The 144,179-nt window shown below is 40.0% G+C and overlaps 4 protein-coding genes across 5 annotated transcripts; 1 reads left to right on the top strand and 3 right to left on the bottom strand.

Moving 5' to 3' along the window:
- Positions 1-47,173: 47,173 nt before the first annotated feature.
- On the bottom strand, positions 47,174-62,063 carry C1D (C1D nuclear receptor corepressor). Of its 2 annotated transcripts, none has more exons than XM_074150764.1 (5): positions 62,007-62,063; positions 53,582-53,728; positions 52,177-52,243; positions 51,652-51,707; positions 47,174-48,801 (listed from the first exon to the last, which is right to left on the bottom strand). In XM_074150764.1, the coding sequence occupies exons 2-5, from the start codon at positions 53,726-53,728 to the stop codon at positions 48,625-48,627; spliced, it is 447 nt and encodes a 148-aa protein (XP_074006865.1). In that variant the 5' UTR covers positions 62,007-62,063; the 3' UTR covers positions 47,174-48,624. The 2 variants fall into 2 exon arrangements, with proteins under 2 accessions (XP_074006865.1, XP_074006866.1); XM_074150765.1 differs by lacking the exon at positions 62,007-62,063 and adding an exon at positions 55,689-55,737.
- Positions 62,064-73,221: 11,158 nt separating this feature from the next.
- On the bottom strand, positions 73,222-80,250 carry DNAAF10 (dynein axonemal assembly factor 10). Its single transcript, XM_074150271.1, has 8 exons — positions 80,048-80,250; positions 79,523-79,623; positions 78,514-78,644; positions 77,916-78,017; positions 76,908-77,023; positions 76,405-76,539; positions 74,860-74,957; positions 73,222-74,118 (listed from the first exon to the last, which is right to left on the bottom strand). Exons 1-8 carry the CDS (start codon positions 80,231-80,233, stop codon positions 73,911-73,913), a joined length of 1,077 nt encoding a protein of 358 aa, XP_074006372.1. The 5' UTR covers positions 80,234-80,250; the 3' UTR covers positions 73,222-73,910.
- A 64-nt stretch (positions 80,251-80,314) lies between these two features.
- Positions 80,315-85,562, top strand: PNO1 (partner of NOB1 homolog). Its single transcript, XM_074150272.1, has 7 exons — positions 80,315-80,523; positions 80,635-80,784; positions 82,510-82,593; positions 83,262-83,322; positions 84,076-84,193; positions 84,740-84,810; positions 85,293-85,562. The coding sequence occupies exons 1-7, from the start codon at positions 80,347-80,349 to the stop codon at positions 85,358-85,360; spliced, it is 729 nt and encodes a 242-aa protein (XP_074006373.1). The 5' UTR covers positions 80,315-80,346; the 3' UTR covers positions 85,361-85,562.
- A 1,938-nt stretch (positions 85,563-87,500) lies between these two features.
- PPP3R1 (protein phosphatase 3 regulatory subunit B, alpha) lies at positions 87,501-128,051 on the bottom strand. The gene is made up of 6 exons (XM_074150275.1): positions 127,783-128,051; positions 104,437-104,476; positions 94,998-95,174; positions 92,683-92,742; positions 91,577-91,761; positions 87,501-89,303 (listed from the first exon to the last, which is right to left on the bottom strand). Exons 1-6 carry the CDS (start codon positions 127,783-127,785, stop codon positions 89,256-89,258), a joined length of 513 nt encoding a protein of 170 aa, XP_074006376.1. The 5' UTR covers positions 127,786-128,051; the 3' UTR covers positions 87,501-89,255.
- Positions 128,052-144,179: the final 16,128 nt, after the last annotated feature.

Raw genomic sequence — 144,179 nt, 5'->3', positions numbered from 1 at the left:
TATCTTGATGTTTCACTCTAAAGCGAATACATCATCAGGATTAAACACATCTGACTACCTGTGCATGAATGACAATCCATGAAAAGGCTTCACTGGGAACGGAAATGAAAAATAACTGCGCCACTGGAGACAGCCAAGGGAATATGGGACTGGTTGAGCTGCATTTGCCAGAACTAGAATTAGGTCCAGACACCAGAGGTGTTACCTGCTACTGTTAAAAGTGGACCTGTAAGAACCACCACGGACCAAAAATTTGATCAAAGACATAAATTCACAGTTGCCCCAGGAAAAAATTAAGCCATTCCATACTCTGGAATGCTGCAGTCAGCTAGATATTCCCCAGAAGTCCAAAACAAGCTAAATATCAACAGTCACACTAAGTCTATGACTCTTAGATTCAGATCCTGTATGTTTTTTCTAGATTCTGGAAATAGACTGCTGATATCTGTACTCAAGCCAAGGACTAATCCTGACAGGTATTTGACATTAACATGTGTTGTCAGAAAAAGACATTTAGGAAAATTACATTATGAAAATTACATTTCCTACTTTGGTGACTCCTCTCAAAGGCTTGAAAACACCCACTGCTAGTGCAGGCTCTTTACAAAGCCTCCCACCTGCAGCAGGGAGGATGTGGCTTCCCTTTGACTTTCCGAAGATTTTAGTCCCAGATTCACCCATTCCAGCACGGATCCTTCAGCCTTGCTAAAGCAAAATCCTCGCACTGTCAAGAAAACTTGCCCCTGCCTTGCCCACAGTGTGAAGAGAACACCTGCAACAAGTTCCTGAAATCTAATATACATAACTTTGAATTCCAGCATTTCAGTGCTTACCAAAAGCAAAAGGTACACCTTCAATACCTCTGTAACAGAAATCAGTGACCATATCTAGACTAGCTACAGATACAGCATGCTCTGCTTGCCACCCGTCACTGTCTGTCTGTTGGTGCATACGTTGGAGGCAGGCTCTGAACTGACTTGTCAGGTGTACCCAGCACGGTACGGGGAGATTTGAGGCAGCTGCCTGCTTCCTGCAAGAAGGAAACTTTTCTGTGTGTACCAAAGGGAGAGCCTGCATGCATACACGTTATTTGGTTTTCTCACCTTTGAAAGGAATATGGTTGCCCCAGTTTGTCACCTTCACATGGACTCAACTCTAACGGTGGACAAGCTTAAGGGGTTAAGGAAAATAAATTCAGCGACAGGACAGACTGCAATGAAGGTTGTAACTTGAAAGAAGGCTGCAAAAAAAATGTAATCCCAAATTACTCTTTTCTGTAGGTCATCTTAGTAGCTCTAGTATCCACTAGGCAGAATCCTTAAGACACGCCTTAACCTTTACAGACATGATCCAGACCTTGGAGTCATATCCTATGAGGCAGAGATTGACTGGAAATGAAACCAACATACATCATGTCTGCATGACAGACTGAAATGCACACCCACCACAAGAAGAATAAAACCCTCTCTTGAATGTGTCTGCATTGTAAAAGAGAGAGGGGGAAGACTGATTTATTTAAACAGTACTTAACTAACAATAAACACTATCAAACCAAAGCAAACTAATGCTCAGCCATTAAAGCATCCATTCAATGGCCCATCTGTCATATTGTTAAGACCTTTAGAAGTTGTTTAACAAAATGTTAAATAAGATGACATTCAGCAGCACAAAATGCTTGACTGGTTAATGTAACAAAAAGGGGTTGGCCTGCTGGTATTTGATATACTGCTCTGTGCTACAGGCTGAAAGCTCTGGAGCACACGAGGGGGCTCCCAGGCTGTCGCTTTTTATCTCAGTGAGCCATGCCAGAAAAGCCCAGAATCACCACAGGCCAGTGTCAGCAGCATCATGCAGCAGAGAGGAAGAAAATCGCAATGGAGACAGGGAAAGATGTACTTTACAAGGAGAGAAAAAGGAAGCAGAAGAAACAAATTGGCCTATGAAAGGGAAAAGAAAGCAAGCCCCAAGTTATCATATTCTGGTGACCCATGCCTGTTCCAAATCCAGGTTAGCTTATTTCTTACCCACCTCCTGTCTTTTATTCTACATTTGACAGTAAAGTTTGATGGATGTGCAATGAAAATACTTCAGATTGACCCTGACAGACTATTTAGTAAATATCTAACAACTTCAAAGGTGGATGCAGTCAATTCAGCAAAGATGCATGTAAGTTTTGTTTGTTCGCTATCTTACATGAGAGAAGACTGTTCTCATATCATTTTTAGAATAGCAACCCTCATACAACATGACTTTCTAGGAACTGACTGCATTGATGCCAGGGCTTGTACAGCTTCAAATCTATCATCAGACTTAAGGCAGTACAACTATGCAAGGTAGGCAATTAGTAGACTTCCTGTAGTAGCTGAATACATTGACCTCAAAAAGCCCATTTCCTAAGGAAAAAATAGTATCTTTCTTTCAGATCTGCAGAAGGAAGAAAAGGAAAAAAGTTTAGACTTTTTTTGTAAGAGTTTTCACAAGACTCTACTGGACAGCTCTGTTGTCATAGAAGACGCTCCCCGGCCCCAAATGCCACTAACAAAAATAAAAACCTATGAAAAGCAAATAGCACCATGCAAATGACTGCTAAAGATAGGAGTGCAATTTTCTTTTATAATTTAAATCCTTCCCCTGGCATTACAAGACCTCTTTTAAGACTCATGACTTCACAGTACTATGAAAGGTAACCCTTTGTTTAACAGTATCCTTCAGCATACGAGGGTTTTGTTTCCCATATTTCCTGCCAGCACGTTTCCCTTACCAGCGCTGAGAAGAGAGAACCCAGGAAGCCCAGCTGGCACGTTCAGCACTGACAGTAAGTACAGAGGTCCTTGGAAAATCTGGCCTCAAGTGCCACAGACAGAGGTACCAGGTACCACAAATGGCTGGGTTTTGTTTCAGCATGGTGACAGCTAATAAGAGTGTAGTATTAGCAGGCAGTACGGAGATTATGTGCTAGGGCTAAACTAGTGTCGACGATGACATCCCTGCTAGTCATGATAGTAGAGCAGCACTGTGATAACCTCTAGGGTAGAAGGTTATAAACTAGAGAGCCTCCTGATGCTTTCACTGTCTTTCAGTAGTAGCCAAATACATATAAGGATGAACTACAATTAAAACTAACCAACGTTTACAGGTAACATTGATTGAGAAAGTATTCCCTGTGAAAACACTCTTTTTAATCAAGTGTTACTTAATACATCAAAACTGAGGCACAGTAAAATCCTAGTAAACAGGAATTCAACACGTTAGCAAGTCTAGATAAGCACAAACTGACAAATGCAGAAATTTACCTTGGCTGCTAACAGATATTAAAACTGCAAGCCGTGTTCACGCTGTGATTGATAAACGGATTTCTTATCCACTATGAATACACAACTGAAAATAAAAAACAAAACAAAACACTGTTCTTCCAGACCAAAGTACATTTTTAGAAAGAAAAGAATTTTAAAAAGGCACTTTGCAACGCTGGCTCTAGAACCCAAATAGTCTGCCATAAAGGTGCTGCTCTCACACGATGATAGTGGCATGTTAAGTACGAACCAGATGCGGACACAGCTTCAGCTTAATAGCAAGACTGATGGGGAAACCACACAACCCCTTCTCCTCTCAAACATCCTCCCACAGCCTGCGTCTGCCTCAGCAAGATCTATTCCAGATGAATAAGGCACCTGGGAAAAGCAAGCAAGATCACAACAGTGTTCTGTTGATGACGTGAGTAAATAACTATATATATATTCACTCCTTTCTCACTGAAATTATCTTGGCTGTCAGTACAGAATACTTACAGGAACATCCCAGAATGGTCATTTTCCAAACTAAAAGCTCTAAAGGTCAGTCTCCAGTTATACCAAATTCAACACTACCGTGACTGTGTCACCTCTTGGGAAAGGGGGAGGGATTCTTCAGCAAAACATATGGCAACAGCAGTTTATTTTATCACACTGCTGTATTGTTTTGAAGTGAAAGAAGGCTTGTAGGGAGAGACAGTATCTTTTATTAGACCATCTATTATTGTTTCTTCCCCGCCCTTTTAAAAGTAGTTTATTTTATGGGTTACGGGTGACTAGAGCAGAGAAAAGAGCTCTGCTGTAGTACTTACAGACAAGAGAATAGAAATAAAGATAAAAAGGAAAAATAAAGAAGAAATAAAGTAAGGCAGGCTGATCTATTCAAAAGTTGGCACATGAGGGTTTTATTAGAGACATATACTGCCAGAGTGAGAGGAAAGGAAACACAGCAGAAAAAAAGAGACTCATCCTATACAATGAGCATCTGACTACACACTGATTCAAAGAGCCAACCAAAAACTCCAACCAGGTCAGCAGAAAGAGCCTCACAGATGCCAGTTCAGCCTCTCTTGGAGGCAGTTTTCAGTTACATAAACATTGCTGTGAATATTCACGTAAAAAAAAGGAGGGTATGCCCAATTTTGGAGCCTATAAGCCTCCGAGTGCAAATTATGTAGAGGAATACCAGCTAGCTGCCTTCTGCATGGCAAATATGCCAGCTTTTGACACAAAGGAGAAGAGCATTGCATGGCCTCTTTGTTTTTTTTTCCCATTTTGGGAAATGTCTTTGCACTGGCCTGTCCCCCAAGATATGAATGGTACTGAGAGCTCTCTACCTCCAAGCTCACCTGAATAACAGCACACAGCATAACAGGAGAGCGCAGGCATGTGGAAGCTGCATTGCTACAGCACCAGGGAGATCCTGGCTCCCACTGCAGATTCTCTGCTTGCATGATCATTAGTTAACTTCAAAGAAGCGGCTGACAACCTTCCACGGCGCATGAAGAAAGCTGGAAAGATCAATTACAAAAATGATTAGTATGCAAACTATACCCGGGTTCTGCAGGCAGCTATCCCTCAGTAAGTGTATCAGAGACCAAACAAAAGGATAAATAAATCATCCTAGACTCTGTTTACAGCAGAAACAGCAGCCAAAAAGAAACCTTTGAGGATCTTAATTCTATTGGAAACACTTTCCTCTTTTTCTATCAAATATATTGTGCTGAAACTTAAATGAAGCTTTTAAAACTCAAAACTAAGAAAACTCATTACCCCATAAAAGAACCCATTTGCTTCCTTGGTGAATTAGTCATCCAGCCAATCTACCTAATTTGTCCTCTTTGAAGCAATCTTGTTCTCATCAAAAGTTGTCATTAACTGTACCTGTGTTTTTTGTTCCAGGGACAAGGTTAACACATTGTTGCAATATGTCTGCTTGCATAGCAGGAATATGACGTGACGGGTTTGCAGTTGAGGAACTAGGTATTTACCCAGCACCTTCACATATACTGTAAATACTGTTTTCAGGGACCTACAAAGTGGATGTTAAAAACCAAAAACCAACCAAACAAAAAAAACCCAACACCACACCAACTTCTCTGTAATGGTTGGTTTCCTGAGCCTCCCTCAACCTGCTCAGCGGTTTATTGATAGGATTTGCCCTTTATAGAAATAGGTAGATTTTTCACCTTTAGAGAGAGAATAAGAGTTTCTCAGGCTTAACTCTTCTCTAAACACATCAAGAAATCTGGTTTGTAAATGCATTCGGCAACTCTATTCCTTACTAATATGAACTAGCACAGCTGCACTGACATCCATAGAGCTGCACCTATTAATAACACCTAAGGATCCAGCCCTATAATACGATCCTATAAAGGCCAGCAGGTCTCATTAGTCCTCCCCTAAGGGAGAGAAAAAAAAAAACCAAAAAACAAACACAAACCAAGAGATAGATATCAAAATATAAAAGCTGAAAACCAGCTACTGTGACTATATCATCAGGTTCATCTTTCAGGCAAGTTAGTGTGATTGTTTAACCTGCAGTGGCCTTGGATTAGCACAAGAGACTTATGAAACCTGCAAACCACATAACGGGTCATTCATCCATGAGTCTATTTGATTCACACCGTTTCAGAATTAGCAGAACACATGCTGACTTGGTACACTGCCTCACCATAAAGACATTAAACCAGATGTGCAGCAACTGACCAAGAACGCCTTTTCCCAAGCATGTTCTCTCTTCCTGCTGAACTATTTGTTATACAGACACGTCCGCTGAAAGGTTACTGAACCACAGAGCAAACAAAAACGCATAGACAGATATAGGAGCTGCATCTTCGACTGCAGCAGAATTCCTTGGATCCATGTTGAGCCACAGAGAAGCTGTGCTGCTGTTAAACGGCTGATTAGTTTATTCTGCCAAACATCTGAGAGCATCATTAGTTACACAAATGGCTTGAATTATGATCAAATGAGCTGAGTAACCTGCTGCCATGAAACTCCATGTGAGTCCTGTTTTATCAGATCTCAACATGTGTTACTCAGCACGAAGCCGTATCTCCTGGCTCTGTCTGAAGCTCATCCAGGCCAGGGCGCAAGAGTCCCCTTCTCATCCTAAGGACCACCTTCCCTACTGAATTTTTTTACCCGAAGATTGCCTCAGTATGTATTTCCACCAGACAAGAAGGATTAACACAACATTTTCAGACATCTTTTACCACTGCACTTTCACGTGCTCTTTTTGATAGTAGGTATATGGATGTATTGCTCTCTACTTTTAGAAAAAAAAAAAAAAAAACTCACATTTCCCTGTTGTTTGAAAGCTCAGTGGTGATGGAAAGGAATTAATGAGATCAGTTTGTCATTTTGCTAAGATAGGACCAGGCTATCTTAGCTATCTCTCTTACGCCACAGAAAGAGTACTCTGCACAGTACCAGACATAAGATTTACCTCCCTACTTTACTTTTTGCTGCCACTTCTGCAACCCAACCATGTATAGCAAAGGGGCTCTGCCATAGATCGAGGTACATCAGCTCTACTTAATTCCAACAGAAAAAAATTAAATGCCAGTATTTCAAAGCATCAGTCCTCCAGTCTACTCCCACTTTTGAAGGCTGACACCTGCTGTGCTAAATCCCAAGGGTCAGTATTCCCACGAATGAGAGATTCTTGTATAAGCAAAACCATCAGTTCCAAATTATATTTCCTCTACTGGGTCTCTAAAGTCTTTGCTCAGAAAGTATCCAGCTATTATCACTCACAAACGTGGGAATTTTCCATGTATTTACTTCTATCCTGGGAGATACTTCACTTAACAGGAGACAGCCTGTACAGAATCAACATGGCTGAAAAAAAAACTCTGCTGTTCTCAATCCAGAGACACTGAAACATTTTATCCTGCAATGCAGAAGAGTGCTTCTGTGCAAAACTTACCCTGAAATTATTGCATGGAAAGGTTATCAAGAAATACATAGAGGTACTGATGAAAGATTTGTAAGGGTAGTGATACATGAGTGTGTTCTTTCTTAGTTTTACAAGAATTCTCAAAATTAAGAGTTTCATTCTCACCTCTGGGAATAAACGGTTTCTAAAATCTGAACGGGAGAAGCAAATTGCACAAAATCCACTGCTGCCACCAAGAACCGTTACACTCATTCAGCCATGACTGATCAACCAAGAAGCTCCACAGCCTTTGCTGTGCCAGCACTCTCAGACAAGAACTAAGTAGGCAGGTTCATTGCTGAGATCAGCAGAGAGATACCCAGGCTTCACACAGGCGTGAAACCCTGTCCAAAGAGGAGCTGTTGCAGGAGGTACAGCACAAACCAGGTTGATCTCCTGGGACACACGCACTAAGTGCATTGCTTTGTGACTGAGCTGCAACATGCCCATTTCCAGCATGCACACTGTGTATAGGGTGGCTTGGTTTGGATGACAACAGAAAGGATTTGGAAAGATGTGTTTGTTTTGCTAACGCAGAGCCATGCTCCAGCTGCACTGGACAGAATTAGTGACCTGCCTCATACTTCTTTTTTTTCTTCCCATTTTCAAGCACTTCCTGCAGAGAGCACCTGAACTACAGTTCAGCTGAGCTAGAACTACAGCAAGCACCTGGTGAAATGCTATATACGTTATTCTGGATCATCAGGTAAAATAAAATCACGGCAAACACTATTAGCTTTAATGAGTCCAAGATTTAATCATTTCTCACTTATGTGGCTGGGGATTTTCTAACAAGAGCTTCAAGTGAAACAAGTAGTTTCTGTAAAAATAAACTTTTCATTCAAGAAATTCCCATTTATTTCTTTTAGGATAATCAGAACAAACCTATCCAGTTTCAAGGCAGATATACTTATTTGAGTTCACCTGACCTACTGCAGTGCTTCATGACATGTCAGTTTTCAACTACGACTGACAGACCACACATACAATAGTAACATATATTAGTCTGGAAAATATATTAATTAGAATGCTACAAATAATCAACATGATACAAAAATACCACTTGTCTTCTGCCAGGAATACTTTTGTTCAAAAATATGCTCACAGATCATGTTTAATTGCAACAGCCTTACATAACATACAGGGGGAAAAAGTATACCACAAATAAATAGCGTATTTTTAAACTCCAACAATTCTTATTGTATGAAGACAAGACAGAGAACCTCAGTGGGATTTTCAAGCCTAACACCTGTAGGCTCCCAGCCTGTAGCAGCAAACTTGAACCAGCCACTAAAATCAGTTGACTAATTTTCCGCATAATACCTTTTTCTATTGTCGACAAGGAGACACTCCACAAAAATAAAAACCACAGATCTTCAAATTCCAACTCACCATAAGGTCAAAAATGTTTTTCCCCATGAGAGCCAGAACTAAGAGGCAGAGTTAGTCAATAGCTCTCATTTGCACAAACTTACCCTCTCAGATTTGTAAGAACGCTTTCATTACCCAGCTCATACAATGCACTGCAATTGAGATACAATTCTTTTCATTAATTAGAAAAGATTACCAATGCTAAAGTCCTAATCTCCTCTCCTGACACAAGAAAAAGCCTGATCGATAGAAATATGCTCATGTAAAGGCGGAGTAAAAGAGTGACCACACCTTGCAAATTTGCTGTTAATACATTTTCTGCTGTTGCTACGCGTTACTGTATTTATGGATTTACTATGGCTTCTAAGGCAATAGCTGCAACTTTTTCTTTTTTTTTTCCTTTTTTTTTTTTTTATAAAAGGACATCTGGATGAGGCACATATCCAGAATTAGTATTCTTCTTGCAGCAGAACTCCAGCATCTGTTCCATATGCTATTGTATCTTGTATACTGACTAATTTCCAATAGCACTGGATTTTGCAGGGTTTACTACAGTGCTATTAGAGGCCTCATCAATATGTTCCTCCACTTAGAATTCAAAAACCTACTCAGCATTATGAAATACAAGCTTACAGCTTTTTTCTCCCAAGAAGCTCTCACTACCTCAGTTCTGTGTACTGTCATTCCTGTCTGCCTTTGTATCCCTGTAGTTAGAGAGGGAGCAGAGATCAGTTCTTCTTCTGCAATGGTCTTAAAGAAGTCTTTGTTCCAAAGCTTCTTAATGGAGCCCTAAGATATGGAGGCATTTTACCATCAATAATCTGCTACCGCTTAAGGGCGTATTTTTCCTGCATAGCATTCTTCAGTGTTTTCTTTTTCATGCCTCTGAATGACCTGGAGTAGAAGAGCAGTTCCAAGTAGCCTCTGATAAATTATCAGTTTCTAGATAGAGAATACAATGCTGGGGAGAGGTTTGCCAACAGAACCTCAAAGAACAGAATTTTTATTAATTTCCTTTAAATTTTTTTCTGACCTTATAGGAAAGCCTCATTAGATTTCCCAAACTTCAGATGTTCTTTTCCAAGTATCTCCTTTTAATTTGGCAAACGACCAGAGTATTGCTAGCTTTTTATCTTCCACTTTCTTCAGCCTTTCTGGTTTGTCAGCATAATTTCTTTCACACAAGAAGTTTCTAGAAGTACACTTGGAAGTTTTATATCAAGACCACTTTTCAAGATGCAGTAGTCCTACAATGTAAGCTGATCTGCAGACAGGTAAATGTACTCATCTTTTCCTTCAGATATTCCCTGCCCAGTAAAGCTACTCCTCAGATTGTTTTCTGCCTTCCGTGTAAAAAGAACTGATTTAGGCTTTTTGGAACGTCAGGATGTTATCATCCTCTAAGACTTCATGTTATTTTCCACACAACATTCATTATTCCATCACTTACCTACACTCATCTGACACCCATCAGTCTGTCCTACATGTGACCTGAAACACTTTGCTCTATGAAGTGTTCGTCAACTAAACTTCTTGTCTTGATCTCACACTCTGTTGCACAAAAATTACAAGTACTCGTGGGCGTATTGAGGAATTCAAACTGATCACTATCGCACCTACATCTTGTCTCTCCTGCCTGAAGACAAATGTTTCATTTACCCTCCTTTTTCTTTTTTTTTTTTTCCCCCTAGAGAGGCATGATACTGAAGGCATTTTTCAAAGGTATCTTCATTTCCACCAGGGATTTTGCTGAGCAGTGAATCATAAGTGACATTTACCTTCTCACCCACATAGTGCAACCAACGTGTAGTCTGTCATTTCGGTCACCGGTTTCAAACTGCTGCCAAAAAATTTCCGAACAAGCTTGCCCGCTGCTTCACCACTGTCAACCTGAGCTCTCCCCCCCAGCCCCTCCAAGCATGCCATGTTGTTATCATACACAAGGAGAACACTGTACTCCATTTGGGTTTTCAATCAGTTTCTCCCACATGCCACTTTTATGAATTTTTCTTCTTACCAGATCTTAGCCAAATTTATTTCCATTTGCCTCCTCCAACCGCTTTACGCAGCCTGCCTACTGGATGCTTTATGACTTCCTCCCCTTTTCACTGCAGACTTCTTTGCCCTCTCGACAGACAGTGTGTGTGAGCGGAGCTTGTATCAAAACACGACCCCTGGTTTTCTGCTAGTTTCTTCTGCCCTCGGTAAAATACAAACACTATACATCCCATACATTGATTCCTTTCACATCAAAATCTCCTAGTAAATGTGGGAATATCATTACAATTCCACCTTGGGTTCTACAGATAGAGAGCCTATCCACAGCCAAAATAAAAATGTGTTGAAAATGTGCAATGCATATAAACACACACTATCTTAACATCTGCAGAGACCAGTCAAAATTGTCAAACTAGCAATTAATTTCAGATGCCTCTAGTAAACCTGCCAACATGTTGTCCTTCAGGAGCTGAAGGAAGGATGTCACCCATCCTCAAGCCTTCACAGCCACCTCACCTCACCCAGTAAAGGGCAAAGGTATGTGAAAGGGATTCCTGCCACCAGTGGCCACCTGTGTTTCACTCTCACCGTTGCCAGGGGAAGCTGAGGGTGCCTGATGTGTCTCCACAGCTTGGAGAATCACACTCAATCAAGTTTTGCCCCCTGGTTTCGCTAAAGTTTGTGGCTGCATTTTCTTTAATGTCTTTTTCCAATACCTGGATCTTTGACTTGCTATTCCATTTTTGGGTTATTATGGTTATGACTACTACAGGAAGAGTAACCTGGTTCATTGAAGCCTAAAGGTCCTTCAGTTGCCCACTTCATTGCCCTCCAAAGCACATTCAAAAAGCTGATGTTTAAATTTTGCTTGTCAAGGCATGGGATGGTTTGGTGGAGTTCACCCAGAATTTTTTTAATTATTATTATTGGTTTGTTGCTGCACCTGCTGAGGAAAAAAGACCAGCAATGGAAGGGTTTTCACCTCTACGGGGTGGGTGGAAGGATTATGTAAACAACTTGTCTGTCTGGAAAAAGGGGCCTTGACAGGTCCCGTGTTGTCAAATGACAATTGTGGCTTCTTGCATTTCAAAAGTCACGCTCAGATGGTTTCATCTGAAACCCTCTGGGTAATAGTAGCCTTTTGAGGTTATGATATCTCTGGATGGAATTCAATAAAAGAAATTCGCTTTCAATTGAAGCACTGGAACACCGCCAGACAGGCCCAACAATGCGATACGTCTCCAAAGAAAATTGGACTGGTACCCCCCTCCTTTTTTCTCCTCCCCTTTCTATTTCTCTCTCCGTCTTTGTGCTTTTAACCTCGTTTGTGGGTTGCTTTTTTGATATATTTCCTCTCCCAATAAGCTTGGGATGCTGAAGCTTTAAAAAAAAAAAAAAAAAAGAAAAAAAAAAGAAAAAAACCCACTTGGGACTGAAACAGTAGTAGCTAGTAATGGAGAGACACAGACGCTCACAGCAGCAACGACAACTCGCTCTCAATAGATGACCTTTGCCATATACGTGAAAGGAAATAGAATAGAACCTCTGCTCTAGGTGAAGGGGGGATATTATTACAACCACCAGCTTCCTAGTCCTCGTTAATAAGGCTGGTTGATGTATTTATTTATTTATTTAGTTTAAGGCCAAGGGAAGAGAAAAAGCTCACAAAACCTGCCTGACTGCCAGAGGCAAAAGTGTTGGCTTTTTGCTTGGGTTGTCATTCACTCTGCCTTGGGATTTATTTTTGCCTTCCACATCCCCACACCCCCCACTTTCTTTTCCCTGGGTTTGGCAAGAGCTGTAATTGTCTTTCTTCTCTTGTTTTTGATCCTCTAAGCAGATTAACATCTGTGCATAGTTAGGAAGCAGAAGATGGAGAAGATGCCTCAATCTAGTGAAAGCATTCATTTTCTCCATTATTTTCTTAGTCAACGATCAACCTCTTATGTTGTTACTACTACATGTGATTTTCTTTTTATTTCCCATCAGGTCAAATGGGCATAGGAAATGCATAATAAAAAAATACCCCCCCTCCCCACCTTGGACACAGACTGTAGATCTGTTTGGCAGACTTTGCACTAAAGTACCTTGTGGTCTGCATTTGATGCACCTTGGGTTGTAAATCCCTTCTGTAGACCGGTCTCGGTTCTACAATGATTTACTCTCCTGCCGTTAGGTTAAGATTTCAAAACTAGTAAAGTAACAGCAGTGTTAGAGTTAAAAAAAAAAAAAAAAAAAACCTAAATCTGACCTGGTTCATCTCCCTACAGCATTATTTGTCCTTTTATCCCTCCAAACCTCACAAGCTACATAGGTTCAAGTCTGATCAAGTGTCAGCTGAGAAAACAGGCACAGAGAAAACAAAAAAAGGGGTGTGTGTATCATTTGTTCTGTACATGGTCCTCACTTCTGATCAGCCACATCAAAAGAATGGTAAGGGATGCACAGCCACCGTCTTTGACAAGAGATGTCAAGCCAAACTACTGCCTCATAGGGATCCCTGGAATCCACTTGCACTTTCAAGACAGTTGCCTGATTGCTGGTATCAAAGCCAAATCTAGAACACAAGCTTCTGAGCTACAAGTTTAAATCCCACTCTCATTTAAGGTTACTATATTTTTAACCATTTTCCCTAAATGGTCTGTGCAAACTATTAAATAGCCATGATAGAACTCACTTATTTCATAAGAGCGGTTGCAGCTACATTTCCTTGCAGGGACTTTGCTTACAAAAATTCAGAGTGTCAGCAATAGCATTAAATATATCTGATCCCAGTTACCTGGAGAAAACTATTTAGGTACTGCAGAAGCAAGCAGATGGCAGCTCTGGATAAATTTGCATGCACAAACATTAAAGAGGGATTACAGGTCTCTAACACACAAGATTTTCCCCTAAAATTCTCAGAAGTACAAGGAAATTAAACTACTGCTCCAAGCTCACCAAACAGCTCAGTGACAAAGTAAGGAACAAAAAGCAGGTCTCACTTCCCTTCTCACACCCAGTCCTGAAAATACATCACCCCTTAGAGTGCAGGCTTGGTGTAACAGACCTTCCCAGGGGCTAAAGTATTAGCAAGGTACTCATGATGTTGGATTAAAAAAAAATATAAAATCCTTCTAGCTAGCAGTCTTTATGGTCTCATTGTCTCAAGATAATATGTAAATAAAATATGTGCATGTGCGTCTGAGTGCAATGAAAGTTCATGGAAGTGTATTCTGCTCCTCATACATTCTCCTGAGTGCTAGGCTCGGATATATATAGTCTGTTTGGACTGGCTTTTCTTATTGTCATTATATTTAAGTTAAAAGAAGAACTTCAATTCTCTCCTCAAAAGATTTACAAAAAACACTCATTCGTTTGTCCTTTATGGACAAACTGTCACTCTCCAGAACATTTTTCCCTTCTTTCTGCTTTGCAGGAAATACCATTTACTCACACATAAAAACATATTCTAACTACCTGTATAATGCATGGGGGTGTTCAAAGAGCAAAATTAGAAAATGGCAAAGAAAAAGAAAAAAAAGCACATTTAAATTGCTGTAGAGCTACTTTCCTAGCCTTTTTAGTACTTGAAAGATTTTAACTTTGTTACAGAGTAGTAAGTCAAAGTTCTCCAGGCAGAGTAGTTCATGAATATCTCATCACCATTCTCCTTGTTATTTACACCCCTGCATTTGAAATTTACAAAAAAAAAAAAAAAAAAACAAAACCAAAACCAACCACCAAAACACCAAACAGTCGTAACAGCCTTAAACATATAAGGCAAGAGATTTGTGCTTTTGAAGCAACTCAGGCATCTGCAGTCTAACAATCTATGTTTTCCTGTAGCAATAATGGAAAAATAAGTACAACGTAAGGTCTAATCTGCAAAAAATGACAGACATTCTTCACTTTATTCTTGCAAAAGAACTTCTGTCTACAGAAATAAGAATTTTCCATTGCTTCCTGCAGTGCCAAGCACAAGTACTCATCAAGGTAGTAGATGGTCTTACTGACTTTAACAGGATTACCCATGTTCATGCACTTAGTGGCCACGACCAGGTTTGTGCTGGCACAGATGTAGCTGATCATCACACCTGTGACTGTGTCGTGGCCACCCTGAAGATTGGCATCAAGCAATAAAGAGGTGCAGTCCTACTTACCAAGATGAGTGTATTATCTTCTCTTGCCAACATGGATTTTACTTGATTAGTTAATTATAGTATGCTAGTAAGAGCTCTACCATGGATATTGCTATGTGAGGATCAAGGTACATTAGTCCAGTACAACTTACTTTTAATCCTAGCTGAGATTATTTCAGTTGTCAACCTAGAGTGCGCTATAAATGAAAATAAACACACTTATTTATATGAAATAGCATGTGCATTGTTAACAATTAAAATCACAACACCCTCTGAAGTTATAAACAAAGGCCTTGAAGTCCAGACCGAGAATCTCATTTTTATCTTCTTCTTCCTTCCATACTTCAGGCTGTTAACAAACAAGTTATTGTCATAGCTGGGAAGAATATAAAGCCTTGCTTAGAAAGTATAACTTACTTAGACAAAGACAAATTCCTTAGGAAAACATAGCTGTGAGTTCTAAGTTGTTCAGCAGCAGAGTGGTCCAGGAGATAAACATTTTCCTCTGGCAAAGAGAGTCCAAACTGGCCCAGAATCCTGTAGAGCAGTAGAGTTTACTTATAGTATATAATACTAGTCCTAAAATTTAAGCATCTGGGAATTCTGCAGTGAATACAACTTCATGGAATATTATGCAGGGGTGTTTTGGCTGTGGCCATAAGTCATTTAATGAGAAGAATTCTGATCCATCCTCCAAATTTCGTGACTTTCTTTTAGGCTATTCTGCTCTAACAGACTAGATTATCACTTTGTGATCCATTAAGTTTTCTCATTCTTTTAAGACAGTCACTGCAGCACAGCACTAAGAAAGTAATTTATTATTTTAAGCTATTGCAGAGAGTGCCCCAGGTGACCAATGCTGGTATCTGAGTAACAGGACTGACTCCCATCAGCCTGAGGCACAGGAGTTTCTGTGACCACATCCAACCCAGACCTCCTCCTCACAGTGTGAGCCTTCGGGCTGACGCTGTTCCAGAGTCTAACCTGCAAAGGAGTTTTTAAAAGCCTGTAATTATGCTTGTTCAGCCTTGCAAAGTCATTGCGAAAATTAACCAGGATAGGCAAAAAGTCTAGTCATACTGCATTCATGATAAAAAACAGTGATTATAAAGGGCTGCAGAAGGAAAGGAAGATATCTACCCCTCAAAAAAAAACCCCAACCAATCAAACAAAACCCCAAAAAAAAACCAAACCCCAAAACCCCAAACAAAACTGCTCATGTACCATAAGCATGTAAGACTACTGTGAGACTGTTCATTTTTCCCCTCAGATTTTGACGAGTATGTTGTCTTTCATTTTTACATCTTGAGCCATGTTAAAGTCAGCCTACCTTTCTGCACATGAAAACACTGCTGCCCCAGTGATACTAAACTCAGCTTAAACAGTAGGGTGCATTTGAGTTGTCATTCCCACACTACAAAGCTTACCATCTACTGGGAAGATATTGCAAGTCAGCAGATTCCTGCCAAGAAAACCTCCAAGCAGCAAAAGAGAATGGTCAAAAAAAATTCATATTTTCCAGAAAAAGAATACCCAAAAAACAGAGGAAATTTTTGTTTTGTTCTTAAAAGACAATCTTAAAAAATTACTGCAAAAAAAAAAAAATCTATCCTACTTCTTCTATTAATATTACTCTGAAGGGTGTTCCTTCCTGGTACTGGTGGTTTTCCCATTCCCTTTTAAACTAATAGGTCCTTCCCTCTCATTACATATCAGGTCTCCAGTACTGTAGGGCAGAAGAGAATACAGCTACACTTGCCAGCATTGCCCTGTTGTGCTCTGCAGCCATAGACAAACATCTGTTTCTTATCCAGCTGTGCCAAGGAAGGAGTCTATGTCTCCACACCCTCATTTTCCCCCCTGTGCTTCCACTACCATGCCCTGCTCAGTACGCAGAAGGACTGGTCACCAAACAGCAATACTGTGAGGGCACATTATCATGTCCAAGGCAAAAGCTACCCAGGTAACAGCTCGTATCAATCACTCAAAGACTGGTGAAAGCGCTCATCTCTTCTACCAGCATCTTCTGCTTCTGGAAAAAGATCTCTCCACAGCCTGAAGTCCTCTGGGGCCAGAAGAGTAAAATTACAAGTTCAAAATTCTTATAATAAGAAAGAAGTACAGCAACTTTCATTGGAAATCATGCTCCAAAAATCCCTTGGTGCTTTTTAATCTCTCTCCCATACAATGATTCATCTCACCACCTATACAAAACCCCATCTTAATTTTAAAATTTATTAATCAATCCTCCCACTAAAAGCTAGAAAAAAGTTTTCCATAAAAAAGTCTTCTTTTGTAATAATATTCTCCATACAAAAGAGTTCTCACTTATGTTGAAAAAGGCAAGGATGCAGGCAAAAGCAAACAAGCACAACTCACCAGGCTGATATCCCAGTGAATCAGAAAACAAAAAACAACTTGCCAACAGCAACGTTGGCTTTACATACTGTAGCCACTCCACTACTGACCTCCCAGTGCTGACCCTTTAGGATCCTCAGTCTACAAATGACATTCAAAGTATCAGTCTGAAAACTAAAACTTTCCAACACAGTGGTTGCTAAAAACTTAGAAGCTGTTCTTAACGTCTCTAAATTTTCCACTATGCCTCATACGGCCAACCCATTTCTCCTACTTTGCACCTCAGTCACTACATCAACCATCTTTCTCTCATTCACTCACTGATTAAAAAAGGCAAACAGAAATTCACTCTGAACTATACACACACTTACAAGGACTAGTTACTAATATTGTTTTTGGGATGGTCACCTACTCTGCTTCTCAGCATCTATCCACTAGATAAACTAAAGGAGGCCAGAGTTGTTGCTACTTCCACCGACAAGCATTTACCTGAAGCAGCAGCTCTTCATGCTCTCAGCCCCAGGTGTCTCTGGCTTAAATACTTCTGTCAGAAATAGGTCTGCTGGTCACCTTGCTAATAGTGCAACTTCCACAGTATCTCCTCCATGCACCAGGGCAACTAGCTAAATAAGTCAAGCTGAATTAATTTCTGTCTCCAAGTCACTTTTATTTCACTATTTGCATTCACCACTTAGCATCGAGCTCCCGACATACCTTGTACACAAAGAACAGTCTTCCCTTGCTTTGTTTATTGAGGGCATGTTAGGCAATTGCAAAAGGACTAAGTGGGAAAACTGCTTTCCAACACTGCTTATTTTTGTTTTGTTTTCCCTCGCCTCCCTCCCACCCCAAAGTCTAAACCACAGGCATACTGCATCTGGAAGGGCAACTGCAGTCTGCAGTTCATATGGATGACTTCAAACCAGGCCTCACAAGGGTGTATAAGGGGGTAGGAGGAGGGAAATTAGAGGGGAAAAAAATAAAAATCACATGGACTAGAAATGTAAGCTGCAGATGAAAGTTTATCCTTCCCTATTTGTTATCGTGTTCCTTCAAGGGACCCTGGCCTTCAACTCCAGCTTTTGGCTGGAAAACTCCACAAGCTTATTTTTAGTGAACTCATAAAACAGGGCCCTAGGGATGATACAATACTCTGTGGAACCTCTAAACGGCATGAATGACTAACACAAAATGACAAATTAAAGGAAATTCCACCTAAACTGTCTACTTGTGACCAAATATTCAAGCTTGGAGGTTAAGTAATAACCCAAGTGGACCTGAGCTTTGGGCAAATGACAAAGACATCCTTTTCTTTGTGATTTTACTTCACTTGTTTTTAATCAGAATCCTTTATAACAGAAGTTGGGTCAAGCAAGGGATCTGTATTTAATTTCACTGAGGTAGCTCATTGGTTGCAATTCAGATACAAAGTGAAAAGTATCACTTGGATTCAAACTCATTTATTGTTTGCTTTACAATCAACCCAGTTTGAAAGAGAGTCCTAAAATTCGCCAAGATACTCTCATAATAAGTCTGCTTTAAAAAAAAAAAAAAAGTCCCCAAAATAACCTTTAAAGGCATAGCTCTTTTTACAAGCCAACTCAGCCATAAATATTGTACTTGAACCAAGAACCAAAAGCAGAGATCTCTTGAACTGCTGCCATGAATCATTACAGAGCAGAACGCAGGCACAGTCTGCCACACATCCCTAGAATATGCTGGGGCAGCTGTGAGAGGAGTGAGGTTCAGAGGGTCCTAGGATTAGTGCTCTGATTTTTCCGGTCAAAACACAAGAAGCCAGCAAAAGCTGGCATTCCTATCCTCTCCCCCATACTACATTAAAACAGATTTCGCCCACAGAAAATTACTCTTGCCCACAAACTTGAGATTGCCTGCACCTTGTCTGGTTTCCCCCCCCATCTGCAACAGACCAATGGAAAAGAAAAAAAAATTTGAAGTGGCAGACAACATAGCTGAGGGCTCATCAAGAGTTACATGATGCTGGGGGTGGACAGCTACAGTTCTCCTTAATGCTGGGACAAGGAATGGCAAGGAAGGCTGTCTGTAGTTCTGGCAACAAACATCAAAATCACACAAAGCCACACGTAGTGGGCCCATATTGCTGCAGTGATAGCAACATTGCCCAAGGGATCTGGGCAGCCCAGAATGCATTTACTTTTCGCACATGCACATAGGTCCCTACAACACAAACTGGCCAGTGGGACAGATGCAAACATTTATCAATATATGTCCACCCAACAGCCACTGAGCTGCACATAACTTACTTCTATGGATCTGGGACTCAACTACTTCAACATCTTTAACAGCCTCAAACCATTTAAGCTTTGTTCAGCTGAAACCATCTCCTGCAAATCTGTATTTCTTTGTATTTCTTATGCACAAACAGGTCAAAAGCATAATACTGCTGTAAAATAAACTTTATCGAGTCTTACTGACATTTCACCAGAAACTTTTTGAGTGATGTTTGTAAACAGAGTTTTAAAAGTATTTCTCTCTGTAAATATACACACATACATATAAAGTGTATAAATATTTAAGTGGAATATGACCAGACCTATCTATTGCTTTAGCTACTAGAGCAATATCTGACTGAGGTCAGCTGAACAGTGATCTGGTCTGGCAAGGATTTTATTGGCTGAAGAACCTCAAATATATAAGCTTCTATGTGGAAAGTTACCTATAAACATTCCAGGCCTACAGAGACAATGAAGAAGAGAAAGTTGTTATACAAATGGCAACAGTGCTACTGCAAGTGCACCATTACAGTAGGAAGTGGGGGGGGTTGTCTGTGTTGTCAAGGAATCACATGCTTCTGGGAACCCTCTCTCTGATGCACTGTATGGGGCGTGAAAAAGCAACCATTCAGGCTGAAGTATTGGTGCTCTCCACATGTCTTCTCACTGTGTGGTGCTATTCCAGAAGGGCAGGATTATCACACTCCAGTCTGTAAATTAATAAGGGTGAAGATTCAAAGGAACAAAAACCTCACCTCCTCTGGGAATATAAAACAAGTCTAAATGCACTGTCACTCCCCATGACAGAGGAACATTCACTGGGGCTTCCCTATACTCTGGGAAAAGCCAAACAGAAGCAGCAGCTGTGCCCTGCATGGATTTGCTAAATCCACTGGCACATGATACTCCGTGGAAAGTCACAGGCCCTGTTCCCCCACTTCCAGACCCACAGGGAATGCAGGTGTACTGGGACTCTCCATCCAAGGGCCTGCAGCACATGCTGCAGAGTTTACTGCTTTTCATTCTGGGTGTTTCCAGGATGACAGCCAGCACAGAGACCCTCTGTGCTACAGCATCATGCTGTGCCTCTTGTGTTAGATATTACTACGGTGATTCTTGGAAAGCTGAAGCAGCGGGAGTCACTTTGCAATTGTTGCAAACCATTGGGAAGGATTTTATCTTTTTTACCCGCCACCGGTACAGAGCAGGTGTAGGGACCTAGCTATACCTTCAATGGGAAAGGAAGGAGGGCATTATTTTCTAGAGGATGTCTCCTGTGTAGTTACCTAGGCAAAAGAACAAAACCTCCACAACTTTCAGCATCCAACTATTCTAGCTGATAATGGCTTTTAGAGCACGGAAGTCCTCGGCCTTTGTCTGCTTGAAAAATACTGCTGCAAATGACACACAGCAAACGTGCAGAAACAACAATTCCACGGGAACTGCTGCCTACTGAACACTGCTGAAAATCCAGCTACCTGTGTCCAGTACGTACCTGCCAGCTCCTTTTTCAGTCCTGACCAAATAGTCCTCATTTAGCCAGAGAATGTGAAAGGTGTGAAGGATGCCCTTCTTTCCAGGCCCTTCCTTATATGCTTGGCCAAACGGTAAGCAGACTTATTTAAAAAGAGCTAATGGAAGCTATGCATCAACCACAGCTCACACAGGCTAACAGCCAAATGACTCTGTTTACTGTAACCTCTATGCCCAGAGAAGTTTCTTTTGTTCTTAAAATAACATCAGTCGCTGCAGGGTGGAGACACAAGGAAACTGAAGACTATATATATACATACATACTGTCACAGATCCTGGGGCTGGTACATAATATTCATTTTAATTATAGTTTTAATTGATTTGCATGTTACAGTACTGCAGCTTCTGTAGATCAATGAAAATATCAATATTAGGTGTTAAATAAGAATATTAAAAGGCTCCTCTAATGCATAATTTACTTCATGGCAAACAATTTCTTCCTCTCAGATCATTACTATTGCAAATTTGGAACCTTATCTGAAAGGGTTTCCCTAATGCATTTCCTAGAAATTAAATTATTCATACAAATATGATTTACATTATGATTTTTTAATTTGAGTTGAGTAGCACTGTGGGAATGTGCTATTTTCTTAACTGAATGAGAATGAAAACTTGAGGAGAACATAGCGAGCTCTGAGTTAGAACATATTTATTTTGTTATTTGTATCCCAGTAACCACATCGAAGTCCCAGCCCAGGTCAAGATCTCATGGGCCAGGAACTCTGCAAAGATAGCAATCGTAAGGAAAAGGTCCCTGGCATAAAACAGCTTGCAAAATAAACATGACAGAAAAAGAGGAGGCAACACTCTGAGTATCATTACCCCCACCTTGAAAAGTAGGGATGGAGATGCAGACTGCTGTCACAATGAGTTAAGCCAAGGGGTCTGGACTATGGCAAGAAAATGGAACCAGACTCTATTAAACATATCCTAAGATATCATCATTGCTTACAGAGGGAATATTTCTGGTACTAAAGGTCTCATTAATCTCCTGGAAAAGGCGTGACAAGATCTAATGGCCAGCAGCCAAAGTCAGGCAAATTCAGAGACATGAAGGGTGACCACTTCTAAAAAGGGAAAGTAGGCCATTAGAGTTGCGACACTGGTACGTAGGGACACAGTGACTTCTCCAACTCCGGGAGGCACTGAAATAGAGCTGAATGTCTGCCTAAAAAGGCAGAGATGCTGTATCCCAGAAGTTGCAGGCCTCATGCAAGAATCACTACTCATATTGCACAGTCTGTGGTCATACTCAATGTTAAATTCTTCTGGCTTTAAATGAAGAGCAAGCTCTCAAATTCCAACCTTTTAGCTCAACTACTTCCTCTCAGAGATGATGTAAGCACTGAAAACACACCAGAAGCTAGGCAAGAGAAAGGTGCTATCAACAGCTGCTGGTATGAAACCATACAGTGGAAGAGGAAGAAGGGAGTGGCAAAGAATGCAGGGGGTCTATCTGTCAAAAATATCATGCCAACAGAACTTGACATTTCTGGTATTGAGAGCAGATGACAAAAGAAAACATATGTAGCCCACATTTCCTTCCTATCAGCTGGAGAGGGAAGAATTTGCTACGTCATACATTTTACACTGTGAAGAAGAGGGTCAACAATACCATCGCCTTTGAGAAGCAGCACAGTGCGGGTCTTGGGAATTCATCCCTGAGGTACAAACCAGGAATTCACAGATGCAATCCATACATGTGGAGAATGATTTATGCCTGCCTTACACAGGGAATGGGAAAGTGCTCAGCAGGTCCCCCGAACAAAGCTGTCTTGCTCAGAGAGCTTAATAAGCAAAGCAATCTCTAAGTCTAGAGGAAAAACCCTGTCTTCAAGAAATTCAACAGGGGAGCTGCCACAGCAGCACATTTTCCCCTCCAGATTCTACTCCCAGCTGAACCGCTAACCTGCTGTATGACCTTGAACAGCCCTTCACTTCCCCCAGACACTGTGAGCCTTTGCATGCCTTGGAGAGCATCGTGTGACTCTTGCTCTACATACATGCAGTGCCTAGCATAGCAGGGCAAGAGGTCCTTGGCATTTCCACAGGACAAATGCTAGTACTAATACCATTCACAGACCAATCCTACTCCAGCAATCACCATATGCCTGGCTGTCACCTCACTGGGCTACACGGGTCCTGCTTTTGGGAACAAAAGTCACAGCCCTGCTGTACCAGGAAGGATTGCTCACATGCTGGTGACAGGTGTTGATCTCTTCTTTGTACCAAACATGGAACAACATCACACCCCATACACTGTTCCTTAACACCACTGAAATCACAGGCACCGCATTCACAGAATTTGGCCTCAAAACTGACCAGTTTCTTGCCCTATACATGGCCCTTTTTTAAAGTAAGTGTATGGACACTAAGGGGAAGAAGGGAAAAAGACATTATCGTAATAAGCAAGAAAACAATGCTGGAGATCGATTTGAGATCCAGATGCACATTTTATTACGGGACAAGACATAGTTCAGTACTTCCATTGCAATAATCCGACCATCTCAAAGAAAGTTAAAAGGACAACTTTGGGGTTTTGGTGGGGTTTTGGTTTTTTGTTAGTTTGTCGGGGGTTTTTTTGTTTGGTTGGTTTTATAGATGTCTGTCTTATAACTGACCTTATGGGCAGAGATAAATTACCTGCAAATGGCTTCATGCAGCCTGCAAGAGAGGAAAAAAAAAAAAGAAAAAAAAAAAAGAGTATGTGGTTGCTTTCAATACAAGGTTTTGGACAGAGCTGGTCTTAAAATATTGAGAGCTAACTTTCCACTCCAATGCCTTGCAGCTCAGTTCTAAATAATGGCTACCAAACAGGAACAGGCAGAGAAGAAACAAGTTTTAATTAGCTGTACAGTAAGGGTCTTTGTCCCACAGATAGATTTGATTATAACGCTGATAACCTTCACAGGCCTTGTTATTTCATTACACTACACTATTCTTCTGAGCTGAAAAAATTTTCCACCCACCCCAAATAGACTTAACAGCAGTGAAAGAATAATGTCAAAGTCCCTTCCAGATATTTTGGTGGGATTCTTCTGTTTGACTGAGTTCACTCAACTGGGATGAAGCCAGGAGAGCTCATCGGTGGAGCTGCAGAGTGGTGAGCGATATCAACACAGACCCCTGCCAACTCCTTGTTTACAAGGGCTTGTTTGTTTGTAAACCTCTTCACATGCCCTGTAAAAACCCGGTAAAGTGCCTTACGTTAGCTCCTGAAAATAGGATCTGGTAGCTACAGACCAACATACTCTGCATAAACTCAGACAAGAAGTACCAGCACTATTACCTGACATACTGTGTCCCTCAGGCTTCACCCACTATGATTATACACCCCATGCTTTCACAGAATTGGGAAAGTCATGGAAAAAAATGCCTTAAAAATAGAGTAAGCTGTTTTCTCCATGACTTCAGCTTCTTCCACTGCATTGTTGTGCACTTGTGAGAAGTATACCTAGCATTGTGCTTCACTCCCTCTTGCTAGTGGCCTGTATATGGCACCAGGCAAGGAGAAAATCAGAATCCCTATTCTACAGCAATATTGGGAAAAGAAAGGTTTCAGATCCAGCAGTAGGCTTTTTGTATGAGGGTAAGTGATCCCACAAATATTATCATTCATTTCCAGTTACTGCACCAGCCAAGAATGAAGCCTTCCTGCTGTACTTGGATAAGTAGCTCTGATTTAGTAGGGCTCAGACAGCAGTCATTAACAGCAGGATTCCTTCTCCCCTTCCAAAGCAGGGAAACCAGAAACCCCTTCACAAACTGTCTCCCTGTAGGATACAGGAGATCTGATTCCTCATAGCCCATGCGCAGCTTATACTGCAGGTGTAACTTCACTAAGGGATTAGCTCTAGCTCACAGCAGGACAGTTGAGAGACGGACCAAGCATTGTCATCTCTTCCTTTCACTTCTACTGCTGTAGATGGAGCCCTCAATGTACCTGCAAGGAGGCTGGCTCCAGCCATGTCCAGTTATATCTTATCTGCTACAAAACTGATAGACAGCAGACTGCAAAATTTGGTAGCTTTGATGATGAGCAGAGAACGAGTTCATACGTAATAATAAATTAGCAATAATGTAAACACGTCCTGAAGCAGATCTAAGAGTCACATTTTATTTATATCTGTGGCTTCATCACTCCACTGGCCTTGTGACATGCCCGGGGGAGGAAAAAACCAACAGCCAGTAACACCCCCAGACAAAGTACAAGTTGCCTGCACTGATAGGTTCATATTCCTGAGGGGGGCTCAAAGGAAAAGGTTTTCTGTTCTGTACTCTGTATGTCCAGATATGGACATACAAAGCAAAGAAGAAAAAAAATTACACCTTTGAGTTTTTACTTCAGAGTCTGTCATGAGTTCTGGCTGCTGATTACCTTCATGGCAATAGATCTCCATTATCATTCCTCTTTCTCAAACACCCTTCAGAAGGCTGTATTATTGCTGATTCATATATCTTGACAGGAAGGCTGGGCAGGAATTTCCTCTCCTTGTCTTACCTGCTGGCTGGGCCCACCCATGTCTGCAGGTTTCCCACCTGAGACTCTCCAAATGCCTTTTTGGTGGAATTCAATGGGGTACAAGTTCTCCAAAGGGAGGACCCCAGGCTGCTCAACCAGTGGGGGTAGCCCATGCCCCTCCTCTTGTAAGAGGTAGCCATGACAGTTCTCCTAAGGACAAGGACAACATCATGTTCCTCTTGGCCAGACTCGCCCTTTCTCAGAGAATGCAACACCATAGCATCTCTAATGGCTGCCTGCTAGGCACACGCATGCTCCTGACCAGACCTGGATACTGAAGATAGTACAAGGTTGTCTAACCTCAACAGCTGTAGGGAATGGATTTAGGTTTATAGTTCCCCCTCTCACCTTCCTCACCATGGGTTACATCCTGCCTCTCCCTCCCCAGCAGTCGCCAGCCCTCTCTCTCCCCCATCACAGCAGTGACTGCCAAGCACAGCTTCGAGACCATCCACGCAACACCAGGAACAACACGGACTGAGACCAGATGGAGCCCGCGATGCTCGGTAAAAACCCCTGGACATTTGTCCCTCAGTAGCAACTGATTCTCCATCTCCCCCAAAATACACACACCTCGTCAACAGCAGCAGAGTTTTGGCTTTGTGTTGGAGGACAAGCTCAGCTCCTGGAGGGTGCAGTCATAGCTCAAAACAGCTGTTCCCCATCTCCTCCAGGGAAGAAGCCAGTGGGCCGGATGGATGAGTGCAGAAGCCTGAAGCTGGCCTGCAGGCCGCCAGTCGGACCACACGTAACACTTCCAGCAATGGCAGCAGGCTGCTGGCGTCTCCAATGGCTCAAGGGCAATGTAGCCCTACCCCTTCGACCAGGGGGCTTGTAATGATGTACTCACATCTGTAACACACATATGACAGCTAGTCATCCTTCATAAATTAAGCTTTTATTATGAAGTCCTGTTTACGAAGCTATTCTGAAGCATGATCCTTTTCTCTAGAAAGAGGTTTCAAAGTCTTGCCTTTCCACACAGTGAAAAAGAAATTATTTACCCTCTTTCCCTTCTTCCTGCCACTGCCTTTCCATTAACTTTTCTGCACAGCTCTCTCTGTTTGCATTAATTATTCCCTCAATCTCTCTCTCTTCCTGAAGAATTAAAAACTTGTTTTGGAGAAAACCATGGATTTGAGCACAAGTCAACAGAAAAGCACTAGTCTGGGATCACTGAGCTCCTTAAGCATCAGTCTGAAGTTGTTTGCCTAATGCTTATTTTAACTCCTTAGAGCAGACCTACTGATGGCAAGCCCAAACATTCATTTTCACCCCAGTGCTGTGCATATCTATTAATTTAATTTTTTTACTAGAAATTACTGTGATGAAAAAGCAAAGCATACAGCTAAGATCACAATTACAGCAAATAATTAACCACTCAGGATTTAATATACCTCTCTGCAAATGTTTCTCTCATATTAAGGCCTTTGGTAAATTGGGAAGTATGGTAAATTACATAGCAAAATGAGCTTGGTCATTGCAAGGTGGGAGAAAGAATTCCGTTGAGATGTAAATTCCAATTTCAAACACTTTCTCTCAGCCTGGTAGCATTGCATAGAACTTCTTTAATCAACTGAAAACCCCTAAGAGACAATTTTGCAACATCATCTTTTGAGTGGATCTTCAGGTACTAACAAAAACATCATGAAGTCTGACTTTGCCAGTTAAAGTCACTGCATGCTTTAGTCATTTTCACATACAGGATTCATTCAAATCCTGAAAAAGCTTTTTGCTCTAATACCAGAGTTATTACTATTACAAGAACTGTCTTGCTGAAAAAATAGGCAGAACCACGAACTGCTATATTACGCTTCAGCTCAAGGTGTGAGCCCTCAGTTATGGGAAAAGTTACCGGGAATTTTCAGACTTTTAGCAAGGTGATACGCTGAAACTCTTTCCAGCTTTAACCCACTTCCATTCCTGTAGAAGAGTTAATCATCTGATATATTTTTAGTTAAAGAGAGAACATTTTAAAACTACTTCTTAACTATATAAAGTTTTCAAGATCTTTTCCTCTTCTTTTTGCCCCAGTCCCAGTGGTTTTGCCATTCCTTGCATTGAGCTTTCTAAGCAGCCCTTTGACCACACATTTGGCTCTTCACCTTCTCACTTGATCTCTTCCACAACAGAAGATACTGCTTTGGCCTTCAAAAGCAGTTTGCTAGAAACTAAAACAACTTTAAAATATAAATGGCTGTAAAGCATTAGATTAAAACTGGAGTACAGGAAATCAGAATGTTGTATTCTAATTAGCTGGCAGGTGGTTCATGATCATGACAGATTTCATACTCCAGTTGACACATTTTCAAATGTTAATGTCCTCTAGAGGAATAAACTGTGTTGTAATGACTGGAATAATGGCTTCTGAGGTGAGCATTCAGCTTATTACGGTTTCAGTCCCTGGCACTCAATGTACATAGGTGTTAGGCTACACACTCTACAAAAAGGGAATAATTATAATCATATAATAAAAAAAGAAGAGGTTTATAGAAAAGGGGTTGTGAAGAGGATCTGAATGATGGAGAGAACAACCTCCTTCATCAGTGTGAAACAATAGTTAATCAAGTACTGTACATAACACAGCAGACAAGCACTCACAGGCATCCCAAGAGCCACAATGTTCTGGATAATTGCAGAAAGTTTCTTGGTGGTTGTATGGTTTCAGCAGAAGTAAAACTCTAGTATCCTGCTTCCTTCTCTCCCACCCTTTTACCCACACACACACTCACCGAGAGCTGGTTTCCTCAGGGGAAGGAACTGAGGTAGATTGCACAAAAGAAACAACAAGGAAGAGGAAAGTTGTGCTCTAAGTTCAGTCCCATGGCAGCCTGTAACCAATGCAAGAAAGACATCTGTTGATAAACAACAAGGACAGTTTTAAGGATTGCCATTTTTGAACTGTCACAAAGGATCTGGATCTTCTGTCTTGTGAACTATTTGCTCCTTATAAGTACTGTAACTCCACGCTTTCCTTCTCCCTTAATACTCCCACATTTTCCACCCACAAACATGCACAAACACAAATACTAAAGCCAGTCTAAATATTTACACGTGAACAACACCACAGCTCACCAGCATCATTCCCTAGACTTCTTTTCTTTGGGTATACAGTTCCTCTCAAAGCACTTTCTCAACATCCAAAAGTTCCCATGCACAATCATGCAGCAGCATTTTCCTCTAACAAGTGGAATTAACCCAGTTTGCATCCGCTGATTATCCCATGGTCGTGGATATACCCCACTGTCCTCTTAACAATGACTTGTGTTTCAATGTCAAGGACACCATAATGATTTATGCCTTCCCAAGACAAGTAGAATCATCTGTTGAGCAGGAGTCACAGTCTTATTTGCTGAAGTATTGCATAATCCTACCTTTGCCCCCATAACGTTGCTTCAAAAGCGTCCTCTGTCAAGAGCCACTCTGCAATCAACATTGCTCACCATGTGTTATTAATTAAGTAATTTTACAAAATTAGAAATACAAATCACATTGTTTTCAACCAAAATAACGATCTACCAATTATTCTGCCAACAGAAATGACTTGTAGCTTTTGGCAGGTCTTTTCCCTTTGGCCATTGTTTTCTTAGTTATTAACAAGGTTACAGTTGGTCCTTTTGATTAAAAAGCTTTTTGGCCAGAATCACTGCTATGGGAAAACAAAACCTGAAATTCAATATCCTTCTAGAATTCTTTTGAAATTTGATCTCAGCACCAATGAGGGAGGAAGGTGAAGGGCCACAGGCGATATATTTTGTAACTTATTTTCTTTCCAGCCTAAGATTCTTAAAGATGAGGCAAACAGGACTGGAAACCAAAAAAGACTATTTTTGTTCACTTGTCTACCTGTAAAGTACACACTAGTTGAGAGCTGACTGTAACATTAAACTTTTTTTAAAAAAAAAAATAATAGTTAGGCTCATGGAGTGTACAAACTAGAACATGGCTATAGCAAGGTGTATCTCCATGACTCTTTGAAAGCACGGCATCCATGTAGACCTAGAAGATCCTTTCAGCCCCTCTAAAGCAAAATAAAATTCAGAACAACAGAATCCATGGCCTTCTTGAACTAGAAAATAATCTTTAAAAAGTGTATTTAGTAGTGAACATTTACAAAGAAATATCACCAAAAAAAATTCTTGATTTTAATGTGACCAAAACAACAACATAAGTGATTGTAAGAACTAGATTTCAATACAAGACCTGACCCTGCTAAACATACCTCCAAAATCAATCCTTGTCCTTCAGCAGTTAGCACCAAGGGTGCTATGGAAGTAGTTTCATCTTAGAAAAAGTATTTAGAAGGTAAAGTGGTGCACCAGGGCACTGCTGTACTCCCACCGGGGGAAAGCTTAGCACTTAGACCTTCAGCAAAATTAAACTTCCATGCATTTGCAGTTGTATGAGAGCCTACAAATGCATGGACTGGTTTCAGCCCCTGTGTAATACTGCAATAAATAATACAGAAAAATAAAAAGGGGGGGGGACAAGGGAAGACCTGTACGTAGCTTGTTCCTTCAATAAAGGTTATTAAAGCAGGATGGTGAACCATTCCTGTCATATTTGTGAGAGTCAGCATTGTACAGAGGGACATAAATGTGCAGTAGCAAAAACAAGCAAAAGAATAAGGAGCATTTCCAGATTTCTCTATGAACTGGCTTGTGCCAGGTACTTCAGACTGGATGTTCAAACAAGCATGTTAAACACGTCAAGCTTGGAAGATTTTAAGGCTTTGGTATAATTGACTAAACAATTCAGAAAACAGCACACAGGGGTGTCAACCCTGCGTATCAGCAACAGCAAAGAATCAAGCCTACCCTTCTCCATTGTTTTGCTTTCTTGCTCCATCAGAGAGACCAAGTACAGACAACAAATCCAAACAGTAACCACATGAAAAAACCATTTTCAAGAAATAACAGACTAGATCTTTCACAAGACGGACAAACTGAAGGGGGCTCGATATTTTTTTCCCCTTTTGGATCTCTCTGATATTTATGGTCAGTGATTTGTATCAACTAAATATCTGCCCCCGAAAAGGAACATAGCACTATTTGTTGTAATTAGAGCTCTGGCAAACAGCACATTGTATGAAAGTTACTTCAGCAGCTTTCATATGTTAACCTTTGCAGTATTCCAGCAAAAGTCCTGGTACAGCTAATGTCTGGCATCCGGAAATTTTTCACTTCCCTAGTCATGCATCTAGAATAAATGCAACCTCTTCTGCTCTGACAGTGCTTTGTCAAGGAGCAAAAAAAAAAAAAAAAAAAAAAAAGTCTCTCTCCATTCTTGGAGAGGGGAGGGAATCTCAAGAAAACGAAAGAAGCAGCAAAAAAACCCCAAACCAAGCCCTTGCAAATTAACCCCTCAAAAGAGTACACTGGAAAACAAATGCTGAACATACTATTTATGTTACCATTTTGACTGCAGAGATAGCATGTCTAAAATTAAGTTCTGGAGTAGTCTTGCTTGACCTTAGAAGAAAAAGATCACGCATTTCAAGACTCTTCGCTATTAGTAAGATTTATGCAATGCTGCACCAGTGACACTCACAGAATGTGCATTACGCTTGGCAACAGGCCTGCAATCCAGCCACTTACTTCCATCATGTATTATAATGTAGGAACAGTCACACCTGCAAAGCCTATGACAAATGACATTTCATTAACTTTGAAGACTGCTGGATCATTTTCCCAGGTTACATGTGAACCGGGCCATAATAGTCCTTTCAACAGCCCATCATGAAAAGAAAGTCACTATAATGTCCCAAATATTTCAGGGAGTAAATACTTCTAAATTTGTTAATGATAAAGTTCTATGTCAATTAGATGTAATGGGATAAAAGCCTATCATTAGAGATCCTAGCCCACACAAATTTAGAATGGTATTTCCCATTGCTCGTTATGTCACTTCCCCACCACCCCTTCTCTCTCTTTTAGTTATTTGATTTTTTACTGTTTCAAGTGACTAGCAGAATGGTCCAGTGGTATATTTCACACAATCTGCTTTCATGTCAAACAATCTTTCCAAGTATTTATTTCATTCCCTTGATGATTTCATGGGATCAACAAATCAAACTGTGAGGTTTTACAAACATGAAAATGTCAACAGAAGAACACAGGATATAACACCTCAGCTGCTTTCTTTCCAAATAGAAGGATTCTTTTCTCCACAACCTGCCTTAGCTTAGTTACAACAACCAAATCCTGTTTAAATCATACATATTACAGATGTATTAGGACACTAGTCTGTGCTGCTGATAGAGAAGGGCTCACAAAAGAGCTCTTTGTACATGTCAAGTGTTTTGCTCACTGTGACTTCTGTTGCCCTGAGTAATAGCACTTCTCTCTGCTCTCATGAAAGGGGAGGTGGAGATTACTCACACGTATAAAGCTAAGCACATTTTTAACAGCTTTGCTACACCAGGGCTCAAGACTTTGAGCAACAAGGCTTCCATGTGAAACCTAATACAGCTTAGACTGAGGCCTGCAATTGGATCCCACAAGTGTGCAAGGTTCTGTAGTCAACAGACCCATGGCATAATTCAGCTCCTGAGGGCATTAACTGCACCCCAGTGGCCTCACAAAAATCGAGGGAGCAAGAGAGCATTCACCCCAGCTCTACAGTTACCTCTCCAGGCTGTTTCCAAGGACCTGAGGATCACAGGGTGAAAGTCCTATGGCATTCCTGGTGTGGGGAGAAAAACACTTGTAATAAACAGGCAGGTCCCCCTTTCACCTGGCCAGAGGCAGAGGCTGCCTAGAGCAAAAGCCAAGAGTCTGGCTCTTAACATGTACACGCTAGTCCATCAATCTCCAGCTTATTCTGAAGAAGTCATCAGGAATATCATGATCCTTCACAGTTAAAACTGTCCTCTCCAAACAATGCTGGGGTACACATCACATCACAGCTTATACTGTCAGAAAACTCCTGCAGATCCTCCCTCAGACCAAGGGCTGGCCCTCTATGGCATCTCATTACTTATTTAGATGTCAGAGCCTTCGTCTTGCTCTGAGCCTTGCTCCGCCACGGAGGAATTCAATCAGGATTAAGCAGCATGAACTGCAAAGTCCTAGAGCTGCCAGATCTCTGTCGGTGTTTGTTGGCTTCTCAAGGAATCATGCTGGCAACACTTATAAGTGTACTGAAAAACTATCTGCAACTTGAAAGCAAAAAGAACACAAACATAAATCTATTAAACAGGTATTATTAATCTTCCTACTGCCTCCATTCTTTTTTCCTTAACTACAACCTCTGGAGCAAACTGGGGACGTATCTCTCTTAGGAAATGCAAATGAACTTGACAAAATGTAAAGCACCCATGAAGAAAAATGAAGAAATTCAGGTGATAATGTGGCAATACCACGTTAGTATTCCCTAAGGAAAGTAAACCCCACGGGTAAAAGCATAGCTTTGCTATTATAAACATGTCTACACCCATGGCTCACGCTGCCTACACTGCTCTGTGAACTGGAAGTTACATCTCACAGCATTCAGTACAGGAAAAAGTATCTGAAAGAAGCCTGTCATGTACAGATGGCCCATAATAATTAGCCCCATCTATTGTGTTGATCTACTTAAAACAGACTATACCACTTTGGATCGACTCAGAAGGTTCTGAATCAAACACCTCCCCAGTGATCTAAACTAGGTATCTGAATGATTTATGTCAACGTTCTTTTATCTTAAAACATACTATGGCAGGCTTCATGCATTAATTTTTCCTGTTTAGGAGTTTGTGTGTGTCTGTATTACTATTGTATTTCAACTACATACCCTATAGTAAATAATCTTAATGATCAAATGACAGGCTTCATAGCTCTCTGAGCAGAGTTCATCTGATTTATTAAAGTGACACCAGACATTTACTCAAGGAGTAAACAGAGCTGACATTATAGCATGATCTCTGAGGGGAACACTCCAGGGTAAATACTGAGGAAAAGGAGTGGTTATGCATTCCATTCCTTTGTATTTCTTGCCTAATTCTTCACTTTCTTCTTTTTAATGTTTTTATTAATATTACAACATCTTTTGTGATCTTTAGGCAATAATCTCTGAAAAAGAACCCTTGTAATATGGTCAGTCTCTACAGAGAAAGAGCAATTGGTTGAATCTGGAGAAGCATCCGGAGAAGCTCAGTGAATCTTTGCCTGAAATACATTCTCAGTGAAACAGTGACTGCTTGCTCTGCAGTGGGGTCCCACCTTAACAAGGAGTCATTGAGGGGCTCTGGATAAACCTCTTCACCTCATCTCTAGTGACTACTTAAGAATCAAACTGTTGTCCTTCATCCCCATCCCCAGAAAACACCAACCCGGTTTACCTTTTCTTGTTAGGACCATGGGTTTCTGTTTGTTGATAAGAACAGAGGGAAACAAAAGGAAAAAGAGGAACAATATAGATTAAAAAAGATAAATCTTCCAGTCTAATGACAAGTGCAGTGTTCCCTCTTATGACATATAGACAAAATGACATATGGATTGGAACAATTTGACCCAGCAATCCTATCCCTTCTGTGAATGACAGTAAGAAGCTGCGTGGCTCACTTTTGGTAGCCAATTAAATTAAAATTTAAGATAGCTATTCTGTTATTTGCATAGAAAATAAGCACTACCCTCCTTCTAATCTAGGGCAACACAATAGCCCATTTCAAGACAGTGCTCTGGTGACCATCTATCTCCACCCGCATCAGGCCGAAAGCAAACCTCCTCAAAGTAAAAGAAGGAGGAGATATTCCGATGATCAGTTATTCGTAAGTAGGGTACAAGGTTTCACACTCAAAAATGCATGGAAAAAAACTTCAAGAGCCTTAAAATGACATTCATGGAATAAAAACATTTTCCATGCTCATCCTTACACCAAGCAAAGCAAACAGAAAAGGAAATGGATTACTGTCATTTTTTAAACCACAACCAAGAGCCCAGCACAGTAAGATGTACCCGAAGAGTGGAAACAAAATGTGGCCAGAAGGGCTTCAAAGGACTTCTTTACAGCTTTCAGTTTTACATAGTAGTAGTCTGATGGTCTGGTGACTGCTGGTGAGAGGATATACCCTCAGACAATGAAACAATATCCACAGGCAGTACAAGAGGCCAGGCTGGGCATGCAGCACAGCACAAGGAGAAGCAATAGCACCTAGAAGGCAACTCTAGGGTGGTCTAGCAGCATGTAAGCATTTACTTTCTCTCACCTTTTTCTGACAGATGTTTTGACAGTCCTTGAACAAAGCTGAAGCAAGGCCAAACAGCTCTCATTCCCTCAAACAGAAAGTGCTTCAAACCTGTACACAGGGAAGGGGAGAAGCCTGTAACATACACTGACTACACAGACATTAAGAAACACCATGTGAATGAAACATATCACAAGTAAAAGCTTTGCCTTGGCTACACTAACAAGGACAATGCTAAAGGCTGGATCACCTTGCTTGACAATCAAAGTTTAAAAGAGTTCCCCTAAAATCATAGTATCAGTAAGGCTGCCACAGCAAGAAGACCACCTCTGGCATGGACCATCTTTTCCCCTCCCCTCACACAAGGGATCACCTAAACCCATTCTCTCTCGTACTCCCCTCAGACAACTGTGTGGGTCCCATTACATATGTAGGACAGATACGTGTAGGCAGACATCTTGTTTTCTAGGCCAGAAGGTTCAGGCTTCTTAAGGTCCTGTTTTTAAGATTAAAGTGCTTTAGTTTTTCAGCTAAAACTTCACCAAAAAGCTGCTGAAAAACAACTTTCCCATTCAAGATTGTTCCATCTGCAACATTGTCCCACACATGAAAGTCCATCTCTGCAACTAGCATAATTCAATATAATGCTCCTTCAGCTAGCAGTGATATTGAGCAGAACTTTGGGCTTCAAAGTTAAAGGCCTTACCACCATAAACACTGAAGACAGCTGGAAAATTATATTTAGCTACAACCAGCAAGTTAACCTGGTGCTGTCATGAAAAACGTCTGTTTCCTTGACTCATCCATCATCAAGGCATAATAAACTTATAATCAAAATGATATCACTTCAACTATTGCTGCCAATCTTTCTTTAATGGATTTAATTTAATAAAAATTTTTAAAAAAGTTTCCATGTGTGTCAATGGTAGACAACAATAGTGACAACGGCCTCATGGGGACTATGGAAAAAAAACCCAGCCTATGCCACTCCAACAAAGCACTCTGTTACCGGGGCACCACAAGGCTGGAGGGACTTAACCTCACAGGGCAGAACTGAGCTTAACTGCCCTTTCGGGGAAATGGAGTGAAAAAAGTTAATCATTTCTTTTCCCAATTCTATTTTCTCTGCCACTGGCTGGAATCCAAGCCCAGGACGGTTGTTTGCTGTTTCAGGAGGGTTTGAGGGGTTTAGGAGGGTTAGGCCTCTGCACCTGTAGACAACATTGCGAAGTCTTACTGTGTAACATTCACAGGATGGCAAACTGCTGTTCCCCTTCAGCCAATTGCCTCATCCAAAAGTTCTGCTCTTTAATTTCCCCTTTCTTCCAGCCACTCATGATGACGGGCGCAATCCAGTGTTTACCAAAGTTTGGGGCCTTTCTGCTGAGCTTGAGAAGTCCAATGACTTCTTTTACTAGATGAAAACAGCACCCATTACAAAATAGAAAGGTAAATTAAGTTCAAGGCAGAGACTCGCCTCCAGACCCAGGAGATTGAGGGATTTTGAAACTTACAATGGCAAAGCCTAAGCCAAAGTCACTGGGAACTCTGCTTGGGATCAAAGAATGTTACCATGGTATTTTCAGCACCTACAGACCAGTTTCTACCAGTTTTAGTCCTAGTCCCTCCACCACAAAGCAAACCCAAAATTAACAGAGATTGTAATCAATCAAAACCAGAGAAAATTCACTTCAGTTGGAGCAAAAGTGGGGTTTCTATTTAAAGGAAAGCAGTACTTTGACCCACGAACAAATGGCTTTAAAGCTCCTCATGGGCATATCGTGACTTGAAATAAGAAAGATATTATCAAACCAAGAGCTTAAATACAGGAATACAATTCTGGATCAACTTTCTTAGGGCCAACAAACCTAACTAGTGAAGGATGTTGACAGGATTTTTTTTAACATTACTAGGCAACATTGTTGTCTAGCAGAGGACTTGATGTCCCTGTCCTATAAATCATCTTAATTTTCACACTGATGGCCTCCTTGTGTTCCTCAGGAGCGTTACAGGAGGCAGCACAGGTATAGAAATATTGTTTACAAAGAAAAAGGAAGGAGAGAAAAAGTAAAAATCCCTTTTTCTCAATGGATGTGTATAATAATCTGTTTTCCCTCTAAAAAAATAAAATCAAAGAGTTAAAGGCTTTGGCAGCTAGCATTCATTCTCTACTGCGTTTCTTTTGGGAGCTGAGTTTTTTGCATTCACTCTGAGATACAAACAGGGAATTCATCTTGGGACTCAGCCAGTGTAATGTTATACCAATGGGTTGATTCAGGAACAAAATCTTCAAAGAGACTCATACTGCTGAAATTCTGGAGAGAAAAAAGGAATGACCAATATGCAAGCAACTACATGTGTCAATGGGCTGTGACTGAAGCTAAAGGACTTGACTTCGCATTCCTCCTAAATTCAGTGGGGAAACTGGGGCAGGAGGGGTGAATCACCAGAGGTTTTGCTCAAGGAATGTAAAACAGAACACAAGGTCTATTGCCCCCATCAGGATTTCACAGCTACACAATAGTAATGATTTCATTGGAGCCAGCCCTGATTTATTTCAAAGCAGAATCAAACCTCAGGTCTAAGGAAGACCTTAAAATTTTAAGTCTTTACTAATGCCTTATTATTTTAACAGTGTTAATCCCCAGGAATCACTAAGGTTATCTAAGATTTACAGTTGTCTAAGTGAAAGCAAGATTCAAGACTTAACATACAAGCTTCTTGGACTTGCAATGTGCTCATTTGCTAGTTTAAGCACAGGCATGAAAATCATCGGTGACCAGATACTAAGCAGAGAATAAACACTGTGAAAATTAGACCTTGCCTCAGAAACCTTCCCAGATAAAGTTATTTTAAAAGCTATTTGGGGCTACCATCCTGTGCTGGTGAAAAACAGCATCTTGCTATTATTAATAGAAGAACATGCACTTTTGCTGGCCAAGGCTGCAGCCCTTGACCATCTTTTCCCTCCCACTGGGAAGGACACAACTCTAATCTGAACGGGGGCACCGTGCAGATGTGCTCACCTCAAACAACATGCCCAGCATGACACATTATGCCAGCTAGGACTGACAGGCAGTAAGCAGGGAAGACAAGTCAACACCTGCTTAGCCCTTCTGGTAAATCTGCATCGCTTCATTCCCAAAGAAGTGCAAAGCCTTTGGAGTCCATGGAGCATGGCTCGTTGCACCAGCTGAGGTCCTGTACCCCAGTCTGCCGTTTTGAAACGCTGCCCTCTTTCACTCAGTATTTGCAATCTATCAGGATCCTGAGCGGGAGAATAAAGGACCTGATCTGCTTCTTGCTTACACCATTGTAAATTAGAAACAAACCCATCAGCATTAGCAGCCTTCCATGAGCATAAAACAGGTGTGAGAGTAGAAACAGGCCTATAAACTCAGCTGAATTTAGAAATCAATATATTACTTTCCAATCGTGCAGACGTTACATTACATATAAACACACCGTTTTTAAAACCTCTCCAAGAAACCAGACAGAAACTAAGCAGAGCATACTGCAATTTAAATAGTTGCTCATAAAAAGCTGCTAAAATCTGCCAAAGTTAAGAGACACACTACAGTATACTACACAAGCTTGTTAAAAAAGAAATAAGGTAAGAAAAGCAGCATTTTTAACTGTGACTACCCGATGGGTAGAGTAACAGTTTTATTTGTCTTAGAAGTGCAGAGTTTCTATATTTTCAGATTTTTGAAAGCTTGTGTTTTTCTGCTTTTTTCGTTCGGTTTGTTTTGTGGGGTTGCTTTTGGGTTTTGGGGGACTTTTTTTGTCCCTCAATCTCAGGAGACGATTTCTAAGGTTTTGTTTCTTTTTTTTTTTTAAAAAAAAAAAAAAAAAAAAAAAAAAGCACTTCTCACCGTTTCCTCCGGCCTGTTTGATGCTCCTTTGCTGCCACCAAGTGGAAAAGAAACGGCAAAGCTAAAATTTGCCGACACACACCATGTGTCGAAGGCCTCGTCTAAATTTGCTTTCCCGCTTTCCGCTCTCATTTTTTTTCCCCTCAGCCTCGGCCTCCTCCGGGGCTGCCCGCAGGAAGAGGGAGACGGCAGCTGCCGCCATGTTAGCTACGGTGCCGTCCCCAGCAAAGCCACCCCAAGCAGTCCGCCACAGCACTTCCACCCATGCCACGTACTGGGGAAAACCATAAAAATGGATCGGGAAAATAACAAATATGCAGCATCACCACACAGCACCTCCAACTGATGCAATAAGGAAGGGGCTCCACAGATACTACATCCATTTCCTCAGTAACATACCCCCACTTTGCCTCTTTGCAGAGCTACGCCTCCACTAAGTGACACCGGTGTGCTTTAAAGATATAAGAAGCGCAAAGAAGAGGAAATCCTACCTTTTTCCTGTAGAGGAAAGGGCAGATCGAAACATACTAGGAAGACAAACACGGCTCCTTAGCCATGCTCAGGTGAAGTGAAGCCCTCAAGTGGCGCCGCCATTTTAGCCCTGGGGCCGGGCCGTGACTGACCACAAAATGGCGGACTGCAGCTACCTCAGGCAGTGTAGAGGTGTGGCTTTCATTCTGTGGGTGAGTACAGAGAGAGGAAAAAAAACCCCGCACACACAACCTCAAGATATCCTTGTATATCTTTAGAGTGTGAAGAGGCTGTACTGGGAGGAGGAAGGGATAGAGGTTAGGTTGTGGCCTCTGGGTGGGTTTTTGTGAGGTACAGGAAAATAGCCTCCTTTGAACTCCTGAGCCTAGATGTGCAGTGGTAATTGAAGTAAATCACAGCCCCATCAGGGAATTAATTTTGTTACACTCAAAAAACAAAATGGGGAAGCAAATAAGTCTTTTGGTGAACCATTTAACCTGGCTGCTGTGTTTGATTAAACCATACACCTGTATATTTAAATAAGGTAACCCAAAGCAGGTACCATCAGTGATTATATTCCCTGGAAGATAAAATATAGTATTACAACTCTCATGAGTCTACCACTTGCTGAGGTGTATCAAGTGAAAAAAAGAACAAACACCTTTATTGTGTTACGTACGGATGAACCGTTTGGGGGCAGGAGCACTGCCCACTTTAGAGGGGTGCAGAGGACTCTCTGGAGAGCGCGGAGAGTGACGCTTCTCTGCCGATGCTGCAAAGGAACCCAACAGTGCATATTGCTTTCAAGGTATATATATGCTGTTCACCTTCCCTTTTAATTTAAACTAATTTAACCTACTATAAGATGTTCTCCCTGTTTTAATAGATCTTGTTTTTGTAGCAATTACTGTCATTTAGGTAATACCACACAGATGTGCCTAAGGAGCACAAACTTGTGAGAAGCCCTCACGAAATTCTGGCAGTATTTCTTTCTTTCAATCTAATTTCAGAGAAAGAAGGAGGGCCAGTAGAATTATGTTGAAGGCAGACATAGGACCAGCAGATGAAAAACTGAAAAGGAGATGAAATGGCCTTTAAGCACAAAGGTAGTCTTGAGTACTTATACGCTTCGCTGTTGTGGTATAATCAAAGTGAAAAATGCTTGCCTCTCTCAAATTTATACAAGTAATCTAACCTACTAAAATAAGGAAGTATCAGATATACTAAACAGGGAAAAATGGCAAACTTCTAAGCTTATGGTTGTCTGTTTCATTTTCCAGATGCTTTAAAAAACCTAAGTGTTAAGATGTGTTCTTCAGTTATGTCACAAAGAAATATTCAGATATCTTAACAACATGGGAGCCACAGATGTGTTAACACACAGTGCCAGCAAAGTCACTCCAGTTAACACCAGCTGAGAATCAGCTTTGGGGTGGGATTTTTTCCTGCTGCTTGGTAAGACTTTGGTTCAGATGCTTGAATAGAGTAAATGGTTACTAATCTTTGCCAGCTGAGGTAATGGCCACTGAGGTTCCTGAGGCCAGCAGGCTACCCAATACAGGCTTTGTCTTAAATGACATAGAACCTCAAATTCTTTTTGAACGCAGATGAACTTACCACTGTGCATTAACTGAAGGCTTGGCTCAATTATATCTTGGCTTTTTGCTATGGGAATGGAAGGGCCAAGGGGTCAGGAAATGCTCTGCAAGTCAGAAGTCGCTGTAGCTAATGTCAGAATCTGGCCTCTTTGTCTTCTGAAAACCTGCAAGTAAATCCAAGAGCAAAATCTGGCCTTTAATTTTTCTGACAGTACAGCCTCTCCTATGTGGCAGAAGACAAAAGAAAAACATTGTCCAAGCTTATTTTGTTCTTGTTTAATTTTTTCAAGTGGGCCAAGTCTCAGTCTGGGCAGTTTGCCTTGGTTTCCAGAAGGAAAAAAAAAAGGCACTATGAGGCACAGGTACATCTAGAAATATTAACCTATGCCCAGAAATGACTCATTTATCTACCAAAACTCTGTGTAATTCTATATATAAGGGATGAGGTCAAATTCTTAGACTTTAATGATCTGAGTGTCTTCCAGAAAGTAGGATACTTCATTCTATGCATCCCAAGAACACCTATGAAAAAGAATACATTAAATGGACCAGACTTCATTTTACCAGCTCAAATCTGGAGCAGATTCACAGTTTAAAAAATAAACACTACTCCTCCTCCAAAAAAAGCCCCAACCAACCAAAAAAAACCCTGTATAACAACTGTATAACATTTTAATTATGGTTTGAGACAAAAATTTAAGTTTCAGATTTCTAATACATTCAGCATACTTAAGCAGTGAAAAGAGGTATGCTTACACTGGGGTTATTACCTCTGAGGAAGGTGACGCATGTGAATTAATTCCATTTTAGTTAAAGTGGTATGAAGTTGAATTCCAGTGTGATCATAATGTAAATTAATCAGATATATATGAGACCATCTCATCTACGTTAACTTTTTAAAAATCTGAAATCCATATAAAGCTACATTAAAACAATGCTGTTAAAAGTTATAAAGTTGTGCTAGATCCGCAGCTCTGCAAATATAGTATGTTACAGAGCCCTGTCATCATCTGAGATAAATTGGACTTTAATTGCAGAGCCTGTGTTCCTCCCTAAGCTATTTGTGGCTTCAAAACTGTGCTGAGAGCTCAGTAATCCTGATCACCATGCATGGGAAAACTGGAACACAAGCAAATTAAGGGCCAGTATCTACCATGCAGTTCTGTGAGGTTTCTCCAGAGCCCTGATCTGGATAGATTTTTTCACTGGGATGACTTTTCTTTTTAATTTCCAGTGCATTTCAAATTTTTACCTCAGTGAAGGAGAGTTACAACACGGTCAGAAATTTTAGCTAACATTGCCAATGTGGCCTATATTTTACAAACCATGTTCTTGGAAAACTTCAAGAATAACTGCTCAACCTTCCCAGGAAAAAAAAAAAAGTAAGTTTGGTCATGGCAGAGACCAAACATGAAAAAGTCCAATGTAAGTAGTTAAAAGCTGGTAAAATTATAAACATCCGGGAACAGAACATTACCATAATAAGCTGAGGCACTGTGTGGAAGTATCAGTGGTAAGCACTGTATATAATGAAAGGTAAACAAAGCTTAGCAAACACTGTCAAAGCATCAAGGAAGTAGACTTTAACTAACAGACAAGTAAATTTCACTGGAAGTCAGTGACTTAAGAATCAGCTAGATTTTTAGTGCCGTTTTTGTTACATAAAGCCATTACATAAAGCCATTAATACCTAGATAAAGCCAAATTCTCAGTTCTTTTGTGCTGGATTCTTGCTACTGTGGCCCTAACGAAATCAAGAGTTAAACTGACTTAAAGCAATAGAGAATTAAGCTTGTGATGTTGTACACAGTCTCCAACAATAGCATTTCGCTAATATGCACTTTGCATTCTGTTACGCACCGAGAGAAGAATTTAACTGCAATCCAGGGGATATATAACATGCAGGTGGATGTATAATATGTACATACACGGACAGCACCTCGTGAGATTCACTACCTTGAGGAAACGCTCTCTCCGTGGAAGCTTTGCAGGAGCAAACATGTTTTGTCTTGTGTGAGAGTTGGGGAGTAAGTTTGTCTGCCCAGGGCAACAAATTTAAAAGATTGTTTACACTATCCAACCTGACAGCGTTTGTTACTAGGCATTTCTCCTCCTCACCTTTTAATAATGGGGACAATAACTTTGTGGCTTTAAACAATGACTAATTTGTTCCCATGAGGCCAAAAAACACTCAAGTGACAAAGAAAAAATAAACATTCTAGTAAACAAAGGCTACAACATATTCATGGAAATAAACATTCACATGGAATGAGAGAATATCAAAGATTACTGCTTTTTCAGACAACTTCTTCACTTGCATAACTCAGCAGCTGCTCATTTACTTTAACAGACTCTGCTGGTAAACAGCAGCTAAGAATTTGACCCTAGAATTACTACTTTCAAAGAGTTTACTTGTAAGCACAGCTGAGTTTTGTTTCCTTTCTGCCTGTTCTGGATCATTGCTATGCAAGATACATCACCATGAATTTGAGATGATCTTTAGCTTGAAAATTATTTTGTTGTTCGTGTACACTTTGGATATCCCGTCTAGGTACCTTTGATACCAGGATTGTGTTGATGTAAAGCTGCAACAACGTAGTGGTGAATTAAACCCATTTTCTATCACCTAATATAGGATTTAAAATTGTCCACGGAATGTGTCCACACTAGACTGAGAAGAAGCCTCTTGACAATACTGAATTATCATACTGAATTGCTTCCATCCATTCGCTGGGGCTGCCAAATTGAAATGATGCATGTCAAGGCAACCCTACACTGAAAAGTAAAAGATAGCCTCTTAAATGTTCCATTTATAAAGCTTTTTATTCGCAGTCAAATTTAGTATCCCCTCTGAAATATATCACTTTACAAAATTGATACCTTGCCATTACAAGATTTCCACGCCATATTCACTCAGCTTAGTAGTAAAAACAAGCTTTTGCTCTTTTCCCTTTGGTACAGCTGATGAAAACTGAGCAGTTCAAGGTCTGCTTCTTAGATCACCAGCACTAAGTATTCCATAGATCTCTAATCTTCTACAGGGAAGGTTAAAAGACATCAAAAAGGCAAACTGTTCTATCAGTAAAATATTACAAGGGCATCATATTGGAAAGCTGAAATTAAAGAAATAAAAAAACCAAACTAATGCTAAGCATACTACGAGTGATCTGTTAAAAAAAAAAAGCATTCATGTGGACCTTCTGGAACTCTCTGCAAGGAATATCACTCAAAGCAAATTAGCAAAAAGAAAAATTACTGTCACACTGCAGAACATTAATACATTTTTTCCTAATATGTCACATGATTCTAAAATAACAAATTGCATTATTTACTTTCTGTATTATTTCCCCTAAATTGCTGTAGCCTAACACTTTTTTTTAAATCACTGGCAAGTAAACTTCTAAGAAACATATATAGTTTTCTTAACTAATTCCCTGTCTTGGCATCTTTACATCTCAGTTTATGACAAAGGAGTAACTGCCCACATTTGGGATGCAACCAGTTTCAATTATTTTGGCCCTCCAAGTTGGAAAGTTTCTTTGGCTAAAGTTTGTCAGACTTACTCTTCTGGAGAAGCAGAACATCTCCGCAAAGCCTTGTGATCATTTCTCCAATTACATTCTGATTTGCCTGTCACTGTTTAGCTGAAGTTAAATTTTTTTTCAACTTCTGATTTGCATCAAAAATAGGTTGCTGTTGTTTCCTTACACTTCAACTCTCTAAAGCAGCTATACATTACTATCCAGCCATGTCTGATGGAATAAGTTGTTTCATTTTTTTTTATGGATAACTTGGCATGTATCCCAACTTATAGTGACATTAAATAGACAAAAGCTTTTTCTAGGTATTAGGGGGTTTTGCCCGCTTTGCTTTCAGTAGAAGAGAATCTGCATGAATTGAGTTGAAAGTTCAGTGAGCTCATGCCTGTACCACAGAATGCCACTTACACCAATATACCTCCACCTGTGTTTCCAGTTACAGACTGGAGTTTGCTGTTCACGACTCCTGAAAGCCTTCCTGTGGCCAAAAGATGTTAGAAGCCTTAATCCAGGTAATCAAGGTCTCTTCTTCTGGGGCCGCAGGATCAGGTCTTCATCAATCTCTGGGCAAAGTATGTCACTTACTATGGAAACCAGGATCTCCCTTTACATTTCTAATCGTCCCAGCCCCACAGTTAAAAAGTGAATTTCGGTCTACACTCTTAAATCCTAGAAAATTCTTAATTCTGAGAGAACTAAGTTTGTTTAACTTGTATCATTACAGATAGCTACGTTTTGAGGAGATTTCCAATGAAACTGCAACAGTAATACTTTCTTGACAAGGCTGCAAGCTAGTATTGATTTTCAAGGCCAGGAAAAAATAGGATGACTTAATAAAACATGCACACTTGAGGATGCAGCTTTCCAATAATAAAAATACTGAAGGAGCAGAAATGAGCACCAGTGATGTGGGAATTAGAAAAGTGGGAAATTGAGTTTTAGTAAGATTGCTCCTTTGTTTGCAGCCACAGTAAACTCTTGGGGATGCCCCCAAGTGCTGTTTGCTGTTTTAATGTAGCTATTTAACACTTAACACTAGTGAGACTTAAAATCTTGACTTCTGTTTTCATTTCTCTTCTGAAGTGTTTTTTTTTGTAAGCTTGGAAAATTCCCCGTGCAAGCTCATATCAAATTCTAGCCATTGCTGCTAACTTCACATAGTCTTACCAACATCATCACTTTCTTGGTGCAAAGACTAGAAAGCAAGAAAAGCTCCAAGAACAGGTAACACATTAAATGCATATTATCAAAACAGATACTATTTTCACTTTTCACTTAAAAACCTAAACACAAAACGCTCTAATTTTGACATCGATTAGCCTCTAGTCAGTCCAACCACATATATATTTCTATCATAAAGCCTCTAGTCAGTCCAACCACATATATATTTCTATCATAACTTAGAGTTTTACATAATTTTGTAATTGCATTATCTATAAACTTTCTCAGAAACAGCAATTTTTTTCTCTTAGCTGGTATGTCTAACTAATGTTAATTAACCCGTAATGTATTTCTAGCAAAAACAAGACCAAGCAGGGAGGTGTCACACACACCTTAATGTTCTCTTTAAATATCTTAAGTTCATTAATACTTTAATTCACTGGTACTAATAACTTTTGCTATTATAATAGCAACTCTTTGCATTACATTGGCATTAACTAATGCGGAATTGGTAGTTCTTCACCATATTGAGCACATACAGCAACGAAACTAGACATCTCCCAGATGTTTTCTTTCCCTTTCAGACCCTGTAGAACCATTCTACAAACTATGGCTCATACAGATTTATGGACACAGCCACTGCAATAAATGCTCTTGTTGCCAGCCTCCTGTTTTGAGGCAGGAAAGTTATTTTTCATTCCAATATTCATGTAGCTTTTCTAGGGAGGAACTTTCACAAACAATGTTCAGTCAAGTCATTTCATATTTGAGACCTCAGTATAGTCAAACACCTGTCCTGAAGTCTAGATGTTCCAAGAACTCTTCAGTGATATAAAAACATAGAGCATTCATGATCTTGTATTTCAAACCTCTTTCTAATAGAGCTGTTAGTGAAAAACAAGCACATGGTTAACACTTCTTAGTTTGTGGGGCATTTATCTGGGTGGCTTTCTTTGTGTTAGAAAAGTAAAGATACAAATACAGGCTGTAAACGGCCATACTGAATGATATAAGCCTTAAAAAAAAAAAAAAGTTTACAAAGTTGCATTTGTTACATCTATTTAAACTGCCCTATAACAAATGCCAAATACCTGTATATAATTAATTATACCAGATGGATTTCTACCTCACTCTTAGCTATTAGCCTTGCATTATTCTTGTTTAAACATTTACCAGTGAAACCTGTGTACTTTACTAGACAATGAATGTCCTTTTCAGACATTATCCTTTAAAAACAAAAGCTATAATTGAAACTTTAGAGGAAAATCACGTAATGGAAATGTCCTGCAATTCCCTTCTAATTAATGGCACTGTGTGTAAATACAAGCTGAGCTACTAATTTCCTCAAGACAATGCCTCTCAAAGTATAAGACATTATCTCGCAGAAAATCTCTACATTAAAGTGCTTCTGGGTTGTGCCACTTCAGACCACTTCTATCCTACTGTCTTCCCAATTAGTTCATAGGACACCTGGCCTTTTTTTTTTTTTTTTTTTAAATTGATGGTTTTGAGATTAACGTTAACCTCATGCTTTGCACATGCAGAGCTCTACATCCACACAAAGTCCACAAGTCTGTTTATAACAGCTGACAATTACGGTGCAGCATTGGGTTGAAAAGGGTACAACACAGGACGCACAGACTTCTAAATCAACTCTGTCCAGACCTACTGAGCACACCAAGAGAACTCCTTTACAGAAGTATCGCCATCTTTGGTCAAGAACACACATTGGATCTTTTTCCTTTTTAACCTTAATTAGACAAAAAAAGACTCCCGAGTCCAACAGCTGTTTTGTTTGGTATAACCATGACATTAACATGTAATAAAGCATGCTCATTTTAGCTTTCAGCTAGCGAAAGTTTATGGACCTTTGATATGCATACTCACATAAGCAGTCCTGTAGATTTGAGGCAGCAAAGTTAGGTACCTACGTGAACATATATACAAACAAGTTCTCTTGTTAGCTGGTTGAAGGAATCCCCATTTATTCAAAGAGTTTATTCTTAAACAAAAATGTGTAAATTCATACCAGTTGCTGAAAATGTTTCTAGAGTTATGCAACAATTACTTGAGTTTAATAAACTTGTCGATGTATTGAACTTTCACATGCAAATATATATTTTTAGATAGTCAATGACAAGGGACTTTTTTTTTTGTAGCACCTAATTCAATTTAGTCCATATTCTTCATTACATGATGCAGTACAACTCCATAAAGACAGTAACCATCCACTGTACATCATTCAGCTGGCAGTACTATAGGTATACTGCATTCATCTGTTCTTATCATTTAGTCTTTCACACTATTTCCCAAGCAGTTTTGTAGACTGCTACCCAAACTGCATTTTGGTGAACCAAATTGTTTATTTTTCCTTCGTAACTAGTTAGATTATCGATAAACAGCTTTTGGGCTGATAATTGAGTTTTGCTATTCAGTGTATTGAAAAATGAACTAGTGAGGCTCTTCTGAAGAAACCAACCCACCTCCTCTCCTAAGTTTCACATTTTGCAGGAAACAAATAGAATATTTGTAAACAGAGCAGTAGTTTTTATTGCACCATAGAATGCTTTCCTTGATGAAGATTTGAGAAATCGCAACAGATGACCACACTCCTACCACCTCAGAGAAAATTCCTCTCTCACGCAGTGTCAGCAGTGAGGGATGAACACGGCAGCCAGAATTCCAATCAAGTTCCTGCATGCGCTGTTTCCTAATAGCTGTCCCCAGCCTGCTCCTTTTTTGGGGCCCTACAGATTGCCCTTTGGGGATATCTGCTTTTTCCATTGACTAGACACAGTGGCTTAGAGTGGAATCCAGGCTGTTTGCTTGTGGCCCTTGAAGCTCAGTTTTCTCAGAGGCAACAGAAGTAAGGGAATATGGCATACGTTCAAGTTCAGAAGCTGAAAAGGAAACAGTTTAACACAGTAAATAAACGTTACAAAACTCTACAAATACAGCATTTCACAGAATGATGTAATGAGAAAATACACATGGCTCTTGCATAAAGACCACTGACTAGATCGCATTGTTTGAGACTTTTTAATATTCAGAAGATTGAGTACATATAAAAAAGTGTCACCCATTCAGCAGTAAAAAAAAAAAAAAGAAAAAAAAATTCTTAGACATTATGAACAGAACATCACTAGTATCTATTACCAGCAAGCATATGTCAGGTTGTTATTATTTGAATAATGAAATGTTACTTCTCTCGCATCAAGTGGCACTTTAAAATATTAAAATATATGTACAATGTGATTACCTTAATGACAAGTGTTCTGGACAAAATACAATCCTGTAAAATTCTTAAGTATAACTTAATCAAGATGTTGCTATACAGCACCTCTGCAAGATGCATAAAGTACACAAAACAAATTCCTCAGTAAGTTCTAGGTGTCTCTAATTTATATTACGGGAAACAGAGATTTAGTCCATCTTTCTCTTTTTTCCTTTAGCAGGAATTTTGGGGGTATGTTCATTTTCAGCGTTTGGTTCCCAGAGTGCATTTCTTACAAATCTAGAAGCAGCTCCTTTATCGAGTTTGGATGCCTTTTTCTTGTCTGCTATTTCTTTGACCTTATTCATGTATGTTCTTATTCTCTCCTAGGGGGAGAAAAAAAAAAAATTTCACATCATTCTCCCAAAATTACTGCTAAAATAAAACCAGTGAGTAGCTCTTCACACTGTACATTTCTATAACTATAATATCTAGAAAAATAGCATCATTTAAATACATATACCAGGCTCTTTGCAAACCTGAGGCTTCCCCTTTAGTAGATTTTCCATCATAGGTACTTAACCATACTAATATTTGCATGACATTCACTGTCACAGGAACATACAGTCCTACAGAGATGAAGACTGCATCTAATTTACAGTGAGACAAGAATTATTCTTGCAAACAAAGTTAGATAACAAAATACTGAACTCAATTTGGAGTTTGGCCTACGTAAAGATGGCAAAATAGTATTTAGATATTTGACATACTTATAGATGAATTATACTGTCTGACTACTGTCTAAAAAAGAAAAAAACAAAAAAATTCAACACGTCCAAGCAAAGCCAAAAAGCATCTTAAACAAAATCAAAGATTTTACAAGCATTACACATGCAGCTACACAGAACTCTCGTGGTTAAGATCTTGAAATGGTCAAGGGGTCTTATCAGTGAACCTATCTATAGGCACCCTGATGAATTTCCAGCTGTACCAGAAGTTCCTTTTATGACCATCAATAGATAAGCCTGTTTCCGCTGCCATTCCATAAAGCAAGGGGATACTTTCTTGCCATCATAGCCTTCCAGAGTCATTTGGTGACTAGCGCTTTTTTTGAACAAAGCATGGCTTGCATTCAGCCACACCTAAGTATACACTCCCAGTTTAACAATCTCAGTTATGTGCCTACTCATCCTCATCTACTTCTACAATCAATAAAGAAAATTACTTTGAGAGGGTAACTAAACCCCCCACCTAAGATGGAAATAATCCTCTGTCAAGTGCCTGCTTCTCTCCACTGACTAGAGAGGACACTTACGGTAATTCTGTAAAATACATAAAAGTTTGGTTGATAGGTTTCATGTATTTAGCCTAATATGGCCTTCAACTCTAGGGCCTTTAGGTGTTATTGTAATACAAACAACAGTAACATATATATACATATATAGTGCTCTACCTGATCATCCACACTAATCATTTGGGTAACAGAACATTTATGGATACTGCTAACTAAATAAATGTTCATATCATGTAACCCACACATTTCTCCCATAGCCATTGACAGCTTTTTGAATCTGGAACAGAAGTTAGGAGACCTACGCTACTGAACTGATTTTCAGTTCTTCAATGACGATTGTAAGCAACTGATTTGTTACAAATTTGGCCACTCTTTCCAGATCCAAAACATAGCTTTAATGAGGAGAGCTTTACAGGGTCTGAAATCATGATAGACTGTAGTATTTCTTTGGTGACTGAGATGGCTAATGAGAACAGATGGCAAACCTACATGTATCAACATGGGAAAAAGGAGCTGACAAACATCAATGTGACAAAAGAAATTAACTCTGAGAGCTTGAATGTGAGTTTTATTAATACAGTTTGAATCCCTGTGTATCCCCTGTATGTACACAAGGAGAGCAATTCTAAAAACAAAACAATCATGACAGAACAGTCTTTTTTTATTTCCTTTCCAAATGAATAAGAACATCACAATGCTCTTGGAAGGCAGGAAGGAATGTGCTTTCATTCACCTTGATACTTGTAAAACGAAAAGAGAACTGGGTAAGAATCTAACCTATGATAATTCACCCATTCTTCAGGGTTAAAATGACTGGCAATTGTGAAGTAAAATACCAGCATAAAATATCCACAGCAGAAGAGATAAAATTTATTTTTTAGTACCGCTAAATTAACACAATATTCAGACACTATATAATATAGGAAGAACAAGAAACTGACTGAAAGCTCATGAAATATTAACTGATCCAGTTTTTAATATGATACAGTCTAGACTACTGAAAACCTCACAAAATTAAAAATAGAAGTATCTGTGTTATTCAGGCTAGCTCTCCACATTTTTCAGTCCTATCTTCCATTCTGCTGGTTATGTAAGGATTACATTTAAGCTAAGTATTTTACGATTGCCCAGATTTAATATTTTCATTTATACTGGAATTAAAATGAGTAGCTGTAAGTTTTGATTTCTATTTTTTCTTCAGGCTAAATGATTTGATTTTTTAAGTCAGCAGAATTTTCAAGATAGCCAGCCTTCTATACTGTAGTCATGCATCTAAATGGAATATAAAGACAAACCTAAAAGATTTATTATAGGTTGTAAATATGTCACTAATGCAGAATTACTGGACAATACATATACAACTGGTGCCAAAAAAGCTTTTAGCTTTGTTGCTGAACTGGATTCTTTACTGCTGAGAAAATGAATTAATGGAGGACTTGGAAAGGGGAGGGGGGATTCTTTCCCGTCTTCGCTAGTAAATCAACCGCACTTTACTTTTAGAGTCCTACAAAAGTAAGAAAAGGTAGCCTCAGAGATTAACATGATTCCAAGTAGTTATAAGAAAAAAATGCCATACTGGAAGTTATAAATTATTATCAGACATGTAACATTTTTCCATTTAACAGATACAAGTGAAAAGCTGCTCTATTCAGAATCCAACTCTCAAAGGTGGAGAAAAGATGACACCATTCATCTTCTTTTCTAATTTCAACAGGCTCTACAACTTTGTTTTAAACAGTAGTTTGGAACTAAAAATACGTCTTTCTTAATTTAGACAGCCCAGCAGGGCATATGAACAATTATGTAACACCATGTAGCATATGCATGCTATTATGGCAACATAGCAATTTTAAACATAGATATAAACATTTTTTTACTTCTGTGCAAGTTAGCTGTCCTGGACAAGTAAAATACGGCAGTGCATGCAGCATAAGAATCTTACCAGTTCTTGTTTCACTGGATGTTCCTTTGGATTGATTCCCTGAGTAGCCAAGTATACTACAAAAAAAAAACCCATGTTTTTTTTGAAACTGAATACTGTGATGACTGAGGATGCAATCAGTCAGATACAAAAAAATCTAGTTTCCACATAAAATTATTAATAACAATTGAAGTTAACTGTACTGTTAAGTATCTGACAAACTATTATCATCAAATATTGCAGTTAGAAAAAAATCTAACATGGTTAAAATTTCAGTTAAAAGGACAGAAAAGGCTGAACAAAAAAGGACAGAAAAAACAGAAAGAAACACTCACGCATGTACAAAGTCAGCTTTGTAAATATCAATTTTTGCTTTGGAGTTTCAACATCATTTATGTTACAGATGGCAATAATCTGGGTCCTCAGGGTAATTACAAGTTTCTAATTATTTGGCTATGAAATACGATTATTTAATGGTTGCAGCTGTCTACAAGGTGTTCAAATGGCAATCATAAATACTACTTTTTCCTCCTACCAAATACTTACCCCAGAACATTGAATTTAATGTGTACACCGAAACCAAATCCATCTTTGCTTGCTCAAGAGGCTCCAACTAGAATGAAAAAAAACCAACCACATTTGCACAGTTTTAAGCATTTAAGATTTTAGTGATAGGTACATTTTATAATTGTGAATGCATTCGTAAAAAAACTACACACTGAATGAGCACAAGTTCACTGAGACCATGACTATGCCTGTTTCCCTGCTGTCACAGAACCATTCTCTCCTCTGCAAGTATTCATGGCACTTTCCTGGTCTGATGTTAAATGCCAGTCCCATACAGCCAAAAGCACAAAACTCTCTTGACACGAAGCTCTTAGACTACTGTTCGCATAGTCAGAAGGAAATCCCTTTTTTTCCAGAGAAACTTAATTTAAAATAGTTGTTGCTATCAATGTAAGAAAAAAAAAGAAAAAGTCTTAAGATCGTAGAAGCACAAATGTGACTGTAGTGTGCCACAGACAATCAATGAATATTAACACTACACATGGCAGACTGTGTGCACAACGCATGCTGGAATACTTAGGGCTGTAAAGCAAAGGAAGAATAGAGGTAATGAGGGTTTTTTTTTTTCTCGACTGTCAAAGTCAATTTATTATTTTAGTCCTATAGATTTCCAGAAACTCTGATAACATCATTGTACAGCTCACTAGTTCTAACATGGATACTGTCAAAAGATCAGGGTTGTCAAGACTGTTTTCTTCATAATTTATTTGTGTTAGAAATCCTCAGAGGATAAAGAAGTTCCCTCATGTGCTGGCTTTTTCTTGCCCTAAAGAAAGGAAGTACCTGTTAGGCTTTAACTGTTAAAAGATAGAGGCTTGTGTGAAGTCTTCAGGCAGTACCTTGCTCTCTCTTAGTGCCCTGAAAAACCCACATTTTACAGACTTGTGCTTATAACGCAGCTGGAGGAGACAGCTCAGGTTTTCAAGCACCAGGTTCTGCAACTCTAGACTTCTAGAATCAGATCAGTTCTCACTGCTGTCACTTCACCTTTACATCCTTCTGGGTATAGCAAGTTGTGGGTATAGTTTGTTCTGGGTATAGTTCGTTGTGAAAAAGTCTCAGACAAAAATGTGAATGACCTCTCTGTTATGAAAGAGCACTCAGCATGCACTTTAAGGAAGGTCAGGGATAAGCTAGAATGCCCTCTACCTGAATGACTCACTGGTAGAATCATAACTTTTCAGCTTGGAAGAGCATATATTTCGTTGCTTTGTTTGTAAGATCGTCTGGATATCTTAGAAAAATTTCAAATATTGGGTAGAAAGTGTCATATTTGTTAGTTCTCTGTACACTGGCCAGCCTAACAGACCCTTTTATTTCAGTTCAGGTTCCCAGGTATTCTTGCATTAATAGCAAAAAGGTTGTCAAAAGGAAGATTATTTACCTTCTGGAGAAGCTCACTCCTGGAAACTGACATCATTGTCTTCAACATCTCATCTACAGAACCAAGAGATTTTTCAAACGCTGCAAGATAATCATGAATTTCTGTGGGGTATTCTTCTGTATTAATATCATCTTCTGACATTTCCATCTGAAAAGAGGAAACAAAACTAATAATCCTTTTCATTAAGTCCCTACAGAGTCAAAAGACTGTATTTTACAATACAAAGCATTAGCATTCATTCATTCAACATTATAAGAAATGCCTACTTCTGAAGAGATCTAGCAGGTGATGTCAACAGTGACACAGTTAAAGGTCTGATAATTTTAGTTTCAGGGATATCTCCTAACTGCTGTGCAAAATGGCATGAAGGAGCATTACAAATGACATGACTGTAGTACCTATTCTTACAACAGTCCCAATCCAGCATTTAGCTTTTATGGTCTGTGATAGAAAGAAATTATTTGCTTGTTTAAAAGAAGTGCTCTATAAATCACAGCATATAAAGAGCTACACCAAGCAACAGGCAGGACACTGAAAAAAAAGAAAATGGGGATATGGCTTCAGCCTGTCTTAGGAACAGACATTACTTCAGCTTTAAAGCGGTTATGCAGCATCAGTTATGTCAGGGTCAGTTACATCTTCCAATGCTAAATTTAGGAGTAGGTCCAAGAAATTGTTCTTGTGAACCCTGTATCCAGTTTTCTGAATTCTCTACGGGGTATTATAATCTGCAGTATAACTCTACCAGTAACAAAGCCAAGTTGATTTTGGGATTTCAGAATACTCTGGAAATCTTGTAGACATATCTATGCAGAGCAACTGTGAGATAAGCAAGGATGTGAAAAATCCCAGAGCTCTCCCTTTTTTCATCCCAGCATTCATGGTTACACAGCACGGCTACTGCCAAGCCATCTGGCGGCTGGCTTACAATCGGTATCTTTAATTCATCTCAAATCATCAATCACATATTATCTTGGGGAGTTAATGTTACTTAAAGCCAGGTTATTTTCTACAACTTCCGATTGAGCAACAACTTTAGGGACGTTATAAGGATAGAAAAGAAGAAATATATAACTTTTCTGCCCACTGTGTGAGCTGCATAAAGAACAGGGGGAGCACCTGAGACCACTACAGTCTGTCCTACTTAGGATCAGTGTAATAATCCCACTACCCAGCCACTGAGTACAGAGGGTGGAAAAGTAAATTGGAGAAACTGCCCTCTGAAAATTCCATCTACGAACACCAAGCCACAAAGCCAGTGCAAACAGCAAGGAAACAGCAAACAGCTGTCGCATCACTGGAGTTTATTTTAGGTAAAGATTTGATCTTTCCCTTTTCCTGGCAAGAGCATGGTGTGGGTGAGAGAGGTTTCTTTTTATTTATCTTGTCTCCTGGAGGTCAAACAAGAGGAAGATTGGGAAGAAAAACAGTGCGGAGCCATTCAAGTTTGCAACTCCAATTTTTAACCAAAACCAGTGTGATTCCAGAAATACGACCAGCCGGTTAACAAGCCCAGTTTCACTGCTGGTGTTTGCATAGTTTAGAATTATAATCCTACTCAGCTGCATGACTTTTCATCCTGGTCAGAGCCATTTTTCAAATTGAGTACAGAATCACAATGCTAACCATGGTATGTTGATGGTCCCCAACCTACCCCAGCATGTAGCTCACATGGGTAAATATTGTTTTGGTAAGCTGCAGCAGACCTAGGCAAGAAAGCTGTGCTGGACCTACGAGATGCTGCCCACAGAAAGGCAAAATACCACTACAATTATTTCTGCCATTTAGGATAGTTTAACACTGTTTGTGTTTCGTTCCGTCCTGGCCACCTGCACCCTTGTTAGGTTGATTAGAAAAGTCCAGCAACAATGTTTGTTGTTAACTTCTAGTCATATAGTACAGCACAGAAAATACTCAAAACTACAGAAGACACTAGATTTTCCTGGCTGTTAATACAGTTAAGCCTGGTTAGAAGGTGTCTGTCAGTCCACATTTACACATGCAGGGAGAGAGGTGTAATCCAATCCAACAATCATCTACAGAGTTTACCATCACTACGGTACTTAATCTGTTATGGTCCTGATTTGATGGACATGCATGAACATACTGATAAATTCCAACTTTTCTCTCTGTCTTTATCAGGGCATCCAGCAGCAGCAACTGCAGGAAAAAAAAAACAAACCAACAACCACTGACAAACTCCTGTAGCAGCAATGTGTTACCAATCAAAACTACCTCAAGCTATTTTGCAGCAGTTGCAAGGATAAACAGTCACTAGAGCATATATGATACTCTTTCCAATATCTCAGGCTAGACCTAAAGAATGAGAAGAGAAAGAACAGGAAGATGGAAGGAAAGAACACATACAGTCTAAAATGTATTTTTCTATGATTGCTCTCTCATGAACCAGAAAGAATTCAGTTTGCCCTCGTATCACAAGTATTTACTTGGCACTGTCAATTAGCAAGGAAAGGGAAAAAAATGCATCAATCTTCAATGGAACAAGGCTGCCCATTAGCCTGCATACAGTACCCTTCATTGATAAGTCCGTTCCTGCCCAGGGAGGGGGAAGAATTCATTGAACTTGTGTTTTCTGTTCAACAGGAACTAGCAAGATCCTACTCTTGCTGCCTAGGGATCTCTCTCTTTTCATGAAACTGTTGTTTCAGCGTTACTAATCTCCAAGCAGGATCTGTTACAGTGTTGGCACATGCCAACAATAAGGCAGCAGTCAACAGCCTAAAATAGTTTGGATAACATTAAACCAACAAGAACAAACTTACACTACATTAGAAAACGTGTACACCGGAAACTCCACAAAGTTGTTTCTGCCAAAATCAACACACGGACTGCACAGTCCCACCTGCAGAACGACAAAGCCAAGGACGGAAGGAACTAAGACCACATCAGTGACTCTCCAAACATACCTAAAAGCCATACTGCCTTCAGTAGTTGTGTTTCAGTTACTAAACCACAAACAAAATTTTCCTCAAACTTTTACAAGTCTTTGTCTCTATATTTTGAACAAGTAGAAATTTAATTCAGTTTGTGACATTTATGTTTACTATGAGGGTTTTCTCTGTTGGATTTGCTGACTTTCCAGCCAAAATTTATTTGGCACAAAGATTCTGATAAAAAAAAAATTAAGGACAGTAAAAATACTCAGTTAAGAGAAGTTATGAAAATAACTTGCTGGGTAAGCATGTGGATAACGGGGAAGTCTAAAGGAAATAAGGATAAGATAGCATTTTCATTATCAAGTAATAACCCTTATGAACACATAATCTGTGGTTGTGTGCATGATGGTAATACTTTGTAAGATTTCTAATTTTGAGAACGCAAAGGAGAGTTCACAACCCGTAAACATAAAATAAAAGGCCTACTTTGACTAAGGACACTGGCAAACAAATAGTGATGAAAAATGTGGTATGACTTCATAACATCAATCTACCAGAAACAACTTTCCCTTTTAACCCTGAGCTGAAAAACTGCCGTGTAGTCTTTGGGAAAAAAGCATCAAAGAAAAATATCTTTGAGGAAGAAAAGGACTTTAAAACACAAAAGTAAACAATTTTCATCAGAGAACTTAGTCATTGCATTATGAGTTTTCACAGGTGGAAAATTTCTGAATATTCTGAAATTTCTGAAAAAAATCTGAATAAATTATCATTTATTCAGAAACATGACTACATTTATGTAAGCTTCTGCTTAGAAAACAGGGAACACCTTGTTTTCTCTCCAGTCAACATAGTATCAATCAGCAATACATTCAACTGGCAAAAAGGGAGGAGAGGGAAATACTATGAACCACAGAAAAGACACAAATATGGAGAGAAAACAAGAGAAAATACCTCATCTTATGCAGACTGTATAAAAAAAGACTAAACTGGTGACAATCCTAAGCAGTTTGCCGTAGTGCTAATGTGGCTATTGATCTAAGATCCAACCGAGTTAAATTCTGTATTAAGAAAGTTTAAGTAAAACCAAAAAAAAATACACGATTGAGCACAATACAATTAGCAAAATTGTCCATCTTTGCATTTATCTTTCAGGAGAACAAAGAGAAGAACTCGGCAGACACCTTTGAAGAAAAACACACCCCTGCCTGGTATACAAAGGTAAGAAAAGCAAAAAGGGAAACCACAGACAATTTGCAGGTTGCTTTTATGAATAATCTTTGAATATATCTGGTGGTTTAACACAAGGCTTAGAAAGTAATTGCCAGCTGGCTTAAAAAGCAAAACCAAATCTTCTTTCCTGCCCACCCTCGCAACAAAACTCTATCTGTCATACTGAAATACATAAACTCTAATTAGGCCCTGGGTACCTCTATGAATGGTGAAAGCAATGGAAGCTACACGTATGTATCAACGTGGCAATAGGAAACTCCAAAAGAATTTTAAAATGCTCAATATTGAGCATGTGGTATCCTTCATTCTGCTTAATATTGCAACTCACTTCACACTTCATGTTAATTCTTACCTATTTCTTAAGCACTACAAGGCCTTGTCTTCATACTGAGCTCATATCTTTTTTTTTTTTCAGGTTGTTCATCTAACAACAGATTAAACTTTTCTTCTTTTCATAGATATTTACAGGTTATATAGAGAAGACCAAAACAAACCCAAACCCTTTTGGTCAGGGCATATAAAAATGCTCTTAAATTCAAAACAAATGCATTAGTAACATCAATATGACAAACCGTCTCTGTCAGCTCCTAAAACTGAGACTGTCCTCCCTCTCATGAGTTCTGACTCGCAATGTGCAGTCAATGCAGCTGATGTGCAAGCGCAGCAGAGACGTTCCTTCTGCTCTAACCCTGGTTCACTGCTGTGGCTACAGGACAACAGCACAACAAGGAACAAGCGTCTTAAAATTTAAAGCTACCAAAGATCATGACTAAATTCTTTGATCACAAACATATTTTGGGCAGAGAAATCAACTTTATTCCACGTTTGCAAAGCTCTAAGTACAATGGGCTCTAATCTGTGGCAGACACTCCTCAGCATTATTGCATGCATAATTATTAGTTGCCCTCTAGTCATCACTGTGTCCACAGATCTGTTTTGATACTTCTGCCTTTCAAGCCAGCTTGGGGCAGCTGGAGAGCACATCTAGTACAATTACAGTGCTCTTGCAACGCCAACTCACAATCTTGTTTGAAGGAAAGACTTCCATTGCAAAAGTAATTAAGCCCACTGTGAAATACCAAGTATGCACCAACGGGCTTATCTTGATCCCCTGAAAAATATCCCAACTTGAGCCCAATGCACAATTTGCACTATATTACAAAAGGGCAACAGCTGAGCAATCATTTTTAACCCTGCCTTCAAAGCTGGGCTCCAGTCAGCATTTCAACCTACACAGAAGAACCCTACAAAACAGCTCACAGCCACTAGGCTTTTGCTTGATGCCGCTGAGATAAAGTCTCTTCAGCCTCTAGAGGATTTGCAAGGTTTATTCTGAGCTGTCTTAAAAGAAGATTAAAGTTTAAAAAGAGGAAGTAATATTTTTGAGGCTCACTTACCACTTCAGCCCATGGGGGATATCACACTAGAAAACGGGTATCTCATCTTGACTTAAACAACCCATATTCACAGCAGCCCCATCTATATCCACACAAACCAACTCTGGAGTAAACCATCAACTCAATCTGCATGATTCATAAAACATTTTTATTCTCTGCAACCAATTTTACTCTCTGTCCTAGATTCCACATCTTTGATGAGACAGTTGTTTCCTTTTCTGAACAAATCCAATATACTCTTGCTCTCGTTCAGCTCCAACCTGTCAGTAAATCCATCAGAAAGTACAATCAGAAAACCAGCTTTCTCTAGGCATGTCCAGAACACTTCTTAGTGAGAGGTTTTCATAAAAGCTCTCACACTCAGACTGTGCTACCACAGCTCAGTTCAAGACTGGGGCTTTAAAGTGATGTTAAATTTTTACATCTAAACTGGTCTTTAAAACACATACTTTTGGTTGCACTGAACCTAGCAAGAACTTCTTGTACAGCAAAATACTGTCTCCTTGCATGAAACAGTTTACACATCATCAGAGTGGATGAAACTCGGTATCTCCATATTCCAGGGGGTTTTTGCGGCAGCAATCAGTACTGAATACTTCTGTCCTACCAAATTTATGGCGAACAGGAAATAACCTGCTTCCAATCTATAGCTCCTATATGCTCTAAACCCTGGAGATTACTACCTCTTCTAAAATTTGCTGCCAAATTTACTACTTCATGCAGTACCTCCCTCGACTGTTTAGAACAGCGACCCCAATCTATTTTCATTGCTTGACTGTGCTAACAAGACTCTGTTCAACTATTAGAAGCATATTTGACCACGTTTTGGTTGAACACAACGCAGTAACTGTGGGAGGTTGGGTTCTAAGCATTGTGTTCTAAGCATCAGTCTTGCTGATGCAGGAGAAAAACAGGCAAAATCTCTTCTACCTATCCCCTAAACAGAATTTAAGAGCTGATAACCTGACAAAAAGGAGGCCAACTACTACCAGCAAAGAAAGGGGACGTGCAAAATCACAGAAGTGAGAGAGTAAGAGGGAAAACTCATTTGGAGACACGGAGTTTTCACAGGGATTGAAATAGATTAAATAAAACATTGTAGGATGGAGAATGGAGGTGCACTCTGGCACAGGAAGAAAGGGCACAGCAGCGTCCACAGCCTGACACAGAAAGGAGAACAAAGAACCGGGAAAATAGAGGAAACTGGGGAAAAAAGAACCCAAGCAACTTCCCAGGAGAGAAAAATGGAGCAGGACAGAAGAGCAGGCATGGGGAACACTGCCCGCGTGAAGAGATGTGTATCCCGAGGCCCTGCAGAATGCCTCACAGGAAGCCTGCATAAAGGATGGAGAAAGGCAAATAGTTATAGTGAGCCAAGATTGCTCAGACAAAGGTTAAATGAAGTCTGCAACCTCAAAGCTTTCCTAGTCTGTTACCCCAGCCCCTTGGCATCATCTCAACTGTTAACAATATCAAGCTTCACTCTCATTGTTACCCCTCCATCAGGCAGCTTTGTTTCTTCTGTCCATGCTGCCTTTTTTCCAGCTCTGGTTCTGCAACATCTACCTGGAGCTGGGGTGACCAGTACCATTCCAGTGCACTGTTCCTTTATTTCAAGGAATCGATGTTTTTCTCAGTTCACAAAAAAAAAAAACAAAAAAAAAAAGAGGCCTCTTCATGAGCATAACCTAAAGTTTAATTTGCAAATCCAAGTCCCTTACTAAGTTGCTAGCAGCAACTCAGCTTACAGTCAGGATGCTGTGACAAAGCGTAAGGGAGGGGACATCTTCACCTCCGCGACATGAGACAACCGTAACCGTAAGGGAGGGGATATCTTCACCTCCACAACATGAGACAACCATAACCAGATCTACTTTATTACAAAGTACTTGAGCTTAGTAATTCGAAGCATCACCTGCCTTTCTGTTAGGGGGGAAAAAAAAGCCCTGCTGAACTACTTTAACCCTGGCCTGCACATGCAAACTGCATCCTCTCTGTGAAAGCCATGCTCTTCTTCCAACAGTTACCAAGTTCTCAAGGCTCCTTCTGTTGCTACTCTATTTTATGGACTTTTTAAAAGGAACGTGTTTGCTGCCAACGGTACAACCTGCCTCAAGGCATGGTGCCAGTTGAAAGGCCTGTAGCCCATGTTCTCTTTCTCACGGGTAACTACGCAAGCCACGCGTTAAACTGTGTTTATTACTCACTGATAAAATCGGTGCCGCGCACACAAGGTCACCCTCAGTTCTGGGAAGTCACGGAGGGGTGTCCCCGCATTTGGGACAGTGACAAGAGAACAACTGGAACAGTTTAGCGTGGACTTACGGCTCCCCTGGAAGCCTGGTTCCAGCTCTAGGGCCACACGTGGGTCCCTCCATCCCCTGCATGCCAGGTGAAGTAGATGTGTGTGCAAACTCAGGCTTTCCCGACGGTTTTTAACCAAAATCTCCTGTTCTAACACCTCTTTGTGACAGACGGAACACCTCACCCACCCTTTAGGGATGTGGTACAATGGGACTTTAGCATCTGACCTCATTTCCCGAATGGTCACAACTTCCCACCTCCCTCTTTTCAAACGCCTCTGAAAAAAAAAAAAAAAAAACCCAACCAAAAGAAAAACAAAAACCAAACCCAAAACCCCACGGAGCGACCTGACTGCGTGGACAACAACTCCCACCCCAAGGACGGACCGCCATAACCACGGCCGTGTCCCAGGGCCCCCCACCGCCACTCCGCCCTACCGGCCGCGCCAACCCCCAGCCGTACCACCCGGGGGAGGGAGAGGGGAAGCGGTCAGGCCCATCTCGGGTATGGGGCGGGGGGGAGGACGGACGGACGGACACCGCAGCCCCACGCGTGGGGTGAGGACACGGGAGAGGCGGGAGGAGCCGCTCTTACCTCCGGGCGGGCGGGCGGCTGCGGGAAAGCGGCGAGGGGGCGGGGCCTCCTGCGGCGCGCAGCGGTGACGTCAGGACGATTGGGGCGGACGTTGCCACGCGCGTGGGCGCCGTGGGGCGGCTCTGGGTAACGTACCGCTTCTGGGTACCCCTTAGTACCGGTGACGTGCCAGGTACGGCGATGACGGCGGCTTCCGTCCGTAAGAACAAGAAGGGGCCGCTCTTTTAGGGCAGAAAACATGCTTTTCGGCAGCGAGCCCGTTTAGGTGGAGGATGTGAATGTGTTCCCAAAGCGTTCCCGAACACTTTCAGTTGCTTCCCGGGAAAAGGGAGGCATAAACTGGGTTGAGATCCCTTGGCTACACGGCGGCATCCCGGGGGGAGAAAATCCGTTCTGTTACGTCTGACGTTACACATCTTCACCACATCCTCGAACGAGGGTTGGTTTCCAACAGCGTTACTGTTAGTGATTTCCACTGTGTTTCTCCTGAAGATTTTCAGCAAATAAATCTGGGTTCAAAATGCAGTGGATTAATACTTCTCCACAGCATGGGTTTGCTGTCTAGAAGGTTGTACAAACACATCTGTGGCTCCCAAAGACATGATCTGCGTTTTACAGATTTACATTCTGATAAATAGTAAAACAGAAGTCAGTATCTGCATCAAAAGTATTGGCATTACTAGCCAGAGACCTTTTTTGCCTCTTTTCTGTTCACAATCTCATCTGAAGCTTATTGTAACTAAAATCTGCAGCCTATTCCCTCCAAGGCAGATTAAGATAGGATCACTGGAATCCTTCAGTGTGGTTGAAGGGGGCCTGTTCTCAACTATAGGTTACACAGGAGAGTATGTGGCTGATTAAGTCATGGCTGGTTGCCTGTAGGGAATGTGCTGAGCTGGCTTACTCAGCATCAGGGTTTCTAGAGAATGAGAAAAACAGGTCCAGTCTGAAGAAGGTCGATGTCAAGGCCGGGGAAAGTGCAAGAGTATATTCATAAGGGGAACAGGACTAGAAGTCTGGGGTCTTATCTAGCTTCAGTGCACTTCTCTGCGCCTTCAATGCAATTTAAAATATTGCAAAAGTGAGCTTCCTTATAATAAGTTGGTTTACATCTAAGCGCTATACTATGTCTATTTTAATTAAAGCAGTATGAACTGCAAATGAGAGCCTTTCTCCATACTCCCAGTTGGAAGCATATCTGAAGATCTTCAGATGGAGTAGTTACTTGTTTACATTTTGTCATCTCCTTTTCCTCCAGGAGATTTAGAGGTTTAGGTTTTCAGTTTCAACCAAAAATGGCTGCAAAAGCAATACAAATGTTTTTTTTTTATGACAGAGTATTTATGAAAGCAGCAAACGCAGGGTTCTTTAAGAGCCTTCCAGCTGTATGTGGGGCGCATATACATAGTAGAACCACCGGGGTAGGGAATGGTATCCCTACTTTCTGCTAATATTTTAGTGTAATACAATAATGCTCCACAGAATTTTCATAAACATTTCTTATTTTCAGAAAACACAGGCTTAATTATATTATCTTGTTCATTTTTACTAGTACAACTACAGAACTATGCACTGTAGGTAAAAGGAAATTTAGGAGAGGTTGTTTTGGTTTTGGCTTGTTTATTTCAAAAAATTCAGAAATTCAACAGTTTGAAGGGTAGCAGAGAAATAGCAAGGCCTGCACTCCTAAAGAAAATAATACTTTGCATTTCCAGTGTGCCAAGTGTCTACAAGGACCTCAGAACACTTGACATATGTTTAGTTCATTTTTACCTCAGTATTCACATAACACAGGTTGGCAAATACAGAGAAGGAAGCTGATCGATAGACTAATTGATTTACCAAACGTTAGGTAGGAAGTTTCTGCCAGAGTCCTATTTCCTAAACCCAATATTTTGTTTCAATTACAAGATCAAAGGAAAATGCAACACATGCTGATCAATGTTCAGATTCAGCCAACTCTGTTTGTAGAAGATTGTAACCACGTACAACATTAATGCAGTACAGGTTGGACTCGGAGCACTTCCTGATCATGCAGCATGGCTCTCTGTCTCCTTCTTGTGGTTTACATTTGTTATAGATTTGCTACTGGCTCCAAACTACTACAGATGTGTACTTTTGTTCGGTTAACTTGAGGTCCTGTACTGAGTGCCATAGGTCTTGGATTTTCTTGAAGTTTACTAGATATATAAGCATTCATTTTCTGCTTAAAATGGCTGAGTTGCTTGGTTGGTTTTCAAGAGCAGAGAGTGAGGAGTTAAAGATTTGTATTTATCCTAGCCAAAATCTGATTGAGATACAACTCATATAGTTCAACTGGTTTATGTTGGTGCCACTCTGAAAATACTTTATGACTTTATATATGGATATCTGTAAAAAAATCTATGCAAGAAGAGCTATACTGCCATTCAGTACTTAATGGTAGCCATTTCCTTTGAGAGGCTTATGAATGATTATTGATTTTTCTCTATCGTTTCAAAAACAACAGAAAACAATTCTGAATATTTTCTCCAAAATAGTCAGTGACAGGCATCTTTAACATAATTATTCCTTTATTATAATGTATCTCATTCGTTGTACATACTAGATATTGACTCCTGTGGAGGCAATGTTCTTTGCAGAGCAGACATGGAGGCCAAATCCCGTAGCCTTGACCTCACTGGAAACATTCTACTTACAGCCTGGGTCATGCAAAGCGCCACAGCCTGACGTACAGACAAGCTGTGACAACTCCAGTGGCCAGAAACAATGCCACTGAAAAAGCTTTTGGAGATGCTCATATAGAAGACAAGATAAATTAAAAAATAGCCTAGATTCTTCTGTTCTGAATCTGGTGTGAATACAAAGAAGGATGCTAGAAGCTACTTGTAACAAAAGGGTTAGCGAATCATTGGTAGAATAAAAATACAGATGATAAAATCAGGCCAAAAGCAAAAGGTGGTTGTAATAGGCATCTAGAGTCATCCTAAGGGAGAAAATAAAGCAACAGAATTGCTTTGTCTGCAAGTCCAGCTTCTTCTGACACTAATCACTCTTTTTTGCCTTTTAATGTGAGTCTTAATGAGAGCAGCAGAGATACTTCATTAAATAACTCAGGTTTTCCAAGTAGACACTTTTATCAGGTGTCCACCATAAGCCCTTTCTAGAAATTAATGGAAAGCCAGTACATCCAAACATGGAGAACATTCCCTTTTGTTCTGTCAGTCTGTCTTAAACCTCTAGATATTCAGCAACCATGCTGAAAATGCTAAACTGTTGCCGACTTAAATGAGATTAAGTCAGTGAGAGTACAGCTACCCTGTGTTGAAACTAAACTGAGAAATTTTGTGTTACCTCTGGTCAGTCTGTAGCTTGCTTTTAAAATGCGTTTGTCTAAACTTGTGCAACATCACATTTTAAACCATTTCAAGAGCGAGTCAGTCTGCATCTGCATTACCTGAACTGCAGACTATTTCACAACCGTTCCTGACCTAGCATGTTAAAAGTCAAGTTATAGCCCAAGTCTTTAAAAAACAGAGTATGAAACGGTACCTTTTAAAATCCCAGGTCGGAGTGAGCAGGCCAGTTTGAGAGTTGTCAGTATGAATAGGACACTGGTGTCTGAAGGGCCTCAGCCACATTGGGCATTTCTGGGGTAGGCATTTTTGATTGTGAGGCCTGTTTCTTTGCCATGTAATCTAATAAATTTGCATTCTGATGTGTGGGCAGACCAGCAAGTTTCCAGAAGAGGGTGTAGCAGGAGTAAGCTGAAGCATGAATATCATCCATCTGCTCGCCAGTACCTGCCTGCCTGAGTGCACTTGCCACTCAGTGGAAGAGGGGTGAGTACCTGATGTTTCCTCTGGCGTATCAGCACACAAATACCTCCAAAAGGACATTTGCAGGCAGCTGCCTGGCTCAATAGCATGTTTATGTTACTTACGTAACTCTGCCTGTATTCTACAGAGACCAGATATATGCAGGGAGTGGGGAGGTGGGGCAGGAATAGAGAGTTTACAGGGATTTAGTGCAAGGCAGATAGTGAGTCCAAAAAGACAGCCCAAGATATGAGGCTGCCAGGTTTGTGCCCCAGCCACTAGATAGGGTAAGAAGGGGAATAGAATCTTGAGGCTAGCTCACAGGGATGTCTCACATCTTCAGGATCTAAAAAACTCGTAGCAGTAACACTTTGGACAATGGAAAAGAAGTGTAACCTCCAAAATTTTCCACAGTTTGCTGGACTTGGGGACAGCATATGTGGCAACATAAGCCCAGGTGAACTTAGACTCACCTTTCAGTTAAAATGCTCTGGAAATGTCTTTTTTTTTCTGCACTCAAATTAAATTAGAATGGCTTTAAACCTACTAAACACAGACTCTGGTCCCTTTTGAAAACATAACATTTCTAATCAAAATAAAGACGTAAAAGTACATGGAAAGAAGGAAACTGAGCTTGATGTAGCTTTTTTTAGGGAGGAAAAGTAATATAATTCAATAAGACTAGCTTAAACCCTCTGATTAAAGCTTTTTTAGCATAACAGATAGGGAGGATGAGATCTACACTAAGATAAAGATAATTAGTACAAATCAAAAGGGGTTGTGTTCATGCCAACTAGATTAAATGACAGGATGTGGTGAAGTTCTGGGTACCATATCTGGTTACTTTCCATACAAAGCTTTATTTGCTGAATATAGATATATCTATTAGGTTATATACATTTATATATGGAAACTGTAGAAATAAATTGAAAGCAATCTACCATGTGTGGAGTATTTGTTCTGATATTGTTCTAAGATTGCATTTCTTCCCAATTAGTATGTAAAGCTGTAATTTTTTTATAGCTGTCTCTCTCACTAAGACTGTGGAAGTAAATTGTATTAGAAATTGAGGTTTATTTCTAAATGCATTAGCATTCCACCATTCTCACTTGTTAGCTTCCGTGCATAAATTCAATAGAACCATGTTATTTCATACTCCAGCTTCATTTTAGCAGGAAGCTTAGGACAACTTTAGAAGTAAATTAAACTTAGGACCCAAATGGCAGTTGTCATTGTAAAGGTGTTTTTTTATATTTATTTATCTGCACATGGCCCCTGCAGAGGCAAGATACAGGAGTGGAAGGCTCTTTGGTCTAACCCAGTGTGGTTCCTCTTATGTTTCTCATACACCCTGCGACAGCAGGATGTGGGAGGAAAGGAATGTGGATGTCAGGAAGGGAAAACACTACCGGATATGAGATGCCACAGGCCTGTGCCCCTGCACTCTTCTGCAAAGCAGCAGGAAGGGTCTGTCCCCCATATCTGCTGAACAGGCCACAAAGTACTGCCCAGTCAAGCTATGCCAGAAACAAACATGAAGAAGGGATTCTCTCATCTCTGCAGGAAGATTGATGACTCAGAAAATGAAAGATTTAGCATGGGATGCAACTGAACTGATTTCGTTAGCTGCACCTACCTTTTATTGTTATTTTTCATCGTTGTTCATCAGTGCTGCCTAGAAACCTGAGCTTCACGGTGCTCCAAGCTGGAAACACTCATAAGAAGATTGTCTCTGTCTCAGAAATCTTAAAAAATAAGCAAAAGATGAAGACAGCAGAAGGAAAAAGCCTTTAGTACGGAGAAGGCATTGCTAGTGTTGGATTATTTCTGGCAGACAGAGGCAAGACAGGCTGGAGCAACATCCCAGCATAATCAGAGCCAGAAATCCCTTAGCCCCCACAGCAAATCCACAAATAAGAACAACTTGAGGATTTGTGCCACATGTAGTCATTCACATCTGTGCAAAGTGAGGATAAAGTAACATTTCGGTGCTGATGGAAATGTTCACACAAAAAATCAGGTCCTTGGTATTTTCTGAAACACAAATATTGCTGGTGGTGGGTTTTAATGTGAGCAGCCTCTGCCTGTAAGAAAAGAAACTGGAAGCAGCTGGAGACTTAACCAGTAATTCACTTGAAAAAGAGTAGTTTCAACTGCAAGGCTGTCAACAGTCAGTCTAACAGTGGGCAACTGATACAATGCAATCCAGTAAACAGACTGAGCTACTATTTCTGAATCACTGTCACACAAAAAGGTCCTATCAGGTCTTGATTACTGTGCAGTTCTGGGGGCCTTATTGCCATTCCGCAACCCACGCATCCTCTGGCTTCAGAGAATGTCTTAAATGTTTCATAACCTTAAAATGCCAAGCAACCAAGGAGAGCTTGCCTGTGCTTGTTTTATTTATGTTGCTGATGGGCATAGTGATGAAAACCAGCTTCACTGCCAAACTTAAGGAGGACAGGGTGTAATGTTCTGATCAGGAAGTACCCTGAGAGGCTGGCAACCTTGGGTGGCCTCTTGCGCGTTGACAGGAGAGGAAGAAACCATTGGTCTGGGAACGGAACCCCAAACTGTGCATTACACACAGGCTGCTTTTACTGCCAAGCTCAACAGAGGAGGGAATTTACAGGTGCTTCCACATGGTTCTGCAGCTCAGCTCTCTCTGCACATCCCCAGACACGGAGGTGGTGACTAACGATTTACTAACGTTGTGGTGGCAGGGGAATAAAGGCAGGAGGAAAGGGGATCTCTTGGAAGTATAGAAAACTGGAGCAGCCACATCTGTCCCAGAAGCTGTAGCTGTACCATTAAGCTAAACAGCAACAGGCTTAGTCTCTGGCTCAGAGACCGATTGGCACAGCTTGTCACCATACTGTTAAATTGAGCTGGTCTCCAAAGCAAGGCTGTCACACACAGGCTGCCTATTGGGAACAGCCCCTGCTCATGCTACAGCCCTGAATCACTCCAGCAAGTAATGGGGCCAGTTGCTAGTTGGCCCAGATTGACTAGTTATGGGTGTGACACTGAAGAGTATTGTAGGGAAGAGATACTCTGCTGTGATCCCCTTTGCTGCAGGGTCCTGCAAAACTTCTCTGCCTCTTTGCTGGCAATTGCCTTATTGGTGGCTGAGGAGGAAGAAGGCCAGAGCGTGGGGCAGCTGCTCACAGGCAGTCCCATAGCCGTGCCCTGCACACAAATGAATTCGGCTCCCAGCTCCTGCCTGAGTTATCAGCTGCCCTTCCCCAAAGTACTGGGACTTGCATTTGCAGTGTATGCTACTACAAAATATCTTGTGTGCACAAAGGCTTTAAATCAGTCGGCTTAGCCAAACAATCCCTATTTGCTATTGAATATACTTGATGGCAATAATTTAGGGAAGATGAGCTGAATTCTATCGGCAAGCTGTATCTGCTGTGTCTGAAGTTATTACTGGAGGACAGATGTCCTTTTTGAATGCAATTCCCTGTCTTCCTGTCCCGTGATGTCCCTGTCAGCATCACTGGTTGTGAAGAGGCAAGGGCATGTGCACTTCCAAATGTTGGTATATGCTGTGCACCTCACAGGTTTGCCATTTATACCCTGCTGCACCTCTGCCCTGAAGTTCAGGGTTACGGTTGCTATTTTGGATGGCACAAGAGGTAAGTAATTATAAACTAATACAGTTCACACGTGAGCTGTTCTAGCTTCATTGGGTAAATTCTCAAACGCTGGCGTGCTACTTAACTTTTTCCTCAGTTCTGTCTTCTGTCCTGGCTCTTTTGTTACTGCTTCTGGTTTTAAATACCCTCTGTATCACAGCTGAATTTTGGAAAAATCAGAGACAATAGGTGATATTTCACCCACCTCAACAGCACACTGTATTCTGGCTTCCCATACAAAGTTATAACTTGCCTTACTTTGCTTAAAATTCAATCCAAGTCATGGCTAAGCTGTAAATTTATTAGGGTTTTTTTGGTTGGTTTTTTTTTTTTTTTTTTTTTGGCAGAGGGGATGAAAACTACATACTGTAGGCCAAATATAGACTACCTGCACAGAAGCCTTGGAGGGCTATAATCTCCAAGTCCAAGGACCTGTACAAACGGTGAAAGTAGCGATGTGAAAGGAAAAGCCCCAATTTGTAATAGCTGGGGATTTGGGCAACAAAAAAAAAAAAAAAATTTAAAAAAAAAGGCAAAACCAAAACCAAAACTGCGTAACACATACCTATATTCTGGCTGCAGTCATGCCCATAAACAGATTCTTCTCTTCTGTGAGCATATAGGGATGGTTTGCACAGGAAACAAGCGATAGCTGCCAAGCAGATTTGTTAAACGTGGTCACTCATGGTGGAGCCAAACTCAGTAGCACATTCCATTCCCTGGCTCTGGGCGAGGCTGGGGTTTTCCAGAGTGCTCCTTGGTGCTGTGTCAGGGACGATTTGGCCCTGTGCATTTCATCTCTGACGCGTTATGAATTTATTTAGAACACACTTAAGTTCTTCGGCTGCCAGGCTGCAGAGGCAAGGTGCCAGTCTTCAGCAAGAGGAGGAAGGACTATAAATAGAGCAGGCCAGGCTGCCCCAGGCAGCTTTTGGTCTGCTTAAGTTTCTTGTTTAGCCTGGGAGATGCAGAAATGCCAATCTGCTGAGGAGATGCAGCATAGTACAAGCACTTGCAACAGCTCTTCTCTCCAGCTAGTAACTATCTCTTTTCTAGTTACACAGTTACCTTACCTTTCCTGAACAAGGACAGCACTATCATTCATCTGTACTTCCCTCCAGTTCTCTTCACTTTTTGCAAACTTTTGCGATGCAAATCATCATGTATTTTCATGAAAACAGCTACTTAGGAGGGAAACACATTCCTTCATTTTCAAAACAATAAATAAAATTAATCCCCAAATTAAGTACCCAGGGGTAACACACATTTCATCTTTTGGAGGCCCATGGACCTTTAAGAGCGTTGTTTATTAGTTCTTGCTCTAATTTGTGTCACCATTATGTAGGCTCACTAGGAGCTCTCCCTGGAGTTGTTTGTATAAGGAAAGGACATTTTTGCTGTAGGCCAAGTATGTAAAAAAAAATACTGCCAAGAGCACAGTCCTGCACTCGGAGTTCTTTGTTTTCCCTCACAGGTACCTGTACTGAGAGCTTTTTCTTCCCTTACTCTGTGCTTGACTCAGAATTACTATTAAAGAGAGAAACCATATTTCCACAAATTTCTGCTGCCTAGCATGCCTTTTAGTGAGTATATTTTATTTACAGCACAAAGCTAATGGAAGCCATCTCTGAACAGTGCATTTTAGACTCAAAGTTCTTGAATTGATTCTTTGAATTCCACCTCCCCCAGCTTTTCAAAGCAAGCTGCAGCCAAGATTGCAGAGCAGTAGTTCCCCCTATTCCCTCCTGCTAGGATGCACCCTAGGAGGGACAACATTTAAAATAATTTAAAAATATACGCTCAGCATTATGCTATGCACACAAGCAGATGGGATCACTTGTGTCAAAAAAAAAAAAAAAATCCCAAAAAACATATACTAAATATTACACCTGAAAGCAAACCATCAAGTCTTAAGGAAAAAAGCTGGATCTCATAAATCTTTGCCTTCCACCAAATATTTAGCCTATGTCCCTTGAAAGAGCACTTGCGGACCTATGTACATCTAAGATGCTACACACCTTGCCCTTTACTGGCCTACCCGAAGTGAAACCTGCACGTACACCTGCACCAGAGGTTACGACGGCATGTTTTTGACCGACAGACAGACCGACCTCCTTAGCCCTTGCTCAGAGATCTTAACATTCTGGGCTCAGCCTCAGCAGCTTTGGTGCCAGTCCATAGCACTGGGAACCTACCTCACCAGGGCACCCTCATGGTTCTGGCCACGCTGGGGCAACTTCCCAGGGCCAAGCTGCTGAGCAAGATGCCTCTTTAACAAGGGAATGGATTCCCGCTGGTCAAAACTAAGGACTGCTTTTCTGAAAGTAAGCTTTTGTTAGTTTCAGATAGCTCCCAGTTTGTTACTGTTGGTTACTGGGCTTTCATCCCTGCTGGCACTTGCTAAACCTGAGATACAAGAGACTAAATTTGAAGGCAGGCTAGAGCCGAGTATCAGAGACCTACTAAAACCATGGACTTCAACAGACACATTGCTTTATGGTCTACTGCAATTCTCCTGCTGGCCCCCTTCTGCTACACGGGCATTCATGATTTCTCCATTCCACAAGGTTTAAGATCCTGTGAGCCTTTTTCTACCCACAAGTGCCTCCTCTTTTTCCTCAGCTGGTTTAATCAACTAAGATACCCAGGAATTAATATGGACAGTTCCATCTCACCTGTATTTAGCTGGAATCTGGGAGAAAAAAATCTGAAGCCTCTCAGTCCAAAGCTTGTCACCTGTGCTCTCCAAAACAGAGCTGACAATACATGGGCAAATTCGCATCCCATTTCCCATTCAGGTTTGTGATTTAGCTATCCCAGTATCATTTTTCTGACACAAGCTGTTATTTGGAAGGGCAGTATTTCTAGATGTTGTTCCCAGCCTTAGTGTCGCCCTTCTGCTACAGCTCCTCACCTCTCCTTTCAACCCAGTTTCTCCTCCTACTTTCAGTAGTCTTTGGCTTCCACACCACTTCCCCCATTTCCCATTTTCCTTACCTTAACCTTCAGTATCTGGCTGTTTCCTCTTCCTCCTGCATCTTGCTTGGATGCCAGTTGGTGGCAGGACCAGTACAGAGATAAAGCCCTGGCGTCTCTCTCTTTACAGAGCAGCCTCTAGTTTTCAGGAGCAGGTTCAGGTTTGATGCCATGCAGGTGACTCACCTGAATTTGTCAGATACCAATTTCTCATTCCAAAGCCTGAGAAGACAAAGTTTCTTTGCAAATGGCCACACAGGGGCTTTTTTGTAGTTATCCTGGACAAAGCCAACATTTTCCCATCACAGTCTGGTTTCAGAAGTAGTTAAATGCTTTTACCTGAAATTTGCATGTGCACACACAAGTCACCTGAAAGCTAATACCAGACAAAGAAATAACAAATGAAATCATTAGAGCTTACTGAAATTAAGAAAGCCCCCACCATACATCCACAGGTAGAGGATGTGCCTGCTAAAAACTGGCAGCAGCACACACTGGTAAGAATCAGAGAAGAAACTCATTGAAGATAAAGGGGATTACAAAGAGAAGTTCCGGTGAAACTAGAGTAACAAAGCTACTCTCTCATACTGGGTTTTGAAGAAAAACTGAATCTGTTAAAGAAAAAAAAAGTACTTAAGTACTTCAGATACTCTATAGAGTTTTTCATGATGGAGGTAAGTTTTAGTCGCTTTTGCTGCAAAATGAGTTAAGTTTTATCTAAGTACTGCATACTGCTTTTGTAAACCTATACAAATACATTCATTCTCTGAATCTCTGGATGTTTGAATAATACACTTTGTTCGTATTAAAACAACACTCCATGTAATTTTATTTGTAGAATACCAAGTTATAAACAGATAGAAAAACAACAGAACATAAAAACTTGTTATGAAACCAAACTAAAATAATAAAACAGTGCATTTTGTTCAATAGTTTAATTTCAATACACTATTCAATAAAGAGCTTACTCCATTAAACCTGAATATTCCGGCATTCATTATAGTTTCTATAGTGTTCTAAAGAGTCACTTTATCAAACATTCTAATTGATACAGCCAACAACACAAAGAATTTCTGTGAGGGAGTATATAGTAGTTTCCATTGCATGAGTGCATATGGACAATACTATATATAAAAAAGCCACACCATTTGACAAGTGTGAACAGATTTGCACTGCGATTAAACTGAACACAAAGAATGTAAAGTGATTTCTGAAATTACAGGTTAACACAAAGGCACATTTTATTTTAAATGTAAATTCACATTTCTAGAAGGTAAAAGTTTTGTGCCCAGGCAACTTCACCTCATTGTGGCACAGTCAAACAACTCTTAACTGCATGTATCGGAACTTTCAATAGAAAGATCTGGTTTCTATTTCTTTAATCCAGTTTTAATAAGGGAGAAATTAAATTAGAAGCAGGAGGACTCTCCCTTCCATATTTACAGACTGCAAACTATATTGCGTTCTCATCAGAAATTCTAGTTTTCCTGTCAAACTTTGTTAAGCTTGGTAACTATCAGCACCCTCACAGTTTGGTCAAAGGCACCACAAACACACAGTCCTTTTTTGTCAGGGCTCCAGTCCAGACTAGAAATGGGCTGCGTTGACAGAGTCACGTTCTGCAAGAGACTGAGTGAACCTGCAACCCCCATCTCAGCTCCTTCAGAATCCTTCTTCGAGCGCTGAGCTGGGTACTCGCTGGCAAGAAGGAAAACATGCACTTAGAATTTACTGATAAAAACACATTTATCCTTTTTATTTTAAAAAGGACACAGAGGAGGGTTTCCTATGTTCTCAAGATAAGGCAAATAAATGTCTTAAAAATAATGAATATATCCAGTTATATCCACAGTACATACTTAGTAAATATTTAATGAAAGAAAAAATGAGGCAGCAAGTTTAGAATCCTGACACCTCTCTCCTATAGCCCTTCATTTTTTAACTGCTTGGCTTTTGCCTCAGGCAAGAAAATTTCATCTCAGCTATCCCTCTGAAACGTCATACACCCACCTCACTGCATTTCAGATGATTAAATTATTTTGCCACATAATGTAAGAAGACATAAATCTAAGAATCATTAGAAGTCCAGGCTTTCAATATTCTTCTCAGACATAACTGCTACCATATGAGAAATTTAAGAAATCCATTTTCTTCCATTTATCACCTTGTTAACCAAGGATATAATTAGATCTTGATTATGTTAAGAAAAGTGCCAAGGGCAAAATTCAGCTGTGCTGTTGTCACATTCTTTTAGGGATTAATTCAGGATTCCAGATCAAGTACTGATACTCCTACTGCACTTGTAAGCAGTAATTTTAACTAGATATTCTGCAGTTGAAAGCAGAACTCCCCTCATCCTTTCCAGGAAGACTTTTTCTTAAAACAATAAATAGTGGGTTTCTTATTGCCCCTGTTGCAGGCTGGAGAGTGATCACTTACTACTTCCAGAGATGAAGGCTTCCAGCTCCTCCACTTGTCATAAATATATCTCTGTTCTGTGGTAGGTGCCGAACCTGCCATATGGTAGATTTTTGCGCCTAATAATAAAAAATCAGCATCTTAGAGAAGTCAGTTATGGATAAGCTTCACAAGAAAGGATGCAGAATCTTAAAATGGCAATCACTTCTATGAAGAGAACCCGGCCTTCTCGTGGTGGACAGTGGAACGTCTCTTCCGAGGTACCTTCCCTTCCTCTGGCCTTGAGACCTGCTGGTGCAGGACAAGCCAAGCCAGGCCTCAAACGCACCCTGTTCTTCCGCAGAGACAGAGCAGCAGCCCTGCCAAGGCTCACACTCACTTCGGCTTCTTCCAGACTGGCCACGTGAGCAAGGTTAAATAGAGGTAAAGTGGCTGTGTAAGCACGGGTTTTGAAACTGCTCTACAACTACAGGATTCCCAGGCTCTTGGGTGACACAAGGTTAATTTCACTGTCTGACATCTCTTAAAATCATTACTGGAAGGGAATATGCTACAAACACTGTGCAAAGACAACAAAGGATCTACAATTCAAATGTTAATCTCAGCCAGGGCACAGCAAGATCAGAGAGGAACAGAAATCACTTAGGGAAAAACCCCAACAATGTCTGACTTAATGTGTATCTGTCTGCAAATATCCAAAAGGAAAAGCTTAAACGCGGTGAATGAAAGATAAGAAAATCCATTTTCACATTTTGATTATTACAAACAGTAGTTCAGTAAACACTTTTGTATTATTATCTAATCAAAGTACTACTAACATCTTATCTGCTTTGAATGGTGGTAGGGAAAACAGTAATTTAACGGTATTACACTGAAACTCAGTTTTTTCTAATTTAGGCAGTCCTAAAGAACTTCACCACAAAAGTTCCTTTCCTCTAATTACCATCAGATTTTGTTCACTAAATAAAAAAATACAAAAATACTGCTTTATAAAGAACTTAAACTAGTCAACGCAGTGGTCACAGATGGAAGAAAAAAGTTATGAGTTCTCCGTATTTAACAGCCTCCAGGCCACTAAGCCTATCCTATCCATCCTTTCACTCACTCCCAATAACCCAATGCAGAAATACTTGGTTCCGAAGAAAAACAATGATTTCCAGGACTCACATGAGGTCTGGTGACTGCAGAATGAGACGCGTTTGCAGAGGGCTCACTTTGTTTTGGGAGATATTTAAGATTTGAATCTGCACGCTCATCACAATTTAATATGGCCTCCAATGAAGATGACTCCCAGAGAAAGGGGCAGGGCTGAACGCAGAGAGCTGCATCCGCAGCAGGACCCAATGGCCAGAAAAGCCCAAATATCCGGTTGTAAAGGGGATGAAACCTGGGGACCTTTCACTGCTGGCACCTGGGGCTCCACCAGCCATGCTACTGCACAGCTTGTGTCCCAGTAATCTGGGCATCTATTACCTGTCCAAGACAATCATTTCAGACCCGTACTGCTCTGACAGCCTATATTCAAACAGTTTGTTTCTTATTAAGAAACCCTCTGTCTCCCCGTACCTTCTCTGAAACGGAAGCAAAACCTTTGGTTGGATGCTGAGTTCTCATATCAAAAACATGAAATTTTCCCTCAAGTGACGTGGCCACTAGCTTGTTCATATTTACATCCTTTCTGTCAAACTCCACACTGCAAACCTGGAAATATATACAAAAAAATAAATTAAAAAATACATTCAGCCTTGAAATTCAACCACTGCTAAAAAAAAAAAATGAGAGGTTTGTGATTTGTAAATACATATTAATCATTGGTTATTTTTACAACGACAACATCACCAATTTGGAAATAACAAAATCATCTGAAAACATGAATCCTCTGAAGAATATCCCACGCTATCCAGACCAAGAACCCGAGGGGTACAATTAGGTGAACTTTAAGACAACACTTCCTCGGTACAATCTCATCAGAAATGTCCTCTGGGAAGATTTCAGGTAGACAGGAGTCCTTTTAATTTTTTCATTCTGCATTGAAGCTGGAATGAAAAACACTTTTACAGTCTCCTTACCCCATTCTTAATGTTGGTCTCCCATCGTAGTGACATGGTTTTTAAGTCAAATAATTTAATGTCCCCATTGTCGTATCCAGCACATACGACACGTTCCTCTTGATTGTAAGCATTGCCTGGAGAAAGAATCAATCGGAACACAGAAACCTTCCTTAGGCTGTACGTTTCAGACCTCCTAAGCCTGCAATTTCAACTTACATTTATGCCAGAAATATATTAGTATTGAGATATTAAGACTTAATGAACAGTCGGGTTTTCAAACCTGAAAGGTATAGAAAATACCGCTTCAAAACTAGCAGTCTCTTTCTTGTAAAAATGTGAACAAAATTCTTATTCTCCCTGCCAAGCGCAGCCTAAACCGCACAGACTGAGTACTGCCCGCTGTTCTTGTAAACTTATACAAACACATTTCTTCTCTTAAATCTTCATCTGCTATAAATTGTGCTCCCCAGACAGCACCGCGGCAGAAAGCAGTTCCTTAACCAGCCTCTGGAGGCAAAAATGGAGCTAATCCAGAAACACCAGCTCGTGTAGAACACAATCAGCTTGTTCTCTCCAAAGGAAAAATGCAGAGCACGCATCAAGCATCTCTGTATCTTTAATTAGCTCTTAGCTTCAAGGATCTTCTCTTAAATTAACGCCTTAATGCTTGATAGTTGCGACTGGTTCCTTGTGCACCACAATATTTACACTCCCTCAGGACAGCACAGCTGGATATACTGTTCTTACATTCCCAGGCACGGAAATAAAGCTTGCACAGATAAAGCTTATCTGGGAAACGATTGACCAAAGGTGATCGGAGAATGAGTCCAAAACCCAGTCACCACAAAACTGACTTCTTTTGAAAAACACATTAAAAACACATAAATTTGACAACGTTGAAAAGCAAAACTCGGTACTGATTGGTCCACACGGAATAAACTATTCCCTAACATCCCAAAAATACTCTGATAGTCCTCAAAGCACAGTCATATCAGAGGGAGGAATGGTTATAATCTGATAAGTTACCGAATGCTACTGTCCAGCAGTCTCTTTTGCTCTCCCCCTGAACAGGTTCCATATTGGCGACAGGCGTATCCTTCTGTCTCGGGTCCCACACCTTCACGGTTCCTGGCAAAGAAGGACAATGGGGTTTGTCTTATGGATACACTGCCACGTTGCGTTCATCTTCCCAAGGAAGGCCTCTGCTTTTCAGCCTGATCATTCAAAACACGGGAGCACCTCTTTCAATTCCAGAAAGCCAGACTGCCTTCAGCAGATAGAAAAAAAAAACCACCAAACAACCCCAAACAAACAAAACCAGAAAAAAAAAAAAAAAAGCAAAACTATTTGTTAAGGATGTTTTCTCTAGCCGATATTTTGCATTTATTCTGCTTTGTATTCCTTCTGTCCCACGCTCAGTGACAACAGTATCTTTTTGCTTATCTACAGCTTCTAAAAGAATTAAGAGAGAATTTGTCCCGAGCGAGATTCAAAAGACAGCGTGTGAAGAACTAGTTGCAACAGGTTTGTAACTAGTTCAGATGGCAGACGGCGCCCTGCCATCAGAGCTTGCGGGCTACTTTCTCAGCATGACTGAAAAGACTTTCAGAGTTCACTAACTCACCATCTCGACTGCCAGTCACAATTTCTGGTGCACCTTCCCCAATTCCTAAGCCACCTACACCATCTATACTGTTTATGATTTCCTTATGACCTTTCACAGAATACACTGGTATTTCGGGAGCTTCTAAATTCCTAGGCAAGAAAGAAAAGAACAGACAATATGGCATTTTCCTTGACACTCAGGATTCGTGTAACATCAAGAGGAAACTCGAGCACAAATTATAACAGTTCAGATTAACAGCGGGAACAAAATATGGATATCAGCATTAAGAACCCCGAGTCTTTGTTTGATTCCTTCTCTGGCTACTGCTTTACACCGGTCACAAAGTTTTTGCTTGGTTCTGGACTTCCCTGTTTGTCAAGGCAGTTGTGGGATTCACCAGTTTTTATGTTGGGCTCAAAGCGTATCCCGCTACAGATCAAAACGCTTCAATGAGCTTTACTTTCAGTGACTGTATAAAATGACCTTACTCGCTGAGCCCCACCCAGACCCGACTCCTCCTCTTCAACTTCCAAATCAAAGTTGCATCCAGCCATGGGTTTCAACGGTTCTTTCCCACCGATTCTCGTCCTTTGAGAATCCTGCAGAATTTTATTTTCTGTTTCAACTGGCGACTAATCCATGTTCTTGCTAGTCCAACAAAACGGAACCAATAGTTCCTTGGCAAGGGAAATATTATTATAGTAATAACAACAACAATAATAATAATAAAAAACAACCCAGTCTCTGCATTTTCAGAGGAGGATCTAGAACTTTAACGGGTTTTCGTAGCTGCACACAGAAGGGCCACATGAAACAGCACCGAATTAAGCTACTGCGCAGAATTCACCTTGTTTTTACAAAACAGGCAGGTTCCAGTTCAGTAGCCAGCGAAGCTCGGGGCCGGGTCCCCACCACGGATGGCAACAGAGAACAGGGGACGCAAACGCCGGCCACGCAGGGAAACATCCCTTCAGCCAGACCCGCACAGCATCACGCGGAAAAGCTGCCAGGGAAGGGGCGCGCTCACCAGATGTTAAGGTTTCCACCGAAATCTCCTGTTGCGAAGTACCTTTGCTGCAGCGACGTCGCCCCAAAAGTTCCACATTTTAGAGGTTTGGCCTTTTCGATCTTTTGAAAAAGAGGATACATTCCGTGTCAGTTGGGGGGGGGGGGGAAGCAGCACAACCCGGGACCCGGCAGCGGCTTGTGGAGAGCCGGAGGGAAGCCTCCGCAGGGTATTCGGTGTAGAATAACACTCAAAACGCCAACCCCACCTCGTGTTTACTTCTTTGTGCACAGAAAAGCAGAGGGTTTCGGCTTACTGGCCTGAAACCGCCCACCTCGGCCCGCAAGCGGTGCCCGGAGGCTGCCGTCTCTACCCCCCTCGCAGGGGAAAAACACCCTCCCCTCCCCCAAACCCAACAGCGTCCCACGGCAACAACAACCCCACGGGCGCACCCCAGGCTAGCGACGGGACCGGCAAGTTTAACAGTCGAACCCAAACGGGGTGTTTTTCCTTCTGGTTTCCCCCCCCCGGCCGGCCGGGCCTCACCTCCCGCAGCAGCGCCAGCCGCCCCCCCCGCAGCTCGTAGAGCTGGAGCAGGCCGCTGCCCCGCGCCGCGCTGCCCAGGCAGAGGAGCCGGGCGCTGCGGGGCACCCACTTGCAGTCGAAGAGGGTGTAGTTCAGCGCCTGCTGGGCGTGCGACACCACCTGCGGCCGGTCCAGACCCGCCGCCATCCCCGCCACCGCCCCCCCGGGATGGTGCCCCAGGAAGCGGAAGTAGCAGCCGCCGCCTCCCAGCCTCCTTCCGGCGGGCACGCGGGCTCGAGCCCCAACCGGCTTCCCCCGCCATGGAGGTTGAGGTGGCGGCCTCTGAGGGTGGCTTCACCAGCGTCTCGTCCAAGCGGAGCCGGCGGAAACGGCGGGCGGCAGGCGGGGAGGAGGCGGCGGCGTCCGCCATGGAGACGGCGGAACCGCGGCCCAGCAAGAGGCCTGCCTTCCCGCCGGTGGCAGCTGAGGCGCTCGGGGTAGGCCGGGAGGGGGAGACGCCGGCATGGCCGCCCGCCAGGCCCTGGGATGTTGTCCGGTTCTCGGCCTGCCCTTGTCTCACCGGGCCCTCTCTTCCCTCCCCCGGCTAGGTTGGGAAAGGCGAGCTGCGGAAGGTCGCCGTGCCGGCCAACAGGTACACGCCGCTGAAAGAGAACTGGATGAAGATATTCACGCCGATCGTGGAGCACCTGCAGCTTCAAATCAGGTTCAACCTGAAAACGAGAAACGTTGAAATCAAGGTAAAGGGAGCTCCTTCTCCGGCTTGCCCCCCCCCCGCTGGGTGCCTCTCCTCGCAGGTGTTTCCATCTCACCTGCTAAAGCCCAGGGAAACCTTCTGTATCCCAGAGAGTGCCAGGGAAAAGGGAAACTGCATAGTCTGACCTAACCAGAAAACCCTCACTGGGCGTCAAAGTAAAAATCTGTCAGGTATTGCTTGGAAGCAAGTAGTTAATGTAAGTAAAATTTAAAAGCACTAATCACTTCTGGATCTGGAAGGGACCGGCGTAAACTGGTGGGTTTTTGTTTGGTTGTTTTGGGGGTTTTTTGGTGGTTTTTTTTTTATTTCTATAGGAGAAAAATTACATACTTGAGAATTACAGAAGAATCATAGTCTGTTTGTTAGATATGATTTTGGAGTGCAATGTTTTCCAGATATTTAAGGCCACTAAGTACTTACATGACATTTTTAAGCTAACGGTGTCTTTTGAGTGGAGGACACCAAAGCTTCTAATGTCTTCTTTTTTTTGTGGCAGAAGATAAAGGCCTGTAGTTTAATAGTTTGTGCTTTTTCCTTAATGGGTTGCACTGAAATAGCTTAGGGCACAGATACCCGTATATAATTGCAAATCTTGTAGATGCGCATTCTTCATTCTTATTCCTTCTCAGGAATATTCAGACTAGCTGGCTTTAAGCGTCTATATCCAAAGCTCACGCTACACCTTTGACGGATGAGTTACTCTATTACCAGTGTTGATGTATGAGATTTTATAAGGCAATGGTGAAAATACAGACACCAACAGTCATTTTGCCTCCTAACCTTGAAATCTTGCCGCAGGTTTGATGGTAGCACAACTAGCAGGGGAAAAAAAAATGTATCATTTGTGACAAGCGGGCCAGATTCTTAGGAAAGGTGACAAACCTATCCCTTATTTACATTCCTAGAAATAACTTGGGGAAAAGTTAGGAACGCTCTTGCAATTCCACTGAATAACTACCCAGCTGAAAAACCTGGGATTTTAACCCCGCTTTTTGATAGGGAATGATGTCTGCTCAAATAGCAGGTTTTTGATCAAACTGACTGAATTTTGTCCATATCTATCATGACTATAAAACAATTAAAAACTTTGAAATTAGTCTCTGTCATTTCTTCATGGTGGTGTGGAAGCTGTAAATGACATTTCAGAATACCTTCAACATTACAGACATTAACGTAATTACCTTCCTTAATTATTGTTTCTTCCTTTCCTTTTAATTACAGCTTCAAAGACTGCTCTTTCCTAAGTCGTCCCTGTCAGGATCTGTAAATGCACGTGTGCACAAACTTTTCCACTGGTAGTAGAGGAACGTTTTGGCCCAGTTTTAGAACATGAGCTGAAAAAATGCCCTCTGGCAGCAAATCCCATGGCCTCTGCGGGGGGAAAAACGAAAGTATAAAACTTAAATACTCCCAATGTGTGCAGCTTTGTGAGGTTGATCTGTTCCCGTTTCAAATATCTTGTTAATCTTGTCCCATATGTGTTACTGAACCCGTCTGGGTTTCTGATCACCTGCTCTACCCTCTGTAGGTTGAGGGTCAACGTTATAAGAGAGCACAAAGTTTATCGCTTGGGTCTTTCAGCAAAACACAATACAGGAGCATTACCTAAACGTGGCTTTTTAATGGTTAGCCTTCGCCTCTTAGATTTTTCAAGTCCTGATCCTATTTGCGTGGTCTTAATTTGCAGACGTAACTTCTTGTCTTGCAGACTTGTCAAGAGACAAAGGATCTCAGTGCTCTAACGAAAGCAGCTGATTTTGTGAAAGCATTTATCCTTGGGTTTCAAGTAGAGGTGAGTCTCCCAACAGCTGGATTGTGGGATTGCTGGAATTTGCTTGCATGAAGTCTTTAGCCTCTCTGCAAATTACAGTAACAAAGGAAAAAAAAATCTTTAGGTGGTTTTCTAGAAGTAATTTGTTTGAAATTGTGACTAGAGTGGAAGTCTATTTTCTCAAGTTAATGCAGAATAAAAAGGTGATCTTCAAACAGCACATAATTTAAATTACTAAATGGAGGCAATATTTAATGGCAAGCAGGAAATTCTCTTCTCTCTGGCTCTGAGGTGCTCTGCACATGTAGAGACTGTTCGTTTTGCTTTAGTCCCGGTCAGTAACCATCAGTATGTTCAAAACTCAAAATTTACTCAGAGAAAACAAACCCCTTTTTGCAGTGTCGCACAGGCTGCTCCTTGCCGCAGACTTGCACTGACTTCACCAGGCGGGTAGCAGGCGGGTCTGTGCTGAATGGGGGCGAGGGGGGGTGTCTAAGGGTTCTCTACACAGAAGTAAATGCTTATATTGCTATGGAAAAAACAGCTGATCTAATTTAGCTGACTGTTGTTTGTTAAGTGGGAAAATACTACTGATGTCATCTGTTGGTAAAGATGGGTAAAGAAAACATACAAGCTTGCATCTCCTGTGGAACTGTAACACGCTGATAACACAGCTCTTCATATTTTAGGATGCTCTTGCTCTGATCAGATTAGACGATCTTTTTCTAGAATCATTTGAAGTTACAGATGGTGAGTAGTTTCTGCTGCAGTATTCACGTAGTCGTGTGTACCACCTGCAAGTACATTTTTGGGTTGTTTTTTTTTCCCCCTGCTCCACTTCAGTCACTTGTCCCTAGGGATCAGGAAAACCTTTGTGCCAATCCATAGAATTATTGTCTAGGTACAGGCGGCTTGAAAGGGTTGTCATTTTTAAGATGTCCCAACAAAACCCCCAGACCTTCATCCTTAAAAGCATGTCATATTGTCAGGTTCATTGGATTTTTGTTGTCACGGCATAAACGTTTTAAATATGGAGTGTTTTGGGGAATAACATATCCACTAGATTTTCTTAAACTGGAATGGGCTTTGTTCCTCCCACTATCCTGACAGTGAGGGGTGGGAAGTAGGCAGTAGAAACGTGTATTATTTCATGTATTACTGGGACTCCTCGGAGCAGTGTTTAAATGTGATCTGTTTCTTTTCTGCTGGTGTAAATCGTGTCCACTCTGGCTCCGTGTCTTCCCTCAGTCTGCATTGCTCAGTCATGAAGAGACTGCCTCACGTTGCAGTTCTGTATGAGAATGTCTCTCTGCTTCCCCTGGTCCTGTGCCACTGGATGCGAGTGTCACTTCCCGTCGCAGGGGTGAATACAGATGTATTTCACCTATAGCCAAGTTGCTTTCATATTGCTTAAAATGAGTCGTTTCCAGTAACGTGAACAAGGGAAGCATTACAGAAACACACGCCGCTGCTGTTTCACTGAGCGCGTTATTCTTCTTGTAGTCAAACCTCTGAAGGGAGATCATCTGTCAAGAGCAATCGGGAGAATAGCAGGAAAAGGTGGAAAAACAAAATTCACTATAGAAAACGTAACCAGGACACGAATAGTTCTTGCTGACACGTAAGTAATGACTTTCTTCCTTCTAGGCAAAGCACAATCCCTAAATTAATCCACGTTCCCTTCCAGGAAGAAAGATAACTTGAATTTTTTTGAAACTGTGATAGAGCATTAGTAAGACAAATTATTTTAAGTGTTATTTTTAATGAGTGCTAACTGTTTATTTGACTTCTTGAGAACTATGACAGTGTCACCAGCACACCTGGAATCAAGTGATTCTATAGAGCATAAGAATTCTTTCTTATGAATTAATAGAAGTTGAACCCACCAATCCCACAACGCTGTTTTTTCTCCTAAAGCAGCTACACTGCATTTGCAAACTGTAAAGTCTGTTTTGTAAAGGATTTTGAAGAGCATGGATTCCATGGTGTAGGTTGCCTGGTTTCGAGCGTTTGGGTTTTTTTAATCGCAACTGTAGAAAAAGAACTAGTTCGTTCATCTGAAATGCTGTGGTCATCTCTCACCTCCAACTTAGATGCTCTATTAACTAAATGTAATGACAGGGAGGTGTTTGCCATCAACTAACGCTACTTTGACTGCTTTTTACAGGAAAATTCATATTTTGGGATCTTTTCAGAACATTAAAATGGCACGAACAGCAATTTGCAATCTAATTTTAGGTAAGTCCGGTTATCTAATCTTCTCCATTACATACGAATAGATCTTGGAGTCTGAGAACTGCTTTCTGTGGGTCTTGCCACCTTCCCTGGTGTGTCCACACCTGCACCGGGAGCAGGCAACTTGCTGGGACCTGTCTTGTTGCCCTTAAGAGAAGGGTTTGGGGAAGCAGCAGGGAGCCCAGGGCTTGGTTTTTGCCTCCAAAATTCTTTCCATGGTGCAGAAGGAAAAGTTTCTGCTTTTTGCTTTAGCAGCAGCGATCCCCGAGGGGCTATTTTGAATGCAGTGTCTGAAAGCCCAAGGGGGCAACCCACGCCAACAGCAGAGGCTGAACTCTGCGCTTGTGATAATGAACAGGGTGACGTCCTTCTCGCCCGTCGGCTTATTGCTCCACTTCTTTTAAAACAGACATGAGAGGAAAACATGTTTCTGTGAGACCCATTGCCTCGTTTGCTGACCGAGTTTGTGCTTTCTTCTTCTGCAGGAAGTCCTCCATCAAAAGTTTATGGCAATATTCGGGCAGTGGCCAGCAGAGCAGCTGAGAGATTCTGAGCTGCAGCACGGCTGCTCCACCAAGGACTGGGGGTTCTGGTCTCTGTAGGCACAAAGGCCTGGAGCTCCACAAACACTCAGTCTTCTGCTCGATTTGGAAGCCTGGAAGAAAACTGGGACTGTTTGTGCAGTGTAATTTGCTGCAGATGTGCTGATTTGAACACACTTAATACTTGTGTATAGTCATTAAAAAAGTTATTTTAAATTGGTTGTGTCTGTATCAGAAGTATGGGTACCTGATTTTACTTAAACATCCTCAAAGAAAAACATGCTTCATTACTGACTTTCTGAACATTGAAGTATTAAAGAGACTGCTGTGAGGACTTCGGGAAGCCTCCGATCTTGAGCCTGAAGGAATCAGTGTAGTTACTGTTCATAACCATCATGGATCAGCATCTTCCTGGAAAATGGAAGAGTGAACTGAAATGTAAAGTTCAAGGGCAGGCTGCCCAACCCCTCTCTGCTACTGATGGCACAATGTATCACACAAAAGAGGTAAAAAAGCGTATTTGAACTTAATCCTAGAATTTGCACCTAGAGAGATTTTCTCTCTTTCTGTAAGGACAGCCCCGTGAAGCTGAGAGCCTCCAGGCTCAATACCTGCCAGTGCACCAGAGCACAAACGACTGCAGAGCGCCGTGCCCCTGAAAAGGGTACAGGAATGCAACAGAGCGTGGGGAGAGATGGCAGAGCCCAGCCACAGCCCCCGTTTGACCCGTGTGGGCCCTTTTCTCCCGCCCGTGTCAGCCAAACTTGATAACGAGTCTCCTGCAAAATAATTCAGTTTGGGTTTGGGAACAGAACCAAAAAACAGATTATCAAAACCGCTAGAGAACTGAGTAAACATTTCTGTCAATGTCTGAGCTTCCAGTGCTGCACCTTGTGGTATGGGACGATTATTATTCTAGCCAAATTCATCCACACCTTCAATTGCTAAAGAGGTTCGAGACTTGCCGCCTTACCTGAACGTACAGCTCTCAGCAGCCTGAGCCTTAGAGGGGAGAGCTTGGCCATTCTGAGCAGCTCAAGGTAAAACTGCACCCACTCCCTTAGCACATCTTCTGTTCGGTGGCTGCTTATGTCATTTATCTCAATTAGCTGGAAAGATAAGGGGAGAGCGAGGCGAGGACACGCACAAGTAATCTAATCTTTATCCTAAAGCAGGTGCCTTCTGATACTGGTCCCAGGCAGCAGGAAGGCCCCAACAACCGCACCACAAAGAACAGCAAACGGCTGCTGTAAAGGACATACTTGCTCCGGGGAGGATTGCTCTCGTCAGCAGAGCTCAGACCTTTCCCTCATAAAGAAGCCGCCTTTCGTTCTCCACCTACATGAAGGTTTGGGAGTTTTTGTTTGGTTTCATCTTTTAAACCACCTTCCACTTACCACAATCATTCCGCGTTTTACTAAGATTCTTTTATCCAATTTAGACAGCTAACAAAGAACCAGATGTGCCTTTAAGAAGAAAAAATAAATACGTAAGTGCTCTAGAGACACTGAAATGAAGCCTGGAAGTACTTGGGCGGGGGGGGGGGCTCTGCACCCTCTACAGTTTTTCAATAAATCTTTATAATCAAAGGGGGGGACAAAAGCTATGAACAGCAAGTTCTCTTTTGGTTCAGGTGCAGAGCAGCTTTCAGCTGAAGAGGAAGGGCCTAGGTAAGTACTGAGCACCCCAGGCAAGGTTCAAATATTTTATTTTGTATTCATATAGTATGAAGGTTCTTATAGTTCCCACAACATATGATGTAGCATGCAGAGGAAAAACTAAACATTCAACATAAATCATTTTTCCCCACACAAACCAAAAAAAAAAAAAAAAACCCAACAAAAACCACCCTCATCCCTCCCCCTTCCGATCCCCCTAAGGAAATAACAGTAGCACTAATTTCTATAATGCCAGCCAAGATATGCACAAGCAAGTAAGAGAAATCGAAAGCATTTGCTAAAATGTTTGTAACAAATACTTATGTACAAAAAATTCACAAAAGACTAGTTCCCCCTTGAAGCAGAGCACATGGCAGTTGACACTGGAACAGATACAACCACTGGCTGGGATTATAAGCCACGTACTGATCCAGAGGAAGAAAAGTTACATGTAGTGGAGATTTTTTTGTTGGTTTTTTTTTTTTTTTGTTTTGAACATTAACATTTACCAAAAGTTTGGCAACATTATCTTTTAAATTATGCAAATTATGTAAACAAGAGGAACATTTCAAATCGATCTACATGCAAAACTTCATGTCATGCAAGGACACCAAGCACCTGGATTTCTCTCTCACAGACAGAGCCCATGATGTGCAGCACTCAGTTGAAGGAACAGCTATGGCAGACAGGTGCTCGATTGAAGAAGGTTCAGACAACCTGCACTTCCCGCTGCTGATTATAAAACAAGTTTGTTTTGGTTTTTTGTTTGGTTTTTTGTTTTGTTTTTTTTTTTTTTTTTTTCAATAGAAAAACTACTATACAGGAAAGATGTACTGTCCTAAAAAAATCTAGCAAATGTTTTTCTTCCAGCCAATAGTACCATTGCAGAAAAGGGAAGGGATGATATAAAGTTGTAAAACATGGCTCGCTACTTTTATATCACACAAATATATCAAGTTACCATCCATTACAAATTATGATATGGACAAATCTAGAAAAGAAAAAAAATTCTCCAGGCAAAGGACTGGAGAACCGCAAGAGGTATAAATTTAGATAGTGTGAAGTTTTCCTCCTCTATGGCATAGGTTAACAAGATTTTCCCCCTGTATGAATCCTATATACATATATATATATAAAATATTACCAGTTTATTTATGCTACCTGTAGTAGTATTTAAATGCAGAGGGGAAACTATCATGGTTGAAACAACAGAATTTAAATGGCAAGAACATTTTATCATCTAAGTACTGTATAAAATAAGTAGATGGGAATCCTGCAGAGTTACGTCGATCCTAGTTTCATGAAGCTAAGCGCAAGAGAAAGTCACGAATGCCTCTAACACCTGGAGCAGCCGTATCTAAAATGAATCCAGAAGAGCAGATTTGCCTTAACTTCAGGCCGGCTGTAACCGCTCCGCATTCCGAGGTGACGGAATCTAGTGGCCATCAAAGCATCCTGCAGTTACTATATATGCACACGAGGGCTAGTTCTTGGCAGTAGCATTAAACTATATTCTCATATTAAGTAGAACTGTACTAAGTTATTTAGCAAAGAGACACAGTCCCTGGTAATATATTAACAGGTATAAATAAACTTAGTCTCCTGTGTTACAAAAAATGTAATTAAGGTGAATTAATAAGAAGCAATGCTTTGTCAGCCAGTCAATATATAGAAACATCTGAACAGTCACAGGAAAAGCAAAAGAGTTGACCTAACACCCAGTTAAAATTTTACATTCTTCTACTATATATATAAAACTGTGTGAAATAAAAGTAAGGATGTATATCCATATATTGAACTGTTAATATTCTGCTTGGCACTTTGTACTCTAGTTTTGTTTCTGAATCAAGTATATTAAATTAAAGCCCACCTAGCTACTACATATAGAAAGCTACATATATATCTATATATAAATACACACACACATATATATATATATAGATAGATATTTCCTTGTTATAAAAGATGAAGAAAAATAAATTAAAAAGCCAACCCCTTCCCTTTCTCCACCACACTGATATGCTCTTTCCATCTTTGCTGTCCTTCAGACTTTAAAGTGCTACACTGAGTTATTGAGAGAATAAAAGTTCAATAACACTTAGTTGGCTTCATGAGGCTCATGTTGGAAAATGTGGCTTCACAGAGAAAAATACTTCCATTTAAATACACAGAGAGCATTGCTGGACGTCTTGAGCAGATCTTCAGAGATGGAGAAGAAAGCAAAAGTGTTGGGTGGTGCCCTACAGAGTCACACATCTACGACCATCTTTTTGTGGATATCTAGGCCTCCTACGACCTGGGAGAAAAAGAAAGCGTTGGTAAATACGTGAGAACTGACAGCACAATACAAAGAACATGCTTTATTCAGAAGATGCATTCAGGTCAGTCATAATTACAGTACTTCCCGGGCCTCTCCAAACTAATCGACATTTCACAAGTACGTGAAACAAATACACGATACGTGACAGATACGTGAACAAATTATGTAGAAACCGAGCTAATTATATTAGTACAATTTACACACTCAAGGGCTTGAAAACCAGTGTCAGTGACACCATTTTGGCTTTCCTCCCCCATCTCACATGCTGACCTTGTATTACGCTTCAGCACGTTAAACGAAAAACTGACTTTACTTCCGAAACACCCTGTAAAATTCTGCATCGTGAGATGAGAAGCAAAGGGCCTTGGGAAAGGCGGCAGGATTTCTGACAAAACCGCACGCGCCCTGAAAAGAATTCTCCGGGTTCAAAGGTGTAGGATTCGTGCTCAGAGAAAGGAAGAAAAAGCTGCCATGTCAGAGGAACTTTTTATAATGCGGAAATAAAATTCAAAGGCCAAATGGTACGGCCAAATGCCATGGAAGAAAAAGTACTTCAGTAGACAGGCAGCACAAAATTCAAAGAAATAAAACGCAAGAACAAGAGGGTAAGAGATTGTAGGAATTAAAGGTGTCTTGTCAGGTGGTCAACAATTGAAGATATTGGAAAGAAAGTAGAGCAAGAGAGAAAGTGTGGGCAAAAGCCCAAGGACAAATGAAAGGGCAACATCGTATTCGATGGCTGGCTGGAAGACAACAGCCCAGCGCGAGACATAAACAGGTATTTCACTAATGGAGGTGTTTGCAGGCTCCAACTCATTTCGAGTTCTCTGCAGATGACCACAGGTTTTCACACGATACCATAAAAATAACTCTACCAAAAAAATGCAGACAATAGAACCTTTTTGCCCTAATAACTTGGGGGGGGGGACAGATTTTTTTTTTTTTTTTTTTTTTTTTTTTTTTAGAACTTGCATTGATGACAAGTATGAACAAGTGAAGTTTGAACTGAAGTTGTAAATCCAAAGAATAAGAAACAAAACCAACGCTTGAGTGCCTATAGACTCAAACAGTCTGTACGGTCACTATGGCACCCATGCATAGTCACTAAGACGCCATTTCAAATTAATGTGTAAATACTCATTATTGCGATTTTCAAATGTTCCAGTTTCAACATGTCATTTACTTTTTTTTTTGAGAGAAAGAATTTAAAACTTGCCGTCAACTAATTAAACAGATACACGACATGGGTGGAAATCAACCATTTCGAAGTCTCAAGTGCTACATTCAAGCATTCCGCTTGGTAAAACCCAAAGTTTTTAAAATGTGCCTTTCAACTGTGTGTCCGTTTTCAAGAGCAGGACTTGAGGGGTTACTCTCCCCGGGACTGACACAAATCCCGCTCCAGTGGCCTCTGTAAAATCCCCCTGTTCTGCAGCTGGCGATAATCTCCCCGGGCTCTCGCCAAACCCATGAAGATAAACCTTTCTAAAGGGTGATCTGGAGCAGACACCCAGTTTAGAGATTGGGAGATTAACCTAAAGTTCACCCCTGTGGGACACGCCTCTCCCCTCCACGCACCACCCCCGGCAGTGACACTTCTGCCATGACGTACCCTGGTTTTACAGCTTTCAGATGGTTTGAAGCCTTCTCCTCCCACCTCCCCAGCAGCCTGTAACGTGCCTGCCCACCTCAGTGGATTCTATTAAGCAGCTAAAGACGTTTTAAAAACAATCGAAAGTGCCGTTTCTTTTTTAATCAGATTTCACCGTTGAAAACAAGGGAAACCAGCCTCCTACGACAAGCCAGTCTCTCGCAACTCATCTTTAAAGCTGCTATTTTCTACCAGCACAGAGAATGGAATCCAATGTATGTCTTCATGTCATCTATATACAAAAGTAATTAGGACTAGTCTTGTGTTTATTATGTCATAAAAATGACACAGACATCACTTTGTACGAGTTGCTGTGCTCTGAATGAAACACCCGCTTCTTCTGGCCCACTAGGTTCAGTGGGAGAGTCTGCACCCCGAAGGAACCGATTCGGGGCTCGCTCACAGGACATAAGACGTTGGCTCTGTTAGAAGCCACAAGATGACGGTACCATCTGCAGTAAAGCTGTATCAAAGGCTGACTGTTGCCAGATGAGAATAACTCTGCTTTTAACACCTTACCCTTTATACTGTTTACCATTTTTCCTCCCGTTTGTTTTTTTTTAACTCCAAATTATCAGTGTTTTTAGAGGTTACTTACAGCACAGAATTCTTCAAAGGATATTCTTCCATCACCATCCTTATCTGCATTAATTATGGTTTTATCTACAATTTGTTGTAACTGAGTGTCTTTGAGATTGTTCCCAACCATCATCTTCAGCACCTGGAAGAGCTCTCCATTTGAGATATAACCATCTTTGTCCATATCGTAAATGCGAAAAGCAACTGCGGAAGTAAAATATATTTATATATAAAACTTTCAGTAACAAAGAGCAATATACATTCATGTGCTTTGCATTAAATGATGACACAATCCTGCACAAACATAAAACCACCGCATGAGATTTCTAACAGCCTCTCCAATTCATTCTGAAAAACACGAAGCAGCAGAAACAATACAATGAATGCTGCTCCAATTGAATTTAGGAGAAAAACACCCGCTTTAGAAATGTCAATCGAGATGGGTTTGGTACCAGCAGTTGGAGAACTCTAAACACTGAACTGGAACATCGTCACCGCCGCAAGTAACCACACAGGGAGCAGTTCACTTGGAAGCAGAAAAAATTACAACCTTCCAGGGAACAGGTGAATCAAAATCCCACCCGGTTACTTTGCTACAAACAATTTGGCATTACGACTGCATTTATTTTTTAAACATTTCAGTACAGCAGGTTTCTTTCCTAAATCTATATTCTGTCTCAGGTACTGAAAGCTACATCTATGACTGAACCTTCCCCTTCTCCTGAGATGCAGTTCTCAAACAAGAATTTTAATGCTGGTCTACAGAGTAGCAAAAAAAAAAAACAAAAGACCAAAACAAAACAAAAACCAACAAAAAAAACCCCCACGTTTTTCATATGCTCCCACAAAGCCAAGCACGGAGCTAACAATTTTGTGAACTAAGTATCTTTTTTTTAACGGGAAGCACCCGAAGATATTCAGAAGGCAACCTCCTCAAACATTACGTGCAGAAAAGAGCGCTGGCAAATTCTTCACACACACGACGACGTGCGCAAAAAGCATACAATCTACTTTCACAAGTTCCCACTTTTTTAGAAGAATCTGGATTTGCTGGTTTCTCAGTGTTAACAAAAGTATTTTTTTGAGGATCAAAAACTTTTTGTTAAGGAAAATCAAAATACTTACACCTCAACTTCTGTTCCTTATCTCCTTTGACACTGAACTGGGAGACTCCTTCTATAAATTCTAAATACAAGAAAAACATTCACAAAAAAGTTTATTTTTTGATAAACCAAGGAAATCAACATCAAGAAGTTTTCAGAAATTGTAAAAAAAAAATCTAAATTGCCCTAAAATCTTTAAAATATCGCCTACCTTGTGACACCTAAATGTCCTCATACTTTGGTACTTTAATGTTCTCTCATGGGAAGTACTTCAAATCCAATACTGCACTCACTGAACCAATTTGTTCACACCAGAATTTAAGAAATTCTGAACTGGACTTTCACCAGGATCTGATACAAAATTCCATTGAGATTTCTACTAAATCTGCTCCAGTGAGGATTCTCATTGTAGAGCTCCTTCTCAAGATTGGTTTCTCAACTTAATGCAAGAATTACATGAAACTGAAAACTGCTCTAGAAAAATAACCCCTAACAAAGTATTTTTACGTAATAAACAGGGTAAAAAGAAAATGTACGCTGTTTAACAATGAAGTCATTATCCCAGGAGCAAACTTCAGTTGCCAAAAAACCCTGGGATGTGATGTGCCTGGATGAGATTCCATAGCTAGACTTCCCAGAACTTTTAGTGGTAAAAATGACAACAGTGCAAAAGCGCAAGCTAAACTACGGTATAGAAAGAAGTGAGGTATAGCAATATAGCATGAAATTGAAAAGCCTACAAAAAAAGAGTTTCAACAAGTTTCATGAAATTAAGTCAACAACTCCTATATTATGATATTAAGTCAACAATTCCTATGGCATTTATCAACAAAATGCTTGACTGGCAACTTGAGTTTTACTGTTATGATTACGAAAGATTAGTCTAAACTTTGGATTTTTCAACTGAAGAATGGAAATTTCCTCACACTTGTAGTTCTCCCTTTCATAAAACCATAGAATGGTTCGGGTTGGAAGGAACCTTAAAGAACATCCAGTCCCACCCCTTGCCATGGGCAGGGACACCTCCCAGCAGACCAGGTTGCTCAAATCCTCGTCCAACCTGGCCTTGAACCCCTCCAGGGATGGGGCAGCCACAGCTTCTCTGGGCAACCTGGGCTAGGGTCTCAGCACCCTCACCATAAATGAAATCTTATATCCAATCTAAATCTACCCTCTTTCAGTTTTAAATCTTTCCTTTGAGCTTCCCTGAGACAGATATAAAGAAATTAAATAAATCAAACTTGGCCAGACAACAACAACACAATTCATTGCCGCTTACAGCAACAGCATCATTTTATCATGGAAAATTCATTTTGCCAACTTCCTGTTCCCACCCAAGAAGAACAGCTCTTGATAATTATATTAATCACAGCTCAATGTCACATACAATATACCATCATCTTTCATCCCTGCCTATTTTTCACAAGAGGATTTTGTACGATTACGTACAACAATTACTGCTTTGGAAACTGATACCAAGAACACTATAGAAATTGATGGGGTTTTGTGAAGGTCCACCCGCAGCTTTTCTATGTTAGCATTTTTTTTTTTAAATGTCAGTCTGATAATATAAATGAAGATTTAAGAATTTTCTCCAATTAAAAAAAAAAAAAAAACCTCAAGAAAAACTGATTAACCTTTTCTAGTCATGACCAACCAGAACTACTAAGTATTATCTTGAACAGAAGTTACAGACTGTCGCTTCTAAGAGTCAGAGACTGTTTTAACATCAACTAGTTAAGAAGATTTGTAACCTGCTGGCCCTTTTAATCAGAACTATTTTTAAAAAGTCTAACATTTTGGAGGAATGTACTAAATCAAACTTTCACTTTTTGCTTGAAGCATCTACCCGAGATCATTAAAAGAATCCTGTAAAGGAAGTATCAACGGAAAAATCTGGACCACTTTCACAATTTTAGAAAACTCTTTTCAAAACACTCCAGAAGACAGATCTCTTAACATTTAGGTAAATACAACTGATGCACAGACAGATGCTCACACCACTTCCACAATCTACCCTACTTTTTTCAGTCTCTTCAGCCTAAGAATATACTTCAGACAGCCCCACAATTGAGAGTATGAATTAGTGTACGTCAGGAGATACTTAAGGAGTAGTCCCACATCAGCATGACCCGGAAAGCTATTACTAAGCAATCTCCTCTTTTAAGCATTTCATTCAGGAGTGCCCTAATGCACCAGAGAAACTGGTTTTACTGGTATTCAGTTTCACAAGGAATTACCACCTTATTTTGATTAACGAGTTTTCTTCACCCTTCCTTTCTTGCAAAATTAGACTGTGATAAAATAGCACCATCTGTCAAACACTGTGTCTCTTACCTTTGAAGTCAACTTCTCCGTTTCCATCTGTGTCAAATATATCTATTACTCGCTGTACTAATGGGTTCTGTTGCAATTCAGGTAAAGACATGAACTCTTCCACGCTCAAAGAACCAGAGTTGTCCAAATCAAGCTTCTTAAATCTCTTTCCTAGTCGTTTTATCTCATCAGCATCAACTGAAAGGAAAAACACACACACGTCTATTCTCAGAAATGCTTCAGTCAACCCTTTGCCAGTTATATACAGTGCACATTTCCTCCTTGCTTTCCTATCAGAATTTCTGCTACTTCATTACAACTATTGAACACTCTTATGGAAGATTATAAAGATAATGTTAAATTCTGAAGACAAACACAAGCCTTTTCATTTTATTTTAAATAACCCTTACCTTTTTTCCTCCCTGCACCAGCCATAATACAGTTAGCCTTGTGACTCACTCAATACCACATGCTGACACAACATTTTTAAGGATTGAGGGTGCTTAGCTAGTTCTTAGTCAGACAGTTCTTATAAATACCAGGTATGAAGAAATTAAAGAAGAGACTGAGTTTCCTTTGAGGGAGCCAGCACTACATTTACACTAGACTAACCTAATCAGTTAGAAAGACAATTATATTAGTAAATCTATTAGCCAAACTAGTGCTTCTTCAGCATAGCAAACGTAAGAGATCTCCTGTGATGCACGCCAAGTTAAGCAGGTTAATGCAGTCGCGCTGTTGACCGGTTATCGCTCACCTACTCACAACATCACCCAGACAGACCTAAGATATTTTCCTTTCCCCTCTCAGACAGAAAATAGACATACCTATAGCCATGACCTGCATACATCTATTTTTTTTTTTTGTCCCAGAAATTAAAGCAGACTCAGGTTCTGCAGCAGGACCACTTCATCTGTCCTCTTCAAATTTACAGAGATTCTCAACTAAAGCATATACCTAGTACCCAACTTTACACCTTGGATTTTGCCAGGAATAGACTAAATCTGTGAATCTATAAAAATTGCCAAAAAGAAATCTTGTACGCTGTTAGTGCTGAAAAGCTTGAAACATTCTCCCCGTAACAATCTGAAAATTCCCTATCAGCACTGGGATTTATGAGACCAAAGTTAGTTCACAAATGGCTCACCATGTTTGGGTATGAAGGAGGAACTGAGGTTCTTGGGAAGTCCTAAGAAGTGGCCAGCGCACAGCAAACCACAGCAAATACATCTTGCACAACCTGGAGCTTTCAAATTCTCCATACGGATTTATTTCCTAATGTGACCTGTCTCCTCCACGTTTCTTAGCTCCATTTAGCGTGCTTGCTCCAAGAGTAAAAGAAATTGTTTTTTAACTTCTCCAAGGCACATACATACCCCCTGATCCACTTTACATCACATTAATACCTTCTTAGGCTTGTGTAAAAGCGCAGTATAAAAACAAACAGCACTTAGTCTTTCCAATAAGTAAGGTAAGGTCGGCCGAGATGCAGAGCTTTCTGTCTGGAAACTGTAGCCGATTCAGAGACGGGATCCTCTACCAAAGCAGTAACAACTTCCACTTCAATTTCTTGCTCTGCCTGCCTAAGAACCAACCAGACACAAATCCAGAGACACACACAACTGCAGTATTTCAGAATAAAAAGGGAGAGAGCACACCACAAGTCCAGAAGCACAAAATTATCTTCTGCCTGAACAGTAAATTCTGATGTTCTGCAGTTAGTCCCTCTCGGTAACTGCTTGCAACTGGAGAGACAGAGGGCAAAAAAGGGTTGATACTCCCAGAACAATCTTCCCTTTGCCGTGCCAGCAAGCGACAGATCTGATTCTGCCTCTAGGGCTCTACAAATAAGGCTAAACAGCATTTGCAGAGGCTTAAAGTAGTTTCCTCAGTTTCCAGTACGCAATTTGGCATTTCAATTCACTAGATTCTCGCCCGCAATAAAGCCACGTTGTTTTTTCCACCAGTTTCTGTGGAAGCCTAGAACACGATTGAAGGTGTGCCCTTAACAGCAGGACGCTGCAGCGCAGCATCAAGAACACGTCAGCGTTGACACAGCTACACAGAAACCCCTCTGGGTCCCGCGGAAGGAGCCCTATCACCATACGGCAAGTTCTACCGAGAACATGATCATGAGACTAAAAGAAGACAGTATTAAAAGAGAATGGCAAAGTAGAGCTCCGCTGGCAATTAGCCAAAATAGTCACTTGTGAATTCCGCTCTACAAAATGCTGCTTCTCACCGATATAACTGAAGGTATTTGCCAACTCTTGGCTTCTGTCCGCAGAAACTCCTTGGTCTCTACTCCTCAAAATCTTAAAACTGTAAATGGAGTCGGTCAGTCTGCGAGACGGCAGGCGCTACTCTACCCTCCCTCCGTGCCCTGCTGCCCTCAAGTTACCAGCCCCGCCACAGTTTAATGCAAAGGCAGCACCTCAGCAAGCTGTTAACACGGGAATCTCAGGTTTAGTGCAAGTTCTACTCCAGACTTGCAACTCAGAAAGTTAGTATCCTAAAAAAAAAAACCACAAACAACCACCTCACAGCATAAGCATTTGAAAAAGTAGAAAACACTAAGCATGACTTGTCACACTACATACATCAACACACTTTCCAATGGAAAATGAACCTATGAATAGACATAATCTAGACCTATATTACAACCATGTATATAAGGACTTGTCCAGCCGTAACACCAGTCTGTTTTTATTAGCCAATGTTTAAAATGATATCCTGCTCCAACCACAACCCTCTTACTTCCTTACCCGTACTCAGAAATCGCAACATCTTTCAAGTAACTGGTCATTATTTTGTTAAGGTAAATCCCTCACGAATGATATATTTTTGAAATCAGAAGTTTGCAATTGCATCTAGAACTCAAGCTGGGAAACCTTAGGAGAAGGTCTGTGAGGGTTACTATTAGAACTATCTCCTTACTGAAAAAAACAAGAATAAAACCCGCATGAATTACTTCTTTTAAAAAATTAACTTAACTTTAAAGCAACTAAATAACAACAACAAATAGTACTATCTATAGTGTATATAATGCACTGTCAACCTGTTACCAGATGAGTGAAATCTCACTTCCAGTATTAATAGAAGGACTAGCACTGACTAAAATTGAAAGATTAAAGCCTCCGAAGCAACCTGAAATACTTCATAGTTCTGCAATTTCACAAGAATCACAGTAGAGAAAAAAGAAAGCAGCACTAACACAGCTGATCTCTTTTCCCTTCCACACAAACTGATGAGTTAATGAAAGGCAAGTTTTGAAACATTTCTAACTCACACTTCAGAAAACGCTAAGTATCAGAACACAGCAATGACATTTATACAGGTGAAGATGAAAACAGAGAGAAGGCTGAGCCAGGACTGAGGACCAGCAGTCATTACCGAGCATCATTTCTCAGAACCCCAACGCAGCATTAAGCAAAGCCCTACTTCATTACTCCAGTCCATCTCCTGGTTTGGGAGCTAACGACCACAATATTTTTCCTCACAAATATATAAGCAAAGACTGGAAGTGAGACCCAGAGTTCTGCTATGAAGCGGAGCTAACTCCCACGCGTACAACTCAGTCAAACGCTGCTACATAGCTTTCAATTATTACAGCGGGCACAAGAGACAGAGAAGACCAACTCTGCATCACACTGGCTGCTGAAGTAGAAAGAGAAGATCTTCCTCACAAGATGTGCTAAGAAAAACTGTTTCCAGAAAGGTATTTTATTTCGAGCTAATCTCTCTCTAGCAGGAACTACCAACATGAATTAAAAACCCAACATTTTATCAGCGTGTTCAGAAACTGATACACCACACACGATGTTAACAAGCCACGCTACAGTGAAAATACATGCTCTGCCATCATCTACTGTTCAGCTCGCCAGCCTTGCATTTGCAATTAGCCAGATACTAATTTACAAACTAGCAGCGTTTAAGTGCCCAATTTATCTTTTTCTTTTGAAGATCATAGTCAAAGAGGTCAAGATTATGGATGATAAAGACAAGAATCAGATGATGGGAAGGGGAAAAGGTTGGAGACGCATGTAAGATTATTTGTCAAGAATGTTTTTTGCGTTTTGCTGTACTGTAGCAAAGCAACAACCACCTATAATATGAAATTAAGGACCCTTCACTCTTAAAAATGGTTAATTACTTTTTCTCCACACATACACACGTCCAATTTGATAGCTCATAAGGTCAATTCCAGTTCACTTGCAACAGAGTCCAGGTACAGGTGCTGAGCAGCAGCTTCTACTAGAAATGGGTATTACAAATTCCTCATTCTGAACCTTGAAACATTCAAGCGAGGAGTTTGCCTGCATTAGAGCTGAGAGAGCTACTGCTCTTGGGGGAAAAAAAAAAAAACCAAAACCAAAAACAAGTCAAAGAACAGTACTAAAGAAATCAGTATCTCTGCCAAAAGCTGACCAAATATCAATCTCATCCAATATTTTGTTTCTGGCAATGGGCACACCATGGATGAGAGCACTCAGAGGAGAAAAGAATGAAAAATCAAAGTAATTACAGGAGTAGGAAAATTTCCTTCAATAGTTCATGAGCATAAAAGTCTCTGTAAGGAACATATATGGTTAAAACCAGCATCTGTAGATCAGTGTTTCATAACTGACTGCATGAGAATTTATGTCAGAACCATTTCATTACTTTTTCCCTAAATCTATTGCAAGCACCTCACCTACCTTTAAAATCCTTTCTACAACATGAAATTGAAAAAGCTTATACACTTTTAAAGTCATGTTTCTGCAACATCTTTGTCTTCATAAAATAGCTTTAAAAATAAAATAAGAATACAAAGTAAGAGAGGAATGCATTACAGTGTAAGCCTTATTTTAAATTTGCACAGGTTTTATCCATTCTTTCTTCCTTTAATTCACAGTCATCATTTCTGCTGATTCTCTCTGCCTGGGCTGAACTCACCTAAAAAACATGTAGGTTTTCTGTGTTTGGGTTGTGGTTTGGTTTTTTTTATTTGCATTGAATTTTTAAAGGAAAACAGCAAACACTTATGTATAACAGCAAATTTCAAAAATATCCTATTCATTTTTTTATTCCCATTTCCACCACAAACGTGCATATACAACAGTTCTCATCTATGCTGGATGCGTCCCTTTTACAAGACTGCTTTTTCTTTATTATTTAGCAACAGACTGACTTTCTTAAAATTTCACATAGCTGTCACTGAAGAACAGAGCACTGAATTAAGTTTTCAGAGCCTGAACAAAATACTTCTTTTCCTTCCTCTCTAAAGGCTCCTTACAGGCAACCTTGTGCCCACACAAACATCCTGAAGCTCTAACGGAAACACAAGGCCCGGGATAGTTCAGGTACAGTGGAGGTTTCTGAGCCAGAAGGACTGATGGTGGCAGTAGCAGACAAGAACTTTACAAGACAAGCTCAGGAGACCAGGACAGAGATGGAAACACTAGGAAATCCAAGGAGGTCCAAGTCCGCAATGGTGTAAACAGGGTGATAACATCACTGAGCAAAATAAGGAGGCTTGAGCTTTGTTTACATCATTTGAGGCAGAGTTTGCCTGTGACTCATCACTGCGGGCTGAGCCGCAGGGAGCGTTCCTCTAACCTCAAACTCAACTTAGCCTTTTTCGTGCTCTGCTCCTCAGCTGACGGGAGGCTCTGTGCTTCCTATGCTTTTCAGCAGAATCGGAAAGTATCCCGTCAGCTTGGCACCGATGCTGGAGCTTACAAACTTACTAACTGGCTAGAAATAATACCTGTTAAATGTTTTTCTTTAAAAGGCTTTGCTGGTAGCCCTGCAGAACTACCAAATTATTCACTCTTCTGAAGCGCACAGAGTTATTTATCTTTACTTCATAATCTGTTTTGAATTTCATTCACCTTTTAATTAACACAAGGCAGGGTTTTGGTTTTTTTTTAAGCAGTACCAGTATTAAGGATTTTCGGTTAAAGAGCTATCAGTATTTTCAAAAGATTCCTCTCTCATTCAATTATTAAAATTCTAGAGCCAACAATACCTGCTTCATATCTTGAATTCATTTGCATACATCTAAAAATGTGCTGAAATAGGTTAAAATGCAAGGAGTCCATGCTTCCAAGAAACCACACGCAAATGCTCTGTGTACCTCCCATTTTAGAAAAGGAGCTTTACCTTTCAGCTGGACTCTCTATAAGATGTTGACGCGTATTACTGAATACCCCACTCCTTTCCCCCAACACAGAACAGCAGATCCGTGGTGTTTTAAAACACTTGTTTGTTTCAAGCTGTTACTCACATAACTGATGCTCAGATATTATTGTAAAAAGAATTAAGGTGGCAACTCAAAAAGCTTCATTAAAAGCAGATTTCTGGAGTGCAGTGTGCTCGATGTTTAAAAAAAAAAGTAATTTCAGAAACATTTTAAATGGTATTTTTTCTAGTCAACGTAAAGGTACATGGCTAGCTTCCTATTAATATGATAGTCAGAACTAAAGAATGCCTTAAACATACACAGAGCTCTTTGAAATCCACTACATCCAGTGATATGTTTAGAGGCTAATAGCTTATGTATTCAGAAGCGCTCTACGTCCATTGCTGCGAAGTGCACAACGCAGACATCTGCAAAGCATACAAACCTTAGAACAGCTGTACATGTCTCGGCAAAGAGGTGAAATCAAAGTGTTTACCTAAACGTTTAAACCTGTATTTAAAAGGTTGGCTTTTCGGATACTGTTAAAATACTGGCTCAAAGTTATAACTAACAAAAAACAGACCAGAGTTGTGGTCACAGAGAACCTAGTTTCCACGTATTTCTCAAATATGAGATCATTATAAACAAGAATATTGCTAAGGTATCAGAAAAAAAAAAAGATTTTTGCAAATAAAACCTGTTCTGAAATTTATTTTAAAATGTTTCCAGGTTAAAAAAAAAAATATTTTTTCCCCCATAAGAATGGATTGCAGAGATCTCAAAATAAACCAGACCTTCAGCAAAAGCTCTCACCTCTATCTACAGCCTGGTCTGATTCAGGAATATAATGTTTCAGAGTAGCAACCAAGACAGCCATTTCAGTCTTGGAGATCCAATTTCAAAAAGATGACGCCCTTGAGAACACATTCAGCCACTTGTCTTGTATACGCTTACACGCAGCTGGCCTAATCCTTTGCATGACTTCAGATGTGTCAATTACGATTTCCCAAGTTAGGAAAGAGATACTCCTCTCCTTCTCCTAAAACCAAAACATACTATAAACTACTGCTTATATTATAAGATGTTATAAACTATTTTCTACTATATTATAAAATATTGTTTACTATAAGGTCGTTTTCTTCACAGCTTTTTGCTGTGATAAAATTTTCTTAGGGCAGATTTGACATAGCTTGGCTGACATCAAATCTTCACCTGCTGATGTAAAACAGCACTAGATTTTCAGTAATTTCTCAGACACAGCACAGCTCAGAAGGATTCCTTAAAAGAATATGGTTTTCTAACAACACTAATTCACTCACTGAAAAGAACTAATGTTATAAAATGAAGGGTATTCAGAACATTCTTGACTATTTAATGGTGTGCATCCTCCGCACAATATCTTGAACTTGCTTCCTGTAACTGCCAACTTCAAAACAAAATTATTCTTATAAAACGATGCACCAAAATAGCGACTGCAGTGCCAGGCAGACGTTACAACCCAATGCCACCAGGTTGGCACTCTGACGCTCTCCCAAAAGTCTAACCATTCAAAATCCTTACCAAATGACTTTCAAAAACCATTGTCTGGTCTTGCCCTGCAAAGCTTTCATCCTGTCAGTGGTAACTGCTTGGAAGCAGCATGAACATTTAACATAAAAACCCAACTTTCGGGATATTCAGGCATCCAGAATCTTTAAACACAGTGGAATTATTCCAGCGATTAGGCACAATCAAGCAAAGGGATGTCTGTAATTACTACATGTAATATAGTATGTAGTTACGTTGCCCCCAAAGAAGCAGCTGACTCACTCTCTACTGGGAGAAGGACCATCAAAGCATCAAAGCTTTCATCATACGAAACCTCAGATTTACGTGATGATATCCTCGACATACAGTTTAACCACAGAATATAATGCGGAAATCTTCTCTTTCTCTGCAATAAGAGGGGGCAAACAAGCTCAGTAATACACCTTTAGGTTGGTAGTTGCTACCGATGGATATCGCCCGTCCTAAAAGCCAGTTAAGGACAGCAACCCACTGGTTACAACTCTGGCAGAGACATATCTAGTTAAAAAAAAATAAAACAATCTTCAGAAGTCAGTTTATCCCTAAGGAAAACTTGACCAACAGAGCGTAGCCTAAGATTGATATACACGATTCAGGAAAAGACTACTGAAGTCTTCAGCAAATATGAAACTTCCACCCACACATCCATATTTAACAAAATATACACTGAAAGCATAAAAGCATAGCAGTGCTGTGGGTAAGGTTCTCAAGTGTTTACAAACTGATGACTCAAATTATAACTCATCTGGACACGTGCATTAGACATAGAGGACTTGCAAATTACTAGCTAAGGCTTCATTTCTCTGGAAAATGGAAAATATTTAGAAAAAGATTCCGCTATGATTATTTATTGTATATTACTGTTTTGACTTATGCGAGCTGGAATTCAGCTATGACCAGCATTGTGAAAGCAATCTAGAAGACACACTCCTATCTTGAATTTATTATCCTGTTAAAAACAAGGTCTGATTCACTGAAGATGAGGAATTTTATCAAGCAGTCCATATGTACATACACAGGTCTATGCATGACTTGGCACTGAAGAAAAATATTCAAGTGAAAAAACAGTTAAAAATAAGTACTTTGAGTGTAACACCACAGAGACGCTTCACAAGACAACCCCTTCTTTGGTCAGCTTCAGGCAAGAAATACTTTGTTATTTTTACAGGGTAGACTGACCCCGTGAGACGGAGCAATGAATTTTATGCTCCCGTGGCCAAAAGCAAGTAACACCAAGTGGCTTCTCACCTAAATGCCTGGTTGTGAGCATACACAGGAAAAAAAATGCCCTTTCAGCCTCAACCTCTCTTTCCTCTGAGGGTGCAAAGGCAGCTTAGGCAACATACTTCACTCCTAACACAGCACAGGCCGCACCATACGCTGCTCTGCATCTCTGAGGTACTGGCACCGACGGAAAAGCCCCACCAGTTGAACTACCAGTTCTAACGCTTCGCTGTACAGACATCTTAACTAACATAAGTTTGTTTCATACTCTAATAGAAAAATTGGAAAAAAAAATATCTTTATACGTTATTTTTTTTAAAGATAGATTGTAAAATCAAAAATCTTTTTTCCAAAGGTAACCCTTTTACCTTTTAATTTCACTCTTTTGGTTACTATATAAACTGCAAAATGTTTCAAGCAATAAATTAATACATGAAAGTTGTACTTGTTGATCTCCGACTAAGATTACCCTCTCTAACAATATAATGTAGGAATTAAGAAACTTACAGTGCGAGCACATTTCCAGCGGGTAGCTTGCCTCATTTCCCTGAAACACAAAAACAGAACAAAGTTACAATTATTCCCAAATTAACTTAGAGGAACTATATTTTCAGCACTGTAAAGATCTTGGGCAATACAAGTTACATTATTAAGAAAAAATGATATACATATATTAAACCAAACAACCACAGGCAGTGTTTTATTTTGATAGGTCGTTACCAAAACATACAAATAAATAAAAAACCATTGAGAGGTTTCCTCTGATGAGAATTCCCACGAACGTATCAGCAGTTCACATGGTAAGAACTTCAATCCCCCATTCTAAACTCCAAAAATCAAACTCACTACTTACATATTGTGCAAATGCTACTTTTCAAGTTAAAATAGTATTTAATTTCAAGACTTCATGTAATCTTCTTACCATTTTACACACAGAAACAGACACGTCCTTATGAATTACCATAACAAACCTTATACAATTAGCCTAAGAAAATCACAGCGTATTTTCTCCCTGGAGCCACCTGCCCACCTCCCCCAAAAAGGACTCACACAGGAAGAGGGATGCAAAAAAGGTGGTTCACAAGACACAAAATTCTGACATAACAACTTTACATTTAAATATTTTTGTGAAGTACTATGTTAGTATGTTCCTGTTTTGTAGCTGAATGGAAAGTTAAACTAAGATTTTAAATCCTGGCTGTGCTGCAACAGTCATGGGAAGAAAAATTAACTTTGAGCATACAGTCACTTTGGACCTGCACATACTGAAATCCACAACTACTGCAACGTGAACGCCAAAAGACACTAAAATTATAAGTTGGTATTTTTTTCCCAAATGTTTCATTTTGAGCCAGAGAAGATCACAATATGCACATGCCTAATATTTTTTCAGAATCAGCCAGCAAAGGAGTGACCAGGTAACTGAAGAGATTCATAACCAAACATTTTCAGAAAATTCTTTATAAGGGAGTGTTTTATACCAAACAAAATATATTTAAGATGAATCTAAGACACGTTCTGTTCAGCAGTGTTTCTCTTATGGTGTGGAGCATGAGGAATTCCATAGCTGAGTACTTGCACAGAAAGACTAATCAGAATTAAACAAATTCATCAGAAATACAGAGATTACTTGACAGAATAAAAAAAAACAAAACACAACAATGAAAAACAGAACTCCATTTAGCCTGGAAGCACGCGATTACACTTCCTAATATGGACAGAAAGGGGCAGAACAAACATCTGATGAATCTAAACATGTCTGAGAGGAGATGTGGTGTTGTGGGGTGTGTGTGTGTTTGCCTTTTTTTTTTACCTCCGCACATTCACTTTGCTTATCCCCCATAATCCACAAGCTCTCTTGCTTCTTTAAGAAGTTAATATACTTGCTTTATAAGCAGAGCAGCAAAAGATACGGCCTTCACTTCTTCCCCCATGTCTACTTACAGCAAGACAAAGTGGCAGAACAGAAATCCCCAAAACCTCAACAGAAACTTACTCTGCTGTGACAGGGAACACAGGAGCACAGCACCACATGGAAAATATTGGATGGAACCCAATCAAAGTCTTAGAAAAAACAGCGAAGACCAAAACAGGTAGTGAAAGCCTAGTATATTTACATGAATATAAAAGGGTAGGGGGTTTAAAATGGGGGAAAACAGAATTTTGAAACAAGAAGAAACAGGAACCAGGGGATCCAGCTAGGCTGCTCAAGATACGAGGTCATGAAGAGGCAAGAAAAACACCAGACTGGAAGGCTGCAAATCAAAGGAGAAAGTTGAATTAAAACCAGTGCACTTATGCACATCCACACACAAATACACAATCATAATTACATCAGAAGACTGTTCTGCTCATTTACATCCTTGTTCAGGTGTTGGGAGGAAGTTAAATTTCCAGCACAAGCTACTGGGATCAATCTGCCTGAAGATGCATAAAATGCTTCTGAAAATAGAGCAGGAAAACTTAAAAAAGGGGATTAACTTTTTTCAGTTCATGAACTGAGTAAGTGTAATGCTTATAAGGAGTCTTACTATGCATCTAGATGCACATGCTAAGCCATAATCAAGTTATCTACATGAAGCAGCCTAAAAAACATATTTGGAGAGCAGCGAAAAAAGTGAATAAACTTCAGCTTAGTTTTTCTGTGAAACAATTACTGCTAAAAAAGAAATGTTAAGAATACTTACCTATCCAGGACCGGAACTTGGAAGTCTACAAAAAATGAGAAAAATCTAGTAAACGACAATGTAAAAATTACATGATTATTCAGTATCAGCTAAGTAGTATTTAAATAAGGTATTTTAAAAAAGTAGTTACCTGCTACTGACATGCTGAATGTTCATCTTCACAGGAGATTCCAAAAGTCTTTTAAGTTTTTCAAAGACTTTAATCCTTTTTTTTTCTTTTTGGTACAAATAGCTGTTCAAGCTACTCATTCCAAGATTCCTGTTTGCACAGCCATGACCTGGACAAACACAAAGGTGTTCTTCCCTACCAAAGACCTGATCCTCAGAGATGAAGATTGATGATAGGTCTTGGGGTCAGGCATTTTTCATCACATTCTGGACAGCAGTACAAAAACATCGCTTATTTATCCCCACACACCATCAGTACGTGTACAAACTATAAGAGATACAATATAAGCCCTGAAACTCAAAGGTTGAATACTTTCTTGCTGTTTAAGAATAGGTAGGGAATAAGATGGAATGTCTAGAGCTACATCCACATTAACGTGTTATGAGAAACAGCAGGGAAGGAAGCACAGCTGTGAAATTTCATGAAGTATCAAATGAGCACCTTTACGAAAAGGAAAAAAAAAAAATCGGGTACACATTTTCATCTGTACAGTTTTAATGCAAAGAATTACCAAAGTTTAACACCAGGACTAGGTAGCATTCTAAAGAACGCCGGAAAACATCACTTTGCACTAGCAGAAAATTTGACAGCTACTGCAAAAGATCATCATAAGCCTTATACAGCAAAATAACACTTCACTGACATATTTTTATTTTATAGTTTTAAAATACTGATGCTCATTTATAAAGACAAAAGTCACTGTAAAATCTCCAGACAGCATGTCATTTCACCTCTGATGCAGAGATGTTGACTTATACACATAAATGTGGAGAGTAACAAGGTTCTTATACAACTCGTAAGATTGCCAACTTAAACTCATTATAATATTACTATTTCCTGCCAGATATATATTTAGCATACCTCACATGAAGTGAGAATATCCTCTCATATACACCATATTAGCACATTTACAAACAAGTAAAACCTGCTTTCCTCAGCAGCATCTGGGCATCACTGCCATACCGCCAGAGTTCAGCTCTTCTCTCTCCAGTCATAAACTTAGAACCTAAGTGGCTGGACAACTACCAATATTTTGAATAACCTCATCCGTTTAAAATATTCTTAAAATTTGTTTTGAATGCTGTTAGATCCATACAAGCTAATTTCTGGTTAAACAGCAGCAAAATCATGACTTATAGACAGAAATAATTACAGATTGAGGAAGAGTCCAGAGTCTACTAACAGAAGGCTGATCAAATTCTGAATACTGCAAAAATATCAGTTTACTAGAGAGAGGTCAAAACATGTCACCAAAGTATTTCAGAAGATCATATGACATGTAGTTTGTCCCTTTAAGAATAAGTATGTTCTTTGCAATTTTATTCCCTAATAATTATTCTCCTTTTCTCTCCTTTCAGCAGCTGTGCCTTTTTACTGATTAAGGGTAACCTATTAATGGACTTTAGTCTTTTTTTCTCCTGTAGATTTTCCATTAAAATGTGTTTCTTGATTCCTCTTTCTTTGGCAGTTACTTCAAATACAAATTGTTCTCTCTTCTTAAGACCAGCTCTACACAGGATCCTCCAAGGTAGGATAGTTAAGGGCAATTATCTTGACAAGTTTCCTCTTAGTAAAAGACATGAAGAGCTGTGGATAGAAAATAAAAACAGAAATTTGCAATTAGCTAAATTAGCAGCAGAATCTAAATTCTTAGCTGCAGTTGTTTATACAAAAGAGCTTGTATGCAGTAAGACATCAGACTACAAAACAGTTCTTTGGCATATATGAGTAGAACACACTTCCTAGCTCTGTTTGTGTATTACTTTTCTGCATGATGTGTATCTTCTTGTGAATAGTTCAGAGAGTTAAATTACAGTGTCAGCCTTCAATAGTTTTCTGCTGTTATAAAAGCAGAAAATGTGTTTAAATGCCAGCCAGCCACAATGTTAGCTTAGGACTTATCTCAAATTTAGTCCTCAGAAGGTGGTGCGTGAGGGACTACAAATACAAATGAAATCCTGGAACGGTTTAAAAGCTAAGATTGTTTCAAAGCTTTTGATTTGTTTCTGCATGCAGACAAAGAATTAATTCAACAAGTGGCAAGAGTAGTCTCCTAAGATCTGTTTAGTACATGTACAGGAGTAAATCTGAGATTTACTACAATTTCTGCAGCAATATACAAAAACGTGTAATAAGGTCATGTTTGTTCTAGGTGGCCTTATACGTGCAAACTGCCTTGACGCCACAGTTACACCTTTGCACCAAAGTTTCCCACAGAAACACAGAAAGTGTTTCTGCATCCATGTTTTGGATGTGTGGGCACATCACGGGGTGTTGTCAACATGCTATATGTTCTGTTTCCTCAATTTGCTCCTGCACCTTCTAATTACTAAATATCTCTGTTATCACAAGAAGCAAACTGCTTTGTGCAAGGGAAACAGTTAACCAGGCCATGTCTGCTGGGGGTCAGAAATGGGGATTATCAAGATAATCAAATTCAATTCTCAAGTTACACAAAAAGCCATTTTCCATCAACCACTACTACAAGTAACAAAGAATGGGAGTGCTAAGAGGAAAGATGGCAGAGGCTGGCAGTCAGTATTTAAGAAGACTCTACTCAAAAGACCCTTCCCTCCTCCACAAACACACAAAACGCCTCTCTATCTTTTCTCATTCTTCTCCATACCACCAAAATTAACAATTAATGAAAATTACCTGTTGCGGAGCATTCTTCTTCCTCCTTGTCCTCCTTCAAGCTCATTTTCCACCTGTGGCCATTTTCACAAAGCTTTAACAATGAAGAACTGCCAGCTTGGCGAAGAGAAGTTTAGTTTTGTTTTGGGGTATTTTAAATTATCGCTGTTAAAGAAGTTACTAGTTAGTTTGGCTGTCACAGGCTGGCACTGAATTCTTCATCAACAACCACCAGTCAAGCTGGCAAACTAAAGAGGATGCTATTTGTTATCAAGGCTGCAAAAACTTCTGCATGGAAAGAAGACGCCACATAGACACATCCACAGTGGTTTAAATATTTGTTAAAATGAATTTCAGACAAAGCCCAGGAAGCTTTAAGCCACTTTAATATTACAATTTCTCAATTAAATGCTGGTCACAAAAGTATACAAGATCTCACCTACTGTAATTTGTACATTTCATACGTGACTTACTGGCGCAATTAAAGGCTAAAAGGAGTTTACCAGAGCACAGATGAAAGACTTACCCAAAGCTTCTGTAGACACCACAACAAATATGGCTTAAAACAAGACAAACAGGAATAAGGTTTGACTGGAAAAAAGCAGCAAGAAAAACACCTTCATCTACTCCATTCAGAAACAAGTGTTAATCTACTTGCATTTTTTTTTGTTAAATCTGGTTAGAAAAAAAAACCAAAACACCCTCATCAAACAAACTACTCAACACAGAGAAGCTGTATCTTAGCCTGAGAGGAGCTCATGAATCAAGAGAAATATGTTCCTGATTATCTTCCAGTATATTTAACAGAAATATCTAATTTTTACACTACAAACAGAAACTTGTAAAGGAGAAGACAGAGATAGGATTGCTAGGGAATTTGGCATTTCTGCTTGACAGAGTAATTAAGTCATCTTTTAGGCTTTTCATTGCAGCCACTAAAAGAAATTCACTTAAAACTGGAATATCAAAACAGTTACCCAAAACCAAGACTGGGTTTAAATTAAGAGCTGATAGTAGTGCAGACTAACTGACAAAATTTAGAAATTAACATTTAAAACAACAAAGCAAGTACTTAGTAGTTGCTTTGCATAAAGGTATTCCAGGCACACAGTGCAAACTCCTCCAAATACTAGCTCCTTGTAATTAGCAGCTCTCTTGTACAAGACTTCTATTCAAGTACTAAGAAAATAAATCTATCTCTGACGTTCTAATGATAAGACTAATGTTGAGTCAGATATTGTGATGCAAAAGAATTAAGCGAAGTCAAGAAATTAGAGGGCATTAAATAAGAAGACATGCAGTTAACAGCAGTGACAGTTTCATTGTTGACCCCAAATTCTCAACCTAGTTTCTAACATCATGACCCACAGAGGGAATTAATGAAATGTTTTAAAATCCTTGACACCTGCTTCACATTCAGTAAGTTCCAAAATTAAATATCTTCTAGCAGTATGCTGTACCACACCTCCCAATCTTACATTATTTTTCCAGGCCACCAACAAATCTATTCACTCTTCTGAGGGGCGGCCTAATTCCTTGCCCATCTAATCCTGAAGCTAAAATAGTATGACGGCAGTTTAAGATGCAAGACTTCCAAGCTGAATCCAACTAAGACGACAATTTATTGAACCTTCACGATTACACAATTTTCACAACCTCTGCTCTGATTATGCCCCACTCAATTTTGTAACCAAAGCTGTGGAAGAGTCCCGTGACATATTTCACAGTCATCATCTTGTCTGGTCAAAAGTCCAATATAGTATCTGAAAGCTGGAAACCATCTCATTCCCCTTCTGGCATTCAGACTGTCAAATCTGGGCACCTTTGTTACCCTTTGGTGTTAACATTCAGTTGTCCACATGTGCTACATACAGAAGGAATTAAACAGGTTACAAATGGGCAAGGAATTCTTAGAAAAAGAAAAGCAAGGGATTACAGAAGAAAAATAAGGAAAGAAAAGGCAAGGAAGAAAAAGCAGCAGCAATAATGATATGAGCTAAGTAGCACAGACCACAAGTGTGACAGTAAAAGACTTGGATATTTAGTTGGTACTTAGGAGCTGTGCTCTCCTGCTGTTCTCTCAATAAAACTTCCCATTAAAATTGATAATTTTTATTATTAACAAAACTCTAGAATTGCTATCGTACACCGAATTCACAGAACGGCACCGGTCACGAACGAAACAGATAACATGGTCTTTACCAAATAAAACTTGGAAAGTCATGTTAGCAAAAGAATAAACACTATTTTTATAGAAGAGTATCTACCATTTGTTTCTTTGAATCTTTAGCCAACCAGAAACACAGTGCATATTACAGCAATGGATTATACTTATTTTCTCCTGGACCCTTGAACACAACACGTAGCTACAAAAACACACTATGAAATTTATGTACTGACCTTAAATTTTGGTATTCATCTAGTACTTCCTATGAGCTGTTAAGATTTCCCTAGGTATACAGAGGTAAGAATGGATTCAACATCCACCAAGTTTAAGGATGCACCCTAAATATTTTAAAACAAACAAACAAACAAATAAACCCCCCATGCTTGAACTTGCTTTTAAGTTATTCCAAGTGGTTTTGGGACACATTTGCTTTCCCAACCATGACTGTTGGTCATTGGGAAAACCCATAAAGCACGAGGAAAAAAAGTTACAGGAATGCTATTTATTCTAGTACAAGAATTTATTTTATTTAGGGATTTCTCTAATGATTTTTAACTTCTCTGACTCAGCTACAACTCAATACTTGAATCTTTTCATGTTGAAGACACTAAACCAAACAGGCCTCTCACAGAAATAAACAAGAGAGAAACTGAAAACTGCTATCACCTAATTCTTGCACCTTAATGCAAAAATGTACACATTTTTCCACTCCAAATTTACCAAGGGATTGTTAACATGTTCTCTATTTTTTATTCATATGCACAAGTATTATCTGAATGTTGCTTCTACAAGAGTTGAAAAAACTGAGAAGCATGTTTTAATGGCCCAGGTAATGTAGTAACTGAAGTGTTAGTTGGTTTAGAAGGACTAATCTTTTCTCTTTAAAAAAAAAATAATCCGAAAGATCTAGAGAAAATGGACAAGTCTCATTTGGGCTTAAAAAAAAAGTATATCTTATTTAGTTAACACATTGTTGTCCAGTCAATTTATGGTTTCCTTTGACAAGGTAGAGGCATTTTCCATTTTTTGGCAGCCACAATTTTCAAGACAATACAACTAGCTAGCAGGATCCAGCCACGACTTCTCAGCATCTCTGTTACAATTCCACCTACCTGTTTAAGGCCAAGAAGATAAACCTGCCAACATACTCTTCCATTCTACCTCCATCTTTAGTTATGGTCTCCATTCTGGGACTACAGCATAAACTGTGCTCTCCCCTATACCTGCTGACAAGTGTAGTCATCATCCCTTGAATCTATGGTAATCCTTTGCCCAAAACTTTCAGTTGCACTTCTTGGAAAGTTTACTAGGATTCTGATAAACCACTGAACTTCTATCAGTGCTCAGCTTTTATGTATGATCTTAACTCAAAGATAAACTACACAAAGGCATAAGGGACAGTATATAGAGCTGCTGTTAATATTCTAGCTCCGTATCTTACCTGAATTCTAATCAACAGCAAACATTAAGGAAGGCTACAAGCATTTTGTAGTTTAAAAAGGGCAGCGCTGGAAAGAAAAACCACAGCTAGCTTTAACTTACCTTTGGAAGGAGAAGATTTCAACTTTTACATGTGTTATCCCCAAAGTAGCCTAAATTTGCTAATCCTGCCTCTAAAGAAAACACACTGTGACCTTCAGTACTGGATGAACTCAAAAAAAGATTAATACCTAATTCTTGAACATGGCATTTAAATTGTAGACATCAGAGATAATGAACCAAGGCAAAGGGGATTGCCGGATTTGGATTACAGTAGAGATCAAGCCAGGTTAAAGCTGTTACACCATTCTGGCATTGTTGTTCTTTGCAAATACAGTGATTAAGTGTTATAATTCCCTTTGCCTCCTTTAAAAAAGGAAAAGTTTTACTACAAAAACCTTATTTTGGATACATTTATTCAATTTGTTCACAAAAGTAGTGATGATTCTTTAGAAGATTCTTCCCTCCCGGATGTACAGCGGGTCCTACCACATCCCCTCCCAGGACCTGGGAAGCAAGAAAGACTACACAAGCCTTCAGAAAAGCCTGCAGTTTACTCCTTAGTCACCATCTAATCCAGTCCTGGCTCTGTTCAAGCTCTGTCAGTCATTTTAAGGGAAGCCACTTGTCCTCTGGCTGGCAGTTGGCCAGTCACTTCTGCTATGCTTTATTTAAATCCTCCACTGTCCACGGGTCTCCTCCAAAATGAGATATTAATGGCTTAAGGCCTTCACAGTCAAGTAGCTATTCTAGGATATCACAGGGAAGCCCTAAACCAATGAAGCAAGAAGGGAACCTGAAATTAGAGACAGCTACTGTTGCCAAAGCCTCTACCAGACAGGAAAACTAAAGGAATCAAGACTCTAATTATAAGAGGATTCAGCCTTTATCTTTAATATGCCCTTTTGCTTTACTAACATTAAAAGGAAAGACAGAAATAAAACATATATATAGTCAAATAGAATAAAAAATTGAACGCAAAGAGTTTAGGACCGATAAGCAACCTGTAAAGTCTGTTCAGTTACAGCAGGGATTATATGATTTATCTTCATACACATAAATGGTGTAGCTTTTCCTATCTGAACTCTGTCACAACTGCAGAGCTTTCAGCAAAAATCTAAACTTGCATGACCTTGAAGACAGGATAAAGTACCTGGTTTAATCGCATATCTACATATACACACACACAACACTATTTACTCATCTGCAGATAAACTGAAAGTGACCTCAAAAAAAAAGTCACCTAAGACACAATGAAACGTAAGGACCTAGTGGAAACACCAAAGAAAGCAGTTTGTAAAACTGCTTAAGAAGAAAACATGATCATAGATGGAAGACAGCTCCACTGCAAAGTCCATTTCCTGAATTTGGAAAAGAAAAGGGGCCACCAACTCAGAGCACACTGATAACACCATTCACTACATACATGTCAATCCCCAGAAGTTATCTAACACAAGTTCTATGTAGACAATAAAAACCTAAAGGATAACTGGATTGCTTTAAACAACATAACTCCGTTGTTGCATCTCTGATGTGTGAATATTAAAGCCTTCTGTTCTACTTAATGACCTCCCTGACAGAGTTTGCAGTGTCAGGTACAGATAATTAACAGTGCTACAGACAGTTTTTAAAACAAGATGAGGCAGAGAAAAGATTGTGTCACATTTAGAAAACTACCAAATAAATCTCATTATTTGAAGACTAGCAAAACATCCTATGTACGAGAAATCACAAACTCTCATACAAAATAACAAGATCTCTCATTGCAAAAACTTCCATAAGCACTGCAACCTGCAAATAGAACTAGAGAGAAAGAGTCACAGGAACAGAAGTGTTTACTTCATGAGCTAAGGTACCATTCCCTGTGTGCTATCAGACAATTTCAATTTGGCAGTTCCCTGCTACTACTCTTGAGAGGCAACAATCCAGTCTACTTATGCAATCACTATAGAGCTGGCATTTCTAAAGCTTGCATCACTCTTGAAAATTCTAAGAACCCTGTAATTTTAAGTGCATAAATGAATAATGAACTCTTCAAAAGTCAAGGAAAGGAGTTTCCCAGAAAGATTCTGAAGGAACACAAACTTCAGTGGGGGAACAACGAAGTTCTGTCACCACTAAATCAAAGTTCTGAAGTTCTGATGCAATTAAGAGTTGACATTAAAAAGTCTTTGGGGTGAGACAGATTGGTCCTCCATTGCTTCTCACCAAAAATTTGCAAGACAGTATTTATTTTTATTGTTATAACATAAATAACATTTATTTGTTAACATAATGGTTTCACCTACAAAACCTCTTACTAGGTTTACTACGCAAGCCTCTTCGCTGAAGTTTATTCAATTCCCTTAGCTAAAGGGACGACAGCAGACTTCTTTCCCAACTTTAAAGGTAATTGCAATCGTTTCCAAATCCATCCACCCCATGCCTGTGCTGTTAACACTGACAAAGAACACGCTAGTGAAAAGGAAAACAAGACCATGCTGTCCAACCAGGAAATCTGTAATCCAAGTACAAAACAAAGTAGAAGATAAAGAAGACTGCAAGGCAACAGACATATCAATAACAAATTTAAAAAAATAAATCTTTATGCATAACAAAAGTGGAGCTGAAGAGTTCTAGAGAGCATTTCAAAGAAGGTAATTTGTTTTCTCAGTACACAGTGCAAAAGCTTATAATAAACAGCGTGGGTGAAAGCGTAAAACATGACTTAAGATTATAACAAGGGACTAAAGTGTCATGGGATTATCAATTAAGGGTCAACATCTTAATAACAAAGAAATGACATCAACTTACAATTAATGGGATACTAAAAGGAAACAAAAAACAAAGTGTATCATGTTGATCTTGTTCTTCAGGACACTGATGGAAACGAATTGGTTATCAGGCATTTATGATCTTCTCTGATTTAATTACTTCATTAATAAGAAGGAATTTTTTCCATTCATTGATGAATAAGAACATAGAAAATCCAAGCAACTGCAAGCAGTAAGTTGTGTCATGCTTGTGTGAAAGAACAACTTCAGATTTGGAAAAATAAAGTAACATATAGAGCAAAGGAAGCAAAACTTCATTCAAAACATTAAGCCAAAGTATGCAAGCATCACTGAGAACCTGGAGGGACTACAAAGTCACACAGTTTTCACCAGTAATTAAAACAGATCATACTTAAACTATTATTTAGCATCTTCTAGTCTGTCCAATGAAGAAAGACAAAACTACCCCAAAAGAGTCAAAACCCGCAGTTTTACAGGTCAAATATTTAGCAGGCAGTTAAAGCTCTTTCAGCTTCTCCCTTTCTCTGTAACAATTTGGAGATAAAACAGTTTTTGTATGAAGTACCTTCCCAGAAACCAGACAATGTTCAAAACTTCCACTCCAACACAAAGCATTAAACAGTGGTCCATTAAAACAGAGAATTAATCACTGGCTGACCTACATAGAAATAGGAACAGTTACTTTACAAGAAGATACTAACTTGACCAAAAGCCATATTGAAATATAATTTGCTATATATATATATATAGATATACTCTCATGAGGCTGCTTTCAATTACACCAATTTAATTCTCAGTACTTCCAGGTACTATAAAACCAAAAAGAACTAGGAAGCTTCAGGAAACAGCTCTCTAGAACAATCCCAGTGAAAACTCCGCCAAGTTAATTGGCAGTTCAATACCTCCCTCCAAAAATGTAACAGAAACAGTAAAAAAATTAGTTATATTCTCTATAATGCTTCTACAGTCAAGGACTTTTGCCACTGGATTGATAAGGGATGTGAAAGGTAGGCTTTCTTTTCTCTGCATTGTTTTTTAAACATGCTTTAGTATGTTGTGTAAATTACTGTCACTGAAAGTTAAAGTATTTGTTACTTGCAAATGTAAACTTATTTTTGGAGTAATTTTCAAAAAGCTAAAGGCAAGAGTTATGAACAGCTGTGGAATCAAACACTCTACCTCTTCAAAATACAATTTGTGACACTCCAAATACAAAAAAAACCTAAGGGCAGCCCAGCCTTCTGAAGTTTCTGAACTTCCCGATTGTGCTTGTACCAAGACCAGATACAGCACTGTAAGCCCTAACTCTACAGGCAGGAAGAAAACTGATAGTCATTAGACCAGTTTCACACTCCTACTCCTCAGCAACGCTATGAGCATTAGAAAGGAGTAATAATACTTCTTGCAGAGGGTTTTCCAGAAGTAGAGAAGGAGATATGGTGGTCACGGAACCTCAAGTAGAGAAAACAAACCTCCCCCTCCAGCTTCTGCAAGAAATGGCTACAGGCCTGCACGTGACTGATCAGCTGGATCCCGTGTATGTGTCGGCACATATGAAAGATGAGAACCCAGCTGGAGATGAAATGGAGCATGTTATGCTCCAACAGCAACCGACAAACATACAAATTAATGTGTTTGTTCCCAACGTATCTGTTCAAGTTCCCTCACCACAAACTGGTCGCTCACTCGTGCAAGCAAAGAATGGGAGATCAGTATCAGAAAGTAAGATTAGAAGGCTTTGTTTTTTCAGGGGGTTTTAGTCAGAGCAGATTCTCTGTACTGCTGCAAGAGGTATTTGTTGAGGGAAAATAGCAAAAATACATTCTAGAAATGAAGATAACAGATTATACTGCATCAGGTAACAGTATTATACTACTTACTGTAAAAGACTATACTACAGTTGAATATAATGCCCTATTCACAGAAAGGTTGTAAATACTCAAGAACAATGTGACCAATGCATCTTTCTCTACCAACTGATTATCCTAAATTTGAGATTTTAACAGTGTATTCAGGAATGAGTGAACTGCAAAGGTTAATGCTTTGGGAGCAGATATCTTTAAACAGATGGAAGAAGGCCTGGAGGAAAAAGAAAGCTGATGCAACTTTACTGCATACAACACTCTACTAGCAGCTTAAAAGAGCTGAATATCCTCGAGCCGGGAACTTTAAGTATCAGTTCAGAGAATACCATCAATTGACACAGGCTATGCTACAAGGACTTAAAAGTTTCAGGAAAGTCACCCAGGTCAACGTACAGGACTTGATCTAATGGTACAAGAGCACAGAAACAGGTTGCATAAGTAGATGCTGTCATCAGCCTTTCTTCCCATTTAAGGAACTTATAAACAGTTTAATACCACTTAGTGAGAAAAAGTGAAATCTGAGTTTGACAGAACAGATAAGTGTCTTACGGCTGGCCAACGAGAAAATATAAAAAGGAAACAAGTATAGCAAAAAAAGATCACAAAGGGAAGTACAAAACTGGTAAAATGTAATTCAGGATCTATCATAAAAGAGGCTGAAGCACGCTGCAAGGAATTGTGTAAAGGACATGTATCTGAAAACAGAAAAAAAAGTTCAAAAATTGGATCTGGACAAGAATAGAAAACCGTCAAGGAGGCAAAGATGTAGAAATGGGCAAGATGTGCAAATCAAAGGAAGAAGCAGACTGTGCTGAAGGGGAGTTGTTGCATAGATACAGAACCTGCAAAATAGAGACTTTATTGCAGGATTTTAACCATGTCTAATAGCTAACACTAATCTTAATACTTAGTTCTTTTTTCTTTTTTTCAAAAGGAAAATAACTTCATCAGAACTTAGAGCTGTCAGCTATTAAACTGAGACATTTTAACAAGCTCTGGTTTAGTTTATGCCACTCAAGGACTCATGAAGAATTCAGTAAAGAATAAAGATGAGTCATATGGTTTGAAAACAGGCCCTGCCAACACTGTGATCCAATACAGAGGGATCAAAACCATTACAATTAAAATATCAAGAATTTTACAAAACATTAAGCTGGAAGACCTGTTAAGTGAATACTTAGAATTTCCAGCAAATTAGGAATTTATTTTCTGAAAAAGTTCCGGATCAAAGGAAATCAAAATGAAACACAATCAAACACAAATACCACAGTGCTCTCAATTAAGGTTTTCACTGCTATGGAATATTGCAAAATCTCAAAACAGTTTTCTTTACATGACCTGTGTCATGGAGAAAATACTGACTTTTTTTTAATCATAACGCTGAGGTCATGTTCGTTCAGGAGTTGTTTATATGAAGTAATATTCAAAAGCAATTAAAATGATAGAATATCTTAGGTTAAGTTCTTTAAGGGCAGGAACTGATTTGTTTTTTTATATTTATGTACAGGAATGTAAATATCTAACATACAGGATCAAATACAGTCATCTACCACTTCTGTTACAAACTAATAAAAGGGTACTCAGAAGATTACATTAGAATTCCAACCCAGTTCCAGTAGCTTATCAACAATCATATGCCAAATGTTTGAAGAATTATCCAAAAATCTTACTTACTTATAGATGTTACTATTATTTTTGGTAAAGATCCATAGCACTTGCTAAAGAAGATTCCTTCATCCTGTCAGAAATCAAAGCTTATTTAAAGCTTTAACTAGCAATAAAATTAAAAACAGCTGTCCTGAAGAACTGTAAATTTTCATAAATTCTAAATGTACACACAAAGCAGCATTAGAAAAATTATTGGTATTTACAGGGTCCACAGGTCCCAAAATAAGTCAAGTAGGTGCACCCCTCCAGAGCCTCAGTGACTTCCAGTAATAATTATCAGTTGCTCTAGAGGCTCACAATCAAAAATCTGGTTGTCCTAGTCCAAGTACAAATAACCGCATCCATTCCCCAAAGACTATCTGACACAACTATGCACATATACATGATTTGCTCACAGAGCCATAGGCTACCTACCATCTCTTTGCTACTTCCCATCTTAGTTCTTCATAGGCCACACTTCCAAAAATTTACTGCTTGCAACCCTTAAAGGCAGCATATTATTTGTATACATTTGTCCACCAGTCTGTAATTTGAACTGCAAATCAAAGGCACTTGTAATTTTAAAATAAGCGGTTTAACTACTCTTTAAGATGCTGGTTAACATGGATTGACTTGACAAAACATTAAATGACACCACACAGATGCTGAACGATACCTCTGAGAAAGTAGCCAAGATACAGCCATTGCTAAAAACCACCCACTTTCTCACTCAAACCAACTCTTCCTAATTTTTCTACCTCCCCTCAATTTTAGTCCCCTTTACACATAAGACTTTTGTTTTCTCACCCAGAAAGGGAATCTGGCTACCTTCTAGCCCACTGTTCATTTTTTCAAAGCCTCTCAAAAGACAGTTTTTCAGAATTGAACTCTGGCAAACTCAACGGCACCAATACTACAGTGGCACTCTAACATTCAAGACCACGCAAGATTCAAACTTACTAACCTGTCATATTTTATGTTACATTTATCACTAATCTGATTTTCCAATGCACTGAAATAAAAAACTGACACCAGGGGTACCCAATGCAAATGCTTTAATCTTATTAATAAAATAACCAAACGGTGTTTTGAATTAAATACTTTAGAAAAACTAACACAATTTTTATAAAAATTTCTGAAAAAGTTTAAGAATAAGTAGGGAACAGTTATTTTACTAGATGCCCCTATGAAGGACAGCGATTAGAGTGCTAAGATACTCCATTTAAATATAAAACTCAAGACTATTTATTCATATGGCATTTTTTGTTATTGCTATTTAGACGTTCTCCTATTTATCATTATTTTTTTCTACATGGCTTTTATCTGTGAAACCTGTGAAGTGTTCCTTCAGTGTTATCAAAAAAATTGACGAATGACTGCTTAGATACCAAGGTGCTAAGCCTGTTAAGCAGCGGCTCAATACTAAATTAAACTTCCCCAAGGGAACATCATTATACACACAACACTGAGAAAGCAGTTCAGGCATCATGCACAAGTAGTACACGAGCAGTTCTCCTTCATAAGCTCAGGTCTAAAGTACTATCTGTGGTATTTGTCTCAGAAAAACTCCTTTTGAAGTCCTCTCTGCCAGCCACAGTATCGTTGAGCAGAGGGAATTCAAGTGACTTCTTTCAACCTCAGTGGTGCTGTTCAGAACCTGCACAGTCAGCAGTGAAACAGCAGTTGGTTTGTCTTTTACTACCTATTACAAAAAATCTAAACCACCTGATAAACATACATAGAAGAGCTATTCACAGGGCTACATGGAGAATGGGTAGAAAAAGAGAGGAGTACTGTACCTGAGGTCTTCCTTCCCAAACTTTCCAGCTGCTTAAAATAAATGTTAAAAAGCCCCCATATTTGTCACAAATATACCAGAAGAAGAAAAGAAGTTCCATGGCATTTCAGGATGATCCTGTGGTTATATTCTTGTTAGAATCACAGCTGAATCCACTTTTCCAGTAGCTGAGTTTCTTCCCGGAAACATATAAACCCTGGCTTCCTATCTCTTACCCCATCCCTCCGAATTCTGACTAAAGTTCTTTAACTAACAAATGTCTTACTACATTTTTTAATTCCTACTTTACCTAACTCAGGTGATAGAAAGCGTTTGTGAACTTCAAGCTGCCTGCATAAGGTTTTTGAAATAGGCACAGTACCAGCTTATTGGGAGAGTTCTGGTTCTTTGCCTTAACAGTTTGCTTAAAAACATCCATCAACAACAGACTTCACAAATATCCACCTGAGTCTATTAAATGGGCACAACCTGCTTAAGGATTGGAAACCACGATTTTTATTAGTGGTTCATGAACAATGCTGTCCTTTCATCCAAAGCATTTAAAGGGTTTCTGAGACTTCTTTAACACAGTTAAAGATGATTATTTATATGGCTAGGGATTCTTCCTTATTTGTGGAACAGAGTATCAATAGCAGGGCCGACTCACTGTCAAGTTACAAGCAAGTCAGATACAGTCTCCAGCCTGTTCTGCACCATCTACATAGTTTTGCCAAGCAGTTAAAGCTGTGGTTGTGCTAGGTACAATCTAAAAGCAACATAAAACATTTTAATGGTCTTTCTGTACATGAAAAAGGCCTAATAAAATATAGTTACCAAATTAAAATTTTGAAGTTACACATTTAGAAAGCTACATAAAATGTCAAGATTAAATTTTCCTATTTAAAAGAACTGTCACTCCAAGAGTCACTTCACTTGAAAGATGTGGGTTTTATTCTTAAACACACCTGAAACTTTAAAAAAAAAACAAACCTCTCCACAAACTTTTGCCATTCCAATGACATAGAACAGACCTGAATAGGAAGATAAGCCATAGTTTAAGTTTACTCCCAGTTAAACTTATCTCGATATTCAATATTACTAAAGAAATACAGTATTTCAAACGGTGACCAAAATAATCTAGCAACATTGTATGTCAAGCAGAATATATTGCTTCTGGTCTTGTACTAAAATCATTACAAAACCATGAATTTCAAGTCATTTGAGCTGCCTGATCATTGATCCAGGACAACAGCAGTGAAAATATTCCCAGAATACTTGAATTAGTATACTAAAAGACCTATCTATTCCAGATTAAAAGACGTTGGTCCATATCCAAGTGTGTCCCACCTCATTCAGCACAATAAGGCAATCTTTGCAGCAGATCTTTCTCAAACTGCTGGTGTCAAGATTACTTTAGGCCACTGACATCTAAGAAACTGAATAGCTTTTATGGGATATGGAAGGCCCATTTCCAGGTCTAATCTTTAGAAGAAGTCACTTTAAGTGCCTAAGACAATGCTACAGAAATGTTGAAAGGTAGTGTATGACCAAGCTTTAAATCACCACACACCATCACATGCTTTTAAGCCAAATGGACAACGTACAGCACGTTTTTAGTGGCTGCATTCTAACTCCAATAATTCATCAGCCTCAAGACCTCAAAATTCCTAGCAGTTAATTTGTTTTAGACTTAATCTTTTCAGAGCTACAACCATATTATCCATTTCCGACATCGCATCCTAATGTTAACTTCTGAACAATAAAGAGAGCCTTGGATAAGTTATTACCCCACCATGACCTCAACCTTTTTCATTTGTAGAACAAGGACAGTATTTATCAGCTTCACAAGAGCACAGCAAGATACACTCTTACGGTCTTTCGGAAAGAAAGAACATGTTTAAGTAATTTATATAATCAGTACAACCAATAAAATTCTTATAGTTTCCAGGAGTTCCAACTTTTTTTCTGTTTTAATTAACAGGGGCATGAAAGTAAAACGAGATATTTATTTTCTTACAATATCCTGCTCAGAAGGTTTCAACTGTGTAACCTTTAAGCACAAGCACTTTTCTCTCCCCTCTTTTGATGTAGATCCATGCCTCTCATCATTCCTTCCCCATCACTTTAATCTTTACTCCCCCATCCTTGCAGTGCTCGCTCCTCCAGAAGCAGAGGAGTTTGATCATGACAAGGACATCACACAGCAGCACCTTCCCTATTTCTGATGATGATTTCGGCAAAGAACTAGTATGTAGGAAGCGTGGGAACAGCCAGCCCCCTTTGCCCCTGTGGTCTTTCTGCAGGGAACACACAGGAACAAACAAGTTTCGGAAAAGAGAAAAACATATAGGCCAGAAGAAGGAAAGTATGGAAAAATAGGGAAATGTGTCACTAAATGAACCGACTGCTAATCAACAAAGAGCAGTGAAGGGTAATTTTTCTCCTAATTAGAAATTCACAAATGATACTACCCAGAGCAGGGAGAACAGACTGGAGGAAAGAGAAGGGGCAAGGAAATCAAGAGCAAATTGCTCTCAAGAAGTCATATATTAGCTCAAATTACAAAAGTTTTTCCTATGAACACAATTTTTGGCCACCATTTCATACAGTTTCATGCTCAACTACCATTCAGACCTACAACATTTTAGGAGAGGATACAATTGTCTTCAACAAAACTTAGCTAAAAACAGGCAGCAAAAAGGGTGAGGGAAAGCACAAAAAATTCTTTTACTAGCAGGGAAATCAAAGCAATGTTGAAAAATCTTAAGCAAGTGTAATTTATGAATTACAGCAGAGTAACACTATTAAGCACACAGACAATTAAAGAAAGCTATTCCTTCTGCAACACTGTCAGGTAAGCACTGATGCAATACTCAGCTGTAAGAAAGCTGTAAGACCTTCATTGCTAGATTCAGTTCTCCTTGAAAGTATGCATTCCATTAACCAAAACTGATGAACTTTTTTCTTATAGTAGCCTGGCTACACCTTAACAGCTTTTTGTATGTCTTTCTGACATACAAAAACAAGGGAAATGAGGAGGCAGAAGCAAACCAAGAAACAGTTTGGCACTAAAAATGTGCATTTCTGCCTCATTTGTTTCCCCAGAAATACCAGAATTACTGAAACCTCCTTTTCTGGCACTGATTGACAGAAGATAGCCCCATTTCCTTCAAGGTGTGAATAAAAAAAAAACCAACACAATTTACATGTTATTAATCTCACTCCCTGAAAGCTTCCCTTTCAGTGCTGTCAGATGCCTTAGAAGATGAATATTCTGAAGTTCCTAAGGCATGCCCACCACAAACCATTCCTCCTTAAACTACTCAATGTTCATTCCTCCCTATTGTTAAATCAATAGTTTAACCATATAAAGACAGAATTCTACCACAGAAATAGTGAAAAAATATAATTACTTTTTAAAAAGTCTCTTTCCCCCTCCATCAACAGGATCTGTTTTCCTTTGTAGATCACAGAGTTAAGCGAACTTGCATATTCAAATTGGCCTCTAAACTATACCTCTGAAAATGACTTCCAAAATAAAATCTTTTATTAAACAAACTGGCTTAAATAAGCCTACCAAATAATTCTTAAGACCTACACATGAGCTTCATGGTTTGAATCCTAGACCAGTTACTGCACCTGTGGCAGAAGACCACCAACAGGCTGTAAGATGTAAGACAAACCATGCAAGTGCCCCTCAGTTTACAAAACTCAACTGACTATTCAGACATTTGTAATGATTAGCAGTGAAATTATAATTTGGTAATGGAATAACTAGTTTTTTCTTCAGCTAAGAACCAACTTATTTAACACCCTCCCTGCTAAATAGTAAATGATGATTTGTTTTATTGCAAAAAATGGTTTGGTGGTTCTCAGCTTCAGTAATTTAGAAACACTGTTAGATCAGCTTCAGCTGGAGAAAATGCACCAGCAGCACCACTATTCAGGCAAAGTGAGTCAAAACAACCAAACAGAGCCTAGGTAAGAAGATGGGTGCACTACATAACGTGGTGTGGGTGACTCCTGTAGACAGAAGTCTGTGTCTTCTGACCTACAACGATAAAGCTTAAGAGCTGGTCATGAACCAGAATGCCGACCATCCCAAGAAAACAGAATTTAGCTATCCAAAGGAAAGATTGTTTAATAGCATCTATCTGTGCTATTTACCTTTTCCTAGAAAATACCACTCATAGGAAAAATTTGCTAAGTCAACTCTGACAGAAATAGCATACCAACATTACTTTTAGCATTATGTAATGGACTCATCATCTTATGCTCTGCCTGACAGATTATTTTAGAACTGGCTATGTCAAACCATCCAGAACTACATTCTTTGACTCACTAGATGTTTATGTTTTATCTTAAGCTACCTACTATGAACACAACAATACGTTCACCTCTTTCTTCACTATAACTGTCAGGTCTCTGGTCCTAAAGAACACAAAAGAAATAGTACTCCAAATGAAAAAGAATTGCACTATTCTAATAAAGGCTGAAAAAAGGTCTTCTCTACTTCTTCATTAAAAGTGAACTCTTTCAGTGAAAATATCCACAGGGTAACAACAGTAAGAAGAATGGCGACTTAAATGAAATGTGTTTTTTTTAAATGTTTATCAGCTGTTTAGTTTTAGCTTGATTTTCAGGCTACAAGGCACCTAAGATCAGGTGTTATCAGAACCAGCATACTGATACAGCTACAGTGAAAACTCTACTGATGTTTTTACTGCTTACGTGAGCGAACAAGCACCTTTACTGGTAAGAGACAATATCCATCATACCTTTTTTCCCAGCATCTGCACTTACACGTTGCTATTGATCATACACAAATACTGATCAAGAAGTCACGAAATAATAATCAACATGATTATACCATCAAAAGATGCTAGGACAGCTTTAGTTACAACAGAATGGAGGAAAAAATAATCAAAGTTAATCATACGTGAAAGGTTCATTACAGGTCACTGACACATACACAGGCATCATGGTTAAGTAACATTTTCTTTCCTTTTATGCATGTTAGCATATCTCATCAGGCAAGCCTTTTGAGAACACAATTTTCACAGAAGACCCAACTAATGGCAATAAGAGCACAACTGCTGTGTGGAAGATGATCGCTGTTCATCTAAATACTCATAGCAATTAGCAATATTGCAACTATGGTGTAATTTCTAATCACAGCCTTTTTCTTTTTAAGTCTCGACTTCATTAATACCTTATTCTCAAAATACGAGCCTTCTTTTCTCACAGTCTTCACGTACCCCAAGACTGCGTGAAGGCATTCAGTGACCACATTGGTTTAGTCCACAACTGAAACCAAACCTTTATACATTTCAAAATATTTCTCCAAATGCACATCTAACAGACATTAAAGTGTACATGTAAAGACAGCCTGACCATAGCACATCAGTTTCCACTGAAACTTTATTTTTTAAAAGAAAAGACTGCAACCCCCTGCTTAAAAAAACAAAAGGAAAACCATTTTTGGCTCCCAGGCCTTGTGAGATCTAATGCGAAATGTGATAAAACAGCTAGCCTTGTTCTAAAAGGGTTAAGAACGAAAAAGTTTAAACCACTTATATTTCTCCAGCTGTAAAACCAAAATACTGCCATACTCTTCCTGCAGCCAGGGTACTGGATAATTTAGGCTAAAATAAATGTTTATTAAAAAAGGGCGTTGATTTCTTGGCAGCGGTGAAAAGCAGGAGACACCCCTAGTGTCGACGTAAAATACTACAGGACTCCATACTGTATCTCTGGGCTAATTTTACGGCAGTAAAAGGGAAATTTAAACCGTCATGATTTAAAAAACAGAGCAACTCAAACAGACACACCTGGACATATCGCATACCTTCTTCTTGCAGTCTCAAACCCCACATGCCTATCATATTTGAAGTGTCAGCTTTCTAAACCCCGACCAATTAAAGTATACATTATCTAGCCTGTTTCCCTGCCATGGGCTACGTGCATTATAGCTTTCCGGTCTGCACATGAACCGAAAAACGCTGCTGCACCAAGGGCGGGGGGGGGGAGGGGGGAGGGAAGGAGGGGGAACCCTATTTGAGATTGCAAAACAACCCCCCCAACAAGACATCGCTACCAAAATGCCGGGCTCGCTTAGGGCGCTGCCGATACATCTGGAAAACAGATGAAGCGTAGGCCAGGGAAGGCGAACCCACACCCCCACACCCCCCGAGGACCGAGGGGAAGGCGAACCCCCCCCAGCCAAGGACCGAGGGGGGGGGGGAGGGGGCGGTGTGAGGTGAGGGGGTGCCGGGAAGGGCCGAAGCCGCTGAGCGCTGCCGAGGCGGGGGAGGGAGTAGGCGGGGGGGCAGCAGGGCAGACGGCGGCAGCCGTGGGCGGCGGAGGGGAAGCGGGGGGACGCGCCTGCCCCCGGGGAGAAGCGCGGGGCGGCCGCAGCGGCGGCCCAGGGGGAAGGGAGGGAGAAAGGGGGAAGCCCAGCGAGAGACGTGGACGGCTGGGGGCGGGAGGCGGAGGAGACGGGTCAGAGGCAGGGCAGCAGCGGCGAGGCGGAGCGGCGGCCGGGCCGAGCCGGGCCGCGAGGGTGTGAGGAGACGAGGGAATAGCCCCACAGCCCGGCCCGGTCTGGAATATTCCAGCGGGGAAAAGGGAAGCTCTGCAGGGAGGGTCCCTCACCATGGCGGCGGGTGGGCGTTCAGGCGTCTACCCCGCAGCTGAATCCACCGAGCCCCGGCCTCGCTGTTCCGCGTCCGGCCTCGTCGCTGCCGCCGCCGCCCGGCTCCGGCTCGCGGCTCCCTTCACTGCGGCAGTGGCTCGCGCTCACCCGCAACGACGCGCGGGGAGGGAGGGAGGGGGCGCGATCGGCGCTAACGCTGGGCGGCGGAGGGAAGGAGGGAGGGGGGACAACTGGGGGGGGCGGAGCATCCCACATCCGGGCACCCGCCGCTCTCGGGGGGGGGGGGCGGGGTGCGGCGCGGCCGTGACGTCAGGCAGCGAGGCAGGGGAGGGAAGGGAGTACAAAATGGCGGTGGGGTGAGGGTGGAAGGGAGTGAATGTAGGTGAGCGGGGGTGGATGATGGCGGTGGCTTTGCTGGCTTCCTTAAGAGTGGAGAGGTGGGAGGCTTTGTGAAGGTTGGGGCGTCTCCGAGGGGCTACTCTGCCGCCAGGAGGTCCCTTTTGTAAGGTGGTGTTACCAGAAGACAGGCCTGTGCCTGCTCCCTTAGGCCTAAGGGCAGCTTCCCTCAGGTGTTCCAGGGCCTGGTAGAGCTGCTGGTTGTCCTTCTCCCACACAGCCTCTGCTTAAGCTGGTCACCCTCAGCCCCTTCGTAAGCTGTGCTGCTGGAGCCCTTGCAGCTCTAGCTTCCTTCCTTGTGTTACTTCTGCTCTCGGCAAAATATTTTTAAAAGTCTCCAGGCAGGGAGAAAGCTCAGCATAGGTGGGCCTTTGGAAGCATGGCTCTGAGTGCTGCCTGCTCTCCTTATGTTACTTTCCTCAGGTTTTTTAATGTTATATCACAAGAGGCTGTCCAGCTGGAAGGTGCTTGGAACCAGATTTTAGGGTGTTGTGTTTCAGTAGTGTTAATTATACAAAGCTAAAGGGATTGTGCTGTGCGGAGATGATTCTTAAATTGTTTATGTTTCTCGTTTCATTGAAGTAGTTAATGCTTTGTACCCTGGGTAGCTCACGAAATAAAATGACCGATAACAGTTGAATGCCAAGATGTAGTTGTAGTAACCCCTTGGAGGCAAGATTTAGGGCAATACAACTGCATAAGTAAGGCTGACCCTCAGGGAGTGATCTCTATATATTGTAAAGTTTTAAGTAGGCCAGGTGATGTCTTTAAAAAGCTCTGTGACGGGTAAAGTAAAATAGTGAGTAGAGATGGGTTGACTTCACATTCCCTTTGCTGTTTTTGCCCTTCTTTCTGTGCTCACTCTGCTGAATGTGTTTATTTTGGAGCGTCATGACACAGCCCATAACACTGTGACAAATGAAGTGCTGATGTGAAAATAATAATTACATAAAAAATACGGTTGTACTTACGTTGCCAAAGAGAAGATTCAGAACCACGTTGATGTTGGTTTTCAGGCATTTGCTGTTTGGCTCACAATAGCTCTGCACTTTGCCAGGGAAATGCAAATCAATCCTGCCAAGTTCAAGGTGAATGGCAACGTAATTTGTAGGGGAAGGGATGACTGTATTATTTAAAACCAGGTTAATTTTTTAGGACCATAGCTGAGTGTGAGCCTTCCAGTTTCAAAAGGTAAGTTCTCCCTTCAGCTTCTTTCGGAAAAGGAACTGCCTTGTCATTGTTGCCCTGTTTATGGGAGTCTGAGCTGGTCTAAGGCTAGTAAAGGGTACCTTAAGAGTTTCTGGAGAAACCTAAAATTCAGTGCTGATCCGCAAATGCTAAGAGGAATGGGGAATCTCCTGTATGAAAGGCTGCTCAGGAAACTAGATAAATAAAGGGTGACCGTGAAGTTCAAGAGCAGATTTGAAGCTTTCATCTAAAAGACTGGAGCGAAGGGCAACGAGGATGATTCAAGGATTGGAGCATCTCCCTTATGAAGAAAGGCTGAGAGAGCTGGGACTCTTTAGCCTGGAGAAGAGAAGGCTGAGGGGAGACCTTATCAATGCTTATAAGTATCTAAAGGGTGGGTTGAAGGAGGAGGGAGCCAGACTCTTTTCAGTGGTTGCCAGTGAGAGGACAAGGGGCAACAGGCACAAGTTGGAACGTAGGAGGTTCCACTCAAATATGAGAAGAAACTTCTTTCCGGTGAGGATGCCAGAGCCCTGGAACAGGCTGCCCAGGGAGGTTGTGGAGTCCCTTTCTTTGGAGATTTTCAAGACCTGCCTGGATGCAGTCCTGAGTAACATGCTCTGGGCAATCCTGCTTCGGCAGGGGAGTTGGACTAGATGATCTTTATGGTCCCTTCCAACTCTAAATTCAGTGAAATTTAGTGAAAGCACAGCAATAATTGTGCAGTTCTTGGAAATTGTTAATGACTGACAAAGGTTCTGCTTGGAGACTGATACTCGGCATGCCTTCATATCTGCAGAAAGGGGTCGGCTTGACCGGGAAGAATGAAGAGTGGATTAGGCAGATGGCACAGAAAAATCTAGCAAAAGTAAGTAAATGAAGAACACGGTGATGTGTGAAACCAAGTGGTGGCGAACAGAAGGTAATTTGTGCTAGAAGAAAGCAAAGTGAACGCTAATGTGTAATTGTAAACTTTGAGTTAATAGCAAAAAAGGCCTGGCTGGTAAGAACCTGGGCCTGATCACAGTGAGAGGTTATACGTGGTAAAATGGTCTGATCCAGGGAAGGAATTTCCTGCATTTTCTTATTAACAGATACAGGTAGCTAGGGCAACTCCGCTTTTTGGGGAAAAACAAAATTCTAGTTGCTAGAGTTTCTAGGAGTAAAACATTCCTAGATTTCACTGAAAACTAGTATTAAAACTGACTGGACTGTAGCCAAAAAATCAAAGTGAAAGATCTCCAAAAGAAAAAGAAATTCTGATGTCAAACAGTGTTGCTGCATACATCTGTGTCACTGCAGCCTTATCTAGCAGATGCAAATCTGCAGTAAAATCAGCTAAATGAAGCTGAATAAGGTTAGAATTTCTATTGCATAATATAATGGCAGTACAATGAACAGAAATGAGGAATACAATACCTTAATTGTTACTTTTTAGGTTCAAAGTAGAGATGGCCAAGAATTTACTAAAACATATTTTTTATCTTGTGATGCAGTTTTGAACTAGTAGATGCAGTACAAAGATGTGCTAATTAATTTTTAATTAATATTTCTGTTGTGTGAATGTGCCAGTTTTCTATCCAACTTCTAAATGAAGTTAAAAATGGAAGATGGCATTTGTTAGTGTGTAGATAAGAGTCTGTAGAAAACCATTACTTGCAGTTGACATTTTGCATTGTATTATCTGTATTTCTGACTAGTATTTTTGCAAATATAGGTATTGGAATGTTTTCTTAGAGTAAGTTTCAGACAATGCTGTGTTTTGTCAGCTTCTGGTTTTAGTAAAGCTCCTCTGTGGTGTGATTGCAGCCATTCAAACTAGGATAAATATGTATCTCCATATAATTGGAAGCTGTTTTAGTTACAGATCAATAAACAGGTATGTAAACTCTTTCGCTGTTTGGGTTCTTCAGTGTTATTAGCAATAATCATGTGGCTTGTCTAGTGCTTGACCTAATGTCTGGAAAACAGTTTCTGTGCTCCTGCTTATGTGTCTGGACTCTAGCTGCAGTTCTTTTCATAGCATGCTTCTTTTAAAGTGCTTTTTGTGATGCCTTATATGTCTCTAAGTTTTGAGGTTTTTTTAATATAGCATTTGATCCCCCAAGCATATCCTTCTTTGTCTTGCCTTGTCTTCATATAAACATCTCTTACTCACAAACTTAGCTGAATGTAATTTGTATGGATCCATTTCCCTCTCTGTTAACCCAGGGTGAGGGCTGCCACCTAATTAAATAATCTTCTGCCCTGACCCTTAACAGGCTGTAAGCAGCTTTTCCCAGCAAAGGAGGTAAACTCTTGGGACAGTGCGGTAAAGCTTGAAAATACATGATTTTTAAGCGTAAGCATGTTCTTAGGGCTCCAGTATTGTTTTATAAAAAGAAATAAATGCTTATTCTTTTTTAATGTTCTAGAAGGAAAAAGGAAAGCCACCTTTTATGAACTGACTTTGAGGGGAAAGTGCTTTCAGCTACAGTGGATGGAGGAAGCTGTATCTTATCAGCAAAAGAGGAAGCCTTTTTAGATAGAAATGAGAACTGTCCTTTTTCAGTATGTTTGAATTGCCCTATTACTGCAGGTACTGAACGCTAATGTCTGTAAAACCGATGCACTGTATTTATTAATCTCATTTCATTTGTAATAACAGGTAGAACAATAAGCAAATCTAAAGATATACAATACTGACTAGAACTGACAAATAGTTGGAAAGATAAAGTGCATCTCATTGTATCTCTCTTACACCTACATCTGTCTTTTCAGTTGAAACAAATCAAAGGGAGCCTGCTCTTATTTTCTTGCCTATTTGTGAGAGTATGTATAAATTGCCAAGGTTTGGAAGGAGGGGAAGATGGTACTTTTCAGATCCAGGAAGGCACAGCTGAAAAAACTGGTCAAATGAAAGGGCAAGGGACGCAGGGTAACACTGCTCTCTTTACCTAGAAAATGAAGAACAGGACTCTCCCTAAGGGCAGAGGCCACAGAAGCCTTGTGAAGCTGTAGGTTAATAGGGTGATTTTTGGTTACCTGTTAGTTCATTTTGCATCACTGCAGGATGCTGGATTTCAAATTGCTAGAGCTAATGCAGATGTATAGTTGTCTCTAACATATGTGCATTTACTGGAACAGTGGTTGTAAGTGCTTCTGATCTGTCTATCTTGCAGCCAAAGGTGGTGTGAATTAAATGTCCTCGTAGTAGGATTATTTCTTTGGGAACCTTTTTCAGCTCTCTGCAGAACAAATATAGGGAAACAATTTGCAAGAGATTAAAAGGTTACATTTTTCTTGAGACTCTGCTGTTGGCATAATAATTTCATGTAGTGATCTTATTTGCCTAGCAGTTGATAAGATTTCTTGATGGCATCCAGCTGTAGCTGGGGTTGGTATAATTGGCTGCTTTTTTCTGAAGACATTTGTTCTGAGGAACTCTGATAAGAGCTGTGGGCTGACTGCTCAAAGACCTCACAGCAACTGGAGGTAAGTGCTGCAAGCACGAGTACAGTGTTTGATTTTTCACTGATGTGCTTGTCTACCACCATTGTAAAAGCTTACTGCTTTTGTTTAACTTTGCTAGAGATATATGTGTATCGGTCTGACTTGTGAAGCTCTTACCTTCCTGCAGTAACTGATTAGGCCGTAGAGATTGGCCTGTGCAGGATATTAATGAGCTATTAATGCATGTAACTTCAATCTTGTGGAAACAATCACTTGGATTATTTTAAGGTGGTACCTGTTTTATCACTGGTCATGTGTTGGCTGACTGGTTCAGGTTCAGGCTATTACAAATTCTAAAGATAATGACTCAGGCAGCAAACTAGACCAATAATTTAATAGTGAAACAACAGTCTGAACTGAAACAATGCCAAAAGGTCTATTTGCCACAAGATATGATTTTATTTTTTTTTTTTTGCTATGGGAATTCAGAAGGACATCTAAGAACTCTTAAGGAAGTAATTTGGTGATGATGCAGAATACTACCGGTAGTTTTTTTTTTTTTATAGCTGTGACAGGTTTTACAACTTTAGTCATGGTGAAACTGGTTTTGGTGATGCTTTTTTCTCGAGGTGCAAAACACTAGTCTGTCATCTGTGTCTGTCTGTCAGTGTTTGGATCGTCATTAGATACTGCCTTTTTCTTCCCATGGTAGTCTTCAGATATTCTTGATCTGCAGCACCAGACTAGAAAATAGCCTCAGCTCTCTGGTGGTAGGTGAAGTTTTAGTCCTGCTTTGCTGCTTTCAGTAGGAGGGTGAAGTTACTCTCATGCTGCTGGATGGGGAGTCTGTGTTTCGTTTCCATAAAGTACGTTCAGGTTCTGAATCCAAAGTGTTTGGACATTCTAGGTTTTATCCTTTCACCCCAGTGCTGGAAGGGATTGTGCTACTGCATGCTTGGTTGTTGCACTTTTAGCATAGTACAGTCACTTAAGGAATCATAAAAAGATGTAGCTTCCTGGTATCTTCCTATTCCTTAGAGAAAGACTGCAATTTTGTTTTGGTGCAGAATCGTTAGAGCTGCTGGGAGCTTTTGCTTTGCCACAGAGGTGAAAGAATCCCTTACAGGAATTATAACTTGGCTGGATTTGCTGTTAATCTGTGTTAATCTGAAGATCTTGTGTGATTTAAGTCTTTGGGCCTTCGAGTTGCAAAAGACTGCCTAATTAAAAGGGGCACTTGCCAGGGATGGGGTGCAGTGTATTACTGTGGTACGCTGTAAATTACGATGCTTCTGCCTCCTACCTATTTGGTAAAGTACCATCTACTTTCTGGTGTGGAATGGATTTATAACTTCAGTGGATTTAATTTAATGTTAGCTTCTAATCAATCGTGCTGTTGCTGTACTCTCTCACAAGAAATTTCCTGCAAGAAAAAAATGGAGATTTTAATTTTGCAGAAGGACCTGCACAGTTTCCAGAGGAGATTTCAAAACTCATCATAAAGACATTTGCTCGTATTTTCATATCAGACTTTCCCCCCACTACTTCTGTCTCCCTGCAGACAAAAGGTATGCATAATGAAAGTGAAGTTCCTAAGTAAATACCATGGAATTTTGGGTGACTTAGTCATACAGTACTATTTTTCTTTCCTCTGTCAACAGGGAAGAATTCTGCTCTCTGAAAATCATGCATTTTATTTTGCAGCCTGCTTTGCCTGCTGAAAACAACTTTTTGTGGGGAGCTCAATAGAACATTTTATGGCTTGAGTGCATGTGTTTATATATAAATAACCAGAGGTTTAAAAGAATCACACAGAAGAATAATAGTGCAGATTATTTATTATCAGGATAATACTAATGAGATGAGACTTTGTGTTGAAAAAATCATATTATCATTTAAAGAACTTGAACTTTGTCTTTTCCTATTCAGCTGAAGTTGTTACATGACCCTTCCTGCAGACCTAGGGATTGCTGGTAAAACTGCAATGGAGAGTTAATGCGCAGGTAGGTGAGGTACACAACTGCACTTCACAATGCTGTGAGAGCTCTGTAATGCATGTAAATTCTGGTATTAAAAAATGCAGAACCTTGTTTAGTGTTGTAATAAATGTGTTACCTCAAAGTATTGCTTCAACTGCATGGGTTGAACCCAGGCAAAGATTTACAGTTCTGTTGGACCCACTATTCCCAAGGTAACGGCAGTCTGTGGATGAGACAGTACTCCCCTTCTGACAAACCTTCTTGGTGTAGTTGCAGTTAGTGTCTTTTTCCTCTTATAGCTCACACCAATTTTGGACTAGAATAAGCAACGCTGCAGTGGCATTTTGGTCAACGTAATTTGCAGTTTTCTGGCTGAATTGTGCTCACAGGAGTATTTTGCTACCTTCCTGTTGCTAACCAGTAGAGCTAAAAGTGTGGGGCATGTCTGGGAAATGTTTTTGTTCTGGCCCTCTTGCAAATAGAAACCATTCTGAGAAACACCCCTCATGGCATGGTGAGGCAGCTGCTACTTACTGATTTTGGAATTATGTAGCAAAGAATAAATACAGGTCATGGATACTGTCTCGCCCTGCTGGTTATGAACTCTCCAGCTGTAGCAACACTTTGAGCAAGACCTCAGTAGCAAACAACTGAAAGCTTTAATTCTCTGAGCCTGCATCTGGTAATCATACCCTGGGATGAAAGAGACTAATTAATGCCTCAATACCAGGGTATACATATCCAGTTTTCTGCTGATCAGATACAGTGACGGTTAGTACTGGATTTAGAGGGTCAGGGAAGAGAGAAAGACTGCTGTTAGGAAGGAGGAGCATGTATTTAATCCTTTTAGGAGTGAACCCCTTTCTCCCTCTGCTGAGCAGGACAATCTTGATCGATAGCGTGCCAGATGTACCCACATCTGGTACAGTGAAGGAATTTTGTCCAGTGTGTATGGAGGCTTCCTCTTTTTGTCAGGCACTTAAATGGAGATCTACCTTTCATGTTGAACAACCTGCACAGCCCTTCTTGTGTGGGCTGTTAGGTGGGTTTTTTTTTTTTTTAAGCGCTGCTGCTTTGAGTGCAATAAATAGAGCATATTTTAGATGAATTCTCCAGGGAAATAATTTTCAGTATAACCTGGTTGTCAACACTCAGAAGCCTTTGGATATAGCCTAAAACTGTTTGTTGCAAACCTTGGGAGGTTCAAGCCTTTGAAATAGTCGTGTGGAGTAAGCAGTGTTTTAAAAATAAAACAAAAGCAAAAACTTCCCAGGGTCTGAGCTGTGTTACTTTCAGTGCCTCCCAGTTCCTGCGAAGGCTGAGTGACCCTGCAAATGAACTTTTTAAAGAGGAAACACCGTTACCTGATTGAGGCCTCTGAAGATGTTAAAAAAGAGCAGAGAATGTCTAAAACCAGTAAAGCCTAAAATGTAACTTAAGCAGGGATTGTGCCATCTTTCAATTCATGTTAATGTGGAGTGAAATGTGTATAAGAATTAAAAAAACCCAACCAACTTGCATTACTGTAACTCCAGGTTTAGCAATATATCTTGTTTGTACAGTGTTCCAATTAAGTACCTGGTTTGTATAATTAAGGGAGAAGTCGCTTCCCAAATGACAAGCCCTTTAGTTTATTGGTATTTTAGTAACATTCAGTGCCCATTTTACTGCTCAAATGGTTAATTTGTTAGTGAACATGTACATTTATCTTGCTTTGAGTGTGTGGGTGTTCGTTCGTACGGAATGCATACATCTGTAGATGTATGCTACAGAGCATAATGGAAGCTGAGTTCTTGGCGTCATAGTAGCCGGTTTAAGTGTTTTCTCAAGATCTCCATTCATGAGTAGCCAGCTTTGAGTCTTCTCCTACGTATCACATCACAGTTTTGGAATAATTATATTTGGAGAGAGTTTGGGTTAGGGATAACTCTGCAGATAACTTCCAGTTAAGAGGTGCCAGTAGTTTCCCAAGGATTGACTGATTCCACTGAACTGTGAGATGAACTGTAAGCGTGCTGAATGCCTGAGCAGGACAATGAAGGCCTGCTGCTCTGGGCAGCCCCTGTTGCCCACTCTCTTAGAGGTAGCATATAGGCTCTCCAGCGTCCTTAATGTCCCCATGCAGCGTGTGGTCCTGTTCAGGAACCACACCTTAGGTAGATGTGTCCTAATCTGTAGCAGTGTTCTCCTCCCTGCTGCTGTGGCGATGAAGACCACACAACATGTCCAGACATTCTTATCTGCACAAGGTTTATCTTACACCCTGTTATTCCTGTTCTGTTTTATGGGATTACTAAGCACTTCAGTACTAAGCTTCCTGTAGAGTTGGGGATGCCAGACTTTGATCAGGACCACAGTGATTCTTTGCTACAGCTATTAACAAATTAATCACTTTTAACATCTGTGAGGTGGATAAGTGTTAACCCTGAAATCTAAGACAAGTTTTCTAGATGTCACTTGGAGAACACCTTCACTAATAGTCTGTTCACACCACTGAGTTTAAATAGAGGAGTTTTGCCACCAAATTTGTCACTTATTGGCTATATGACTTCACATACTGTGTGTCTCAGGGGGGCATGGAAACTTTAAGGCATCTTTTGAAATGTCCTCTTTGAAAGGCAATAGCACTACTAGAAGGAGAATTCAGAAATTCTTATACAGATCTGTAGTATATATATGTGCATTGATCTTTGCATATTATAATCCATAATACTTACAAAAAAGTACTTGATATGCAGATATGGTAAATCCAACATCGTTTCACATGTTCAGCCTAAATACATCTTGTAGAGGAAAAAAATAATAATTAAGGAGTCTTCTTGACTTATAAAAGTTACAAAGTGTAATATCAACAGTGTTAGGTGATTTTTTTATTATTATTTGCAAAAATATGCATAAAAGAGAGAAACAGAATAGCTTACTAATAAAATTTCAAGTATTAAAAGGGAGAAAAATCTTAAAAGCTGCATATTTTCTATGTTTCAGTACTACAGTCTAAATTCATGGTGAATCCAGATTTTTAAGATACTCAACTAAACTCTTTACTGTTTCATGTTTAAATGAAAACAGGATCTCTGAGACTGTGTACCATAACAGTTTGAAAACAACTCAAAATATTAAAAGCGTTAATAAGAAAATCCAATTTGAGATTTCTTAGCTGTTATTTATTAGTTATTTACCAGGCTCTCAGCACAACTGATAGCTCTGGTGTCAGTGTTTGCGGCTGTCTCATCCCTTGCTATGTATTATCTTATAAACAAAAAATAAGTGTTTTGTGAATCAATAGTAATGCATGGTTTTTAAGGATAAAAGGAGATCTAGTTTGACCTAATTATCTAGTTATTGCCTTTTGCAATAACAGGCTGCTCCCTGCAACTATAGCTAAATACTCAATTGAAATAAAGATCACGTCTATAAATATGTTGATGTTTGTCACTTAATCCTTTGATAGAAGATGCTAAAGCTTTAAACCTTGGTGTTTGAGAAGATCTGGTTTTGATTTGGATAGTCCCTGAAGAGATACTCGGATTCTAAGCTGAATTTCTTCCCTCAGATGCCTGCATTGTCTTCAGTAATAAATTTGCATGCAAACTGGAGGAAGGCGTTTGGCCTATTCTTAGAGCAAGTCAAAATTACATTCTGCCGCTTCATCATCAGCTGTGCGTCTTCCTGTTCTGTCTCGTGTATCAACAGTGTGTGCAAGGCACGGAAGAAAGTCTTTGCCTTGGAGGAATTTACAGATGAAATGCAAAGGATAACTGAATGTTATTCAATGAGTTTATTAGGGTTAAGATCTTGCTGTTCTTTACCACAAGATTATAGTGTGTGGATGGATGCCAGGTGTGTGCATTGGCTCCTGCCGTGCTGCAGGAAGGGTATACACTGGTGGTTTTGCTCTTCTTACTGGAAGTTTCCCACATAGGATCTATTTGCGTGAACCTGCATGTGGCTGCTTCCTAACTCAGTTCTTAAAATATTATCCCCATTAGCTTAAACATTTTATGTAGTTGAAGTTTTTCTAAAGTTAATTACTCCAACAATTGGGCTGGGGAGTGAATACACGTGTAGTTATGTTGGCAGTCTGGGGAGAAAAGAGGAAAAATTCAGTGAAAGAGCTGTATTATGTGGCTGGGAGTAGAAGCCTCTTTACTTGTCCACCTCCCACTACAGGTGTAGTTATTCACACCCATCGGGTGAGTAAAGCTGGATTTCCTTGTCAGACATGAGATCAGGGCTGGATCTGGGTCAGGCTGAGAGTCTGAGGAAGCGTAGTGCATGTGGACAGGGAAGAGATGGCAACGGATGGCATCATAGTGGAAAGAATGAGGCAGCTCATCAGCTGGCAATGTTTCTCTCGCATTTTGCCAATTATTTGTTTTTCTTCAGGGAGGAATTCAGTGTATGGTTAAGTTTTGTCATTAGTTTTTATAGTCCTTGATCTTAGCAAATCATCTTGTCTACTCTGAATTTACTATTCCTTAAATTTAAAGCAATTTTAGATCCTAGGGAGTATGAGTAGTGATCACATTTTAGGACTAGATTTTTTTAATTAAAATAAAAGAAAAAGTCCAAATTACACATAAATGTTGTGGCAAAGGGCTCCCCAAAACCCTAAGCAGAATTTTCATCTTTGTAGCACATGGTTCTACTGTAATTACTGATTCCTAATCTTTTGAAAAAGGAAGTAAGCTACTCATGCGTTTATGAACTAAGCATTTCAACTACATTAACTTGTTTATATCAGCTTACTGCTTTTTACAGTAAGCTTAGAGTTAGGAAATACTGCTTATATTTTACAAGTGGAGTGATTTAGTTATTGCATAGAAGAAAAGGACTCATACATTCATTTTTTATTCAATAAGTAGATCTTAAGCTTTGTTAAACAATGAGATAGTTTTATTAATCATTCCTGGTTTTCTTAAGCAAAACCCTAAAACGTACAAAACCAAGCATTAACTTATCTCTAGGGAGCTTAGCAGTTTAGTTTTCAAAAGAGATGGCGTTCTCATTGATTTCTCATGTGCTTTTTTTTAATTCTTGCCATAGGTTTAAATTATCATTAGCTTGCTAATGAATAATAGTGATATTTAAGCTTTAAAATTTTAATACTTTTTTTACATCTATTTAGTTAAAAACATATGAGTAGCTGCCTGCGAGAAGGGCAACTGCTTTCTTGAAGGGAGAATTTATCTAATTATATATAAACATTTATTCCATGCTCATCACCATAGTAACTGAGGCCTCAAGTCAGTGTGCTTTGCTGAGCAGGGTTGCAAATACTGTAGTGAGCCAAGGCCTGAACTTCTGTATGAAAGTGCAGTCTAATGTTTGGTTGAGGCACAGCTAGTCCCTGCTGCACCTTCGTGACCTCTCCCTCGTGCCACCGTTTGTGTTACTGTGGCTGGGAGCTAATGGGACTGAAAAATAACCTGCCCAAAAAAGAGCGTGCGCCCAATTGTCCCTCTGATCTGGCTGACCGCGTGATTGCATGAGCACTAGTGAGGTTCTGGGAAGAGCCAAGAATGTGTGACTGTGATCAGTGTGGGGAGAGACAACTACAAATTAAGCTGATTACAAAGCTGCTGCTGAAACTACTTGTTTAGGGCCTGACTATGCTGTAGCTTGAAATTGCTAAAAAACAGATATTGGGTTGGGAGTTAGGCCAGTTTAAGTGAGGAAATGATCTAACCCGTATTAATTTTGAAGTGGTTTTGTGACTTTAGCAGTATGTATGTCTACTGCCCATACTGAAGTGCTGTTCTGAGAAAGGAAAATGCTAAAAGGATGGAAATTCAATGTCTCTTCTCGTATGCTGACCTCTGAAAAGTGGCCACAGTATTTGAGCAGAATGTTCACTACAGGATCTCTATTACAATCAGCTTACTGCATCTCGTCATTTTCAGTTTTATCTTCTTTTTGTCTGTACGTAGATAATTGCTTTCAGAGAAGCCTCATCTTTTTACTTCATCTTTCTTTTTTAACAGCAGCAAGGGTAGCAGCTAGCTATTTCTGTAGACTATTTGTAAATAAATCTCCGAGGTATTCTTTTTTCTGCTGCTCTCTCTGCCTTATAAAACATTGCAATAGAATGTGTTTTATAACTACAAAACTTTACAGAGTCAGCTTGTAAAACATATTTATCCTAAAAACTTGATGAGGGCTTTTACTTTTTATCTGCTACATTAACCAGGCCTTCATTTCAAGCCTTTAAAATTATGGTGCCATTTTATTTTCCAGGGCACTTTAGATCATCCCTTCTCCATCCAAGATCCTGATCCCATGGAGACTCGCATGCTTGGTTAACGATGGATGTTTTGAGCGGTACCACTGATTTATTACTCTTCCTGTACTGTTACCTGATTTGAAGACGGTCAGGTACTGGGGCATCTTCATTACTTCTGCAGTATTTGCAAAAAGATAAATGATTTGCAGGTGTAACACAGCGCTACAGTTAATCACACTAGCAAACTGCAGCTTGAAATGTGATCTTGTATAGCCATTTATAGTCTGAGTTTTTAAGAGCTGTAACTCCGCTTTTGGCTTGGTTAACTTCTGTGGCTGTTGTAGATTACATTTGCAGTCAAGTTGTTGCCAAACTTCCACTCGATGTTAAGGTCATGTTTACTACTGCGCAACTGCATAGTGAAGTGTTGCAGTAAAAGCAAAATAAACTTTTAAGACTCTTGAAGAAGCAGCTTAGTGTCACTCTATGGGAGCCTGATAGCATGTGGACGTTGGGCAGAAGCTCAAACTGACTGTAGACCAAAGCAGAATGTTGTTGGCAGCAGTTAAATTTTACTGTTTCATTATAGCTGATGTGTCCTTGACTGCAGCTCTAATAAAAACATCTTGAGCGTGTTCTGAGGACTGTTTAAAAAAGAACATAGATGTAAGAAAACTGGAGTCTGCATCTCTCCATATGCAGTGTTAGTACTGTATAAGGTTTTAATCTATTAGCCAGATTGAGTGATCTGGTAGCCTCCTAGAAGAGCTGTGCATATTAAATTTCTGGCCCTGCTGCTGAAAAGAATGCTGTTTCTGGAACATTTGAGTTCCTGTTACTCTTCCAGGGAATGAATACAAAGGCTAAATGTGGTCCTCCCAGATGAGGGTGAAGGAATACTAGCAGTGAGCTGCAATGGAGCTTACATTATGGCTATAACTGTTCTGGATTAGACATCCACACCCACACACCCCTTTTTGTTTTAAAATCTTGTAGATAGATGCGTATTTGCTGTTGTGAATGCCATTAACTATTTGAGCTTTTTTAAAAAAAAAAAATAAACCCAACAAAAAAACCCAGCAGACCAAAAAAACTCCACCATGGCCAAGGGAAGGACTATTCCTACCACTGACATTTTGAGAAGCCTTTTTTAGCTAGCTTTAAGGAAGAAGGTGTATGCAGTGATGATCAGCTGCATTTGGCAAGTAAAATTCTCCAAAGTACTAAGTTCCCTGTGTGAAAACTGGCTACAGAGCAGAGGAGAGAGATTTTTTTTTTTCCTAATTATTTTAATTTTTTTAATTATCTATATGGAGAGGAAGATATATATACCCAATTTCTTTTAAACACCAAAAATCCATAGAGGACCAACACCTTATTGTCCCACTTGTACAAAACACTTCAGCCAAAGGTCTCAACTTTTTAAAGACCAGTCAACCAGATATGGTATATTAGTGCCCAAGAAACCAAACTTCTTTATTTCTGGTACTACGGGCAGGTTTTTTTTTCCCAGTTTTCAGTTCCAGGCTGGCATTTGGGGAGATAATTGTCTGACTTCCGGGTCAAAGTTGCAAATACAGGTGCAAAAGTTGACAGAACAGTATTAGAATTGGAGATATAATAGAGTTATGGCCTGACTGAGTATGGTTTGTGTAGTCTTAAATCTCAGTGAACCTGACGGGATCTAAAACCTTTTATTACAACTGGACCCAGCCCTTTTTTTCCCTGTCAATTACTTTTGCTTATCTCTTTTTGTTTTAGTATTATTTCTCATTATAGATGTGATTAAAAGCAATTAGGAGTACTTCCAATACTCATGCGTATCAGGGAGGAACTGAACTACCATAAAGGGATCAATTTTGATTCCTCTGCTTCAGTATGTTTCAAATCTCTGAAGATGCCTATATGCTTTCTGAATTGTTTTTCCTAAATATCATGTATTTTTGTGGAGAATTTTAAGTTTTCGTTACTTACGTTTCACTGCAGGCACTTTTTCAGGCTCCTGCTCTTATTTGTCATATTCAAAGTACAGAAAGTGAGAACACTTTTGTCTCCATTGATATTTCACAGATGCTAATTACTCAGAAATGGCAGTGCATCACATAGAATGTTGTAAATGCTCTCTTTTACCAGGCAGGTCAAGTATCATAAATAAAGCCATTCTGGATTGTAAAACTCTTAAAAGGATTCAGTGCCTTCTGTAAAGCTTCATACATGTTGTAATGATGTTCAAGCATCATGTGAGTGTTTCACGTTCCATAAAAGTGAGCTTCCAAATCAACGTATTGACTTTGCTCCTAAGCTGGATGCACCGTAGTTGCCGAAGTTCAAGCCTCACACTCAAATAGCAGTCTAATTGAAGCAGAAAAGTCCTGATAACTGGTCAGTTTTTCTGTGCTCACTTCTTGTGCTTGCTTTGCCAGGCAGGAGTTAAATCATGCCCTCTGGAGACTGCAGTTGGACTCTCCAGTCACATCCCCTTTTCTTTAGTTAAACTTTTGGTATGCCTCCTATGCAAGAGTAGCACAAAAAGGAACCATATTGGGATAAAAGATCTGGTACTCATTAATGTTCAGGGTTAAGTAGATATGTAGCTTAGTAAGATCATACCCAACCATTTTTTTTTTTTTTGGCTAATTTGGAATAAGAGAAAGGGTTGAGGGCAAGAGAACCTTAGAGAGCCAAATGATTATTTTAACCCTTGTTAGAAAGCAATACTTAGAGGAAAAAAAAAATCACATGATGTTTCAGTCTTATGTCTATGAGCCATAGTAATTTTACAGACATGAGATACAGAGATAAGTAGACTGTAGTATTAGTTATATACAATCTTTGTTATGAAGTACTACTTATGGAGCTCTTTAGACTAAAACAGGTTTTTGCAGAAAAATTTCTGTTACAAGAATTTCTAGCTACCGGATCAAACAAATGAAGCATCCTAAACTTCCAGTTAACTTTTTGTGTGTAAATATTTCATTTCTGCTAAATACGCTTGAAAATGAAAAGGTTTTGTTAAGGTTTTAATTTGGCATGTGTTTTTCTAAAATTTATTTGAAAAGTAATTTTTAAAGGATCTTTAATATTAGGAAATGCTTTAAATAACAAGGGACAATTGTTCCCTTTTCAGAATTGTCTGTGATTTTTCTGATTCTTACAGCTTCTAATGTTCCTTTTTCTT

Source organism: Numenius arquata, chromosome 7 (assembly GCF_964106895.1).
Source record: "Numenius arquata chromosome 7, bNumArq3.hap1.1, whole genome shotgun sequence".
Taxonomy (NCBI): domain Eukaryota; kingdom Metazoa; phylum Chordata; class Aves; order Charadriiformes; family Scolopacidae; genus Numenius; species Numenius arquata.
Note: the sequence above shows the minus strand (reverse complement) of the source record. Positions and strands in the feature narration are given on the sequence as shown.

Excerpts from the sequence above, each read along its gene's own strand:
- DNAAF10 (XM_074150271.1), bottom strand. The coding sequence starts at position 80,233 with ATGGCGGCGGGTCTGGACCGGCCGCAGGTGGTGTCGCACGCCCAGCAG. Across the intron at positions 78,018-78,513 it reads TGTGACTGGCAGTCGAGATG|GAACCGTGAAGGTGTGGGAC; the intron begins GTGAGTTAGTGA and ends CTTCTTTGCCAG. Across the intron at positions 74,119-74,859 it reads AGCCTTCATCTCTGGAAGTA|CGAGTACCCAGCTCAGCGCT; the intron begins GTAAGTGATCAC and ends CCTTCTTGCCAG.
- C1D (XM_074150764.1), bottom strand. The coding sequence starts at position 53,728 with ATGGAAATGTCAGAAGATGATATTAATACAGAAGAATACCCCACAGAA. Across the intron at positions 52,244-53,581 it reads GGAGTGAGCTTCTCCAGAAG|TTGGAGCCTCTTGAGCAAGC; the intron begins GTAAATAATCTT and ends TTTTCATTCTAG. Across the intron at positions 51,708-52,176 it reads ATTAAATTCAATGTTCTGGG|TATACTTGGCTACTCAGGGA; the intron begins GTAAGTATTTGG and ends TTTTTTTTGTAG.
- PPP3R1 (XM_074150275.1), bottom strand. Across the intron at positions 95,175-104,436 it reads GCTGGAAATGTGCTCGCACT|TTGATGCTGATGAGATAAAA; the intron begins GTAAGTTTCTTA and ends TTTTCCTTTCAG. Across the intron at positions 92,743-94,997 it reads CGGAGAAGTTGACTTCAAAG|AATTTATAGAAGGAGTCTCC; the intron begins GTAAGAGACACA and ends TCTTGTATTTAG.
- PNO1 (XM_074150272.1), top strand. The coding sequence starts at position 80,347 with ATGGAGGTTGAGGTGGCGGCCTCTGAGGGTGGCTTCACCAGCGTCTCG. Across the intron at positions 83,323-84,075 it reads ATCATTTGAAGTTACAGATG|TCAAACCTCTGAAGGGAGAT; the intron begins GTGAGTAGTTTC and ends TTCTTCTTGTAG. Across the intron at positions 84,811-85,292 it reads AATTTGCAATCTAATTTTAG|GAAGTCCTCCATCAAAAGTT; the intron begins GTAAGTCCGGTT and ends CTTCTTCTGCAG.